This window comes from Crocodylus siamensis, chromosome 5 (assembly GCF_052110815.1).
Source record: "Crocodylus siamensis isolate JL-2025a chromosome 5, ASM5211081v1, whole genome shotgun sequence".
NCBI classification, from domain to species: domain Eukaryota; kingdom Metazoa; phylum Chordata; order Crocodylia; family Crocodylidae; genus Crocodylus; species Crocodylus siamensis.
Genome location: NC_143399.1, coordinates 97,144,944 through 97,285,248, shown reverse-complemented (window position 1 = coordinate 97,285,248; position 140,305 = coordinate 97,144,944). Strand labels below are relative to the sequence as shown.

The window sequence follows — 140,305 nt, the reverse complement described above, 5'->3', positions numbered from 1 at the left end:
CCCGGGCTCCGTGCCGGTAAGTAGGGTGGGAAGGGACCCACAGGGGCAATCCCCTGCCTGCTCCCCCAGCCTCCCTGAGCACCTCCCAACCCCTGCCTGCTCTCCCAGCCTCATCAATGGCTGCCCCGCCTGGCCGTAGCATCCTGACTCTTTTTTTTTTTTAAGACCTGCATTCACTGACTCCTGCCAGGTGAGTTGGCAGTCCCCGCTGCCCCCCACTGCCCTGAGTTGTTGGGGGCGGGGGGGGCTCTGCCATGAGTCCCTATCCCCACCCACCTTCCTAGCCCCAGTTTCCTGGTGCTTTACAAAAAAACCAAACCCCACACTCATCAGCTGCTGCAGTGGGCGCTGGAGTCTCTGGGGGGCTCGTGACAGCCTCCCCATGCCACGTGGGGTAGTGGAGGGCAGCAGGGATCACCCCCTGCGTGGCAGGACCCACTGAGTGCAGCGCTTTTTTTTTTTTTTAAGTGCCACAACACTGGGGCAGGGCAGCCATTGATGGGGCTGGGAGAGTAGGCAGGGGATGGAGCCTGTTTGATTCGGAGATTCAGCTGATTCAACAGTGGCCAAATCTCCAAATCAGAATTGGCTGAATCAATTTGGGACAGTGATCTGAATCACCAAATCAAATCACTGTCCCCCAAATCATCCAAATCCAAAGCGAATACTAGCCACTTCACACAGGCCTAATATATATTACTTGCATTTAAAAGCATTTGTCAGCCCCTACAGTCCTTTAATTTCTGCTGAAAAACAGTTCCTATAATATCATGTAGTAGATTTCTCTTACCACATATTTATTCAAGTAAAAAGAGTCACACAACTCAAGCTATCCCACACCACTTTAAGGGCTCTTCAGTTTATATTGTCTTAAATATCACACCTAGTGACCTGTCAAAGCTTTTCAAGTGAGACAAGAATGTTAACTTCTCCCTGCCAATGGCTGCAATGCATAAGAAAGCTGTAGAGAAACTTTATGATTCCAAGGGTTGGAGACGCTATTGCACACTATTACTGGATGTGTTATGTACAACCTACTTGCCAAGTCTATAAACCAGTTCAGCTACATGATGTAAGAAACAAAGGCAGTGGCACTAAAAGCATGACTGCTAACATATTATTAGAACTCCAACATCAAGATCACCTAAATCCTGGCTACAGCCTGGAGATGATCATGGAATTCAGGTCTAATCTAATGAGAACTTTCCCAGTGCCTGGTGATGCAAGCACCGCTGATAGAACAAGTCATTTCTGTGGCCTGACACAGGTAGCACTGATGTTGAGCTTTTTCACTCTTCACAAACTGAGCATTATACAAAGGCCACAAAACACACCATAACAAACATACCACCTACAATGTGCTGCAAGAGAGAAGAGAGCATCAGCAATGCCTCAGGTGTCCTGGGAAGGGAATGTTTTCAGATGCTCTTGAAAGGGACTGTGTGAACAGCAAGCAAGCAAAAAAAAACCCCACTGGTTTTTGCTTATCTGATCTGAGGAAAAAATCCTCTTCACCAGATCTTGGCAATTAGGTTAACCTTGAGTGCCATGGGGATAAGGCATGCTGGAAGCTTCACATCAGGTGCTCTGGTTATTACCTGCAGAACACCCTGATTCTATTCTATTCTATCCTTCCGCAGATTAGCCAAGCTCCTTGAAATATCTGAGGTCCTCTCCTCATTAGTTCAGAATTTTCCACTGTGAAAGAAAACAAGATATCAGGTCAGTGTGAGAAAACTCTTAATTATTTCAAAACTGGTTTTTGGCTACATGTTTGTTTTGAAATGGTAATTAATAGGGAGGGAAACTATATCTTTGCTTACTTCAGACTTCAAAGTGAATGGGATTTGGTCATTGCAGAGTCTTATCAGCCTGTCCTTGGAGGCTGAGTCTGCTTTATAGTTAACTTCTACACTATTATTTATGGTCTTGTTAGAAAATTTCTACAGGAACACCATTTGAATGTTATATAAAACAAGCCTAACACACTACCAGAGCATTTTTTACAAAGCATAAACAGCTCTGCAAAGATGCACACCAGGCATTTTTTCCAAAGCAGCATACTGCTCCATCAAGGGCAGTTAGTCTGCCACATATTCAAATACCGGTTTTATCCCAATCATGAACCAACTCCGTTAAATCACTGTTAAGTCCATCTACTGCATATTTGATAAGTATAATATCAAGGAAAAGAAGTACAGAAATTAGAATTGTGTATTTATTTGAATCACAAATTGGGCTTGTCTCTCTCTCTTTTTTTTTAATTAAAAAAAGTGGCCAAACCAAGAAAAACACAGTTAAAATAAAGCTTATTAATCCTTCTTGCTTTAGGGAAAGAAAAAAAAGTAACAATTACAACAGAAAATGTTAAAGTCTTTAGCTCAGACAAACTATAAGATTTCTTACCCAGCTATGAACATATTTTTTGATCCTCTCTTCTATAGATAATCATCTGCATTCCTCTGTATATTCTTTCAAGTTGCTGTGCTTTGGGTTCTAGGAGTTTAAATCGCAGGTAACTTAAGGCAAAACTGACCCGGTTTGACTAGCCAAGCAACTAGTAAGCTTTAAATCAGGGGTGGGCAATTATTTAAGCCCAAGGGCCACACTGGGAGTTTTAGTGAGCTGTTGTGGGCCAGGTCTGCCCCCCATGTGCAACAGCTCACCAAAACTCCCTAAACTGAGGGCCACACTTCTCTCTGTGTCTTTCTCTCCCCATTCCCACCCCACCCAGAGTTGCAGCAAGCCCTGATCCCCACCCTGATCCAGAACACATCAGCCATGTCTGCAGCTTATGCCAGCACCCGTCCGGTGCACATGAAGCAGTCCAAGGTCGGTGCTGGTGTCAGCTGTGTAGACACAGCAGGCAGGTTCCAGGTGGGGATCAGGGTATAATGCCTAAATCCACAACTGATACTGGTGCATCAGCACTGGACAGAAATGGCCCTGCCTGCCTGGCATCATACAGCAGCCAGAGCCAGAGCCACCAGCTGCCAGATTCCATGAGTTTGTGGCCACCCACTGGCAGGCCAGATATAAACAGTTGGTGGGTTGGATCCAGCCCATGAACTATATTTTGCCCACCCCTGCTCTAAATAACTACCACACTGTACAGGAACATGTTTTATACATTAGCACCTGTGCTGTTCTTGGTTATAAGAAGAAAGATGTAGTGATTTGGAAAGAACACTGAAAAGTTCACATTTCCTTATGTATTCACACTGCGCAAATCAAAAGTAACTAGGGGGGATAAAACAAACAAACCTTGATCCTTTTAAAGAGAAGGAAGTGGGGTGGGAGAGAGAAAGTGTTATATTCTACTTATGATTTGTAACCTACAAGGGAACTGAAATGAAACAAAACAGCGCACCTGAGAGTCAGCCACAGAAACTTCAACAATATCTAATCATTATAACATCACCAATGCTGGTCTCTGTCCTCAGGCATACCACCATCAAAGGACATTCTATTTTTTTCCAAAATTTCTGTTTCACAGTAGGAATCTTTTAAAACAAGGGAGTGCACTTCACAACAGCCATTACCATATTTACTTGCCTACAATGCTCTCCTGTTGAGAGACCTTTTTCTTCATTCTTTCCTTCAAAAACAAGGTATTTCCAGAACAATGGCTGCATGGGCAAAGCCTAATCTTCAGCTGACACCCTTTTCTGTTTAACTGAAAGCTGAAGCCCTAGCCGCTACTGAAGACTGGTATGCATGTTTTGACATATGATTTTGAAAAGAGCTAGAGTCTCCAGCACTGGGAAATGGGAGAAGAGCGACCAGAAGCAGATAACAGGCAGCAAAATTGCCCTAAGAAAGGTTAGTTGACTAGTGGAACATCAACCATTAAAAAGGAGAAATGATCATTAACATCTCTGGATGAAGAACAATGAGTCATTAATTCAACTGATTCCCTCAGCTACCTGAATTGCAATGCCACTGCTGCTGCACATGGAGCAGGAATCAAAGTGATGTTCTTTTGGGGGCAGAAAATGAGCTTCCTTGCTTAAGACATGAATTCTAACTTTGAAGGGTTGCTTTTTGGTAAAAGGTGGGTGTGGTATGTGAATAAGTAAGAAAGGATTCCCGATCTCTGCAGATTAAAGTTACTTCTTTCCTGGTAAATACCACTACTACATAGAAGTCCTGTATTCAATCACTATAGCTTTTTTGCCCCCTGGCTTACAAGCTGCATGTTGGCACTGAACTCATATGAGGGTAGCTGAACAGGAATTTGGTGGCAAAATCACCATAAAGAATCACCGGGCATGTCTACACATGCATTCATGCACTGTAATAACCAACACCTCCCCATAATTATTACACATTAAATTTAGTACCTGGAATACCAGGTACTAAATGTGCTGTAATTGGTGCTACTGTTCAGTAGTGCAGGCACACATCTTTTATGTGATGCTAATGGACAGCAGACCCATTCTACTGTGCATAAGCACATTAACACAGCTTTTGCCATGACCCGCTGATACCCAGTATTATTAGTCTACTGCGCTTCTAGTGTCCTGTGTAGACACATCCACTATGCCTAAATAAGAAGAGTCACAGTGTTCATTCACCAGCCAGAAGGATAACTGCCGACATCAAAGGAAAAGAGATACTTGGTCTAAAACTGGGCACACATTTTAACTCCATTTAAGTGTACCAGACGAAGAGAGCTTTTGAAGGGAAAGATTTAAAACTGTATTCTACTCAGAATAAAGGACCGGTGTTTCCTACATAGCTGTAACAGAAAGCCTCAAAGTATGAGGATGAGAATTTAGTCTCAGACTCAGGTAATTACAATAGTCCAAATCCTGCCCTCCACCACATTAAAGCTGCACCACACAGACTATAGTGGCAGCTGGGGAGTCCCCTTGCATATAAATGCCTCCTACAGTGGTCCACTGAAAATCAGTAGGACCTAGGCACTCTTAAAATCTTACCCATGGTGCTGTACATTTATACAGTTTCTAAACACATTTCTATGCACTTTGTGCAGTTGAAGCATCAGCTATTCTTACGTTATAGTCCAGTCTACTGCTTTAGACCATAGTCCAGCAAGCATATATGCAGGCTGCATTCAGGAAAACTATTTATATGCCTGCATAAATCCTTGCAGGGTCAGGGCTTTACTGAATTTTTAATAAATCTTGTGCTTTCTAACCTACAAAACCAAGTGCATAACAATGTAAGTACAAATAATGAATGCCACCTTATTTTTTAAGAAATGTGACCATTCAAAAAGCAAACTCTGATTAGAAGTCATTTTTCACAGGCAAGGAGAAATCTGGAAAGGAAATGTTTTAAGTTTTCTGAAGTACAAAAAAATATCCAAGAGAAACAGACCAAACAGTATGTTACCTATTTGTGTTAAGGTGTTACTGCTCTTCCAGAAATTAAGTACTCTGCCTTTTTTTTTTAGAAAGGAAGAAAGGAAAAGACCGCGTGCCATCAGGGATGGTGAGTGGGAGATAGACTCCTACTGCCAGGCCCTTCCCCCACAGGAGGCAGAGGGTAGACCATGGTCACCCTCCAGGACAAGGGAGGACACCGGGACCTCCCATCCTGTCCAGCCATGGGGATGGACCAAGGTGGTCAAGGGCCCCAAGGCCTGCCGCACCAAGGTCCCCCCACTGCTGGAGCTTTGCAACAGGTACAAACCTCTTGCAGCCCCAGCAGAGCCTGCTAAGTTGCCAGCTCCGCAGGCAACACAAGCTCACCTGTAGCTATCGCCCCCGCTCTCCCCAAGACAAAACGTAGTGTTTGTTGTGGGAGACTCCATCCTGAGGGCAACTGAGGGAGCAATCTGCCACCCTGACTTGTTAGCCCGGGAAGTGTGCTGCTTCCCAGTATCTGAGACATTGCAGAGAGGATCAATGAGCTCCTCCGGCCCACTGACCACTACCCTATGCTTCTTATCCATGTGGGCACAAATGACATGGATCAGAACCCTCCCAGCAGGGTCATGAAACACTACAGGGATTTGGGAGTGGGGCTTAAGGGGCTGGGGGCGCAGGTAGTGTTTTCATCGATCTTCTCAGCCAGACTAGCTGACCTGCTGCACCAGGCTTTAAACTAAGCCCGCTGGGGGATGGGGGGACTACTGCCACTGCTGGCCCGCTGAGCAACCCTTGCAAAGCCAGCAGGCCAAGGCACTTAAGGGACCCCACCCCTGCCCCAGCCCTGGAACAACCTGTAGGCAAGGCAAGGCCCTCAAGGGGACACTTGCATGCCTGTACATGAATGCCAGGAGCTTGGGGAATAAACAGGATGAACTCTATAAACAGGATGGCGCTCTATATTAAGGAGGAATACACATCCTCGTTAATTAGCAAGGAGTCAGGGGAGGGGCACTCTGAAGTGCTTTGGGTTAGAGTACAAGGCAGTTGAGGGGAAAGGGACTTAATGGTGGGAGTCTACTACAGACCTCCCAACCAGGGAGAAGAGCTTGACTAGGAATTCTTGGGTCAGCTCACAGAGGTAGTGAAGGCTAAGGATGTGGTAGTCATGGGGGACCTGAACTTCCCAGACATCTGCTGGGAAGAGCAGTCAGCCAGGTCTGAACGCTCACATAGGTTCTTGGCCAGAGTGCAGGACCTCCATCTAACCCAGAAGGTGCACAGCCCCACCAGGGGGGACACCTTGTTGGGCTTAGTGCTGGCCACGGGTGATGACCTGGTGAGGGGGCTGTGGGTGCTCGACCACCTGGGCGACAGCAATCATCGCCTGCTGGAATTCACCATCCAGCGCAAGGTGGCAAAGGCCTGCAGCAAGGCAGCAACCCTAGATTTTAGGAGGGCAGACTTCAACAAGCTAAGGAGGATAGTTGGAGAAGCGCTGAGGTCCCGGGGGGGAGGGGAGGGGAGGGGAGCCAGGTGTCCAAGGAGAGTGGTCGCTTCTTAAGGAGACGATCCTCCAAGCCCAAAGGAAGGTAATCCCGACGAGGATCAAAGGGAGCAGGAGAGCACACAAGCCTCCGTGGCTCACCAAAAGTATCCGGGAATGTCTCCTTGCTAAAAAGGAGGCTTACACCCAATGGAAAGAAGGGGTCATCACCAGGGAGGGCTATTCTGTAGTTATGTAGGGGAGCAGTAGGGATGTAGGGGGGTACTTAGGAAGGCCAAGGCAGAGATGGAACTGGGGCTAGCTTCCCAGATTAAGGACAATAAGAAGTCCTTTTTTAAATACGTAGGGGGTAAAAAGAAGGTCCCAGGTAATGTGGGGCCCTTGCAGGACGCCATGGGAAACTTGGTCATCACACCAGATGGCAAAGCTAACATGCTTAACGATTTCTTTGCCTCCGTCTTCCTGAGTAGGGACCAGAACAGCCACCTCCCTGCTGGGCCCCCCTCGGGCCCTGGGGGAGGCACACCTGGGCCATGGGTTAGCAAGGATTTAGTTAGGGAGCTACTGGAGGGGTTGGACGTATTCAAGTCAGCCGGTCCAGATGATCTCCACCCTAGAGTTCTAAAGGAACTGGCCGAGGTCATTGCAAGTCCCCTGGCACAACTTTATGAGCACTCGTGGTGCTCTAGTGAGGTACCGGAGGACTGGAAGAGGGCCAACGTGGTCCCCATCTTCAAAAAAGGCAGGAAGGAGGACCTGGGAAACTATAGGCCAGTTAGTCTTACCTTGATCCTAGGCAAGCTGTTCGAGAAAATTATGCTGGCACACATCCAGGAGGGGCCAGCAGGGGACTGCATGCTTAGGGGCATGAGGGGGTAAAAAGCACCCTGTTCAAATTTGCTGATGACACTAAGATGTGGGGGGACGTGGGCACACTGGAAGGATACAACAGGCTACAATCAGACCTAGACAGGTTACAAGGGTGGGCGGACGAGAATAGGATGGGTTTCAACACAGACAAGTGCAAGGTGATGCACCTCGAGAGGAACAACCAGAACCATACCTACAGGTTAGGGAACTCCCCTCTTGCCAGCACGGAGGCGGAAAGGGATCTGGGGGTCATCATTGACTGCAAGATGAACATGGGCCGGCAGTGTGGGGAGGCAGTCAGGAAGGCCAACCGCACCTTGGCATGCATCCAGAGATGCATCTCGAGCAGGTCCAAAGAGGTGATCCTCCCCCTCTATGCGGCACTGGTCAGGCCGCAGCTGGAGTATTGCGTCCAATTCTGGGCGCCACACTTCAAGAGGGATGTCGACAGCATGGAGAGGGTCCAGAGGAGGGCCACTCATATGATCAGGGGACAGTAGGGCAGGCCCTATGAGTACAGGCTGCGGGACCTGAACCTGTTCAGCCTCCAAAAGAGAAAGCTGAGGGGGGATCTTGTGGCCTATTATAAATTAGTCAGGGGGGATCAGTAAGCATTGGGGAAGTCACTGTTTCCCCGAGCACCGCCAGGAGTGACCAGGAATAACGGTCACAAGCTGGCAGAGGGTAGGTTTAGGTTAGATATCAGGAGGCGCTACTTCACAGTCAGGGTGGCTAGGGTCTGGAACCAGCTTCCAAGAGAAGTGGTGCAGGCTCCTACCCTGGGGGTGTTTAAGAGGAGGTTAGATGAACATCTTGCTGGGGTCATTTGACCCCAGTATTCTTTCCTGCCATGGCAGGGGTTTGGACTAGATGATCTGCTCAGGTCCCTTCCAACCCTAGAAACTATGAAACTATGAAACTTGTCCTCTGGCTTAACACAAATAATTACGATGTCATAGGGATAATGGAGACCTGGTGGGACTCCACCCATGGCTGGACCATGCGGGTATAGACGGCTATACCATGTACAGGAGAGATGAAGTGGACAAAAGGGGTGGGGGTGTAGCTCTCTGTGTCCAGGAAAGCTTATCATTGGTGCCCAGGATGGACAACTGGAGACCCTCTTGGTTAAAATCCACAGGGAACACGGCACAGGGGACACAGTGGTGGGAGTCCACTACAGACCTCCCACCCAGAATCAAAAGCTTGACCAGGAATTCACCAGGGAATTGGCTGAGGCCTCACACTCCTGATCCATGGTTGTCATGGGAAACTTCAACTACCCAGACATCTCATGGGAAGAGTGCTCAGCCAAATCCAAGCGGTCGTAAAGCTTCCTCATGTGCATGGATGAGCTCTATCTGACACAAGAAGTCTATGGGCCAATGAGAGGTAAAGCGCTGCTTGACTTGGTACTGGCAACCGGGGACAACCTAATCAGTGACCTAACGATCAAAGGGAAGCTGGGTGACAGCGACCACAAGCTGATCACCTTCACCATCTGTCATAAAACTGACAAGTCAGTCAGCAATACAAAAGTCCCTGACTTCAGGAAAGCTTACTTTGACAAACTCAGGAGGCTTGTTGGTGAGGCCCCAAGGGACCACGACCCCAAGGGGAAAGGAAGTCAGAAAGAGTGCTTGCTCCTCAAGGGAGTGATCCTAGATACATAAGCTAAGTCTATTCTATCTTGGAGGAAAGGCAGCAAAAGGGCACAGCAGCTCCTTTGGCTCTAGCGGAACTAGCGGACCTCCTGCATCTAAAAAGAAAGACCTACAAAGGATGGAGGACAGGATCCACCTCCAAGGAAGAATATTCTGCACTGGTCTGGACCTGCAGGGAGCGAACCAGGAAAACCAAGACTGTGACTGAACTCCAACTGGCTACAAGTATCAAGGATAATAAAAAGTCCTTTTTTAGATATGTGGGGAACTGGAGGAAAAGCAAGGGCAACATTGGACCCCTGCTAAATGAGATGGGACAACTGACAGCTGACACCCAGGAAAAAGCCAACTTACTAAATGGGTACTTTGCATCGATCTTTCACCAGTCCCATGGGACACCCCTGCCCATCATGGGACAGGGAGGCCCGGGTAAGGGAGATTCCTTGCCCTCCATCAATGCTGACCTTGTGAAGGAACACCTTGAGAGGCTGGACACCTTCAAGTCAGCTCAAGGGTGCTCAAGGAGCTGGCTAGCATCATAGCTCAGCCCCTGGCATGGATCTTCAAGAACTCCTGGTGCTCTGGTGAAGTGCCTGAAGATTGGAAGAAGGCCAATGTGGTGCCTATCTTCAAGAAAGGGAGGAAAGTGGATCTGGCAAACTACAGACCCATCAGCCTGATCTCTATCCCAGGGAAGGTCTTAGAAAAGATTATCAAAGAGGCCATTCTTAATGGACTGACCGATGGCAACATCCTGAGGGATAGCCAGCATGGGTTTGTTGCAGGTTGATCTTGCTTGATCAGTCTTATTTCTTTCTATGACCAGGTGACCTATTACCTGGACAAGGGAAAAGAGATTGATGTCGTATATCTTGACTTCAAAAAAGCCTTCGATCTGGTATCCCATGATCACCTCTTGGCAAAACTGGCCAACTGCGGCTTCGGGTCCACCATGATCTGCTGGCTGGGGAATTGGTTCTGTGGTCAGACCCAGAGGGTGGTGGTTGATGGAAGTCAATCATCATGGTGCCCTGTGACCAGGTCAAGGCTCTGTCCTTGGACCTATATTGTTTAACATCTTCATTAATGATGTGGATATTGGTGTCAGAAGCAGACTGGCCAAGGTCACCAATGATACCAAACTTTGGGGTAAAGCATCCACACCTGAGGACAGGAGGGCAATCCAGGCTGATCTTGACAGGCTCAGGAAATGGGCAGACAAGAACCTGATGGTGTTTAACACTGAAAAATGCAAGGTTCTCCACCTTGGGAAGAAAAACCTGCTGCAGGCTTATAGGCTCAGCAGTGCTATGTTGGCTAGCACTGCGGATGAAAGGGACCTGGGGGTCATGACTGGCCACAAGATGAACATAAGCCTTCAATGTGATGCTGCTGCTAATAAAGTGAGCAAAATGCTGGCTTGCATCCATAGATGCTTCTCAAGCAAATCCTAGGACATCATTCTCCTGTTGTACTTGGCCTTGGTGCGCCACAATTCAAGAAGGATGTAGAGAAACTTGAGAGTCCAGAGAAGAGCCACGCGGATGATCAGAGATCAGGAAAACAGACTGTACGACGACAGACAGAGCTATGGGACTCTTCAGCTTGGAAAAGCGCAGGCTCGGGGTGATCTGATGGCCACCTATAAGTTTATAAGGGGTGTTCACCAGGATCTGAAGGAATGTTTGTTCAACAGAGCACCCAAGGGAAGACAAGGTTGAACAGTTATAAACTACTGCAAGACTGCAGTAGTAAGGAAGAACTTCTTTACTGTCCGAGCCCCAAGGTCTGGAATAGCCTGTCATGGGAGGTGGTTCAAGCACCTACTTTGAACACCTTCAAGAGAAATGTGGATGTTTACCTTGCTGGGATTCTATGACCCCAGCTGACTTTCTGCCCCTGGGGTAGGGGGCTGGACTTGATGATCTTCCAAAGTCCATTCCAACCCTAATGTCTATGAAATATAGGAAATAATGTGACTTATGAATTAATGTATATTTGAAACTGGGAGTGGCAAAAAGGTTAAGTTGTCCAAAAAAGTTAGCAAATCAGGTCTTGGTGACTCAGAGAAAGTCTTTACAATTCTGAAGATGTAGTAAAATTCTGTGCGAGATGTTTACATTCTTTGACATGTTTTATACACAATGAGAGGAGGGGGAAAAACTTTGCGCTTCTGTGCAGTTATACTGAAAATAGGATGAGAGTGTTCAGAAGGGACAGCAGAGGGCAGCCTGTGGAGGTGTAATGTTTTCTGCAAAGTGAATTTGGTTTTTTGCTTTATCCTGGCCAAGAAGTTCATTTTCTGCAAACTTCCCTTCTCCTTTGTTTCACCTGTTATTCGTTACCTATTCAGGAATAAGAGACTATAGTACGCATGACCCAGAACATAGCCTTCTGAACACAGGACATGAACTTGGGGCTTCTTTTTAAACAAACACTTAATCACTTTCTGAAAGGTTCAATGTCTCTGTTTAACAATCTAAACATGAGAAATAATTCCTTCTCCTTTAAAACTATTATTTCCCACCACTTTTGTCGGTAATACTTTGTATGTAAAATACTTTTTAGTTAATCACAGAATAGCCTCCTAAAATAGGCAAAACTTGGTAAATAAAAGTTGCTGCTCCATAGATCTTTTAGCTAAAGGTCATGGGAAAGATGAACAAAAATGATACAGTACAGTATAGTATAATAAAGGATAAAATAAGTGCAGTGGAGCCTTTACAGCCCAAATGCTTTGATGCATCTGCTGATTCTATTAGGAGGATTTGCACACATGGCTAAAAAAAGACCTTTTGAATCTGACATGTTTGCACCTTAAGACCTCCCATGCCCTTTGAATTTCATTTTATTAAAGTCAGCCCTATCTTGGTTGCTAACCTTTGGGTTTTGGACATTAGGGACTGCCAGGATCAGACACGTACATTTTACCTTCACTCTTATCCCCTTCACCTACAAAGATTATGTTGTCAAGCAGCAATATACTGTCTTTTAACTACAGTACTTTTGTTAGGGCAATTTGAAGATTGAATGAGCTATGCAATAGGGACCCAGTTCAGATTTTTGGTGTACTGGTGCAGTGCCGAAGTAATGCCACTGAAGATCAGACTGAGATCAGACTACATCTACACAATATCACAAAACTCTACTTGCTAAACAGAGCCCAAAGACTACAAACACATGTTGTTTTTTTGTTGCAGGATAAGCTGTGTGCAGATATGTCCCTCCACAAACAATCTGATTGACTGGCAGGTACAGACATTGCCTGGAGCTGTTGTCCCACAGGATAAGGCCCCAACCTAGGGTGTGCATCTGCAAATGTGGTGATCCCCATGGGGGTCTTCTTGTTCTGCAGTATGAAACAGGCACCCTGGAATAGCCTGCCCTGGGTAGCGAGAAAGTGTGGGCAGCCCTGGCCTGTTCAGATCATGCCATAACCAAATAGAAGTTTGCCATAATAAAGTGGAACAAACTATCAGGAATCATTACACTCACATTTTGGACACTTGGGGCACAACAAGGGGCAAGGACATCTGTTCACTTATGTTTTGTGCTGCCATAAACATTTTTCTAGCACAACAAGGGTGACATCTGTTTGTACCCAAAGGCTCCATTTGTTCTCAAACTGCATGAGGAACACACATTCCTAACCTTAGTACAATCCTTTCTAGCTATCAAATATTTTTGACCTCTTTGTAGTTGCTACATTATTCTAACAGAGTTTTAAGCCAAGTAACCATATTGGATTACCATGTTCACCACTTTAACACAGGGTGTATGCTCTTCAACCTTGTCAAAAGAACTGCTCTGTGGCTTCACCCAAAAGGACCCATTGATCCTGTAAGCAACCAGTCATGTAACACATATTTGCCCAAAAGGGTTCACAAGAACATCTATTCCAACAACTCCCATGGACACAAGATACCCATAACAATCTTTGGATCTTTAGTATTAAAAAGAAAAAAATAAGTCCATTACCTACAGTGTGTCAGAGGAAAAGACACAGGCACTGCCAATATCTGGGCTCATACAAGGAGAGGGAATTAGGTAAAATATCTCCAGATGCCTCAAGGAAGCAGACTATTATCCACGTTACAAGGTAAAAAAAAAACTCTCAAAGATCCTTGCTTGGCCTCCCCCTAGCAGCGGGGAGCCATGTCTCTGAGACCACTTTCTCTGCCTTCAGCCTCCAAATCCTGCCTTTTCTGTTAGAAAAATCTGCATCCACAGACAGCTCTCGTGTATACTAGCAGCTTGGGGCAAAATTTCTTTCTGACCCCAAATCTGGCTATCAGTTTAATTCTGAGTGCTTGAGGAAGATCCATCAGATACCTAAGAGGTCGCTGGTACCATTAGAATCACCAGTGTCCATGTCTGAGAAGGAAGTGAGAAATATCCAGAAGCCAAGTCATGCATTCAAGAGAGAAAACAGATTCTTCCTGGCCCTGGAGATGACCAGCAGCATCCCCAAGGCATGGGATTAATACAGTAGTGTACAATAAAGTACAGCAAGTACTAAAAGCATACTAAAAACTGAGACAGAGGAATGAGTAGAGAAAGGAAATCTAACCCAGAAAGAGTGGCCACAACTATTCAGCTCAAGCCTTCGCACAACACTGGAGAATTCCCTATAATCTAAACAAAAGCATCTTGTCACCTCAAAACCCCCCAGGATTTTGCAAGATTTAGCCACTCCAATGCTTGACCTCCTTCTAGACCCAAGTAGCCATGTCTCAACCCGAGACCAGTAGCTATAGCTTTAGCCTTCAAATCCTGCCCTGTCAGCAGTCTGCAGCAGGAGACCCTTTCCACACATGCAAACAACCTGCATGTTGATCACATTTCCCTTTAACCCCTTTAGGGGGATGTCAAACATTCAGAGCCTCATATCACACGCTCTGATTGCCACTCCAAGAGCACTCCTCTCCTACGCTGATGACCATGCCACAGTCATTTTCAAGCTCTTGAAGCAATTCAGGGGTTTTGCTCCATCCTGCCTTGGTAAGCAGACTACCCATCAACTTCACTTCTCAAACAGTTCAAAACCTTCTTTTGATTTCCAGTTCGGATTAACTAAGGGCTGTCTTATACAAGCCTCACAGCAATATTTTTCTCAAACTTAATTAACTCTTCCTTTTTCCTGATACTCACCCCCTCTGCATGTATTTATAGTGAGCTACCATATCCACTGGCAACCTTGGCTTTTCTAAACTAAACAAACCAAGCTTTTTAAAAAGCTTCTAAAGAGTTCAGCATCTCCTTAACCATCCTAGTAGCCTTTCTCTGTGCCTGTTCCAGTTAAATTCATCATTTATGAACCTAAGTGCCCAGAACTGTACACAGTTCTTCATGTACTACATGAAGTCTTACCAAAGTTTTATGCAATGGTACTAATCCTTCTCTGTCTCAACCCCACATGTCCTGTCCTGGAACTGAATCAGCCTTTTTTCTTATGATCGTGCCACACTGACAACACATCATTTTATGATGGGCCATTACATCCAGTTTCCTCTCTTCTCCTGTTAGCTCCAAAGTTTTGAGATCCCAGATAGGGTTATTTGTATTAGTTCCTAAATGAATGACTTTCAGTTTAGTACTATTAACTTTCATACTGTTTCCTTTGCTTCAAATTTATCGAATTCTCTCTGCAGGGTATTCCAATCCTCCTCCTCCATTATGTTGGCAATTACTTTTAGCTCTGTGTCCTTTGTAAATTTCATAAGCATAAGCTTAATTTCATGCATAAGCGTGACTTGAGCTGAATAGTTGGCTTATGTTGTGGCCACTCTTCAAATCTCATAAGTACCTGGCCCTGCCCCACCCAGCCGGAAGCCCTAGCAGGGGCTTCTGGCCTGGGACCATGTGGCTGCCCCAGCCAGAAAGGGTAAGGGTAAGGGTAAGGGTGGGGAGGGCAGGGAAGGAGCCCAGGGAAAAGCGGCCCAGGGAAAAGCTGAGTGGGGAAAAGCAACCTCTCCCTGGCCCTGTGGCCAGCGCTCCCTGCTGCAGCCGCTCGCAGTCCACACAGGCAACCCCAGGCAGGCTGCGAGTGGCTGCAGCATGGGGTGCTGGCCATGGGGTGGACAAGGGGCTGCTTTTCCCCATACTCAGCACCAGCTTGTAACCCGCCCCCGCTGCCAGCCTGGGCCCCATGTGGGCTCTGGGCTCACCCGTTGGGGGCTGTGCATGGTGCCAGCATCTGCTTGGCGCAGAGGAAAGCACCCCCCCACCCGCTGCACCAGGCAGTGTTTGCCACTGCTGCCCCGTGTTTCCCAGTGGGAGCTCTGGGAAGGCAGCAGCAACAAACACTGCCTGGCGTGGCAAGAAGGGGGAGGCGCTTTTCTCCACGCTGAGCAGCTGCTGCTGCTGCTGTGTGCAGCCACAATGGGTGAGCCCAGAGCTGGTGCAGGGTCCAGGCTGGCAGTGGGTTACAAGCTGGTGCTAAGCATGGGGAAAAGTGGTCCCTCACCCGCCCTGTGCCCGGTGCCCCACACTGCAGCCACTCACAGCCTGCCTCAGGCTGCCTGTGCCTGCTCAGGACAGCCCCGTGTGTGCTGTGAGCGGCTGCTGCAGGGAGCACCAGCTGTGGGGTGGGGGAAGGGCCACTTTTCCCTGTGCTCAGCGCCAGCTCCTTCCCTGCCGGCAAGCAGGGGGTTGGGGCTGCACACTGCCCCCCATCTGTACCTCAGGGCTGAGGGCCACTGGGAGTGAGCAGGCAGGGAGTCAGTGGGAACATGGGGCCCACACCGGTGTGTACCGGGGCCGGCGCCAGCAGGGCCCAGAGCAGGATGGCAGGAATACAGGGCCCCAGCTGGCAGGGGCTCTATGGAGCCAGGACCCATGTGGCCCTAGACAGCTTGCCAAAACTGGGTAAGAGGCCCTCTGCCCAAAATAATTGTCCGTCCCGATCTAATGTTTAGTTAAATCACTGCAACCATTATATATGATCCAATGACATGAAGTAGTTCACTTATGCCACCATTTCCTGCACACACTGAAAAGATATGCAAAATCCAGACAACCTGGATGTGGAAATGCAGTGAGCAATTTAAGCTGAGGATGGAACCCAGGTTATGGGTGTGAGTGACAAGCAAGATGGTAATGTTGAAACTGCTTAAGAAAGAAGGCAAGGGAAGAACTAGAGGAGAAAGATTAAGAGCTCAGTTTTAAATATGTTGAGCCTGAGCTGACAGCTAAACATCTGCAAGGATGTCATAGAAACAGGCTGAGATTTTAGTACAGACAGGAGACAGGCTCTGGAATTAAAAAAAATAGATCTGTGGATTACCAATATGGAAGCAGTAGCTCTGTTTACAGATGTGATTTCCTAAAGATACAGAGTAGAGGGGGAAACAGAAGAGCATCGCCCTTTGGAACCTCCTCAGAAAGCTAGAGGAGTAGGTAAGGGCACTGCAAAAAAGCCGTTAGAAAAAGTAGGAGGAGAAACAGAATAAATGAAGCAAGTAGAAGAGAGGGCAGAAAACAAGAGCTTAAGAAACAATTCTTGCCATTGGTGTCAAAAGCAGACAACAGGTTAGGAGGATGAGAAGCAAATACTGACTGAACTGTGGCTATGAAAAGGGCAGTAGGTACTTTGGCCACAGCAGTTTCTATGGAGTTCAAGGGATGGCAGTTAAATTGGAGATAGATGTAGGTACCTGAGTTTGAAGAAAAGCACAGGATGGTAGATGTGCACCTTATAAACTAACAAAAATAGATATATAGCACAAACTTTCATGGGCTAAAGCTCACTTCTAGTTAAACTGGAGGGAAGGAACTTCAGACAATGAGTGACTTCAGATAGCAGAAACAAAGGAAGGAGAAAGGAGATGTAACAGCATCTGGAAGCAAATGGGGCCAAAGACGGGATTTTTGTTAAGAGGCTAGGGAGTAAAGCAATCTGGTGTTGTAAAGGCAATACCATATTTACTCGAATATAAGATGACCCCAAAATTAGATTCTATATAGGGAAAATTTACAGATTTGTTTTAATTTTCCAGGTAGATAATCTAATTATTGGACAATGGCCTTGAACTTGTCCCCCTACCACTGCTACAGAAGGGAAAAAAACCTAGAGGAGTCAGGTCGCTCCCTTGTCCTCTGGCTCCCAACTTCTTCCCCTTATTGTCCCTGAGCACATAGAAATGAGGAGCAAATTTGAAAACACTGACTTCAAAATAAACATGCCCATGGTAATTTTATTCGTCCAGAATTGATACACTTTATCTTATTTGAAATTTCTGTAAACTTCACAAGTGTTCCATTAATATACTTTTAAGCAACACTTTTGTACCTACTTACATAGCATACAAACTGGGCACTACATGATATGTTTACTGCGGAGTTGCCTAATTAGCTCCTCAGTAAAGTCTCAGAGTCTACAAATGTGCCTCTCAAATAGGCCTCAGTAAACTAATGAGCTCCATCATAGGTTAATTCTTGTAAACACAAGTACTATCCTATGGTGAAGTTCTTTAGTGCACAACAACGGATGTGTAGATGCTGACAGGGCTGGCTGGGGCATGAGCATGAATGACTGGTGCCTCCCAAGACTGGGGGGATCGCCATTTGTAGACGGCAGCAGCGTTAGCGAGCAGCAAGTGGGGACTGCTTGCAGACGCAAGTGGCGGTGTTGGCAGTGGTGGGGGAGCAAGTGCAGACCACCTGCAGACACTGGGGAGGTGCGGGGGTGAGCAGCGACTGCCCGCAGAAGCCAGTGGCAGCAGCAGCCACCAATCTCATCGGGGGCATGTGCCCCTCCCTGTGCTCCCCCTACACATCACCTACAGGCATGAGGGTGCTTCAGTGCAGGAGCTGCCTACCACCGAGCCCTGCACTGGAGCGTCCTTGTGCCCCAGCCAGCCCTTCTACAGCATGCTGAGCCACACTGAAGCAGCCCTGGGCCCCCTACCAGCTGGGGCTGCTCCAACCTGGCTCAGTGTACTGAGGTCCTGAGTACACATGTAAAAGTGGCACCCAGGAGCAATAAATTCTGGTTCAATGTGTACCAGAGTTTGTGTCACATTAATTGCACATGTAAATATGACCATTATGCATAATATTAGTCCAAAACCAAAAGACTCATGATTTACCACATAGCTCATTGGGCTGGGCCCCAGCAGAGTCAACAGCATTTCGAGCTATGGTGATCCTATACTTCAACATTACTCAGTAGGTTGTACAGTGCTACATGTACAGTTAATGTGCCTCAATTTTCTGTGCAGAAAATTCAGGCTCCCGACTCATGACTAGAACCAAGTGAGTGAAACTCAGGGGCATCCAAACCCTAAGCCACCGGGCTTTGTCTTGCACACAGGATGCCTGCCAAAGAATAAGCCTCTGGCTGGGGTGGAGGATACTTGCTGGTAACAGAGCCACATGAATCATTCAAGAACCATTCAAGAACAAGAATCATTCAAATAGATTTGGACCTGATCTGGCTAATTTGACCTGGAACATGAAAAATTCTCCTTTAAAAAAAAGTGACAGGCTGAGAAAGTGGGGAGATAGGGATTCTGTGTGAACTGTCTGGGGCCCCATTTGGTGATGTTTGCCAAACATTTAAGGCTGGTGAAGAAACAGGAGTCACTGGAAATGGGAAGGAAAGGGGCAGCTCACCTGTGAGAGCAAAGAGGAAGTTGGCATTGTGGAGGACTGAGTGCAACAGGCTGCCAGGGTATCCCTCCTGGCAGCCTTGTTCAGAGAGATTGCAGTAACCCATCTTTGGTAAGGCCTTTTGGCTAAGGTCAAGTGTGGTAGGTATCCATCAGTCTGTCTGCCCAAAGTGCACCATGTCTTTTCCAGCTGTGCTCAGCATAGGCTGCATTTAATCAGTTTCATAGCTGGTTTCCATTTCTGAGCACATGCTGTTTTTGGCAGCAGTCTAAGGATAAACAGTATATTTAAGGACATTTTCTTGAATTCAGTAAGATGCAAAAACTCATCCTAGTTGGGATGGAAAGCTTGATGAGGAATATCTTGTGTTCAAAATCTTGTCTCACTCCATCCTAGCCATGCAGTTGGTCCAATAAAATAAACGGCTGTAAGAAATCCTCGGCCCTAGGAAATCCTTGCCTTTTGCATACTACCGCAACTATCATGACTACAGAATGACTCTAACACTAGTAGGGAAGAGTGAAAGACTGGGGAAAGGATGAGGGAAGCAAATGAGCAGGAAGAATGGAGAAGCCAGGAGGGCCAAGGAAAGCTGAGCCAAAGGGAGGGGAGAAGCCACTTTGTATTTTGTCATTTTCTCTTGAAATGAAGCCACTGGGGCTCTCTCACAGCCCAGCCTAGCCTGTGACTGCCCAGAAGTTGCCCTATTCCCTGGGGGCAGGCAGTTGTGCTGGGAAAGCAGTGATGACACCCCACAGTTCAGGGCAGCTTCCACTCTCTATTCCTGCACCCTGCAACACAGGCTTGTGCTGCCAGCTGGACACTGAGGAGGCCAAACACCCTCAAGCCCCAACAGTCAGCCCTTACCTCCTCTTTCAATCCTTATTAACGATCCCTATTATTCACTCGGAGTAATTAGCATATTTAATGACTAATTATCATCATTCACTATTACTAGCCACAAGCGCGGGCTAGCCTGGCAGCGTGGGGCATTCTCAGCCCAGCCTCCCCCCGGGCTGGGCCAACCACAGCCACCAGCCAGCCCCAGCGGACTGGCCCCGCCCAACACCCCCCACCACGGCACCTGTCTCTCACGCGCACCCCCTGTTCACTCGTTTTGCCCCTCCCCTTGCATCGAGACACCTGCCCTCCGCGCAGGCGCACTCTCCCCTCCTTGGCTGTGCCTGCTCTTTGCGCAAGCGCATTTGGCCCTCTCTTGGTACTGCCTACTCCCGCGCGCAGGCGTAGTCGCTGTCACTGCTCTCGGCGGCACCTGCTCGGGCGGTGGTGGTCGCAGCCATCAAACGGCCGCCCGGGCCGCGCCGTGACGTCGGGGGGGGGCACAGCTTTGGCCGCGCAGCTATGGCGAGCGCTACCGCCGCCAAGCAGCAGCCGCCGGCGCAGGACCAGCGGGCGCCCGGCGGGGCCGCTACAGTCACCGCCTCCGTCGCCGCCGCCGTGTCGGCGCTGCTGGGAGATACGGGGCTGGCGCTGGGCGGCTGCGTGGCGGCGGCTCTGAGCTGGGAGCGGCCTCTGCGCAGCCTGGGCGGCTTCGTCTGCGCCAATCTGCTCTTCTGGTGAGACACGCTGGGGAGCGGGGGTATTGTACTGGAGTTCCAAATTTTGGTAGTTGCTGAAAAACTATGATGCCCTGAAAAATATGCAAATAAATATGCAAATACGCGTGTAAATACATCTTATTTACTTTCTATTGCTCATAACCTGGGCCATCGAAGTGGAAACATATCTTTATTTGGAGGCGAGCGGTTAAGAAAGTGTCACCAGCAAGCCCCAAAGTCAGTTAAGGCTCCCTGAGTGTCTTGGGTTTTGCATAGGCTGCATCAATGATCCTGTATTTCGAATGCTTTTACAGCTCTCGATCCTACCTAGTACAAGGGTTGAAATGATGTGACAGATAAGATAATTATCGCATGCCCAGCAGTGCTAGTGTGGGTTGCCCCCAGCCACATGTCTCCACCACTCATAAGGGGGATTCTTACTTTTCAGTCTGCCCAGTTCATCCCTATTAGCTGTGTGAGGGTTGGCACTGAGAAAGGACTTGGAAACCAGGATTAAAGAACTGGGAATAAGGGACTAATTTTAGCCTTATCCTTGCCGCAGAGGTCCTGGCTGTGTGGCGTCTTGCCCTCGCACCTCTTCTTCTAGGTGCTCCCAGTCCTGGGACCTCCTGGTCATGTTCTTCTGGCCCTGGCTAAGCTGGCCATGTCTCTGACCAGGAAAGAGACTCTGGCCAGAGCTGCTTTCCTTACCCTTGTTTGTTCCTGTCTCTGGGCAGAATATCATTGAGCAGTGTCTACTGGCCCTTTGGACTCGTTTGAGGGCCAGTGGGCACTGTCTGGTGTACTCTGCTCAGTGTCTCTCCTTGTTCATAACCTTTGACCAGCATCCCCGTCCTTGGTGTTTTTTTATTATTTTGCCCCAGTAATCAGTTGTCACCTCTTTTGTAGCCTCCCCATCTGAGGGAGGCTGATAGGCTACTTATAGGGCCTAGGTCCATGTCCCTGAAGGTGACAAATAGTAAACCTCTTTCTGGCCCTAGCTAAGCTGGTTGTCTACCTGGCAGCAACTAGCTGGGGCACTCCTGGGACTGTGAGGCATATTCCAGTCCTTCATCCTGTTTTTATGGTGGGGGTGCCACACATTCAATTCAAGATATGATGGAAAGCAGTAGCAAAATAATATGTATTTTGTGTAATGTTTTTGTGGCTGACTTCCCATTTTGTGATGTGAGGTGTCTTCCAGTCTTTCATTCATTCACATCTTCAGGCAGAGTTTCACAGTTTTTCTGGAGCTGTTTGAGGGGCAGTGGTAGCCAGCCAATGGGCTCTGCTGAACATTTGACCTCTGCTACTATCCCTGTTGTCACTTCTGTTGTTCCACTGGCCTCTGCTGTTGTGTTTCCAGTGGCCACCCTGACTCAGGCAGGCTTGCTGTTTTCTTCATGGGCCCAGCCTAGCATTGCTCAACCCCACAAGTAGGCCATTTGGTGCTGCATGTGCTCTCTTCAGTCTGGGGCAGCTTAATCATTACAGTGGGCAGCTCATTTGGGGACATGGGGATTTGGGGCTTCACAGCAGAAAAATGACCACGTCTCAGTGATTCATAGCCATGGGAAATGCTTGTGAGGTTTTTTTTTTTTGTTTTGGTGGCAAATACCTGTTGTTTTTTAAACACCAGTTGCTCCCTTTCATGGGAGCCCCACTCACCCATTGCCTGATGGTGTAACTTCTTCTGTGTATCTAATTGCTTACAGACCGCGAGGTATGTGCATGTGTTTTTTGGGGCTTTCTCGTTTAATACAACTGAGACTCTGGGGAATGAATTATTTTTCCTCTCATGATGCTGGGATTGCCTTTTTTCCTTTCCAGTGAATAGAAAAGACAAAACAAACAAACAGGCAAACTCCATTTTGTCCTGTAGAACCTTGGCAGTGCTCGTCTCTTTAAATAAGATGAGGTGTGGGTCGGACAGAAAGAATGTCTCGGTGTTAAGCATCTCATTGCCCAGAAAAGTAGCATTGTTGAAAGCTTATCAAAAACCCCTTGCTATAAGTGCTGTTCCAGGCAGGTCCTTCATGTTGAGGAAAAGTACACATTTAGGCTGTCACTTTCTAGATATCTTAGAGACTTGTGAATTTCCTTAGACAGTAACTGGAAGGGCCCTAATGCCTAATGATGCACTTTAATAGAAGTACGTAATAAAATGGATATGTACACAGCCCAACATATCTGCCTGTCTGTAAACGATTAGATACACAGAACAGTTACACCATCAGGCAATGGGTGAGGGGGGCTTCCGTGAAAAGGAGTGACTAGTGTTCAAAGAACAACAGATATTTGACAGCAAAACACAAAAAACCCGCAAGCATTTCAATGGGTACGGCCCTATGTATATGTGCACTGTTATCTATATACATGAATTTTGTTCCATGTTCCAGACGGAGGTGTTTACACTTGTTTAGTCTGCCTGTCTGACATTCAGTTGCCTAACTAAAGCCCCTGGCAGACATTATAAGCAAGATGCAATTAACGTGTTACTCATGTCTTAAGTAATAACCTGGCCACACATTTAGACAAGTAATGGTGCAACAAAATGGGAAACAAGCTGTACATCCCTCAAGCCCCCAGGGTACCTTCCCAGCTTTCCCCACTTAGAGAGGCACCCCAGGGAATCTTGGAGTGCCTCCTTATAAGCAGGAAAGTTGGGGTTCCCAGCTCAGACAGACCCTGTTGCATGTGATCACAGGAGCAAGTCTGGCTGAGTGGGGAAAGCTGATCATAGAGGATGGTCTGGCTGAGTGGTGAAAGTAGGGCTTTCCTTGCTTTCTGGAAACCATCTCCAGAGTTCGCATCTCCCATTGTCTCGCACCACCAAGGGCAGGACAAGGGGCAATGAGTGTTTCTTCTAGTGAAGCAGATTATCATGGTATAGCTTAAAGTACATTGAACAGGAAGGGAGGAATTTCTTGCTACAACAGCCAAAAGTGCAGGTGGGAAATCTCAGCCCATCAGCTGAAGTTGAGGGTGAAGTTGGGTAGTAGGGAGCACCATTTCTAAAGATAGGGGCAGGTGTGGGGGTTTTCCCTTTGTTTCTAGCACATAATGAGGAGGCTTCTCTCGCACCCCCCTAATTTCATCTCTGCATGTAATGGGAAGTCTACCATAGTAACAAAACACAGGTTATAGAAATACTAATTTTGCAAGCCTAAACTCAATTAAACAAGGTACCTTGGGGGGAAAAAAATGAAAATCTCCATATTCTAGCTTTGTGCCTAGTACATAAAAGCAGAAAAATGTGAGAGTTTGAGTAGCTTTCCTAGGATCACAGTGGAAGCCTATGATGGTTCTAGGAACTGATCTTAGACCTACTAAATTCCAGTTCAGTATCTTAAATCAAAAGATCATTTTTCTCAGCATCCCCTTAAAATCAGGTTTAATGTTCACTTTAATATTTGAAACTATTCTAGTTTCTTCCATCAGCCTCCAAGTGTGATGGTATAATTTGCATGGGAAAAATGTCAATATCTGATTGAGACATGCCCTACTAGTAGCATCAGTGTCACCACTTATTTGTTTTTTATCTCTTACCACTTCATGGAGCTTAAATCAGTAAACAAATTGGAGCAGAAATGTAAGAGGTGTTTGTCATTTCTGTTTTCTCTGTTCATGAATAAATGTGCTATAGTATCCTTTTTGCCTTTTTTATTTCTGGTTTATAACTGAATGCATAGTTTTTGAGGATTTGTGTGTAAACCTGTGAGCCTTTTTGGTAGGAATTTTGTTTGACTTGCATTTCTTAAGTAACAGTATTTCATTTGATATCCCTGATCCAGTAGTGTGCTTACAAAACTGACTTTATTTTTCAAAATTCCTTTATAATGCAATTTTCTTAATCAAATGTTATTGTTATATACGTTATTGTTATATACTCATTCCTTGCATGCTCTAACAACTGATGTTCTTTTTCCAAATATTTTAAGTATACAATAGAAGATTCTCCAAACCCAGTGTAGCAAGTGTGTCCATAAATACATTTTCTGTGAAAAATTAGTATTTCTGATCATTCTTCATATATGTTGTTGTAGGGATTTTCTTTTTACCCTCCCTCCCTCCCCCTCTTCTCCCTTTCTACTTTCACTTTCTTCAGTATGAAACTTACTAAATGCTTTTAGAAATGTTTTCGTGTCTATGACACAGTACACTAATAACAGTCCTTTACAACAATTTTAAGATGCTAGCTTCTTAGATATGGGTTTCAATACTTTTGTAAGATACCTGGGCCTGGGAATATAGGTTTGGAAAGGGTCTCCCATGTTTCTACTCCAATAAATATGAGGTAGCTTGCCCTAAAACATCTCAGGGGCATATTACCTTTATTTATGCTGTGATAAGAGCACGCAGATGGGTAGTTACTGCGGACTGGCCAACGCACTTTAAGTTCACACACTAGCTTAGCCCCCAGTGTCTTGTTTGCAGGTCCATAACCTTTGATAACTTGCATACCTCTTGTTCATTTCCATATCTGAATTTACATAAAAGTATATTTTATGTAATACTGCGTTAGTGTGAGATTTTTCCATTTGCTAGCTTTGGTTTTCATTTTTTAAATATGTATGTACAATAGCATAAATTACAACAGTGAATAGATTTAATTGATCACATCCCAAAGCTACTGCTGTTTAAAAATGCTTCCAGTTCGGTGGGCTAAAATTATTTGGCACAATTAACAATATCTGTGTATGCAGCAGTTACTGTGTGTTACTGGGAGAAAATGGTTTTCTATCTCTGTACTTGTGACTTGCATTACCTGATGCCTGAGAGATCAGGTTTTAAGTGGCTTAAAGTCGGATGTGGGATGAAGGGATCTGCTTCAATGTGACGTTAGGTTTGGCAAGGAGTTATACACAAGTCTAGTGAGCTTGCTGACAATCTTCGTTATTCTGAATCTGTTTTTTAAACACATCTTAATGTAATAAGACTGAGTGGAGGATGGGTGAGGTGGCTAGATTCTGTATCTGTCTATGTGCTGATCTATTTTTGTTTGTTTTGGTCCTTGATGTTGCCATTAGATGCAGCCTTTTTAGTCATCTGCTGAAAGAGCAATCTTGAGTAGAAGCGGTAACTCATCATATGTATGGGTTAACTGTATGTATATCACCTGCCTGGAGATCATTCTAAACAAATTGTTCCACCTGATCCCATGAAACCAAACAAATATTCATAAAGGTAGTATAATGAGAAACACTGACTAAGCACTGAGAGAGATTTTGCATTTGTTGATAAAGTATTTGATCTGCTTTATGATTAGATGTCAATGCATTCCCTTCCTTATCTTATATTTATTTTTTCCTGACAGTTGACATTTATAATGCTAACTGTGCCAAAGATCTTAAAGGAATTTGCAAATATTAGTTCAGTGCTGTCACTTCTGTGAGGTAGGGCGAATATAGGGTTAGGCTTTCAAAGGCATACTTACAAGTTGTAAATATGATTGCAACATGCCTGTGATCCTGTAGAATGTGTGCGCATGCATTGAAATTTGTATACACAAATGCTATCTGATCAGCTGGCTTTTTGTTGCTTGCCTCATGTTCAAAAACAAAGCTACCTGACATAATGACTGGAGATAGGATTTTTTTTTTTTTTTTTTTTATTTACGTCTCTTGTGTAAGCATGTCACCTCCACCGTCATCCCGTAGAAGGTCACTGTTACAGGGTGCCCTCAGGGTTCAGTCCACTGGTGCCATACCTTAGTGTTAAATAACTTGGAGCGAGGGTGGTAGACTGAATTTAGTAACTGCCTTTTTCCTTATCTATATCACAGACATCAAATAGTTCAGTCCCAGGCCCTCAGGCTTTCTACCTGCAAGGTCTTTTCTTGCCCTGGCTAATAGTTTTGGTTTTGTCCCTTCTGGGTCTTGAATTCAGAGCCCTCAGCTCCACAGACCAACAGGTTATCCACTGGGCCAGGCCTATAGTCTTTGCTGTCACGGTGTATCCCACACCTCAGAGCAAGTACTTGCAGTCCTTTTTAGGATCAGTTACTGCAGAGTCTTACGTCTCAGCAGTCTGCTACGTGGTCTCCACATTTTCCCTTACAGTCCCATCCATTCCACTGGATGTTATTAACAGAGATTTTAATGAAACAGCCCTCTGTTTCAATGAAATGAGCACTCTGAGTTGCTCACAAAGTCTAGATTCTATCTAGAACATAAACTTCAACCCTGGGCCCAAAAGGTATCAGTGAAGAAAACCACTCAGCTTGCCTTCTGTAATGGGATGACTGGCTCTATGGGTGCAGAGAAAGCAGTGGACGTGATATACCTTCACTTTAGCAAGGCTTTTGATATGGTCTCCCACAACATTCTTGCAAGTAAGCTATGGAAATATGGGTTGGATGGATGGACTGTAAGGTGGATAGAAAACTGGCTAGATTGTCAGGCTCGAAGGGTAGTAATCAGTGTCTCAGTTTCTCATTGGTAACTGGTATCAAGTAGAGTGCCCCAGGGGTTGGTCCCGGGCCTGGTTTTGTTCAATGTCTTCATCAACAATCTGGAAAATAGCACAGAGTACACCGTCAGCAAGTTTAGAGATCACACCAAGCTGGTGGGAGTAGTAGATATGCTGGAGGGTAGGGCTGGGATTCAGAGAGATATGGGTAAATTGGAGGATTGGACCAAAAAAATCTCATGACAAATCTCAAGGACAAGGCACAAAGTCCTGCACCTAGGACAGAACAATCCCATGTACCAGTACAGGCAGGGGACTGACTGGCTAAGCAGCAGTTTTGTTGAAAAGGACATAGGGGTTACAGTGAATGAGTCCACAGTGTGCCCTTGTGAAGAAAGCTAACAGCATACTGGGCTTCATCAGTGGGAGTGTTGCCAGCAGATCAAGGGAAGTGATTCTTCTGTGTTCAGCACTGGTGAGGTCACATCTGGGGTACTGTGAGGCCACATCTGGGGCATTTCAAAATGGCCATAGGATGTTTAATTAAAGCTTATTCATCAAAGCTTTAGTTTGGGCTCCTCACTACAGAAAGGCTTTGGGCAAATTGGAGAGTCTAGGGGAGGGAAGTGGTTAGGAGACTGGGGCACATGACTTCTGAAGAGAGGCTGAGGGAACTGGGCTTATTTAGGCTGGCAAACAGAAGACTGTGAAGATTTAATAGCAGGTTTCAGCTACCTGAAAGGTGGTTCCAAAAAGGATGGAGTGAGGCTGTTCTTAGTGGTGGCAGATGACAGAACAAGGAGCAATGGTCTAAAGTTTTGCAGCAAGGGAAGTTTAGGTGTTAGATATTAGGAAAAACCTTCTCACTAGGCAGGTCATAAAACTCTGGAACAGATTTCCCAGAGAGTTTCATAGTTGGTAGGGTCAGAAGGGACCTGAGCAGATCACAGAATCTGACCCCCTGCCATGGCAGGAAAGAGTACTGGGGTCAAATGACCCCAGCAAGGTGTGCATCTAGCCTCCTCTTAAAGACCCCTAGGGTAGGAGCAAGGACCACTTCCCTTGGAAGTTGGTTCCGGATCCTAGCCGCCCTGACCGTGAAGTAGCGCCTCCTGATATCTAGCCTAAATCTACCCTCTGCCAGCTTGTGACCGTTATTCCTGGTCACTCCTGGTAGTGCTCGGGGGAACAGGACTTCCCCAGTTCCTGCTGGTCCCCTCTGACTAGTTTGTAACAGGCCACTAGATCCCCCCTCAGCCTTCTCTTGTGGAGGCTGAACAGGTTCAGGTCCCATAGGACTGAAGGGTCTCTCCTCATAAGAGGTTGTGAAATCTCCATTCTCAGAGGTTTTTAACGTCTGGCTAGACAAAGTCTTTGCTGGAATAATCTAGTTTGGGATGGTCCTTTTTTGAGCAGGGGTTTGGACTAGATGTGACCTCCTGATTGTGTATGATTCTGCTGGTGAGATCCCCGCATCTTTGAGTCCATTCCCCATATGCCCCAGGACCTGGATGGTTTGCTGCTGGGTTCTCTCTCCTCTCCCTCTCAGGTACTCTGTCCTGATTTCACTACTAGGCCTTACCTCTCTCCTGGAGTATTGCCTGAGCTTCATTGCAGCCGTGCTGCCTGACTTGAGTCTCCCCCTGCCTCTTAATCCCTGCTTAGTTTCTTGCCTAAAGAAAATTTACCTAGGTTTTGTCTGGGGCTAGCACATAAATTTCTTTTAACTGATAATCCAACTTGATCCCCAATGCCAGTATGTTCCTATCTTATTTGCTTTTTTTAATAGGAATGTCAAAAACAGAGCACTTTTTGTCTCGGTCATCTTTGCTGGGGTTAGCTTTAAGTCTACAGAAAAAGCAGGCTTACTATATTTTTCTTAATGGACTAGTTCAGTTTTTGAAATTGCAAGCAACTCTGGGTGCTTGGGTTCCTGGAGACCCGCTCTAATTAAAATGCCACAGCGTCATGTGTATTCAGGCCCCACACATTTCAAAATGGCCATGGGATACGTGACCTAAAGCTTATTCAACAAGCTTTTAGTTAAAGCACCCTAGCAGCCATTTTTGAATCCTCAGGGGCTTATCCATATGATGCTACGGCAGTGCTAGAGCATTGAATTGGAGCATGTGTATAGGTATCTACTGTGTGCAGATTAGTGTTTCCCAAACTTTTGATACCTGGAGCACCCTTTTTTTCTTGATTAAAAATGGAAGCACGCTTAAACCTGAAAAGGGGTAGGCAGTGTGTACATGTGTGTGCGTTTCAAAATATGTAACAAATTCCATACCTCTGCCAGAAGAAATCCTACCAGTGCTGAGATGTACTGAATAGTCTTTCTTTTAAGCAAAGGATCAGTTTCTGCAAGTGGTTCTCAATCTTTTAAGCCTCAAGCCATCCCTCTATAACTTCCCTGAATTTCATGGTACCCCTGTTAAAAATGACTGAGACATAAATTCAGAAGAGATATGGGCGTGGGGGGTGGCCTTTGAGGCTTCTGCCAGCCCCAGGAGAATGGGAGGAAGCAAGTTGAGTTGCAGAGATCAGCTCTGCATCCACCCTCCAGCCTGCTCACAGCAGAGCAGGCTGTTAGGGCTGTGCAAAGTGGAAAGTATTCGCTTCGGATTCAGCCAATTCTGAGGGCAGTGATTTGAGTCAGAGATTCAAAATTCAAATCACTGTCCGGATTCCATTCGGCTGAATAGGATCTGAAAGTTTCAGCGCCGCTTCAGAGATTTGGCCATAGACTAAACAGGCAGCTGCCTCCAGCTGTAAGTCTATTGGGGTTGGGGGAGAGGAGAGGGGGGGATTGGGGCTGGTGTAAGGGGTGTATTACTCAGGGAGAGGTGGGGTGGGTGTGGGCTGCAGGCATGGCAGCAGTCAGAGCAGGGACTCTGCCCTGCTGCCACTTGCCCAGCTGGGGCAGGGGAGGGGATGTGGGCATGACTCACTCAGGGCAGAAGTGGGCAAGCAGCAGCAGGGCCCCTGCTCCCAGCACTGCCATACCCGCCCCCTTGCATCAGCTGGCAAGCAGCAGCACAGAGTCCCCACTCCCAGCGTTGCTATGCCCTGCTGCCACTTGCCCCCTTCTGCCTGGAGCAAGCCCTGCCTGCATCCTGCGCCCCCTCTAACTGCTCCACAAGTAACGTGCCCCTCCCCCCCCCAGCTGGGCAGCTTGTTTCAGTGCCAATCTCTCCCTCCCCCAGCTGTGTCAGCTGTCTATTTATTCCACGTCTGAATTGCTGAATCTTTTCCAAATCTGTTTTGGAATTGATTCGGATGCTTCAAATTGATTTAGAGCTTTTAATTAGACTCCCGATTCGATTTGGATTTGGAGAGTTGGTCACCTAATCGGGTCGAATCTCTTCCAAATCTAATTGGCTACTGAAGCTTTGCATAACCCTACAGGCTAGGGGGAGCATGGCGCGTGTGAGTGTAGGGGGCAGGGAAGGGTAGGAAAAGGCTGCTTCTTTGGGAACTGTCAGTGGTGCTGCTGCTGCTGGAGTGGTGTCAGACCGGGGACTAGAACATTTACTGCCTCGCACACGGAGATCTCATGGCATAGTTGAGTTTCACTGGTGTAAATAATGTGCCCCTTACTACTATAATTCATCAAGGGCAACAATACAGGAGTGTTCTTAGTTCTTCTAATACAAATTTATGCTATATTCAAAAACAGTACATCACATTCATTGAGAGCAGGTTGAGACAAGTCCAAACAAGCAGATTCCCTCCAAACTAATATAAATTTGGGAGGAATCTAATTGAAACCTTTTGTCATTATCTAGAAAGAGGGAGGGAAACTGTATCCTTCCATGTTAGCTGATAGGTTAGTAATGGTCAAAACTGTATGTACTTGCATGAAAAGGGTAGTAATGAACAGAGATCCTGGTTTTCTCTGTTTAAAAATCCCCAACTTTCTGATTTAACCCTCCTGTCCACATTTTTCTGCGATTAGAATGAGATGCCACTATGCATACACATGCATACACGTGTGTGTGTGTGTATAGATATCAGTTTAACACAATATTTTATTGATATATTTACAATTTTAAAGCAATTTAGAAAGCTACCAGTGCCTCAATCATTATAATGCTACAGGGATTTGGGAGCGGGACTTAGGAGTCTGGGAGCTCAGGTGGTGTTCTCGTCGATCCTCCCAGTCTCGGGCTATGGGCTGAGGAGGGAGAGGAGGATCCACGCAGTGAACCAAAGACTGCGGAGCTGGTGTCATCGGGAAGGCTTTGGCTTCCATGAACACAGCCCATTCTTTGGCGAGAGAGGCAGAGAGCTGCTGGGAAGAGATGGCCTCCACCTCTCCCCGCTGGGGATGAGGCTCTTCTCAGCCAGGCTGGCTGACCTGCTCCACCGGGCTTTAAACTAAGCCTGCTGGGGAATGGGGGGACTACTGCCACTGCTGGCCCGCTGAGCAACCCTTGCAAAGCCAGCAGACCAAGGCACTTAAGGGAGCCCACCCTTGCCCCAGCCCTGGCACAATCTATGGGCAAGGCAAGAGCCCCCAAGGGCACACTTGCCTGCCTGTACACTAATGCCAGGAGCCTGGGCAACAAGCAGGACGAGCTCATCCTCCTGCTCAGTGCAAAGAAATATGATGTCATTGGGATAACGGAGACCTGCTGGGACTCCACCCATGACTGGACCACGGGTATAGAGGGCTATACCCTGTACAAGAGGGATTGTGTTGACAAAAGGGCGGGGGTGTAGCTCTCTATGTGAAGGAAAGCTACATGTCCCTGCAAGCTGATGTTGGCGACCGGCATGGACAGCTAGAGACCCTCTGGGTAAAAATTCGTGGGGAATACGGCACAGGGGACACAACGGTGGGACTCTACTACAGACCTCCCACTCAAAGTCCTGAGCTTGACCAGGAGTTCGCCTGGGAACTGATTGAGGCCGCTTGCTCCAGGACCTTGGTTGTCATGGGTGACTTCAATAACCCAGACATCTCGTGGGAAGATCACTCAGCAAAATCCGAGCGGTCGCAAAGCTTTCTCTCGTGCATGGATGATCTCTACCTGACTCGAGAAGTCTGTGGGCCAACGAGAGGCAAAGCGCTGCTCGACCTGGTACTGGCTACAGGGGACGACCTAATCGGCGACCTAGTGATCAATGGGAAGCTGTGTGACAGCGACCACGAGCTGATCACCTTCACCATCCTCCGTAAAGCTGGCAAGTCAGTCAGCAACACAGAAGTCCTTGACTTCAGAAAAGCCGACTTTGACAAGCTCAAGAGGCTAGTCGGTCAGGCCCTTAGGGACCATAACCCCAGGGAGATGGGAGTTCAAGAAGAGTGGTTGCGTCTCAAGGAAGCGATCCTCAATGCACGAGCCAAATCTATTCCAACGTGGAGGAAAGGCAGCAAGAAGGCACAGCAGCCTTCCTGGCTCTCCAGGGACCTAGCGGACCTCCTGCAGCTAAAAAGGAAAGCCTACAAAGGATGGAGGACGGGATTCACCTCCAAGGTGGATTATTCTGCACTGGTCCGGTCCTGCAGGGAGCAAACCAGGAAAGCCAAGGCTGCAACTGAACTCCAACTAGCTTCAAGCATCAAAGACAACAAAAAGTCCTTTTTCAGATATGTGGGGAGCCGGAGGAAAAGCAAGGGCAACATTGGACTCCTGCTAAACCAGATGGGGCAACTGACAACTGACGCCCAGGAAAAAGCCAACCTATTAAATAGGTACTTTGCGTCAGTCTTTCATCAGTCCCATGGGACGCCCATGCCTGCTATGGGACAGGGAAATCTGGGTGTGGGGGATCCCCTACCCTCCATAAATGCTGACCTCGTGAAGGAACATCTTGAGAGGCTGGATACCTTCAAGTCAGCCAGCCCTGACAATCTGCACCCCAGGGTACTCAAGGAGCTGGTGAGTGTCATAGCCCAGTCCCTGGCACGGATCTTTGAAAACTCCTGGCGCTCTGGTGTAGTGCCCGAAGACTGGAAGAAGGCCAATGTGGTGCCGATCTTCAAGAAAGGGCGGAGAGTGGATCCGGCTAACTACAGGCCCATTAGCCTGACTTCTATCCTGGGGAAGATCTTAGAAAAGTTTATTAAGGAGGCCATCCTTGATGGACTGGCCCAGGCTAACATTCTAAGGGACAGCCAGCACGGGTTTGTTGTGGGTAGGTCTTGTTTGACCAATCTCATTTCCTTCTATGACCAGGTGACTTATCACCTGGACGAGGGAGATGAGATTGATGTCATAGATCTTGACTTCAAAAAAGCTTTGATCTGGTATCTCATGATCACCTCTTGGCCAAACTGGCTAGTTGCGGCCTTGGCTCCACCACGATCCGCTGGCTGGGAAATTGGCTCCGTGGTTGGACCCAGAGGGTTGTTATTGATGGTATCATGGTGCCCTATGACCAGTGGGGTCCCTCAAGGCTCTGTCCTGGGACCCATACTGTTCAACATCTTCATTAATGATGTGGACAGTGGAGTCAGGAGTGGACTGGCCAAGTTCGTCGATGACACCAAGCTTTGGGGTAAAGCATCCACACCAGAAGATAGGCGGGTGATCCAGGCTGACCTGGTCAAGCTCAGCAAATGGGCAGATGAGAACTTGATAGTGTTTAACACCGAAAAATGCAAGGTTCTCCACCTTGGGAGGAAAAACCTGCAGCTTCCCTATAGGCTCGGCAGTGCTACGTTGGATAGCACTACAGAAGAAAGAGAGTTGGGGGTCATCATTGAGCACAAGATGAACATGAGCCTGCAATGCGATGCTGTGGCTAATAAAGCGACCAAAACGTTGGCTTGCATCCATAGATGCTTCTCGAGCAAATCCCAGGACGTCATTCTCCCCTTGTACTCGGCCTTGGTGAGGCCGCAGCTGGAGTACTGCGTCCAGTTTTGGGCTCCACAATTCAAAAAGGATGCGGAGAAGCTTGAGAGAGCCCAGAGGAGAGCCACGTGCATGATCAGAGGTCAGGAAAACAGATCTTATGATGATAGGCTGATAGCCCTATGGGACTCTTTAGCCTGGAAAAGCGCAGGCTCAGGGGTGATCTGATGGCCACCTATAAGTTTATCAGGGGTGACCACCAGGATCTGGGGGAATGTTTGTTCACCAGAGCGCCCCAAGGGATGACGAGGTCGAACGGTCGCAAACTCCTGCAAGACCATTTCAGGCTGGACATAAGGAAGAATTTCTTTACTGTCTGAGCCCCCAAGATCTGGAACAGTCTGCCAGCAGAGGTGGTTCAAGCACCTACATTGAACACCTTCAAGAGTAAATTGGATGCTTATCTTGCTGGGATCCTATGACCCCAGGTGACTTCCTGCCCTTTGGGCAGGGGGCTGGACTCGATGATCTCTCGAGGTCCCTTCCAGCCCTGATGTCTATGAAATCTATGAAAATCTATAATAAAATAAATTTGAAATACCTGTATATTTTGGTGTTTGGGGGGGGGGGGGTTATCATGGAAAATCAGAGCTTCCTCTTCCCCCTTTGCTCACCAGGATGCAGGTTCAGCTGTGGCTGTGCCTTCCCTCCCCTCAACCCCCCACTTTGTGGTGCTGAGCAGCCCTGACATGCCAGTGCTCTGCCCATGCAGTTGCCCCTCACTCCCAAACCACAGCCCCCTGGCTCTGCTAGCACGCCTCACTCCTGACCCGCCACCCCCTCCTCCAGCCCTGCTGGTGCCCTTTATTCCCAGTCTGCTGCCCCCACCTGCAGACCCCAGACCCTTGGGTATGAGGAAGGGGGTGGGTGTGTAGAGAATGGGGTGGGTGTTTTTCTCCTTCAGAGGAGAAAATCCAAGTTTTTCCATGGCAAATGGAAAACCTGGATCCCTGGTAATGAAAATAAAGAGAATGAAGCAGAAACAGTAAAACAATGTAAGACAGTAAAATGAGGCAGAGAATGCTAAGTGAACTGGTTTTAAAGCTGTGGACTTTTTGATTATACCCTCCCGAAACTGTCATTTCTTGCAAAAATTCAAAAATAAATAAATAGTAAGTGAGGTTTGGAGGATAGAGCCAAGAGAAATAAATACTGTTTCATCATGAGACAAGATGCTAAATCCAAATGAATATTGTGTTGGAGCTGCTGATGTTTTCAGTGTTAAAACCTATTTATCTATGCGAATATATCTTAGTTGGTTGTGTAAAAATGACCCCCTACCATAGAAAATGAGCTAAGAAGTTGGTGTAATAGGAAGAATGGTAGAGTAGCTTGGTGACCTGACTAAGTGCAGATAGGCATTCATGCAGTCCCTATTATCTGATGGAAACAAAGTGAACTTAATAATGAATCAAGCAATGTATTCCTTTCATCCTTCTCTTATAAATGGTCTGTCTCCAGCAAGAAACAAAATGGAAAAAAAAACACAAAACCCTGAGATAAGCAGGTTTAAGCAGCAGGGTGGTTCTACTCTGCTAAGATTCCTGTATCACTGGCAGCATTGTATATCCCTCTCCCTTCTGTCAAGGTAAAGTCCTTATTTCCAGGTTAGCTACTTTTCATCAGCTTCTGTCAATCATCAGTGCTGCAGCTGTTCTGATAGGTCTAGCTAAAATGGAGTCACTTGATACTTACTCTGCTGCTCAATGGTGAAATTGAGCTATGGTCCTAAACAGACATTTTTCTGGAATTTCATCCTTGTAAGGAAAGAAAGTGTTTCCTTGAATAAAATTTAGATTTCAGGTGACAGTATAAACATAAATGGAGGGAGAAAATATTATTGGAGGGGGAGGTGCTGAGTGCATGCGTCAGCACAAGAACTGCAATTCCCATTGTGTGATGCATGCATAGTTAGCCTCTTCTTCCTCAGCCATGTGGAGCTGAGCATGTGTGGGGCGCTGGCCTGGCTGTATGTCAAGTAGTGATTCTGCTATCGTCAGCTGCCGCAATATTAGTTTGGGGGGGGGCTAAGCCACCCCCCCCAGCCTTCTGCCAGCTGTGAGTATAAATTGAAATTGGGCCAGAGGCAGAAACTGCCTGCTTTGGCTGAATCTTGAGTGTTTAAATTCAAATGGTCCTTTTGTCAATGGGATAATTAAAACTCAGTTAAAGGCCTGTGAAATAGGGTGGAAATCAAGTCTAATTCAGTTAGCAAAAACTTTTAAATACCATTGGTCCGCTGACCCCTTAAAAACGACTTGCTTGGTTTTGGAGGAGAGGCTGATTTACAAGAACCAAAACCTGGATTGTCAAAGAGCCAGACTCCATTACAGGAAAAGTTGGATAGTTTTTAAGGCTTTGATCTTGGCTGAAAAATCTCCAGAAAAATTCAAGATACAGATAACAGAGCTGTTAAGTTCCTGTGTCCCATGAGCTGATTTTCTTCTGTAGTTAAGGAGAACGGTGCATTCATTGGTGAGTAACTTAGGCTGCCAACAGATATGAAAAAAACCCAAAACAAAACATCTTTCCCAGAAGCAGTGTGTTAGTTTGACTCAGCTTTCCAGCATCTGTATAGATTGGGTCCTTCAGCAGGGCTTTTTGGTGCTTTTATCTAAAGCTGATTCAGTCAATTATTAGGTGAAACCCTACAGATGTAGGGTGAGCCGGCTCAAACTAACTCAGCCCCTCTCTTGGGCATGCACTGTGCTTGGTGCTGGGGCATGGCAAACTTAAGTAAAGTGTTGATTGTTTTTCTCATGTCTGTAAATGGAAAATCCTGAATCTGAATCTGGGCTGGAATCCTGAAGCTGCTGGAAATTTCAGACAAAGTAGAAAAGGAGACTTGAAATATTTGTTTGTTTTTTATTTTCCTTGCCATATATTGTACATTTCAAAATTGCTAAACATGTGACTAAAGTCATATACTATGGAAGAAATAATTATTCATATCATGTACCACTGACGTAGTGAGCCCATTCACATGATAGGTAAGAACCTGAAAGCAGTAAAGAACTGTAGAGAAATACAGTTTTTACCATTTTAAGGGCTGTGGCTGAGACTTTACCTTTACTTTGCCTTTCCTAAAGTAAAGAGAGATTTAGGGCACTGGGAGTAGGGGTGGTGGGTGTAACATGCAACTGCTGCTCCCATGCAAGAGATGAAATTAAGACTTCTTCTGTGCTGTGCCAGAATTGCAGGTTAAATAAAGGCACCTGGGCATGTTTCTAGGACTGTAAAGGAAGCTGAGTTCTGCTCTCAGTTGATGTATAAACCCAGAGTAATTCTGACTTCCCTAGAGGTTTTTTGTATTCACTTACATTGGTGTAACCACATAATTTGGTGCTCTACCTCTGTTTCCAGTGCTGAGTTTAGGCTTTTTTTTTTTTTTTTTGATGAACAGATATTCAGTTGTTACAGATCTGATCTCTGAAGGGTCCTAAACAGCCAACAGATAATGACAACGGGAGTTAGTGGTGTAGCTCTCTAAAATGCTTCCATTCCCTCAGTTGGGTTGCAGAGCTTTTTACAATAGAATTATAGGCTGATCTCAGGAAGAAATAGTTTCATTTTAGCTCATGTAATATAGGTTTGTGGCAGGGTTGTCGAACATATAGGCAGTGGGTCACCCAACCCAGGGGGTTTATCTCGAGCTGGATGGCTCACCTCTGTATCTGGCCTGTTATATTTCTAGCTGCAGCTTCTAGAGCTGCTGTGTTGTCATGGCCAGCCCTGACCTACTGCAGAATATGTGGGATTTGATCACTATCTAGCAAGCATATCTGGGGGAAGGCAGTGGCATTAAGCCTTGTGTGTTTGATGTGCTAACCCAGTGGCTTTGGCAGCCTTAGCAAGAAGCCCTGTGAGCCAGGTCTGGAGGTGGGTCTTCTGGACCTTGGGAAGCCCCTGGTCCAAATCCATCCTGCCCGGTTCATTTGTTTAACCCCATAGGGGAAACAAGGATACATAATTTCTCTCTGACTTAATTGAGATCTGCTTTTGGTTGCGGGGTATAATTTCATATGTTCATTTATATATTTTAAATAGATTCAGTTGTATATAAATATTAGAAAATGTGTAACAGTGAGGTGTCCATTATAGACTGGATCAGAGGGCTTGTTGCTCACCTGGTCCTAACTTGTCCCACTGGTAAATGCTAGCAAGAGAAACAAAAAACACTTCCCTTTTTTCCTGACATTTCTATATAAGCAAATCCTTTATTAGGTACAGGAATGATGTTTGATAATCGAAATGCAAATGGTGCAGAAGCATAAATAAAAGCAGAGTCTCCTTCCATGAAATGTCTTAATTCTGATACAGCCCAACATATCCTTGGACCTGGAAAGGGGTTAGCTCTTTTATCACAGAGGTCAAGTGATGAACTGGCATTGGGATTTGTTTCTAAGCTTTAAAAATCATGTGTCAAAAAAGCCCTACTGCTTATAATAAACATTAGGAAGTAGGAGCTGAACTTAGTATTAGATTTCAGTTAATTTTTAAGACGGTCTACTTTTATAAGTTTTTTTTTTTTAAATGCCTGCAGGTACAACTTTCAAAAGGAATCCTCCACAGCAATCAAATATAGGCAAGGACAAACTGCAGTCATCACTATTTCAGAAGCAGACCTGAACGTAATCTAACCACGTAGCCATGTCCATATTTATCCTTAGTCCATGGGTAGGCAAAATGCCCGATCAGGCCAGCATCTAGACTTCATTTCCCAGCAGCCCCTGCCCGTATGGTTCTGGCTGGTCTCCATGGAGAACCCAGCCACACCTGCACTGTGAAGAGCAAGGCTGGGGTTGCCATGGAGACCCATCCCAGCCATGCTGGTAGGGCAGGGGGCTGCTCTGGAGCCACTGGGATCTTGCCATGGGGGCAGCCAGGGCAGAGCTGTGATCTGTAGCCTGCAAAGGGCAGAGCCTGTGATCTGTAGCCAGGAAGGGGCACGCAGGCAGTGTATCATGGGTCTGCCCCAGCTCCAGCCCAGGCTGTCACTGCTGCAAGGAGCTGGGGCAGAGCCGTGATCCCCTGCCCAGAGCACGTAAGCTACAGACTGCTACTCTACCCTGGCTCCAGAGCAAACAGCCCCCTGCCCTGCCCTGCCCTGCCCTGCCAGCGTGGCTGGGGCTGCTCTCCATGATGACCACAGCCTTGCGCTTTCACAGCACAGGTGTGGCTGGGGTTTCCATGGAGACCGGCCCTAGCCATGCGCAGAAACGCCTGGGAAATGGAGTTCATTGCTGACTGGATCTGGCCCATGGACCAGACTTTGTGCCCTAGACAGTGTTCAGCACCAGTTTGGCCACACCCAATTCTGATGTCTTCTGTAAATAAGAAGGTATCTTTTGATGGACAAGAAATTAAATGCAGTCTCTATAAGGCATTGATGAAGCATATTGCCAGAACACCATGTGGAATTTTTACTATTTCACATCTTCCCCAACCCCTCACCTTCACAATCTCAGGATGCAGTTTGACTTTTACTGGGTGGGAGGGGAAGTGTTCTTAAATCCCTAACTGAAATGGTTGCTATATTCAAAACCTTTTGAAAGATTAACTTTTTTTCATTAATTTTAATAAGATAATGTAGATTCACTTAGATTTGAAAAATTCAATCAGTATCTCGTATATTACTTTTAAAAGTATCCTTTTGCAATCTGATAGGTAAATGACATGTTTATGCTAATTTTGAATGAGTATTTCTTGCAGAGAGTGTGCTCTGCTGCTGCTGCAGTTTGTCCTGAAATACTGTTTATGTATGACATTTAGAATGTCATTATTTTTCTTGCATATTCATATACCTTTCTCTTCAAAATTGGGGTGCATGAATTAAAGCAGGGAAGCTGATTTTTCAGCCTGTAATAGAAGCATTTTGCTTTGATTTATGCTGTAGTGTGCAGCAGCTGTCACATTGGTAATCAGGTAACTGACTTAATGGTTTGTTGTTTTTCACTGCACAGTAGTTAATAATCAATAATCTCCTCTCCTTTTTAATAGTCTTGACTTCCACTAATCAAGCTAATCTTTTGTAGGGAAATTTTGCTGTCTGCTGGCTATTCTTGGTCTCTCCTCTCCTATTTTACAGCCCTGGAGACTCTTTAGATCTTTTCAGAATCATCGATCTGTCTATGGAGAGCAGTGTTCAACTGCACCTAGGATTTCAGCTTTAATTAAAAAAACAGAACCAAAAAGCTTTAGTTTCTTCATTGTACCTCTTGGAAACGAGGTGTGCATTATAGTTCATGGTGTGTTTTATGCAGAAAAAACGTTAGGTTTTTTACCCAATAAATTATGTTGAAGGCTCTGAATTTCTTTTGGCTTGTCAGTCTAGATGCTGTGAATCATGCAAAGTCTCGTACTGATAATTCCTACAAAAACTTTTCAATATCAGGATGCTGGACCAAACTAAACAAGTTGGTCAGATTCATATCTAAATGGTATAGGAGCAATTGACCAATTAAAAAGCAGTAATGGCTTCATAGCATAATGGGAGCATAGAATAGTGCCAAATTCTTGCTATGATGATTCTAGTAAATAATCATTTTAAGTTAGTACCAGAGAACCAGCCAACCAAGAATGGGACTTGTTGTGCTAAGCACTGTACATACAGTAGTGAATGGGCCCCGCCTTAGTGTTTACCATCTAAGTCAGTGTTTCCCAGCTGGTGTGCTGTGAGGCGTGTCCAGATATACCGCAGAATTTTGGGCTGGAGACACACCCCCTACCTGCTGTCTCTGGTCTCTTGGCTAGTCCCTCTGGCTTGCTCCTGAGCTGGTCGCTCCCGGAGGCGATTGCTGCAGCTCCTGCCACTACGGCTGCTTGTCTCCACACCGGCTCTTCTGTTCCCGGCTGGTGCTGTTTCTTGCTGATGTGGGGAGGGCTTGCAGTCTCCGCTGCTGTAGCCGTTCCTCCCCACACTAGCTCTTTGGCTCCCTGCCGGTACTAGGAGCCTCTGCCGCAGCAGTTCCCCACTGCTCCTTCTGTTCCTGGTGTGCCCGTTCCCGCGCTCTCGGGGCCGGCTTTCATCTTTGCCAGGTAGCGTCTCCTACTGACATCACCCGGTCTCAGCTGCAGATGAGTGCGGCTGATGAACCGTGTGGACATTTCTCCCCGGCGCGCTTCTTTGCTTCTTCGAAGTCCTGCAAGAAATGAGTTTTTTTTTCTTTTCCATTTGTCTGGGGTTTGCCTGCGGGTATGGCTTCCCACTCACCCATTCTTATGTCCCTGGGACAGGGCTGAATCTCTGTTGAATCGAACCGGCAACTGAAACTTTGCATAGCCCTAGTAAACATATTAAAATATTAAATATGGTAATATATAAATAGGAAGAAATATGTGTTAAGGGGTACACCTACTAGGTTTTGATAACAGTTTGTAGTACCCATAGTAGTATACTTTTATTACTGAAACCCTGCCTTAATGCAATAAAAAGCTCATATGTAGTGCACAATTAGTTGGTTGTATACATGAGACAGATAGATATGCCTATAGTCACTAGGTAGTCTGGAACCAGAGAACATGACTCAAATCTGGTGGGATTTTGAAGCATTGCAGTTGTTTTGGGCATTGTGGTGGAAGAAGCAGTGGTTCTTTCAGAATATTGGTTTCCATTAAAAAGGTACATATTCATATCTTAGTAGCCCATAGAGTTAGCCAGCGTCAGAGGCTCTTTTTTTCCCCCAATGCATGAGAAAATTATAGGGTGAGGTCGTTTTTGTTACTTCATGTTTAATCATGTAGATGGTACAGTGGCTTGTTTCCCTGAACACAGTAGAAACAAAGAGCAAGCAGTTTCCTTCTTCAGAAATCCACGTGCATCTTTCCAGCTAGTACTGTGTCCTGAAGACAGTTTGTGGCTGCCATATGAGCTGTCCTTGCTACTGCTTTTCTTGTTTTGGACTTTCCCTCTGTGTCATGGGATGGGATCCTACAGGATGGCTGTGATCTCCTCAAGGCCCCCTTACCATGCCAAGTTGGCCCAATGGGCACCCTTGATTCTCGCCCGCCACATCTTTGATGGAAAATATATATAGTAAGGAGGCTGCCTTTACATCCTCTTGGACACTGTTTGCTGTACTCTCTGACCCTGTGGACTCCCAGACCCCTCGTGGGTCCTGCTTCAAGATAGATGTCACAACGGGTGTTTCGGGGCACCCTAGCCTTATGGTCTATGTGTGGCTCTAACTGGCCCTTTACCACGCCCCAAGCCTCGCTGATGGTACTGACATTTAGTCTGGGCCTTGTTATAATTTGGCCCCCTTGTCCTCCCTGGGCGCTCCGCGCCTGACTGGCATTTGCATTCTCTGCAGCCCTGTCTCGCTCCGCGCCTCAGTGGTGCTTGGGCTCTCCGCAACCCTGTCTTTCTCTGTCCCCGCAAAGTGCTGCTCCCTCTCTGGCGGTGGGGTCCCCGTGCTGCTGTGGGTCCCCTATGAGGCCTCCTCCTTCCTTTAACAGCTTCACCCTAACCACCAGTGTTATACAACAATAAACAAAACACAAGCCCCTGGGCCATAACATAAATTCAAGCTGCTGGGCTATAATTAAACCCTACTGTCATTTAAACCCTACTGGGGAATACTCTGTCCTACAACAGTATCAAGAGCTGCTTGTGCAGTCAGGCCCCTCCCCTTTGCTTGCTCTGGGAGAGCTCCTTCTCCCTTGGCTGCTGGCAGGAAAGTGGCCTCAGCCCTGGGTTATATATGAACCAGGCCCTGCCCCTTCTGTTCAGCTGACTGCTGACAGGTGTGCGCCACTAGCTTGTTCTGGCTGCCCTGGTAACCAGCAGCTGGGGCTTCCACCTCACTGCTAGGGCTCTTTCCCTGGCAGTTTCAGCTCTTTTAAAGGAGCAGGGCACCCTAGTGTGCCGCAACACTCTGTTATACAAATATGCTGCAGCTGATAAGTTCCCAGCTCTGTGTTTACAGCCAGGTCCTGGGAAACTAATTGGTTCACATGATGTAATTTCTTTTTGGCATTACAGTCGGGCTGCCTTACTTCCAGCTATCCCTACATACAGGGACATTTAATTCAGTTTTTTATTTAAGTTTAAAGGTGCTTAGCACACTGATTCGCTTTAATGAAATCTATGATTGACAAAATCCAAAACCACGTAGTACAAAGATTTTAACATACTGAAATATGTTTAAAAATTTTTTTCCAGATCAGATTTTTGATTTTAGAGAGTCTTCCTCATGATAGATTTCATTTAAATCAAATTGATTTAAATTACTGGTCAGGAATCCTCGATTTTAATTATTATTTTCTACAAAAAGTGCATTCTTGTTGTTTGATATAACCTTAATACAGTAAAAACTTTGTTATTTGGCACCCACTGGCGAATAGGGAGTGCTAGATAACAAAATATGCTGGTTAACTGAGTGGCCCGAACAGGCGTCTTTGCCAGTTCTAGGGTTAAGTACCTTTCTCTTTAAAGGTAATTTGTATACTAAAGACCAAGAGATGCTGAAATGTGGCTTGTGTAAGCAAGCTTATAATTAATTGATAGGGGTGCACTGATAAAGATATTTTTGGCCAATACCGATGGCCTATTTATTAGCCAGCCGTGTCGGCTGATACCGAGCCGATAGCCGATATGCACCTGGGCAGCTTGGACAGCAGTGATGGGTCAGTAAGTCTGTGAGGAGGAAGGGGTCTGGGATGGGGGCAGATGAAGGCCCCCATGGTGAGGGTGAGAGTAGGGCTGGAGCAGGGGCAGCACTGCCCAGCTAGAGTGGGGCACAGGACGGAGCCGGAGGTGGCTTGTCCATGCAGTGCATCCTGGGGGGGGGGGGGGGCGGGGAGTGGTATGTGTCCCCTGAACTTAAACACCCTAGGGGAGACATGCGGGGGGGGGGGGGGGGGTATGTGTCCCCTGAACTTGTGCATGGGGCAAGGGTGAGCTGCCCCTTGCGGGCTCAGGGCCAGGGGCTGCACCAGCCTCTTCCCAGTGGCGGGGCTGTGCTTATGGTGGGAGGCAGCAGCACTGGGAGGGGGTGCTATGGAATAGGCTACAGCAGTGGTTGCCAACCAGTGGATCTCAATCCACAGGTAGATCTCAGAGCCTCTTGCGGTAAATCTCGGAGTTAATCCTAGGTTGGGGTGGGGGGTTGAGTGCCCATGTACATGCATGCATGCGTCCCAGCACAGCAGGTCAGTCCATGTGGGAGGGAAGGGGCAAGTGCTAAATTGAGGCCCCTGTGGTGAGGGACAGTGATGCAGAGGCAGAAGCAGGGGTAAGTTGAGTGGGGGCCTGGCTGGGTGGGACTTACCTTCTGGGGAACCACTCCCCCAAATATTTTTTTCTCCCTCTGCCTCGATCTTCCCCCCCCTTCTTTCCCCACACTTACCTGCTGTGGGGGTGGCGGTGGTACACGGTAGATGTTGGGGTGCTTTTAAATGCCGAAGGTGATCTACTTAAAAAGGTTGGAGACTGCTGGGCTACAACCATCCCAAAATTCACCATTGCCTCCTTCCAGTGCCTCTGCTACCTGCTCTGAGCAGCCCCCGCCAGGAAGAAGCCAGCGCAGCCCCTGGCCCTGACCCTGCAGCAGACAGCCTTCCCTCACCCAGCGTACAAATCCAAGGGTCACATGCCCCCCCATGCCTCCCCTGGGGGTGCATGTAGGGTGGGCCCTCCCCCTTCCACTGTCCTGTGCCCCTCAGATGAGACACTCACAGCTCTATCCCATGCCCAGCCCTACTCCCTCCCTCACTATGGGGGGCCTCCATCTGCCCCACTCCCATGCCCCTTCCCTCCCCTATGCTCTTCCCCCCCACACAGACTTATGGAATGGACACTGCTCTCCAAGCTGCTCGGCTGCATTTCTGGCTGTGTGCATGCTGCAGCTGCACACATGCACATTGCTACTCTGGTCAAAAAAAAGTCAATTGCTGATAATGTCAGTTTTCCTTTTATTGGTCCTGATATGGTGTACCTCTAGTAATTAATTACTTGAAATGTTTTGCTTCTTGATAGTATCCATGTGAAATGACCATATTCAGTATAAGTATTAATGCATCATCAGTTCACATGTATTTTCTCTCTATTTTATTTGGGTAGGATAAAAATCCTAGACTTGCATATAAGAACTCACTGTAAGCTCAGAGTTCAGTAATTTTTTTATGTTTGTTTGTTTTGTTTTTCCCCTTAAAACCTAGGTTCCTTGCACTGACCCCTTGGAGAGTGTATCACCTGACTTCTCTCATAATACTCGGTGTTGTAATAATGCAGATCGTAAAGGATATGGTATTGTCTAGAATAAAAGGTAAGGCAGTGCATTGTTTCAGAGATTTCATCTCTTACAGGTATTTGCATGCACCTGTTGTCAGCTCAGTCATTTTTGCTTGCCTGTTCTGATTGTATATCTAATAGTGCAGTAAAGAGATCTTGCATTATCAAAACAAGTAGAAAAGAATCTCTGAAGTGCTAAAAATAAATTTTGCCCTGAGAAGTGACTAAAAATGGCATAGTGAAGTTCCATGTTTATTTCATTAACTTCTAAAGTAAAGGTACTTCATTTACAAACTTTTATTTTGAAACCACAGATTTAGAAATGCATCTATACCTAAAATAACATCGTTAACAGCTCTTAAGTTCACTGCTCCTGACAGCATCAAGAGCCCTGATATCAGTCTGCCATCCTTAAGGAACTTTTCAAGTGGTTCAGGTATAATAAACATAATACTTAAGAACGCCAGGCCAGGATTGATTGACCTTCAGCCCATCTACAGTAGGGATTCCCAGCATATTTAACATCTTTTGTCAGCAGGGTCAAGCGTGCTGAGAATTTTCTTACTTGTATTTCAATACTAGTGTAAAGATTCTTCAGCCAAATGATGTGTAACTCGAGTACACCTACAACTCCTATTGCCTGTAAGATTGTTATGGGTTATATTTGCTTGTGGTTGGACTGTTTTTTTTTTTTTTTTAAAAAAGTCTTAAGTCTCTTAAAGTAACAGAAAAGCCAAGAGATGCTCGTCTGAACCACAGGCTTTTCTTTTTTTTACTCGTGCTGCTGCGTCAGCTCAAGTGATTGAGGCTGCTTTGTTTTCTGCTAAGTCAGTGTTTCCCAACCTTTTCCAGCCCAAGGCACGCTTGCATTAATAACAATTTTCCATGTCACACTTGTTAAGGCATTTCCCATCCTCATACCTGTTGTTGCTCATTGCCATGGCAAAATTCTGCAACACAGCTGTTCATTTCTGACGGCGCACTGTGCTGCGGCACACTGGTTGGGAAACACTGTGCTAAGCTATCTAATCTATTTGACCGCTTCCTTCATGGACATCATTACCACCTAATAGTTTTTTCACCATATAGTATTGACCAAATTATAAATGCAAAAATCTTTTCTTTAATCATGTCCCTCTGTTCCTGTCAACATATTATTTGGCAATTCAGCAGAATTGGATGTAGCCAATAAAGCTTTATTTCCTAGTTCTGAGGTCATGGGATAGTTGATTATTTCATTACGTCTATTATGAAATGTCTCCAGTGACCTCAGAAGAGAAGTTCAGGGAAATTAAAACCACTAATTGGGTGCTATCTTCATAAATGTCTTGTAGCAGAAACCTTCCTAATCTGAAACTTGGGAATTACCACACTAATTAAGGATTTTCTTTCCTCAGGATAGGATAAATACTTTTGAGTAATCATTACAGACCTTCAGCCAGCTGCTAGATGGCAAGACTAGTGCAACACTGGAATATACAGTGTTTGTCAATTTGTTGGATATTGTAAGACACTGACTTTTTTTGTAATCTTGGTATATCAAAACAGTTTTGAAATATTCCAGAGAAGTTTGATTTTTTTTTCCCCAAAAACCTGTTATTCCATTATATAGTAGGAAAAGAGCCTGAGCCCAGGCTAACAACCTGAATAAACTAGAGGTGTTTTACTGTACTACAGAGATTTACAGTAATTTTTTCCATGACTTGGAATGTTGTTGGAAAACAGGTGGGAGGGGACCCATGCATATTGTATAAACCAGTGCTATGTTTCAACGTATGCTCTACCAATTACAGGTGCACAGCTCTGGAGGAGCCTCACTGACAGGTAGGTGCAGTGTCTTTTAAATGCTAGTAACTATGTAGGTTGTTCTTATAACACTAAATAATTCTGAATTTTATAAATTACTTTCTCAAATAACATACTGCATAATCAAAATAACAACTACATTGTTTCACTCATAATGTGATTTGTTCATTATATTCACATGGTCTGTCAGTTTTATAGACTTATTCTCAGTAAAGAGTCTAACTCTTCTGATTTTTAAATTATCATGGTATATTATTCAGACAGCTGTCAGATTTGGAACACTTTTTACTTTTTTTTCTTTAAGCAGTGTTGAACTCTTGCGTTTCCTGGCAGTTAACCTGTTTGTAGATGGTTCTTGGGGAAAGATGCTGGATTAACAACTGTAAAGGAATAATGTTTTCCAATAGAACAGACTTGTATACAGACTATACACAAGTAATACCTGTACAAAGTTGCAGTCACCAAAATACTCCTTAGCTTTTGTGAATAACACTGTGATTTAAAAGAGTTGGTGGCCTTTTTTTATATGGATACCTGTTTAATGATAGTAGTCAAACCTGTTGACTTTTTATTAGCCAACACCATCAAAAAATATGTGTAGCATCATTTGGTGGAGAATAGCTACTGTTTCCCTTCCCACCCCTTATTCCCTACCCTGCTTCTCCCCAAAGTAGCAGTATTTCATTAATGGAGCAGTGAAATCTTATTTCTATAATCTGTTAAACATTTTCAGAGCCTTCTGAATTAAAATGTTGTAGAAACTGTTCCAGTATTGTCCGGTCTATAGATGTGCCCATGTGGATAACATTCCTACCCCCCGCTCTCACCTATACAAAAATAAAATTGCAGGGAAAGTTTTATATCATAAACTTAATTAAAATGTTGTCAACTTTTATTACAGTAATTTAAACAATTCTTTGTTACATAGTTTAATGTTTGACTTTGGGGGTTGGGGAGCCATATCTTACATAAAAAAATATAGTATATGGTAGTAGCTTTCACTTACTATTGACATTTGAAATTGTGGCCTTGAGGCGAGAGAGCATTTATTGCTTACCATTCCCACATCAAAGTGTCCTAATCTTGCACTAGGAAAGTAGTGGTTAATAATGTAAACATGGAAATTCAAGATTCATCCCTTTGATTTTATGCAGCTGTCACCATAGCATCTGAGTGCTTTCTGGGGTGCCTTTATTAATGTGGCTTAATCAGGCTATCTCATTTCTTTCATATTCACATTAGGAAAATTTTGTGCAGTGTAATATTTTGCTTTGTTTTTAATATGTATGCGCAACTCGGTGCTTACCTTAGAGCAGGCAAAATCAAAGAAATGTATCTTATTTCATTTGGACTGACAAGTATGGTTTAGTTCCTCTGAGAGTTTGTAAGATCATAGGGAAGTGGGGCTGGAAGGGACCTCGCACGGTCATTTAGTCCAGATCCTGCTCAAAGCAGAAGTATCCCTGACTAAACTATCCCTGCCAAGTGTGTTTAACCTGCTCTTGAAAACTTCCAAGGATGGAGATTCCATGACATCTTGCGGTAGCCTGCTTTCAGTGCTTGACCACGCTCTTAGCCTGTAAATATCTCCTAATCTCCAGTTTAAATATTCCCTGCTGAATCTTGGGTTTATTGCTCCTTGTCCTGTCCCTTACAGTTGCAGAGAAAACCCCCTCTCCATCCTCTCTGTAACTGCCCTTCAGGTATTTGAAGACTGTTATCGAATTCCCCCTCATTCTTCTCTTCAGGCAAAATAACCCTAGTTCTTCCAGCCTTTCCTCATACATCTTGCATCTGAGGCCCCTAATCGTTGCTTTTGCTTTGCACTGGACTTCTTCCAAACTGTTCATATCCGTCTTGAAGCGTGGAGTTCAGAATTGCACACAGCCCTCCAGGTGAGGCCTCACCAATGCTGAATAGAATGGAAGAATTGTTTTCCCTTGATTTGCAAGTGATTCTCCCATTAATACCACCCAGTTTGCTGTTGGCTTTTTTTGCAACAGATCACACTGTAGACTTGTGTTCAGCTAATGATCTCCTGTAACTTCCAGGTCCTTCTCTGCCATACAGCAGCCTAGCTAGGCATTCTCCAATTGGTATTTATACATGTGATCATTCCTGCCCAAGTGCAGGACTTTGCACTTGTCCTTGTTGAATCTTATCTGATTGTTGATGACTTCTTCAGTCTGTTCAGGTTGTTTTGGATCCTAGTCCTGCCATCCAAATAGTCTGTAGTTTCACCCAACTTGATGTCCTCTGCAAATTTGCTAAGCGTGTACTCAGTCCCATTGTGTATATTATTAATGAAGGTGCTAAACAAATACCAGGCACCTGGAGAACCCCACTTGATACCTCCTCTCAGCTAGACATTGAGCCATTAATGGCTGTGTGTTAAGTGTGATGATCCAACCAGTTATGTATCCACCTTACATTGCTTCCATCTAGTCTGTATTTCCTTAGCTTGTTAATGAGAATGTTGGAGAGACCCTTTCAAAAGCCTTGCCAAGGTCAAGGTACGTCACATCCACTGCTCTCCTCCTATCCATGCAGACAGCAGTGGAATTGACATCTGTCACCTTATAATAGAAGGAAATCTGATTGCTCCGGTGACTTGCTCTTGGTGAACCCATGTTGGCTGTTACTGGTCACCTTGTTCTCCAGGTGTTTCACCTTTGGATTCCTTGAGGACCTGCTCTGTGATCTTCCCAGGTATTAAGGTCAGGCTGACAGGTCTGTTGTTTTCTGGAACCTTCTTCCCTTTCATAAAGATGGGGAGTACATTTGCCCTTTTCCTGTCATTTGAAATATCATTAGATACCCACGAGTTCTCAAAGAAAATAGCCAGTAGCTCTGAAATTACCTCAGCCAATTCATTCAGTACCCTCAGGTACATCCCATCCTGCCCTACCAACCTGAAAGCATGTTGCTCTTTTCTAAGTTATCCCTAACCTGTTCTTCTACTATGTTCAGCTGTTAGACTCCTTCCCTGTCTTTGCTGCCAAGTGCACTCATTAGCTGATGGCTGCCCCTATTTGTGAAAACTGAATTTTAAAAGGCATTAAATACTTCAGCCTTCTTTGCACCATCCATAATTACATTGCCGTCAGCATTCAGTATGGGACCTATGGTTTCTCTGATCTGTCTTTCTTCTGACATGCTTGTTACTGCCTCTGTCTCTTGCCAGCTACATCTCAACTTGTGTCTTGGCCTTTTCTCCCTGTACATTCATGTAGTACTAGGGAAGACTATAAAGGAGTATTATGACCAAGTTGTCACTTTTTATAGGCTCCTTTTTTTAATTTAACCTATTTAAAGAATTGGTGTCTAGACAGGCTGTTCTCCTTTGTAGTTTCCATTCTTGTGTTGCATCAGGATAGCTTGCTCTTGCACCACCACTTAAAGTACAACCAGCTCTCCTAGATTCCTTTCCCTTTCAGAATCACCTCTTTTTTTTTTTTTCCTTCGTAACAGTTCCTGGAGTTTTTTTAAAGTCTGTCTTTCTGAAGTCCATTGTCCTTTATTTTGCTTTCCATAGTCTTCATAGACATTAGGGCCTGGAAGGGACCTTGCAAGATTGAGTCCAGTCCCCCTGCCATAGGCAGGAAGTCTGCTGGGGTCAAATGATCCCAGCAAGATAAACATCCAAATGCCTTTTGAATGAATGCGGAGTAGGTGCTTGCACCACTTCTGGGGGGGGACTCTATTCCAGACCCTGGACACTCGAACTGTAAAGAAGTTTTTCTTTATGTCCCGTCTAAACCAGCCTTCCAGGAGTTTGTGGCTGTTAGATGTTGTTATCCCTTGGGGGACCCTGGTGAACAACTGTTTTCCCAGGTCCTGATGTTACCCCCCTTATATACTTACAGGCTGCCACCAAGTCACCCTGAGCCTTCTCTTCTCCAGGCTGGAGTCCAATGTCCCTCAGCCTCTCCTCGTAAGGGTTGCTCTCTTGGCCTTTGATCATATGGGTGGCTCTGCCTTGGACTCTCTCAAGCTTATCCATGTCCCTCCTGAAGTGGGGGGCCTAAAGCTGCACACAGTACTCCAGCTGCAGCCTCACTAAGGCTGAGTAGAGCAGGTGGATGACATTTCTGGTTTTGCTTGAAATGCATCAGTGGATGCATGCCAGTGTTTGGTTTGCTTTACTGGCCATGGCATCGCATTGGTGGCTCATGTTCATCTTGTGGTCAATCAAGACCCTCAAGTCTCTTTCGGTTGTAGTGCTAGCGAGCGAAGCACTGCCGAGCCTATATGTATGATGCTGGTTTTTCCTCCCAAGGTGGAGCACCCTGCACTTCTCTATGTTGAAGGCCATCAGGTTTTGGTCTGCCTTGTGAACATATCCAGGTTGGCCTGTATCCCCAGCCTGTCTTCCACTGTTCCCCCTTCCCCCATAGTTTAGAGTTGTCTGCGAAATTTGTTAGTCTGCATCTTACGCCCAAATCCAAATTGTTAGTGAAGATGTTGAAGAGTGCTGGCCCGAGTACTCTCCTTCCTTCCTTCTTCTTTGGATCTTGAACTTTATCACTTTGTGGTCACCCAAGTTACCTTCCATCTTCACATTCTCAACCAATTCCTCTCTGTTTGTGAACGGTAAGTCGAGAAGAACTTCTTCCTCCTTGCCCCTAGCTGGCTTGTCTACCATCTGTATAAGCTATCCTGAACACACTCCAGGAATTTGCTGGACCGCTTGTGCACTGCTGTGTTTCCTTTCCGTCAGACATCCAGATTTTAATGCAAGTCCTCCAGGAGAACCAGGTCTTTCAACTTGAAAGCTTCTGTCAGTCGTTCAAAGAAGGCCTAGTTCACCTCCCTCCTCCTGGTTTTGAAGGTCTGTAGCAGATGCCATTGTGCCATCCCCTGCTCTCCCTGACTCCCCCAACTGCTCTGTTGCCAGAGGTGACAAACTGCCAGCTTCCACCTTCATGAGTACTTGTCTCTCCCAGTGTCTTCTCTTGCTGTACTTATTCCATGATGCTGAAGATTTTTTTGTGCATCAAGTTGATGAAGGTCTCATATGCACAGATGCTTCTGTGCTTCTTCATGTCCTCCTGCAGCTTCCTTGAATGATTCCTATGAGAATCCACCAGGAGGCACTTCTCACCACAAGCACTTCCCCACCTGGCTGTTCCTGACAGGGGTGTGCAGGCTGCCAAAGTAAGATCCTGATGGGAAGCCTCAGTGGCTGAGCCTGGACAGAGCCCGCATAGGTACGGACAGAGGAATGGCTGGCAGTGGCACGGGCTTCAGGGTTGTGACATTTCCAGGCAGTCTGCTGATTCTCTCTTTCTAGCCCCTTCTTCTTTGCTGCTACATCCTGGAAAAAAATCCTCTTCCTCCTCAATCTGCTTCCACTCAGCAAGCTTACAGTGAAGGGAAGGGTGAGTGAGTGTGTTTGGGCAAACTCCACAGCAGACTGCCCCGTTTGCCAGCCTGTTCACTGATCCTGTGCTGCTTTGCTTTTGTGTTGCTGACTTCTCACTGAAACCCAGTCTCATTGAACAGTCTGAGGTCAACCCTCAAGAAAACTCTATTGCCTGATGTGCACAGTTTACTTTTGTGGCATAAATTTTCATTGAGTCTGTGGAACAAAGCTGGTGCTGCCACTGATCTGCAAGCTTTAGGCAATACTTTGTGTATCTTGGGTCTAGACTGTAGTTCATTTTCTTCCTATAGAGTATCAAATCTAGTCCTTCATGTTGATGTTGAGGACAGAAGATAATTTCATACACTTGCAGTAGCCTGACATGTTGGGCTGTCACATTCTTTAATAACAGGTGGCAAAAATTCTTTTCATGATTTTTTTAGTTAGTCCTACTTGCTGCCTGTTGTTTGGACAAGGGTGTGCCCAAGACATAATATAATGTTTTTTCAGCATTTACAGTTGTATGTTCAAAGCGTGTTAAAAGTGAATATTCAGTGAGTAATGTGACTTAATTTATGTCAAGACAGCCATAACTTTAACCCTAGAATTTTTTTAAAAACTGGCACCCATTAGGTTTATTAGCAATAGCATGCCACTCTTAATTTAATTAAAGTAGGTAGGTATTTTCAGGTACAGGGTTGTTAGCAACAGATTTCAATAAATACCTGTTGGAGACCCCTTTTTCCATGAATAGGCTTACAGTCACTTTTATTTGACGGCTTTTGTTGCGGAAAATTACAAATGTTGTGTTCTTGTTTGTAAAGTAGTTTTTTGCCTGGTTATTTGCATTCCGCTGTCCATGTCTGCTTCTTTGTTAAATGTGTTATGGAGGATGAATGCCCCAGTTTTTCTCACTTTGCTAAGGAAGTTGTTTTTGGATTGTACATAAAATTGGCTGAAGTGAGTAGAAATTATTTTATCAGTTGATTTGGATGCTTGTTTGCTTTTTATTTGGTCATGTCTCAGGCAGGATAAATCATTCCAAGATTTCACTAGAGATCATCACCTAATCATAACAAAGATATATTTAGAATTGTAATCTTTTGCATGTGGTCACTTCTGAAAGGCCACACAGAAGGAAGCACACACTGTTAATTCCAGCCCCACATCCCCCTTTGCATTAACTGATGTGTATGGTCAGACTTAGAGTGTGCTGAATTCGGGTTTTCATTTCCTGATTGAATTTTGTTTACTTAGTAGAAAGTTCTTATATCATCTTAATTTTGAAGACCTCAGCATTGGAGTGTATTGATTTTCTTTAAAAGAATATCATCTTACACTAGTCTCTGGAGCAGTTTGACTCAAACTGGCTGTCATTATGTGCTTCAGGGGTATCCAGTTGCCTAAGATTCAGAAGATTTAGCCAGTGGCTATTTAAACAGTATCTGAGGTTTTGTTGAATTTTATACCCTCATCATAGACTGAAGTATTGCATAGACATTTTCATGCACTTGTAAAGTGAAGGTACTGTCCTCTAAACGTAACATTTTATGCCCTGGTTCTGTAGCCCTCAAGAATATATTTATTAACAGCAGGAGTAAATGCCTTTGCCTGCGTACGAACTTTACTATTGAACTTATGAAGTGTTTAGCTCTGCTGTCTTAGGAACTGAGGATTGACCAGAAGTGAAAGAGAAAAAGATTTCTCGTGTGTTTCATGATATTTGTGCTCAGTGCTGCAAAAATCATGAATAGGTAGTTCATAGCCTCACAGCACTTTCATTTTATTTTGGTGTCTGTAAATGAAGTACAAGGAAAACATTCAGTCCAGTGTGTATTAATAATTTGGTATCTTAATTGGAAGACTTTTGTACAGTATCAGATTTTTCTTCCTTCAAATTACTTATATACCTATATTAAGAGAGCGCTTTATGAGAATTGGCAGCTATAATTAACTTTTTTTCTGAACTAAAATGTAAATTTTCTGTTTTACATTTAGTAAAGATTTACAGTGGCTTCCTGGAGCTACTCTAGTGATCCTTGGTGGGGAGGAAGGGAATTGAAGTATTTTCTGTAATGTAAGATGTATCCTTCTCCTTAAAAGTATGAAATAAAGCAAGCTCAATTTTTTCCACCTATGAGAATTCTAATACATTACCCAAAACCAGGACGTTGAAAATGGCATGATCTTGGGTTCCTTTATATTTTAGGACTGATGCCTCTTGTGCAGGTGAGGGCCCAGCTATTGATTTAGCCATCCCACCAGTTCTAAGTAGTTGTGATTTGTTTTCTAAGTAGAAAGAGTATGCATAAATATGGAAGTGTGTGTCATACACTAACAAGGAGGCACCTGTTGCTCCTGACAAAAAATATAGCACATAGCTGCATGTTGACCCAATGTGTATTTATAGTATTTGTATTTCATTTTCTGACTTCCAAGCTTGTAAAATGTTAAAAAAATTAACAACACAAGTATTTCAGTAAGAATATTTATCTTAAATCTTTTATAAATTTATAAATAATTGAATTTACATATGCAACTTGAGATTAAACTATGCTGGCCTGTTTAGTAACTCTGTGTGGGTGGGTGGGTGTGCGCACAGTTACTAAATAGGCCAGCGTGTGTGTGTGTGTGTGTGTGTGTGTGTGTGTGTGCGCGCGCGCATGGCAAATTGCTGGTACAGGTTTATGCTGTACATGCATTTCTGGAAAAAGGCATACCTCAAATTCGCATAAAGGAAACCCACTTTACAATGTAACGAATAGGGATATGTTCCAAGACCTCGACTGTACAGGCCCATTTCTACCACTGCTACAAGACAATTTTGGTATTCACCAACATCAAACAGTACACACAAAGACAGGGCACTATCATAATGGGCACGGCAACTACAGGAACACGTGTTGCAGATGACGAGCGAGGAGCACAGATCCACACAGGAAACTATACTTTGGTGTGTGTCACTCCCACAATGCATCGCAGAAAGCAGCTGACAGCAGGCTTTCACCACACCAGTTGCATAAGAGTGAATTTACCTCTCATAAAACAAATTTTTATTATAAAAAGGGTCATCGCATAATACTGAATTCATGCGTACAGAACCTGCATAAAGTGAGGGAAACTTGTACAATTTATCACATGCCTACAAGTGCGCTGTTGGTAGGTAATGTAACTTGTACAAATTCTGAGATCCCAGACTCCTAAGTAGCTACAGATTGCCTGCCCATGAAAGGGTTTCCTCTTTTTGCCTCCATATGTAGAACTTTTCATTTGGAATAACTTCACTTTGCTTATTGCTTTGCCATTTGCAGATAATATGAACATTTCAAATGAGTATCAATTACACCTTCCTTCCACTTCACACTAAGGATTCTGCTTGTACCCTTGTAATTATGCACATTTTTAATTTTTAAAATTCTCCTCAACAAATACTTTGTTCTATGCTTATTTTATTTCAAATACTTATCTTCATCCTTCCCCCTGTTCCCCCCCAGTCATCTGTCTCTTTAGACCAGGGACAGACAAAGTCCACCCTGCGGGCTGGATCTGGTCGGTCGGAGATTCCATTTCCCAGCCACCTCTGCCCTCATGGCTTGTGCTGGTCTCCATGGAGACCCCAGCTGCACCTGCACAGGAAAGATCAGGCTGGGGTTGCCATGGAGACCAGCCTCAGCTGCACCGGCTGGGTTCACAGCAGAGCAGCGCAGGGGGCTGCTCTGGAGCTTCTGGGAACTTGGGATAGTGGCAGCTTGCTCGACAACGAGGGCAGAGTTGTGATCCCCTGCTTGTGCACCCCTGGCTCTGGAGCAAGCTGCCACCATCCCAAGTTCCCAGCAGGGGGTGGTCTGGAGTTGTGCTGCTTTGCTGAGGCTGGCTGGCTGAGGCTGGTTTCCATGGCAACCTCAGCCTAAGCTTTCCCTTGCAGGTGTGGCTGGGGTCTCCATGGAGATGAGCCTAAGCCATGACGGCAGGGGCTGCTGGGAAATGGAGTCCAGCTGCTGGCCAGGTTGGCTGTTTTGCCCACCCCTGCTTTAAACTGTCTGGTACTTTTTAAACTGTTTCAGTTACTTTCTACTTGGTTCTTATTTTTTCTGTATCCTAAGGTATGGTGTATTCAGGAACTGCTTTAATTCAATCGAAAGCCATTAGTCAATCAGCAATATTGATTCTAAACTAATAAGTAAAATGCTTGAAAACAGAAAATGGCACTATATCTTTAAGGTTATATTAGCTTGGAATTTAGGATGTTGGGTACTACTGTGTGCGTGCTCTCAAACTATTCAATAGCCCAGAAGTGAAGGGACTGACTGACCATCATTTATTCCGAAACAGGGTATCTTTTCAAGTGTTTTGTCTATGTGTTCCTTTTCTTTATGTCTCTGTCCTTCCTTTGTACTTCAGATTTGGAATGTGTCCTGTACTTCCCAGTACTTATGCCCCCCTTAGTTACAGACCATCAATTCAGTCTTGCATTCAGTCTTGCTTCTAAGTTGGAACTTGCTCTCTATCCAGTTTTGAGATAAATGCCATTATTAGATAGTGTTTTAAGGTTTAGATTAATTCATTATTTGATCATATGGGAAGCTGTTCTTCCTCTGAATGGTGGGTGCTCAGACTCTATTTTGATATGGTGAGGGTGAGAGTAAGGACCAAATCCCTTGCAACAAGGGTGTCAGACATGGCCTGTGGAGCCGCACTATCCAGTGGCTGTGTCATGACTCCACATGCTGTACTAGCCCTAGGGCTGAACTGGGTTAGGCCACGCAATGGCTAGTGCATGAGGCTGTTTGGTGGGCTGCCCTATGCAGTATGTACCCTGTGCTGGCCCCCTGTGCTGTATGCAGCGCCTGTGATACTGAGTGAAGCCTGTGTACCACACACTGGTCCTGCTCTGGGGTTTCCAGTGCCCTCAGCATGCAGGGTGGACCCATCACTAAAAGTGCTGCGTGTGGCATAGGGGCCCACTATAGGGTGCATATTGTATACAGTGCCCTGCTAGACAGCCTTGGACTCTGGCTCTGGCATGTACAGACAGCCTGGGGTCCAATCCTTACCAGCCCTGCTCCACTTAGGGCTGATCCAGTGGAGCAGCGTATACTCTGTGTGCACGTCAGCCCCCTGGGCCATGGTCAGTGTGGTCAATCCTAATAACACTGCATCCAGCTTAGGTGCCACAGGGCCAGTGCATGTTGCTCATGGCACAGTGGGCCAGCATGGCAGGACACTGCATGTGGTGCCCCACCAGACTAGCCCTGGCATGGCCAGATCCTGGCTACAGGTCATCCCAGAGGTCCTCATCTGCCTTTGGGACTAGATGAGTTTGACATGCCTGTCTTACAAGATAGGCAGGAATATTGGGAGAGGAAGCACTATAGATGTCTGCTTTAGAACCTGAAAGAAAATTGCTTCTCTCTTGCCTTTTAATTTTTTTAAAAATCAGGAATGTTTGTGCAGCTACTTCCACTTCTAAGGAAGGTTTAGTTTTTTTTAGTTTTTTGCCCCCTTGTGTGATGTCCCTTCTCTGCACTCTTTTCCAGTCAAAGAGCAGAAAAGAGTACTCATGAGCAGGGATCCTAGCTTTCTGTGATGATGAGAACAAAATTCTCTGATTTAAAAACCCGCATTTTTCCATGGCAAGCCCACATACCCCCTCCTGCCCTCACAGTGCTGATTGGCAGAAGGTCCCTGGCAGTGGCCCTGCTCCTTGTGACTGTCTGGCTGAGAGGGCTGCCATCCAGGCGGCCCTGCCCCTCACCATACTTCATGCAGCCCTGCCCCTTGCCACTAACAAGGGCAGGGGTGCATGACAGGCAGCCCTCTCAGCCAATCAGCAGCCAAGGGAGGAGGAAGCAGCTGACATCTTGGCTGTTTCCCTGTGTGCTGCAGCTTCTCTCCCTGGTGGGCAACTGCATGGGCTCCACGGAGGAGCCAGAATTTTATTTTTGCCAGAATTTTATTTTTGCTAAGTTGTTGTTCTCTCCCCTTCCTCCTCCAGCTATTCTAAATCTTCTCTGTAAAAATGTGAATTCCACATTTTTCTGCAGCAAATGGATTTCTAGGATCCCTATTCATCAGACTAGTACTGCAAAACAACTTGCAGAACTGCCCCTTCCCCAGCCACCATAGAGGAATAAATTTAGTCCTTTATTTTCTTAGAGGAACTGGATTCAGTGTGTTTTCATGTGCTGCCCAAAGGCATATTCTACACTAGTAATGTAGCAGACTCCAGCTACTTTACTGTTAACAGCTAAAGTCAAAAGAAGATGGCATGTTTTCCTTGGTAGAAGTCAAATTTTATTCTCATCCAGGCCTTAGTACATACGTTGTACTAGCCCAGGAACAGACTAAACAAGAATATTTAAAAGTACTGCTAAAGTGAGGCTGTACCTTCAAAGGAGAGACTTCTCTTGTATAGTCAGTCAGCAGGCTGCTCTTTTGTAGTATGATAACCTGCAGATCCCTTCTGATGACAGAATGACTTGGCTGTTAACTAGTCCTCTGAAATAAATGACAAAAACTTTTTCTATGGGTTCTGCAGATTCTGTGGCAAGTTCTGTGATATTTGCAGTCGTCATGTGTGTATTGGATACAGACCTCTAAGCTACCAGATGATGTCAGAGGTTTGCTAGTGGACCCTTCCCCACACCCCCTTCACTCCACCCCCATTTCAAAGATGCATTAAGTTTTGGATGTATTAAGACAGACGGTCTTAACTTGAAGAATTTCAAGATGGATTTTGGGTATGAATGCACTACATTTGAACTTTCTGGATATATTATATCATACTTTACTAGGGTGTAAGCAGTCTCAGCAGCTTTCTTTAGACATGCATCTTATTTTCTCTGAATAGTTGATTGCTCGGGCATATTTTTTGAAGGCCCAGTTGGGTGGGTCATCTTTTAATTCCTTTTTGACTAGACTTAATAGCCCTGTTTTGACCTACTGCTTGCCATTCTTGAGAAGGGGATCATTGTAGAGAGAGTGATTACTTATGTTTTGTTAATGGAGTTTTTAAGGTGTTTTTATGGCATGCTATAATCAGCCTTCCTATCCCCATTACTGGGTCTACTGTCATGGTATTGATAGCTGCAAAACTGTTACAGTTGTTTGGCTGCTCTGGTCCTATGTATGCCCTTGGTGTTACTTCCGAAGACATCTGTAATCAGGCACAGCTCTCAGATGCCAATAGCATCTCCAGCAAAATATGACTGGAAATACAGCCAAAGACAGGTGTCACAACTAAGGGTGCTTATAGCTCCAGGAATGGAGAAAGGGGTGGAGAGGAGGAGCACCCAGAGCATCATGTGTATTGGCGTCCCCAGTGGTGGTGGGGGCACTTTAACTAAAGCTCCTCAAATGAGCTTTAGTTGAAAGTGCCCCTGCTGCCATCTTTCAGTGTGTGAATGCTGATAACATTCACTGAAGCACAGGAGTCACTGTAGCACAGTAGTTAACCACACTCCAGCAGACTCGATTAATCGGGTCTGCTCCAACACGCTGTTGTATTTATTAAGGACTCAGTCCTACACAGGCAAACAAAACAAAGAAAAAGCAATTGTTATCAATTCATTAGACCCCATACTCTTCAAATATACAACACATACTAGATTTTACTGTTCAGATACAAATTGAATGCTACATAGCACTATAGTAATAAAATTAGAACTGTCAATCACCATTAAGGTGCATGATTAATGTATTAATTGGTTCATGCATAAACATTTTTTAATACATTAATCATGCATGTGGTTTTGGAACCTGCTCCCTGGGCTCTGCTCCACCGCTGTCACCACTGCCTCCAGGCTGCCCAGTGGAACAGCAGTGGTAGTGTGGAAGACCACAGGGCAGCCCAGACACAGGCAAGAATATTTAAAAGTATTCCTAAAGTAAGGCTGTACCTCCAAAGGAGAGACTTCTCTTGTGTAGTCAGTCATCAGGCTGCTCTTTTGTACTGCAGCAGGGAGGTGGTGGGGGAGGAGAGACATGGGTGCAGATGCATGCGATCAGCCACAGCATTTTTGCTGTTCCATCCCACAACCTGTCCTGGCCCCAGGGCCCCATTCACCCCAGCCCCTGTCCCACTCCCTCCCTCACTGTGGCGGCCTCGATCTGCCTCACCCCCTCCACAGACTTACCAGCTGGGTGCAGCTGTACGCACCAGGCTACATCCCTATAGGTTTACCATATTTAAGTTTCAAAAAAGAGAACACCTGTAGGAGGGGGAGAAATATGGTTGGGGGAGCAGTGATATGTCCATGCCCTACTCCTGCCCGTCACTCCCAAGCCGCATCCCCTCCTCCCCCAGCCCTGCTGCTGCCCCTCACTCCGGATCCACAGTATCCTGCATCCTGCTAGGGTGTGCGGAGACCCTCCTTCCTGAGCTCCAAACTCCACGCACACACCCACAGACCACCACACTTTCATAACTTCCCGTACAAACACCCACCCACCCCCATTCAACCATACAAAATGCCTGCATAACTTCCATCATTTCGATTTTTTTCTGTGCATAATTTTGAGGTTTTTTTAGCTGTGCAATTAAAATTATGATTTAATTGCGACTAATTGCACAATTAATCATGATCAATTTTTTTTTAATAGTTTGACCATCCTAAATAAAATGCCATGACAGTACATGTAGTAACAATATAAAATATACATGGTTAGGGTTTTTTTTGTCAAACCACAAAGACTTAAATACTTAGTTGTGGAAGACTAGTAAGACCTACACCCCTAATAAAAACTTATTGATATGTGCACTATGCAATAGTCAGCTGTTGCTCATGATGTATATTCTCCAGTGCCTGATGAAGAGAAAAGTTTTTTTGGACAATTTTTTTCCTGTGAAGAAATTTTTTTTCCAGAGTCTTCCCTGCCACAGCATGGGATCTCATGGCTGAATGCTGTGCATCACTCACCCTCCTTCTGTCTCCTCAGCGCAAGCTTTAATTCCATTACAACCACTCCCCAGTCAAAACCTGCTGCCACTTTGGCAGCAACTGTAGCACTGTTAAAGTCTGAGCTGTGGAGTTGTCAAGGACCCAAGTGAGTAGTAACCTGAGTAACATTCTGCTCTTCTTGCAAGCTCCCGGGAAAGGAAGGAAACAGCACAGTGACTGCATGCCTCCATTTCAGCATGGAAATCAGGTGCCTGACTTAGATTCATAGATGCCAGGGTTGGAAGGACCTCAACAGATCATCGAGTTCAACTCCCTGCCTGGGCAGGAAAGAGTGCTGGGGCATATCCAACCTTCTTTTAAAAACCCCCAAGATAGGAGAGAGTACCACCTCCCTTGGAAACCCATTCCAAGTTTCGGCCACCCTTACTGTGAAGTTTTTCCTGATGTCTAGCCTGAATCTGCTCTCTGTCAGTTTGTGACCATTGTTCCTTGTTACCCCAAGAGGCGCCTTGGTGAACAGAGAGAGCATCTCTGATCCCTTGCTGCACCCCCCAATGAATTTGTAGGTGGCCACGAGATTACCTCAGCCTTCTCTTGCGGAGGCTGAAGAGGTCCAGGTCCCTCAGTCTCTCCTCATAGGGCTTGGCCTGTAAATCCTTAACCATACAAGTGGCCCTCCTTTGGACCGTCTCATGGTTATCCATGTCCTTCTTAAAGTATGGCTTCCAAAACTGGATGCGGTTCTCCAACTGCAGTCTGACCAGTGCTGCATAGAGGGGAAGTATCACCTCCTTGGTTCTATTTGTTATGCATCTGCTGATGCATGATAAAGTGCAGTTAGCTTTGCTGATGATTTTGTCACACTGACGACTCATGTTCATCTTGGAGTGCACTATGACTTCGAGATCCCTTTCTGCTTCTGTGGTGCTGAGAGGGTTACTTTCCAGCCAGTAGGTGTGATAGATATTTTTATGCCTTCGGTGTAGCACTCTGCATTTGTCCTTGTACTGCATCCTGTTGTGTTCTACCTGCTTTTCCAACCTGTCTCGGCCTACCTGGAATCATTCCCTACCCTCCAGTGTGTTCACTTCACCCCACAATTTAGTATCATCTGCAAACTTGGACAGAGTACACTTCATGCTCACATCTAAGTCACTGATGAATACATTGAAAAGTACAGGTCCAAGGGCTCAGCCCTGCAGGACCCCACTACCCACATCCTTCCAGGTCGATACCAGCCCATCTACTACCACTCTGTGTGAGACCCCGCCCCCCCCCCCCAGCCAGTTTGCCACCCACCGGACCATGTAAACATCTAAGTCACAGCCTCTTAATTTATTATTAATGAGAATGGGATGAGATACCGTATCAAAGGCCTTTTTAAAATCTAAGAAAACGACATCCACCTCTGCCTCGTTTTGTGACCTGGTCATAAAACAAAACCAGATTAGTGAGGCATGGTCTTCCTACTATGAATCCATGCTGGTTGCCCTGCTGCATTTTCTTTCCTGCTGGACTCACACAAATACGATCCTTAGTAATCTTTTCAAAAACTTTTCCAAGGGTGGAGGCGAGACTGACTGGCCTATAATTACTGAGATCCTCCTTCCTCCCTTCTTGAAAAAAGGGGACCACAATGGCCCTTTTCCAGTCATCTGGGAACTGACCCGAACACCACGAGTACTCAAACAGCCATGCCAGTGGTTGTGCTGTGACATCAGCCAATTCCTTCAGTACCCTCAGATGAAGCTCATCTGGGCCTGCTGACTTGAACACATCCAGTCCATCCAAGCGACTGCACCAAGTCAGCATTGACATTTGGTAGGCTGGTGTCCCTCTGCCCATCTAAGAACCCGTTAGGAGTTCTTAAAATTTGACAAGGCTAACTTGGGTGGGGGTGCAAGGGAGGGTGCAAGAAAATACAGTAAAACTGTCTTGAATTTAAGACGCACAGATTTTTCTAACTCTATATTTAAGAAAAGAGAAAGCATTAAATAAAGGCATATTTACAAGGATACAACCACCCCTATGGTATGTGAAAGAGCTTTTAACTTTGCTTCAAATTTAAGATGCAGGCCACTCTCTTAGAAGCATAATTTGACTTTTAAGTGTTATGTTCAAAGAAATGATGGTATGTATTTTGTTGTTTATTGTACTGCTATTTTCCTTCACTGCTGTACTGCTGCATAGCAAGTTACTTTCCTTTGTATTGCATTTGATTTCTATTCATTTTAATGTGGACAGACATAATATTGGAAGCACTTCAAATGCCTTTGAAGCACTTAAAAGGAAGAGCCATATACTAGATGTACATGCCTTTTTGAAGCGTTCTAGAAGTGGTAGAAGCACTCCCAAAATGACCCTGAAGGAAACGTGCTATTTAGAAGCATTTCAAAATGAAGTATAACTTGTTAAATGTGCATATTCTAGGAAGTGCAGTAGGGGACCGTGGGCTGAGTCCTCTACTATCTCAGTGCTCTGCTCTTTCCCTCCTACCTGTCCCCTTCTGCCCCAGGAGAGCAAGGCACAGTGTCAGTGAGCATTCTCCTTTTCCCATCTGCCTCTGCTCTCCTGAAACACCCTGCCTGCAAGTAGAAACCAGGAGATCCTTCCAGAGGTCTTGCATGCCCCTCCTGAAACTAGGATTCTTCTTCTCCAGGTCCTTAATTTCCATGTATTTCTCCATCTGGTCTCCTAGTTCCAGCGCTCCAAAAGACTGCTTGGTGGCATTGGCTTCAGTCACCTGCCACACATACTTTTACAGTTTTTTGTGGAGAACAGAGCCACACTAAGTCTCCTCCATTCCCTGCCTCTTCTCCCCCTCCCTAATTAATTGAGTCTGCTTTGATGTGCTGGAATTACAACGCTTCAGAGCAGTCATGATCCTGTTCTTCAAAGTGTATATTCTTTGAACCTAGGAGAAACTAGTGTGGGACTACCATTTGGAGAGGCAGAGAGCAAATCAAGGGAAGGGGGTCTGGCCTCTCATCTCCGACAGCTTTCCTGGCCACAGAGGTGGTGTTGGATAAATAACCAATGCACAGGTTCGGCAAACCAAGGTATATTGCATAATATTTCATAGATAGATTTCATAGACGTTAGGGCTGGAAGGAACCTCAGAAGATCATCGAGTCCAGCCCCCCACCCAAAGGGCAGGAAGTCTGCTAGGGTCATAGGATCCCAGCAAGATAAGCATCTAATTTACTCTTGAAGGTGTTCAGTGTACATACTTGAACCACCTCCGATGGCAGGCTGTTCCAGACCTTGGCGGCTCGAACAGTAAAGAAATTCTTCCTTATGTCCAGCATGAAATGGTCTTGCAGTGGTTTATAACCATTCGACCTCGTCGTCCCTTGGGGCTCTCTGGTGTGCAAACGTTCCCCCAGAAACTGGTGGTCACCCCGATGAACTTATAGGCGGTCATCGGGTTACCCCTGAGCCTGCACTTTTCCAAGATGAAGAGCCCCATGGCTGTCAGCCTGTTGTCGTAAGGTCTGTTTTCTTGACCTCTGATCATGCGCGTGGCTCTCCTCTGGACTCTCTCAAGCTTCTCCACATCCTTTTTCAATTGTGGAGCCCAAAACTGGACGCAGTACTCCAGCTGCAGCCTCACCAAGGCCGAGTACAAGGGGAGAATGACGTCCCGGGATTTGTTTGAGAAGCATCTATGGATGCAAGCCTGTGTTTCGGTTGCTTTACTAGCCGCAGCATCGCACTGCAGGCTCATGTTCATCTTGTGGTCAGTGATGACCCCCAAGTCTCTTTCTTCCATAGTGCTAGCCAGCGTAGCACTGCCGAGCCTATAAGGATGCTGGAGGTTTTTCCTCCCAAGGTGGAGAACCTTGCATTTTTCAGTGTTAAACGCCATCAGGTTCTTGTCCGCCCATTTGCTGAGCTTGTCCAGGTCAGCCTGGATCACCCGCCTATCTTCTGGTGTGGATGCTTTGCCCCAAAGTTTGGTGTCATCGGCGAACTTGGCCAGTCCACTTCTGACTCCAATGTCCACATCATTAATGAAGATGTTGAACAATATGGGTCCAAGGGCAGAGCCTTGGGGGACCCCACTGGTAATGGGGCATCATGATGATTGACTTCCATCAATTACTACCTCTGGGTCCAACCATGGAGCCAATTTCCCAGCCAGAGGATAGTGGTGGAACCAAGGCCACAATTCGCCAGTTTTGTCAAGAGGTGATCATGAGATACCAGATCAAAGGCTTTTTTGAAGTCAAGATATGTGACATCAATCTCTTTTCCCTTGTCCAGGTGATTGGTCACCTGGTTGTAGAAAGAAATGAGATTGGTCAAGCAAGACCTACCCACAACAAACCCATGCTGGCTATCCTTCAGGATGTTGGCATTGGCCAGTCCATTAAGGATGACCTCTTTAATAAACTTTTCTAAGATCTTCCCTGGGATAGACGTCAGGCTGATGGGCCTGTAGTTAGCCAGATCCGCTTTCCTCCCTTTCTTGAAGATAGGCACCACATTGGCCTTCTTCCAGTCTTTGGGCACTACACCAGAGTGCCAGGAATTTTCAAAGATCCATGCCAGAAGCTGGGCTATGATACTTACCAATTCCTTGAGTACCCTGGGGTGTAGAGTGTCAGGGCCAGCTGACTTGAAGGTATCCAGCCTCTCAAGGTGTTCCTTCACGAGGTCAGCATTTATGGAGGGCAGGGGATCACCCTCACCCGGACCTCTCTGTCCTGTAGTGTGCATGGGCGTCCCATGGGACTGATGAAAGACTGACGCAAAGTACCCACTTAATAAGTTAGCTTTTTTCTGAGCGTCAGTTGTCCCATCTGGTTCAGCAGGGGTCCAGTGTTGCCCTTGCTTTTCCTCTGGCTCCACACATATCTGAAAAAGGGTTTTTTATTGTCCTTGATGCTTAAGCTAGTTGGAGTTCAGTTGCAGCCTTGGCTTTCCTGGTTTGCTCCCTGCAGAACCGGACCAGTGCAGAATATTCCTCCTTGGAGGTGAATCCCATCCTCCATCCTTTGTAGGCCTTTCTTTTGAGCCTTAGGAGGTCTGCTAGATCCATGGAGAGCCAGGGGAGCTGCTGTGCCTTCTTGCTGCCTTCCCTTCAAGATGGAATCAAATTAGCTTGTGGGAATCAAATTAGCTTGTGCATTGAGGAGCAACCACTCTTCCTGAACTCCCCTCCCCTTGGGGTCATGGTCCCTTAGGGCCTCACTGAGAAGCCTCCTGAGCTTGTCAGAGTTGGCTTTCCTGAAGTCAAGGACTTCCATGTTGCTGACTGACTTGCCAGCTTTACGGCAGAAGGTGAAGGTGATCAGCTCGTGGTCACTGTCACGCAGCTTCCCATCGATCGCTAGGTTGCCGATTTTAGGTCGTCCCCAGTAGCCAGTACCAGGTCGAGTAGTGCTTTACCTCTTGTTGGGCTGTTGACTTCTTGGGTCAGATAGAGCTCATTCACACATGATAGGAAGCTTTGCAACCTCTCAGATTTTGCTGTTATATGGATAACTGAGACAAACTTAGCAGCTTATAAGGATCACACCTACTCATTCGCACTGTACACTCCATTCACACCATCCATACTAAGTCACCTATCCGTGGCACTTCTGCAGTGGCCAGTCACAGGCTTCTTCAAGGTGGTATTCAGTTGAGAGGGGCGCCAGCTTCAATTCTCTCTACGTGCAGGTAGGTTGATGTTGCTGGTTAAGGCGTCTGTCCGAACTCTGCCTTTGCTGCCCTTTTATTTCCATGAGGCAGACTTTGATCGATGTCTGGAGATTCCTTCACCAGTCATCACTCAATTTTTCACTTGTGCTCATCTTTTGTACTCTGTTACCAGTTATGTTTTAAAAAAAAAAAATTATTTCAGTCTGCTCTTCAATTCTTATTTGTATTATCTCCACATTCTTGGATCGTCACCTGCACTTTATCCTTATGGTTATCTCTGTCTAATACCTGTTGCAATTATCCAACTATTAATCATACACCCACACACACCCTTATTACTTCTTTTTCTGTAAAATGGAAATACATTTAAAATGGCAGCTTAGCATAAGCATAAGTATAGCATAGATATAACATATTTTAGAACATATTCTAACTTATTTCCCCCTCCCTTGATGCCTAATGGATTAGGGTATCACACACTTAGCATGTGGTGCTACTCTAGCTGCTGTCAATTTTACATCTAATTTATACAATACAAAATAATAACTAACAAGGTTAGCAACACAAATACAACACACACAACTACTATTGGCTATAACGCCAAATTAAATATCCCATTGTCTGATGGTAGCCAGCTGAACAGGGTTTAGTTGGCTTGCACTGATATGGGTTTGCTTTTTCTATAAAATGGAAGTACGTTTAATATGGTGCTTATCATAAGCATAAACATAGCATAGATATAACATATTTTAGAACATATATTCTAACAGTGGGAGGGGATGCAAGTTTAAGATGATCCTCCAATAAGTAGATTCTATACATGGAAAATCATAAAAAAATAATCATTTTCCATGTGTGGGAAATTATCCAAAGTTGTCTTGGATTAAAGTTAATAAGGTATTTAAACTACTTTTTCTAGTTTAAGAGAGAAAATGATATGTAACTAGAAATCTAGTTAAAATTGCACAGTGAGGAAGCCTGTGGATTGAGAATTGCAGCCGGGGCCAAAGTAGCAACAGACAAAGCTGGAAGACCTTGGTGTTCTGTAAACAGAACCATATGCTTCACAGTAAACTATATTGCATGAAGTATATTTGAAACAGTTGTTTATATCTTCTCCTGGATAAATAAACATGATGCTTTAACTGAGCCAGAAGGCAGGATTCCATGCAACAGCAGCAGGAGCTTTGGTTTGGAAGCTTTTGATCATTCTCATCCCTAGCTTTTGCTGGGTTATAGAAAGAAGAAAAAATAACTTTTTTCATTTGAAAATAGGTCAGCAAGAAACAACAGTGGCAATTCTAGGTGCTTTAGGCTGTGCTGCTTGAAAATGATTTCTTGTACTAGGTTAAAATACTTTTATTCCAGTGAAGATTATTACTTCAAAATATTTAATCATGGAGTTAAGACTTGACAGAGAAGATTTTCCAAACTGAAGGGAATGAAGCCACCCTACGTTAAGCAGGTCTGGATGGCTCCATAGTAAAAGTGCTGTGGCCCTGTCTGTGCCAGTGCTTCCATATTACGCTGATTGGTAGAGCTGAAGTAGTGCGTGGCTGCTGAAAAAAATACTAGTTCTAAACACAGGGAAAATGCACACAACCTTTTGTTTTTTCACTTCTCTTCAAAAACTGTGGGATTGTTTTAGCATTTTGAAACTTAAAATGCTAAAGATCTGACAGAGAAGGCTTCATTATAAATGCTAAATTTTTATCTATTATTATCTGTCTGAAGACCAAGTTAATTTTGACTTAACTTACCACATCTTTCCTCCTATGTGCAAAAGAAATATTTAATACAGATCCTTTTTAATACTTCAAAAGGACACTCCTAATAAGTGTTGTGAAATTCTTGCTTATAAACCAGAAAAATCTGGATGATCATTTCAGGTCTTTCAAAACCACGAAACAATGAACACACTTTAGAGATATTTGAGAGACCATATTTAGGGCTATTAAAACTGGAGGAACTTTTGTTTCTCACATCTTTCCAATGTGGACTTTGTGGATTCATTCACCCATTCACACAGCCCCACTTTCATGTCTCAAAAGCGAAGAGGGTGGAAGCTAATAAAAAGACAAATTATGAAGGTGAGGAGCAGATGGGCTGGGGGTGGAGGCAGGCATTCACTTAGTTCATGTAACAATAGACTCATGAACTCATCAGCCCTTGCAATCTTCTGGACTTCTTTAGGGTAGAAACTGAAACCACCTACAGGAAGTCAGATGGTTCTTCTGACACAGTGTTTCTCCTGGAGTTCCTGTGCTACAAGGAGAAATAGATCATAGGTTGAAATTGGTCTTCATGTTGTTGTTGTGACTTTATTTTTCCAAGGTTTTAAAAATCTTGAAAACTCAAATTTCCTACAGATGGCTCCTTAAGACTTTAGTCCTTTATCCTCGATTTTGATGATGCAAAATTCATGTGCTTCCCTTTTTGTATCACCTACCTCCAAAGTCTTAGCCTTATACCTAATTTGCCTGTTGTTGCAGCCATATGACTCAGCTCAGTCAGATTTGAGCTAGGTCATCATTAGCAACCATTAACTTGACAAAGTCTGACAAGCCAATTTGTTGTTTATGACTTAAAATATGACTGCTTTTCTTAGAACCAAGCTCCATTTAGGGTCGGTCTTAGATCCTTCAGAGTAATTTCTGAAATTGGTGATCAAACCTTGACCAAAAGATAATATGTACAAAGTACGTTCCAAAGACAGTCAGACTCCTAAAATTATTACATTACAGTTTTGAGTAATGGTGCTGACTCATTAGTGCTATTAATGGTTGCCTGGATTTACCACTTAAATGTAGAGTTACAACTGATTGACAGATTGCAGTTTATGATGCCAGCTCTGGGGTAGAATAGCACCGGGAATAAAAGAAAAGCCTTAGGCCAGTTCTGTTCTCACTTCACTCCTGGAGAAGAGACAAAAGTTCATGGAGTAGATTCAGATTTTCAAGAGCTTGTGTTCCCTCTCTAAACCATCTACTGGCTCACTCCATTTTCAGTTTAAAGAATGTTGAGGTTGCTAATTTTTCTTTAATTACTGCTGTGCATCAAAGATCAGATTTACTGACAGGCAGAAGGTAGGGCAGGGTGGAAAGAAACTAACTAGTTCAGAAAGGCATTATCTTTCATAAGTAACAACCTACTTAGTGCATCTGATGAAATAGGTTGTTGCCTCTAAAGCTTGAGTCAGAAAGACACTGTCCAAACTCTTTCAGTATTCTTGCCTGCCATGTCCTGACATACACTCAGTAGGGGAGGCCTCCCAGAGGTGAGGCATACTTAGAAAATGCAGGCCATTGTCTAGCCCCGAGCTCTTCCCTGGCCCCATCCCATTTTTACTTTAGCTGACCCTTCTAGCTCGGGCCCACTATTTGGGGCCTCCAGCTCAGCATTGGTCACGTTTTCTGACCCTAGGTTCTAAGATATCTAATATTGCACATGTCATCTGCTAGTGTTCCCAGAAATCTTCTTTCTGTGGCTTCTGCCTCCCCTTCATCACAATCTGGTCTGCCAGGGGACAGAAATAAAAAGCACATGAGGCCATTGCCCACCCCAGTGCACTTCAGTGTCCTGCAGAGGTTCACCTCACCCCAAGTGGCAGGCTCCACGCAGAAGGAAAATAAAATGAAATGCATGGGGTACTTAGCTTTCTTTCCATACAGGACCCTCCCTGTTTGCTCAGGACCTCCTTTTGAAGGGCTCCTACCATCAGGCTTTGGACCTTGCACATCTCTGGAAGGGCTCTGTCTTCAGCAGCTCCCACAGCCAAATTGCCTTGCTGTAGCGTCAGGTGTGGGCTTACGCAGCATGGTCTGGATCACCTGACCCTTCACTTCTGCCTCCTGGGTTATCTCACGGATTCTGGTTTTCTCTGTTTAAAAAATCCAAAATTCTCTCATTAAAACCTATAAAATTCACTTTTTTTTCCATGATTAAAATGAAACCCCCAGTTTATCTATCGAGATATAGATATATATCAAGCAAGAGAGAGTAGCGTTTCATTTTAATATTTGCTATATATATGTATATGTGTATGTAACCAGTTATCAGTTGAACACAGTGTTTTATTGATATTTCCTATTTTAAAGCAATTTGGAAGCCTACCAAGGGCCTCAATCGTAATAATAAAATAAATTCTAAATATCTGTATATTTTGGCATTTATTTCAGTTGTTTATCATGGAAAATCGGAGCTCCCCCTGCCCCCTTCACTCACCAGGACATGGGTCTGGCTGCAGCTGCCTTGCTGCCTCATTGTGGAGCTGAGCAGCCCTGATATGCCAGTGTCCTGCCCCTGCCCATGCCATTACCCCTTGCTCCCAACCAGCAGCCCCTCCACCTCCCCCCAGGCCTGTTGGTGTCCCTCATTCCCACCCTGCAGCCCCCTGGCCCTGCTGAAGCCCCTAAGTCCCAACCCACTGTCGCCTGCCCTCAGGCTCCATCCTGTGAGTGTGGGGGGAAAGGGGGAGTGTGGGCATTGAAGAATCCATGGGTGACATGTCAGGGTGAAATGAGGGTGCACATTTCCCCAGATTTCTGCACCCACAATGGTGCACCGAGCTTCTTGACCTTGCTTCACCCTCCCAGGTTGGGTCCCACCTGCTGGGCCACGAAGGCAGCTCCTGCCCAGTGCCAGTCTGACCAGGCTGCAGGCCCGTTGTGGGTGCAGAAATCTGGGGGGACAGGGACGTGCCTTCCATGCCCCTCCCAACACATTGTCTCTGCTCCCACATGTTGTCTATGCCCCTCCCATAGACTTACCTGCGGGGAGTTGCAGGACTTACTCTCTACCACACTACCTGGTTGTATTACCGACCACGTGCATGGTGCCTCCTGCCTCTGATCACCCTCCTCCTGCTCTCCCCAGCCCCAAGAAGCTTCTTGTAGGCTGTAAGAGTGCTAGCCTGCAAGGGGAAATCCACGGTTTCATGGACAACTGGTGCCTCCTGAGCCCGGGACCCCTCTGTGGCTGATCGTACTGATCCAGAAGCATTAACGCTCCCAGAAGTGCCAATGGCACTGCTCCTGGCAGCCGCAGTCCCCAGCCGGCACTTACGGGGGGACATTGGCACCCCTGCCTGCCCCCTCGCCTGTCACCTAACTGGGGAGTGCCAGCTGTCAGGCCACTACATGGTTTCTTACGTCTTTTTCCTTTAAAGGGAAAATCCACATTTTTCCATATTCAGTATACACAGTATGCTGTTACTTTCAAAATAAAACTTTTTGTAGCTTTGCTGCCCTCTGTCTGTGGTTTTATATTCTGAGTTTCTTAAGCTTGACAAGGAAGTCTGGTGCATCTTTCTACCTGGAGAGTTGGAAGATTTATGATCTTTATAAAGGAAAGTCTGGAAAAATATTAGAGATGGCAGCCTTTTTTAAGTAACCTCCTGTGTGAAGTTGTATAATAAAATAAATTTGAACCCTTGTTAAGTGAAGAGAAGACTTGTGTATGCTTGATACATTTTCTTCTTGTTCGTTCCTGTGTTTCAGGGACTGTTTATTCCAGCGGGCATTGGAGAGGGGAGCGAATGTAGATTTTTTTAGGCAGAATTGGTCTGCTGCAGATTTACGGTTCAATTTTCCTGGCTTTGAATACTTCCAGCTTAATTAAATTAGTCTTTTTTGCATTGATTTATTTTTAGTAACCAAACCTCGGTCCTAGCAGCCTCATAGTGACACTGAAATCACTTAATGGTAAGAGTCAAATTTAATTGTGTGTATGTTTGAATAGATATAGGACATGGTCTTCTCTTATCAAACATCCTTGCTTTATTAGTGGATGTGGATCATAACACTCCCAAAATCACAACACTCCCAAAATCACAGTGGAAAAGTATACACGTTTTTGGCCTTTTTAGAGACTAGAAAATAAATCTCATTTACAGGATGATCTTAAGAACACTTTGTTTTGTTCTGAATGTTTATTCTGGTGTACACAAAGTTTTCAACGTGGCCTGTTTATTATTACTTTTCTTCTATTCTTACTACTTGCCATTTTAATACTTGAACAACTGCGCGAGAACTTATAATCCTATGGTCATTTGGCTTGCCTTCTTAGAGAGTATTTATAAAAGAACATTTGTAGAGTCCACAGTGTCACTTACAACACAGGGAGGGCTTTCAATAATGAGAAAAAAAACTATGCTCTATGCTTATGTAGATTTTCTGAATCGGAATGTAAGCCATGATTTGATAAACGTTCTTCTATACAAACTCATTCAACAAATATACAGTACCAGACTGAAAATTTCTGTAGCTCTTTTCAAATCAACAAGGAAAACTCCATTATATGATCCTAATTAGCCTTAATAAAAAATCTAATGGACAAATGCTATCAAAAATGTAAACACCTTTTTTTTTTAAATACTGAACCAGATTAGCCTCCCTTCTAGAGGGAAAAAAAATTGTGTGGATTTGGGTTCCAGGGAGGAAACATCCATTAGGAGACCACTTTAAAACTTGTCAGGGAGAGAAACCAGGTTTTCTCTCTAAAGAAAAGGCCATGGGGTACCAACCCCAAAACCTACCATATCGGTTTGTATCAATCATTTCTGTTGTAAATTAAGTGATTAACACTACTGCTGGTCACACATCAGTCATTGTTGCTACAATGGTGAATATCAGTGATCATGTAGTTGCAGGAATATGTATCTGGCCAGTGTAGAGATGGCTTCTTTGTCCTCAAGTATTGACTTCTCATCACAATATCTATGTAGACTCGTACTGACGTATTTTCTCTGAAGAAACATGCATAGAATCTGTAGGCATCTTCCTACTGCTCATCCAGCTCCCTTTTCCATGGTTTACAAGGCAATGACTGAAGTTGCTTTTCCAGTATTCCTCTGTGTGTGTGTTTTCTTTCTAAAGCTGTCTCATAAATTTAATAAAGCCAAACAAAAGGTCAGGTCTAGTTTACTATTTCTTACATATGACAATAAGGAGCAAATACAAACTGAAAATCATTTTCCATTTAAAACAGAGAACTTGTTTTTCTGAGAGGGCTCCTGCTTGAGAAAATATTTGCAGCACTCATGGCAAGCCTCTTTCAATGGCTAATGAGATAATTAGGATCCATTTAATAACTTATAAACCACATTGTACATTTCAAAAAGAAAAATTTCAAAATTTCAAAGCTTTGGGGAGGGGAAAAAATAATTTGAGAACTCATGAATGTTTCACATTTCTGTGGTAGTAAATGAAATAAGACACCCAGAGGCAACTCTCAGATATTTCTTGTCACTGTTGAGTGAAGATGATTTAAAACTTAGAACAAATTAGAATGGTTAAAGACAGCAAAGATGAGAATAAGTTAAGTCTAAATTTATAAAATTTGTTTTTGACCTTTACTTGTATCCTGCAAGCATTAGATTACAAAATGCACTATGGAAATTATTTACAGAGGGCACAAGAACGAACAGTAACAGTGTTTTTTCTTCCCTCTGAGCATCGTGTGCAAACGTCCAGCTTATGACACTGGAGGGTGTGCTTCCCAGCGGAGCATCTGATTAGTCACTAATTTAGCAGGGAATGTCCTGGCTCGCTGTTTATCAAAGCACGTGAACTAATCAGTGGAATAACATGTTTTTTTCCTTTAAAGCATTTCAGCATAGTCTAGTGAAATGGCTTGGCATTCTGAACTGCAGGGTTTGGAAACAAAATGTTATGACGTTATTTCTTTGACTTGGTTTTGCAAACGTTTGAGGCTTACATTTTTACTATTCAGATGTACAGATTACGTATCTTCCTTGAATAAAAGACTGAAACTTCTTTAGAGCTGTTATGCAAAATGAAGGAAGGAAGGAAGCTTTTGACACTGTGGCTTTTAATGATTTATATTATTATCATATTCTTGTAAAACTTGTTATTTTTGGATTAAACAATAAGAACATTCAAATTTTGTACAAAAGGAGCAATAAAGAGGGGGAATGGAAGGTCAGTTGACACCATGGGAACAAAGGGTAAATAACTGAAGTTGGAATGCGACCCTGTATTAAATAAAGGAACCAGAACTAGAAAACAGATTAACCTGAGGCTTTTTTTAATAATGTGTAGTTTAGCAATCACTGATATTTTAATGACACAGTATACAGAACTATACTGAATGTGAAAATGATCCCATTCAGAATTACTTATCACACTTATGTTCAGCTGAATAATTTTAAGAAGGGCTATGACCCCGATTCATACAGGGGTCTAGCTTTCCACAAGCTTGGGTAGAATTGAGGTGCATAGTAGGGGCTGCATGAAATTTTGCTGAGTGTTTTGTTTCAAAGCTGTTTCGACTCATTTCAAGCTGAAAAAAACAAAATTGAAATGAAACAAAAAGCAGCGAAACAGCTTTGAAATGAAATGAGGGCACTCAAAACATTTCGAGTTTCAAAGCAGCCCAGTGGTGGGAGGCAGGGGAGAGCCAGGGCTGCACTCCGAGTGGCTTTGCAGCCCCACATAGCTCAACCTGGCGGGGAGTGCAGCACCAGCTCTGCCTGCCTTCTGCCAGTGGGCTGAGCTCCAAGCGGCTCTGCAGCCCCATAGAGCTCAGCCAAGTGGTGGGAGGCGGAGCGCAGACCCGACTCTGCCCGCCTCCTGCCACTAGGCTGAGCTCCGTGGAGCCCGGCGCTGGTAATGGGGATGTGCCCAGCACCGGTCCCAGGTGGCAGCGGCAGCCTTCTGTCATCCAGCACAAATCTGGGGACCCGCACCCCTGGAAGAAGTCCTGCGCAGCCCTGCAGCCCTCCCAGGGGTGCAAGGCCCTTGAACTGTGTGCCGGATGACAGGAGGCTGCTGCTGCCAGCAGATTTTGCTTTCAAGATTTGAGGTGCAGTTTCCAAGAAACCTCTGCATCTATCTCCTTGAAACTTGGCAGGCTTCATGCCCTCAGAAGGGGCTACCATCCCTGCAATTTACATCTGAATCAGGCAAGAAATGACAGCGTTTTAGGCATTTTCATGATTCTCCATTATAGCCTATGGGCGAAACAAGTTGAAAGAGCAAAACAGTTTAGACGAAGCAGGACAGTGCTTTGAAATAAAACACTGTCCCTTTGAAACAGCAAAATGGACATTGAAACAAAACAATGGTGTTTCACACAGCTCTAGTGCCTAGGTCCAAGAGTATGATGCCAGAAAGCCTATAGAAATGTTTTTTTATGCCAGTAAAGTGCCCTAAGAGGTGTGTGAGACTATATGTCCAGAACTGCCGTTTTCTTGGCAGAGCTGAGCATCTTGGGATCTATCTCCTGCGTAAACTCCTATTGTTTAAAACCCAAGTGAATTGATCTATCCCATGGCAGCAATATGTCCTGACATTGATAGGGTCAGCTGCAGGCAAACTCCAGACCAGGAAGTTTGTCAATAAGCATGTTCTTGCTCACTCCTTGGTTGCTCTCCAGTTCTTGGTCTCTGCCCTGCCCAGTGGTGGTCATTTAGGATTTGCTCAGAGCAAATTTCAGAGTTTTGAAGAGCATCATTAGGCTCAAAAAGCTAGGGCATGCTCAGTCTCATCCTTCCCAGGACTTGCAGCTGTAGCAATATAGGCAAGCTCCTTGGTATCTTTTGGATCTCAGTCTGGTAAGTGTGTTTAAAGCAGTGGTTCTCAACCTTTTTAGATTCAAGATATCTCTCGGAAAATGTCAGCTTTTAGATTTCACTTGTTCTCATTACAGAAAAATAAAAGAGCAATTCTTCTGTTGCAGAGAGCTCGGGAAGACCACCACAAATTAGAATTTTTTTGATACTATGGATTTCTATTTCAGCATTCAGTTTAGCAAATAAATTCAATATTTTCTGACTCAACAAGAATAAAAAGTCTTTAAAAAGGTAGAGTTTTCATGATCTTTCAGTCTGGTTTAGAAAAATTAATAGTTTTGTGGATGCACTAAACCAAGCTTTGAAAATGTAGGAACAAAATATAGATCTTACTGTAATCTCTATAGTTTATTTCTGCAAAGGTTTCATTTTCCATAGGTATTACATTTAGGAAAGTCTCTTAGGAAAAAAAAAAGTAAAAGACAGCTGCATAACAGTGTATGTTTTGATTAAGAAAAATGCAGTGTTATCTGGCAAGAAACACGTAGACAGTGTTAAATGTAAATGCTAAAATAACAAAAGCAGTATGATGCATCAAATTAAAATGTGTGAAATTAACCCTTAATTTGCTTTTTGTGCACCTGGTATAATAGCATAATATTATGAGCATAATGGCTTCAGTATGTCATAGCAACCAAATATTTACTTTGACACTGAAAAGAATCATGGAGCTAATTAAAGCTTGATGTAATTTCCAAAGAGCACGCCATTGTCACTTTTAAAATTTTAGATCTGGGTCAGGTAAAGCCAGATTAGGAAATTTTTCTTTTTTAATTTTCTGGCCTAACATCTCACTGAGACTTTAGGTTGAGCTGAATGATCATTATCTCTTGCTTGCTTAGACCACATGTATGCCTACCATATTTAAATGATGAATCATTTCCCCCACATCATTCATTTGGCTTAACTTTGTCATTTACTCTTATCTTACAGTTTGTTTTAACATAAATAAATGGGGTGGTCTTAAAGTCCAAGGATAGTGCAGGGAGGTAGAATGAGCCATATACCATGTTTTCTTGCACACAGCACACCCCAGAATATAATAGACATGCCCTGTTTTTGTACAGTAGAATGAAAAAAAGAAGATTTTTTTCCCAGAGTTCTGTCTGCACAGGCAGGAATAAAGCCTAATCTTTAGCTGACTTACCCTTCCTTTTCTTCTAAAGCTAAAACTCTAGCTGCTGCTGAAGATAGATCTGCCTACGGAGAGCAATGATTTTGAAAAGAGCTAAAGAGTCTGCAGGGCTGTGAAATAGGAGCTAGCAGGCAGCAAAATTGCCCAATAAAAGGTTATCTTAATAAGTGGAACATCAGGACCATTAAAAAGGAGAGATGATCATTAACATCTGTGGAATGAAGGGCAACGAGCCATTAAGTCAGTTGACTCCCTCAGCTGCCCTAATAGCTATGTTACAGCTGCTGGACAGTGGAACCATAATCAAAGCAGGGTGCTTTTATCCCAGTCAGAAATCAGTTTAATACATAACCCCCCCAATTTGAGGGGGAAAGATGTGTGTTGTATGCGAGAAAATATTGTAGATAATACATTCCTGAATTCTTATTCCTAATATTGGTGGTTACTTGGGAATCTAGCTGTTAGAAACCTCTAATTTAAGGTGACACCAGATCCAAATTCCTGAGAGCACTCCCCCCTCAAGGACGTTCAGTAGTAGAGTTATGATGTACAATAAACTGCAACTGTAATTTTATATATATATGTGTGTGTATGTATATATATATATATATGTGCGTGTGTGTGTGTATATGTATATATATGTGTATATAAATTGTGTGTGTGTGTGTGTATATATATATGTATGTTAATCTAGGCTTGTGGATTTGGTAGGTAACTGGATTTCAGATTTTCACTCTTAAAGATGAGGTGATGCAGTTGGAAAATGCTGAGGACCTTCAACTCTGTGGTGGTAACTGTTAGAATAAATGGGGAGTTTGGGGAGAGAGGTGCTAGCACCAAAGGGATTATTAAGATTAGCAATATGCTGGAGGAAAAAAGCCAAGAAAGAAGGGAAAAGAAAGTGTGAGTAGGACCTCAGATTCTGGAGAGGTCAGTGGAGGGAAAGCCAAGCATGAGCGTGAAGTAGGCCATACTAAAATGGCAACCAACATATACCTGAAGGGAGCACCATAGATAATTCTTCCAAGAATAAAAATAGAATATTATTACTCAGTGTGAAGGATCAAAAGCCACTCACCTCGGATGTTCCCTCAGCCATGGGCAGGGACCCGACCAGAATAGGGTCTCCATCCTATGGTGGGAGCTCCTGGTGTACCCCAGCACCACTTTATCACCTTGTCAGGTGAAGTGGATTGGTGCAGGTCCGCAGCTGGGGCTTTTTTCAGGGACCACAGGCAGAATTGGGAAGCCAGGGAAAGAAGAGATGGATGACGGCACCCAGGACGGAGGCTGGGAGGGCTCAACCTGAAACTGGGGACCCCAAGAGCAGAATAAGAGCCTGATTGTGCCTCAGAGGCTCCGGGGAGCATGCGCTAAAAGGGTGAAGGAAGAACGGAAGCAGTACAGGGGGAAAAGAAAAAGGAGAGAGAAAGAGAGCGAGGTACGAGAGGCCGTTGTTTCCATGCCGCTTGTTTGTTTACTTCTGAAAGTGCCAGTTGATCACCGTGGGCTGGCAGTTAAGCTGGGCATCACCACAATAAGGAAGAAAAAGAAAAAAAAAGAGGAGAGGGAGAAACTAAAAAAGGTAAAACTGAACCCTGTTTGCCAGTGGCGCCATGGGTCGGGCATCGGGGAAGAAAAAAGCTACCAACCAGTAGAGAAAGAAATGGGGAAGAGGGCACCGCTCTCCCACCTCTTATCTTTGTATTTGTCTGTTTGTTTACCTTGGTTCATTACTGGCCACGGGCTGCCAGCTAAGCCGGACAAGGCTGCAAGCTGGGAAGAGAAAAAGGATTCCCCGATTGTCTGCCGGCGAAGAAGAATCGACGCCAGAGAGTTTACAAATTAAGCGAAGGCGTTGTCCAGGACTTCATCCCTGAAGAGGAGATCCATCAGGCATCGTAATAGAAGAAAAAGAATGAAAGGAACAGAACGTTTTCCGTCTGGTGTTTTTTTTAAATTTTATTGACACAGAGCCTGGGGTGGGAACCGATGGTCAGTTGTGGTGGAGGTGGGGGTAGTCACCACCCTCCCTTTCGGTAACAACTCCAGAAATTGAAACATCGAAGTCGTGGCAGGTGGGAAGAGAGAGAATAAGAACCCCACCCAGATTGACCAAAGGTTGCGGTGTCCCTGGAGGAGACTAGTGGATGTTGACCAGACGTAAGGGCACTCGCCCATACTCGGTGACTACCCAACTCAGTTTGACTAACTCCAGAGCAGATTGAGGTGGCATGCTTAGCATTGCTGAATGGGCCCTGAAGCCAAATAGCTCTCATCTGGCCCATTTTATTGTATTGGACCCCTGTTGTTCTAAGGGCTGAGGCTGAATCAGAGAATGAGTCAGGCAGTGTTAGGATGCAGATACACATTGTAAAATTCTGTGTATTATGTTCACCTTTCTTCTCTGTGTTCTACCTTTTTATATTGGCTTTGTAGAGAATTATAGTTGGAAATACTAGACTTTATAATTTTACCATCTTTTGTCCTTATTTTACAGTTCTATGTCATAGTTCACAAATGTACCATTAAACATGCATGTTGATGATGATGGTGATGAAGGTAAGTACCAACATGGCAAGCATGTGAGAGGCGATGCCTCTATCCCAGCCAGGCAGTTGATTTCATAAAAGATATCACCTCAAAATCTTTGTCTCTCACAGGGCATTTCCTAAACCATCATGGTTGCAACATTTCTCCAACACCACTAGCTATCAGTTTAAGTAGGAAATTGTGCGGCTTGAAATTCCATCTCTTGAAAATATGGAAAGAGGTATTCAGTTTCCTTGGGCATTTAAAGACTGCTTGTTACTAAATAAGGTGATGCATAGTTATTTTTCCCATACTTGTTTCTTTCACAGTTGTTCAGCAGGATTCCCTGGCCAAGGAGTTCCAAAACAGTTGTGATTTACACCCTCAGGGGCAAGAACTCCAAAGAATACTGTCTCAATCATCTTTGGGTGTTACACAAATCCAGCATCCTACATCTGAAAAAGATTTGCTCCTTGGACGTATTTAGAATGTGATTGTGCTTTTTACCTTTGAAGCGCGCTGTGCCTTTTCTGTTGTTCTTCCTATCATGTTTTCCATAAAAAAGGCTAAAAGTTGGTACTTCATGGCGATGTCGTAACAACACACACTGGAAAGATGCTGGTCCTTGTTTAGAACCCAGGTTTTGGTGTCTGTTGACAGTCATGTCTCCAGTATATATTTTCACTTTTTTACCTCCTTTTAACAAATATTTGTATTCTTTACTCTTCAAATTAAATATTTGTTGCATGCTTTAACTCTCTTGGATGTTTTAATACTACTTTTTTTTTTTTTAATCTCTCATACAAAAACATCTTTTTCTAAATATTTGTCAGTTTCTTAAACTCTCAGCAATGAAGTTGTTTCCTTCAGGTACTGAGAAGGGCATTACTTTCAGGATTCTGTCTGGATGCTAGATATTTGCATTACTGTTTATTTTGGACAATTTCAGTAGAGTTTTGTGAACTGTTGAAAAGTATTTGTCATTGATAATTATGTACAAATGCTCAGTTTTCAGAGAATTGAGTAACAGAGCTTGGGTCTAACTTTCCTGCAGAGAGGCTTGTATTTGATTACGTGTGTGTGTGTGTGTGTGTTACGCAATTATTTTATCAGTATAGAATTTATTTTACATTTAGATTTAAATATAATAAATGAAAAAAGGTCCCTTTGAAATAAATTTATGAAAAATACTTGTTGTATGCCTGCATAATACGTATGCAAACGGTTCTACGTGTGTGTGTGTGTGTGTGTGTGTGTGTGTGTAATATATAAATAAATGCACGTAATGTTTTGCATAAGCGTATAATGCTTGCTTGCTTTAATTTTTACAGGGATCTTGTTGGCTCACAGCAGTAGTTAATGATAAAATGCTGTAAAAAAAAATCAGTGACCAGGCCCTGATGGACCTATTTTGAGATAGGGGTTGGACTAGATGGCCCGAGGCCCCTTCCAACCCTAATTTTCTGTGATTTTATGATGAATTTTTAATGTAGGATGACATTACACCATAAATTAACAATTGTTTAATTAAATTCTCTGGTGACCATACCAAAATTACTTTTTTAATAAACAAATACATAGAACCATGATGGTGACTACTCACCAGAACTCCTATATATCCACTATAAGAAGCTGGATATGAATAGTCATGCACAGTTCAAATGCAGTTGGAATTTGAATGGATGGAAGTTATACTCAAGCAGACCTGAAAGGTTTGGAACAGAAGTCCTTAACATGCCTCATCTATTCTAGCAAATGTGGGGTGTTAGACAAAGCTTACTGTAATAGACTGCTCTGATGAAAGTAGTGTAAAATGTGTGTGAGAGAGAATTGCATATATTTACAAAGCAGGACAGTATATTCATTTTCTCATATGGAAAAGGAAGGTAGTAATTTTTATGTATATTTGACTAAAATTGCCTTTTAACTGCATATTTTTCCATGCAAAATGAACATATATCAGGTTTTTAAAAAGATATACATTTATTTATTCTGAAATTGTGAGAAATCTTAAATATACTTTTAACAGTGTTGTTCAGAGCTCTGTGCAGTTTTCTAAGTCCAAAGTACTTTTTTAAAAACATTAACTTTGTGAACAATAATTTTCCTAGAATACATATTCTGGAGTCATTAAACTTTATTTTTCTACTTTTATTGGGGAAGTATTATGTTCTGGTTATTACTTCAGTTTAATGATTCCTGCCACAGTTTAAACAAAATATGAGTTATCATGAAGACTTCCCTGAAAGTAACTTCAGTATAATCCATTTCTATAGAAAATACAGTTTAAATTTCTTGTTCTAGTTCCAAAAATAATTTGTTCTAAATTGAATGTAAGAGCACAGTTACTGTGCAGTAGGATTTTGCTTTAGATTTAAGTAGGCACATAATGTGATTCACATTGCTGTTTTATCTACTTTGGCTGTATTAAAATTATGGAATTCACTCTTAGCTAAGTAATTTCGTTGTATATGTTAAAGGCCCAAGTCTGTGAATAGCCTTATTGAGTAAGGCAATAAGTGTATCTGTGTATTCATATAGAAAAATTGGTCTACATGCTAGATCACTATACAAGCACAGCCAAAATTCATCACTATACAAGCACAGCCAAAATTCATATTAGAAGTCCTCCTGTGCTTACAATCAAATCTAGGTTGGTATGGATCTGTTTGTAAAATGAGTTTCAAGTTCTATGCTTTGCTCACTGTTCAAGAGCAAAGTATCTATTTATGTCTAGACTTCCAGATACTTTGAATCTTGATTGCCAGAGGTGGAAGGAGTTAGCATTCCTGCTTACTCACTTCACTGAATGGAATAGAGAGGAAGACTTTTCATATATGTATGATTGTAGGCATAGTGGTATGTGGGGGCACATAATGCCATATTTAATGCATGATGTTGCCTATGCCTTTCATGCCTATAATAAACCTTACATAAACTAAGCCTTGCAGAATGAAATCACAATTTATTGGTACTTTGAGTAATTTAAGGTGCAAGTAAGATGATTCATAAAATATTAAAATATCCTTTATATACAGTAGCAATGTATATCCCTCGCTATTTAAACAAATAACCAAAGGCCAAAGGAGATAGCTCATGCCTGAAAGGTTGTCCAGCAGCTCTCCCAACTCTATACTTGGTTCAATAAAAGGTATTACAAATAATCTTTGTCTCTCATACAAATTATATATCCATTATAACATGTTATACCAGGTAGTTCCTTATTCTTTTTTTCCAGGCTATAAAACAAACACAAATCTTGTACATAACATGAATAGTTTTCATACTTATTTCTCTCTTGATCTGGGTATTCAGTGCCAATTGGAGTATGAATCAACACAGTCGCTAATGCATAGGAAGTGAACAACTTCCTTGTGCAATCAGAATCAGGAAGAGAGACAGAAGCCTCATAGAGTAGATGAAAACTCTGATGGGGACATTGTACTCCAAACTAGTGATCATGTAGGTTCATTACTAGCCTACTGCTTATCTTCAGGAACTGGAACTCATGCATTGTACAAGCCATGTTGTAACGTTAGCATAATTAGTTGTGAAGAGCTGAGTCATGGCCCAAGCGAACCATGTCTGCTTCTTTCTCACCTTCATCCTTCAAATGTTCTTCCATTCCTTTTGTGCAAGTGAAAGAAGTTATTTCAGTAAACACTAGCTCTAGTGTCAGAGATATTTTAGAGTACATACAGAACAACTATTAATGGATGGATGAAATGCACATGCTTTCAACACTGGTTTTATTGTTGCTGTATTTGGAAAAGTGATTTAAATCAGGGTTGTCCAACAGGTGGCCTGTGGGCTGCAAATGGCCCCCAGAAGGCTAGCATGCAGCTTGCAGGCTTCCACCCAGCTGCCCCCACCGCACTGCTACTCTTTTTGCAACTGCCAGGTTCTTCGGGTTTCCCCACACTCCTCCAGCTTCTACTTCATGACCCTGCTTCTAGGGACAGGGTGGCACAGTGATAGGGGGCTGGGATACTCGAACTGCACGCACAGCAGTGGAACCAGAGCATCCATGCTGCACATGAAAAGCCAGGCAAAAGGCTGTGCATATTACAGATGGGCAGTGTGCATAGCTTGGAGGAGAGTGAAGCTGCCCTATAGAGTTGGCTAATACAAAGGATGCCATCCCACTGTTGCTATCGGTTTTTTATTAGCTTAGGTTTGCTCAGCAAATCTAAAGGTTCCAAGCCTGGCTATAATTTTTCTGGTGCCTTATGAAACGTGTTGTTTTCATTTCTTTTAAGTTAGGAAATTTCATACACGCACAAAACTAAGCTAAAATGTTAAGGTTGCAGAATAAGGTACTTTAACAAATCAGGAAATATCAGAACTAAGTTTGCCTGTATGTTATAATCCCTCTTTCATGCACAGGTATTATGTTATACCCTTTAATTATAATTATCCTATTTTTCCCCAGGGCTTCTGCTTCATTCGGGGCACAGGATGTTTTGGAGATGAATCAGGGTTGTGTATATGTAGGACTCCTCCTTCATTTGTTGAAGAGGTTGGAAGTTGTACAGTGAATGAGCCAAGGGATTGCAGATCAAAAATTACTTTGGGCGAAGCACCATACTAACATAACTTATACCAAAGCTCATTTTCAGAGCTATGTTAGATGTCTGTACTGTGCTGAATTGTGTGATGTAGACAAGTCTTTGTGTTCCTCCTTTTTTGGAGTGTTTGGCTTGAAGGTCTAGGTCGGGGCCCTCCATTTTGGGTGGAGGACCATTTACTGAGTTTTGGCAAACTGTCGAGGGCTTCATGGGTAGCCCCGCCCCTTGACAGGTGCCCTGCCCCCTTGTCACCATCTTGTGACTGGAAGTCCCACCTGACCTTTGCCACCAAAAGTCCCTCTCCTAGCCCCCAGAAGTACTTCTTTCAGCAAGAGGTTTTGCCATCTCAGAACCAGAAAAATACCAAATTATATTCTAAAAAGCAAAAATCTACCACATTCATTAATTTCAGAAAATATTTTTGTACTGGTTTACATGTGTTTGTGTATATAGAGGTAATTATAATAGCTTAAAATGAAGTCTTATTCTTGTATGTTGTGAGGGAGGGTATAAAGGAGGGTGTGGGGGCACGTGGGTGGGTGTGTGGATATGTGGGGTGTGGGTGGGTATGGGGTTTGGGGAGAGGGTGGCTGGGGCATATGTGGGGGTCAGCAGGTATGGCAATGCGAAGGTGTGTGCAAGTGCATGTATATGGTGGCGTATGTATGGTACATGTGGGATTCACCCTACACACACACACACACACACACCCCCACACCCACACCCACCCACCAGGATACCAGTGCAACCCCATGCTCCACGATCCAGCAATGCAGCCAGGAGCCATGTGGTGCTGGAGCAGTGGAGGAGCAAGAAGAGTGTGAAATGACTGGGGGTAGGATTGGGCTGGGCTGGGCTGCTGTGTCCTGCTGCCAGCTCCCCCTGAGTCCTACTCCCCCTGGCTCCTGTCATCTTTGACAGGCAGCCAGGAGCTGATAAATATTAATTTTCTAAATTTTTTATGGGCCCTGCTGGCCGGATAGAATGGCCTGGTGGGTCAGATCCGGCCTGTGGGCCATATTTTCCTGCCCCTGATGTAGGTCCTCTCGAGCATGGGCCAGGGGGTGGTATGTGTGAGGTATCAGGGGTGCTAAGCAACCCCTTGCAGGCTGGAGCTCTGGACCCTTTCGTATAGTCTTGCGACCTGCTTTTGGGTCACAACTCATAGGTTGAGAAATGCTGCTCTAGTGCAGTGGTCTCCAAAGTGGGGTGCGCAAGACAATTCATTGGGGGTGCATGATCAAAAATTTTTTACTGATAGGGGTGCGCGATCAAAAAAGTTTGGAGACCACTGCTCTAGGGACCTGATTTGTCATAATGTAACACTGAAATTAATAGGAGCTGGACTTCACATTAGACAGCCCTTTATATGTTTGAAGTACTCTGACAGTCGGATCCTAGGTAGCCCACATTAATTGATCAAAGTTAATGGACACTTTTGGCCTAATTAATGTTGCTCTAGGGATGGCCAGCTTCTAAATGGGCTACACTAATATAAGCCATGGTTCCCCTAGATCACATACTATACAACTGGGCATGTCTCTGGTGCACCATAACATGGACTCCCCCTGGCACTGTGGTCTGTGTTGCAGAAGCCAGAAGAGGGAGGGGGAGCCCAGAGACCCTGGCTACTGCTGCAGCCAGAATGATAGTGGGAATGGCAGCTGAGTGAGAGCCTTGGGGCTGCAGATTATCCCACAAACTGCTAGTTACAGCCTTGGTCTAAATTATAGTTGGGAGTGAAGATGGCTCTGCATTAGATTGCTTATCTACTTGAGAATGGGCCATCAGGAATACAAGAGACTGCTTTGCATTATGAGTGAACATTCATCCCAAATGACTCTGTTGCGGAAAGCAGCATTTTTACTAGTATGCTCACAGTTTTTGAATCATTGAGTATAGAACAGCATCCAAGGGTGTTGAACCCTTAACATTTTTAACAAAGTGGGGCTGGAATGAAGGGTTAGGAGGAAGAGATGGCTAGGTCAGGATTAAAGGTATGTACAAAATGTGGAAGACTAGTGGGATTAGGAAATTGGTGTTGTCTATAAATTTGGGGACAGGGAGAAAAGGAGGAAATGTTCTCTTTTGCAGTTGTGTAGTCCTGTGCATTTCTTTTGTTATCTACCTATTTCCTAAGACTGCAAAATGGTTTTTAATCCAAATATTTATGAGCCCAGTTTATTTGTGTGATTTGAAATGGATGGTCTTTGATGGTATAACCTATGTGAAGAATTTGGTCCAATATCGCTAGAGACTAGACTTGGATATTGTTTGTTTAGATTCCATTTATTTTAAAAATGTGCATTTTTAAATCTTATTTTAGTTTATTCTTTTTAAATAAGAAACTGTTTGCTCATCAGTATTGTAGTAATTATAATACACAGTATAAACTTCAAAAGTCTTAGTAAATGTAATATTTTTCTCCTTACATAGTATGCCCACTTGGAACCGATACTTACATTTTTTTTGTTTGTTTGTTTAAGACTTGACAGTCCCAAAACAATTCTGCATCCTCCTTCAGGTAAGGGAAAGCTGTTGATTCCCTTTGGATGTGTCTACACATCGCCCTATGGCAATGTAGTGATGAGCTATGTCACCGTATGGTACACTACAGCGACACTACCTATCGTGTGTCTACACATGATCGGCAGCTACAGTGACATAGTGGCAAAAATCTACTCATGCACCACACATGTGGTTCAGCACCTGCCTGTACTGTGCTGTGCTTTAGTACTGCCTTGTAGAAGTACTACCCTGTTGCAGCATCGCTATATGGCGACATGTAGACACACCCTTTCTGGAAAAAAGATTCTTACATGATACCCATAAATCGCAGTGGTCTTCAGGAATATTATAAAGATTGCATGCCTCGGTAAAGCAGTCAAGTGAAGGAACAATTTTATTCAACAGATTTGCAACCACATACCAAATCAGGAAACATGCCCATATCATGAGAGAGGAATAAATCCTAACTGGAAACTTAAGCTTTTCCCATTCATTTTTCCTAAAGAGCTTAGTCTTTAGATATCTCTGAATTCAGCAGAGGGAAAATAGCAACAGTATTGCAATGCCTACCAAGTGCATGGCTAACACAGCCAGCAAATATAACATAGATTGTATCACAGTTACAGTATAACTTATAAATCCTTCTTTACAGTATTTCCTAGATTTGATTTGTTAAATTCCTGCTCAGATCCATGCTTGCTATCATTTTGATAGTGTTTAGTTCTAACAAAAGGTGCTGACTAAAGGGAAGAACTTGTAAGGCAGGCACATAAAAATTAATAACTGGGTTCTGATTCTTTCTCACATGACCATGGAAAAAATGTTTGGCTTTTGGACTGTGCTTGCTACCAAACTGCCTGTCATAGTGCCTGGAGTAAAATGTGACTTGTTTATTTATAGAACTAGCCAATCGAAATAGAGCACAGTGAACTTCATTCAAGACAAGCAGAAGCTTAGGATGTGTGTAAACACACCCACTCTGAGCAAAAAGCACACGGAGCAGAGTCCTGGATTATCCTTTTCTTAAGAAAAAAAAGTAAAATAGAAAAGCTTTGCCTGGATTAACCAGTTTGGTGGCTGTTTTTTTTTTAATATTTGAAATGTCAGAAGGTGAGGACTTTGGACAAAATAAAAGGTACTGTAATGTTTTCAGATACATCTTTTCTATTTTTTTATATTTTAAAAGAGTATAATGTATGTAGGTTTAAGACAGGAGTTCCTATGTTCTAATAATAATTTTGACATCAGCTTGCAGTATGGTTGTAGAGAGTAAGTTTCCTTGTGTTGGGGCCCCACTATGTAATAGGTCTAAATTGATGTGGACCACAGAAGTGTTGGAAATTAGTGTTTATACAGGTCTTTTGAGTTGTATGATTAGTATTATCTTTTTTAAGTTAAAAAAAATAGGTAAATGATACACAAGGGCATGATTTTCATAAACTCATTCTTCCCAGCCAGGGTCCTGATATCACACAAACCTCAAAATGTCAGAGACATAAATAACTTCCTTTGGAGCCTGCTATTGACAGATCCATAATTCATACTTGATAGAGCACTGTGTCCTTTGAGGCATATTTATGTTGATAGGACTTGTTCCTGCCACGTTTTGATCCTGGAACTCCCACTGATTTCATTGGTCCAGATTGTGGCTTCCAACTCTACCACTCTCCATTAAGGCAACCAGGTTTGAAAGGTGGTATAACCAGAAAGCTGAAGATTTTTGTTCTCATTTTATTTGCCTTTTTATCTTCCTATCGAAGACAGCATGATGATTCTTTTTTGGATACTTAATCCTCACTTGAGTAAATTCTAAGGTAATGTGAAAATGACTGCTAAACATGCATCAAGAAAAATATATTTTGGTTTTACTACAGCCTTATAATGTTTTATTTTATACATAGTTTCCACTGCAGCCTGTATGTGTCAGTGCTTTGAAGCATTAAATACAGTTAAACTTTATTTCTCCTCCTGATATTTTAGGCAAAGCAATAACACTTGACATGCAGAGCTGCCTTATCTCACCTCTGTAGGTCATATGATTTTGCTTAGCAATCATAGGGTTTCCCAGATGGAAAGTGCAGAGGCAGAGGGAGAAAAATGGGCAGAGTCTGTGAATGAGTGAGACATTAGTGTTAAGCCTTGGATATTGAGAGGTGCAGCATAGCTGCTTCTGAGGATTAGATATACTGTAGTTATTTTAGCTTGGAGATCTGCAAGAATGGAGTTGACTGTGTAGTCATTTACCATCTTTGAGGGCACAGGACTTACTTGTGTATTTTTTGTAAACAAATTCATTTCAGTTAAAAATAAATGACTGTTTGTGTTGCCAGCTTCAATTCCAAACAGGAAATTGACCTGCAGTGTCTCAAATTTTGCTAGAAGAGCTACAGTGTGATACCATGTAGCAGTATTTTTGTATTTACATGTATAAAACAAATCTCTAATTACATGTTTGTTAGCACTGAAATGCTTATTTTCTGATGACATTTTTAGGAAAATAAAAATCCTCCCTCATTTAGCAAAATTAAGACTTTAGACCAGTACTATTTGCCTATTGTATTGCATCACACCATTTTTAAATGATCTCAAATCACAAGTCTCATGTTCTAAAACACTAACATTGTACAAGAGATACTGGAGAGAGTTGGAATTGCTGGTCAAAGACAGCCTTTCTTTAAAGGCTGCCCAATAAGATTTGCTCCCAAAAGTAGCTTTGTATAGACCAGTGGTTCTCAAACTTTTTTTTTCACGGACCACTTGAAAATTGCCAAGGGTCTTAGTGGGCCACTTAAACTTTTTTTTGTGCTACAAATCAAAGCACATAACTCATATTTTAATATCAGTAGTCTTATCTTACAAGTACAGATATTCTCGATTGTTCCTGTCTGCAGACCACCTAAATAGAGCTCGTGGACCAGTGGTGGTCCACAGACCACAGTTTGAGAACCTCTGGTATAGACAGATGTGATGGTAGTTGAAATGCTCAAAAGGTTAGGCTGGGATTAATGTAACTTACTTAGCAATGAGTCTTAACAAATGCAGCTAAGTTTATTGTGATTGTTTTTAGGAACTAGGGGACAGGGTTGTTAAATGTAACTAGTCTACTATCTGTATCTCACAACTGAACATTGGAGGAAGGAGTGTTTATTCCCAGATTCAGTCATAAAATAAAATTTAAAAAACCCTCTTATATCACTCATCCTGTATCTCAGCCTTTTCTTGAATTGAGGTGATTGAGTGCCCTTTCTACAGAGTAGATTCCAGGTAGACGTCTTTTACTTCTAAGGGTAGCTAGAAGAGAAGATGAACCTTTTCCCTGCATTCTAAAATAACTTACAGGTTTTACTCAAATCCAAGACCTGTGGGGGGGGAGGTTTCTCCAGTCATCATGGGGGGGAAAGAAGCCTTGCTTTAGATTCAGGTACCAGTCCAGAGCAGAGTTATTGCCTGCCTTGGGCTGGTGTGGCTTGTTCAGTGGGTGAGGGAGCTCACAGTGGAAGGTTAGGCAGGGGAGACTATGCAGTGGGGGGTAAAGGTAGGTGAGCTCAGGGGAGACTGTGCAACCACCCAATCTCTCCCCCACAGCTACTTATTCCCCCACTCTCCTCCCTGTCACTGCTGTTTTCCTTCAGGCCTGATTCCAACTTGGCCCAGAGCTGCCTGGCTGGGCCAGGGCTGCAACTCTGGCTGCAGCCACTGTTAGTGACTTTCCCAGAGCCAGAGTGGCCCAAAAGTTAAGGAGTAGGAAGGTGCAAGCAGTAAGGGGAGGAGGAAGTATGGGGAACAGGTGGCAGGGGAGCCAACACTGATGGGGAAGTGGAAGCAGGCAGGCAGGCACAGTCACAGGAGAGGACAAAAGGTGGGTGAAGTGGTCAAGTGGTGTATGGGTCAAGCAGACACTAGCTTGGGAGGGCAGGCAACACAGGCAGGGATCGTCATGAGGGAGTCAAGGGACAAGACATATGGGGAGGAGGGCAAGTGAAAGTGGGATGCACCAGGAACAAATGATGCTGAGGGGACAGGTCACAAGGAAGCAGGCGTGGAGCGGGGTTGAGCAGAGGAGACAAGGGGCAGAGGTCTAGCCCCTCACCTCCTGCCTCTGTTTTCTCTGCCACGGTTTTGGGGGTGATGATCTTCCTCTAATTAGATTCTATACATGGAAAATTTTAACAAATGTGTAATTTTCCATATATAGAATCTAAGGGGAGTGTGTAATCTTAAATTCAAAGTCATCTTGGATTCAGGTAAATATGATAATATTTTTCTTTAACAGAGGACTTCTTGTCTTTAGAAGTGGTCTGCACTAAACCAGTGGGGCTCTTGTACGCATGATGAAAATTGCCAGTTTTTGCAGTTTAATTGCATCACACTTCACAGGAACAAGGGTTTTTTTCAATTTAAATGAGTTTGTTGCAAACTAAATCACATCTTTCAAGGTAGCTACTTGTAACATTGTAGCCTTTAATCTAACAGCTGCACCCCTGTCCCCCTGCTACAGGAGAGGTGAGCTGAAGGCAGAAGCAGCAAGGGACCCAATCTTTTTTTATTCTTTTTTTACCCCACAGAGCCTAACCACCTCTACTGTGGCCAGGGGGTGAGCTGCTGGCAGGCCAAGCAGCCCCTGAACTGCCGGGGCTCTGGTCCTTCCCTCCACAGAGGTGGTGCCCCCTGGGGCTGCCCAGGCAGGCTCCTGGCAGGCACGTGCTGCTCCACCTCAGAGGCACCCAATCAAATGCTTCCCCGAGCCTGCCTCAGCTTCCAGCTCACTGTGCACCGTCCCCACCACCTTCTCCAGCTGCCAGCACACCCACCCACCCTCTTCCCCATGCTGCCCCAGGGGCAAGGCAGCCTGTTCCTGGGTGGTCTCAGGTGGTGGTAAGGTGACAGGAATGGTGCACAGATTGCTTCTCCCCAGCTGGGCTTGGGGAAGAGTTGGATCTGCAGGAACTGCCTCTGAGCTGGTACAGCACCTAGTTTCATAGTTTCTAGGGTCAGAACAGATCATCAAGTCTGACCCCCTGCTCTGGGCAGGAACAAGTGCTGGTATCATAATACCCCAGCCAGATATCTATCCAACCTCCTCTTGAAGATCCCCGAGGTAAGGGAGAGCACCACCACCCTTGGGAGCCCATTCCAGAGCCTGGCAGCCCTAACTGTAAAGTAATGTCTCCTGTTATCAAGCCTAAACTTATTCTCAATCAATTTGTGGCCATTATTCCTTGTTATCCCAGGTGGTGCCCAGGGGAACAGAGCCTCATCTACTTTCTGCTGGTCGCCCCTGGTGAATTTATAGATGGCCACCAGATCCCCATTCAGGCTTCTCTTGTGGAGGCTCAACAAATTCAGGCCCTTTAGTCTTATCTTCGTAGGGCCTGGCCTGCTGCCCACTGACCAGGTGAGTGGCCTTCCTCTGGACCCTCTCAAGGTTAGCCACATCCCTTTTGAAGTGTGGTGCCCAGACCTGGATGCAGTATCCCAACTGCGACATGACCAGTGCCACATAGAGGGGAAGGATCACCTCCCTGGACCTGCTTATGATGCATCTGTAGATGCATGACAAGGTGCGGTTAGCATTACTGCCTGCTAGCACCCTGCCCAGGGGGTCCCACTGCTGTGGAGGAACGAATTGGGGCTTCCTGCACAAACTGGGGCCACTTAGCCTACCAGCAGCTTGCACGGGCAGGCTATGCTAGAAAAGAAAACAGCAAGGGACCTGATCCTTTTTTATTTTTTCACGGAGCCTACCTGCAGCTGGGGGGTGAGCTGCCAGCAGGCTCTGAGCTGTGGGAGGCCCTGGTCCTTCCCTCCATGGTGGCAGAACCCCCCTGGGGCCACCCAGGCAGGGTGTTATTGCGGAGGCAACACCTGCTGGATCCAGCTCTTCCCTGCACCCTCCCAAGGAGCAGCGCCCTATGCACCATTCCTGCCTCCTGGGACCAGAGAAGGCAGCAGAGATGGTGCATAGTGAGCTGGAAGCCCAGGCAGACTCGAAGAAGCATTTCATCAGATGCCTCCAATCTGGGGCAGCACCTGCCCACTAGCAGCACGCCCGGACAGCCCTGGAGGGCACCACCATTGTGGAGGGAAGGACCAGGCCCCCTGCAGTTCAGGGGCTACTTGGCCCGCTGTCAGCTTTCCCCACAACCACAGGAGAGGCGGACAGACTTCACCAAAAAAAAAAGTATCGGCACCAGGAAACTACAGGCCTGTTAGTCTTACCTTGGTCCTGGGGAAGCTCTTCAAGAAAATTATCCAGGAGCACATCTGTGAGGGACCAGCAGGGGAGATCATGCTTAGGGGTAACCAACATGGGTTCATTCGAGGCAGGTCTTGTCAGACCAACCTGGTGGTCTTCTGTGACCAGGTCACAAAATCCTTGGATGCAGGTGTCACGGTGGATGTAGTCTTTCTGGACTTTAGGAGGGCCTTTGACACTATCTCTTACCCCATTCTCAGTAAGAAATTAGGCAACTGTGGCATTGCTTACACAGTCAGGTGAGTCACAAATTGGCTGGAGAGCCACACCCAGAGTGGTGGTGAATGGGTCTTTTTCGACGTGGAGGGATATGGGCAGTGGGGTCCCCGAAGGCTCGGTCTTCGGGTCCGCACTGTTCAATATCTTCATCAGCGACTTGGATGGGGGGGTGAAAAGCACCTTGTTCAAATTTGCAGATGACACTAAAATGTGAGCAGAAGTGGGCACGCTGGAGGAGAGGGACAGGCTGCACCTAGATCTAGACAGGTTACAAGGGTGGGCGGATGAGAACAGGATGGAATTCAATACTGACAAATGCAGGTACTGCACCTGGGGAGGAAGAACCAGCACCATACCTACAGGCTGGGGATCTCCCTTCTAGTCAGCACAGGCAGAAAAGGATCTTGATGTCGTCATTGATTCCAAAATGAACATGGGCTGCCAATGTGGGGATGCAGTCAGGAAGGCTAACCACACCTTGTCGTGCATTCACAGATGCATCACGAGCAGGTCCAAGGAGGTGATCCTCCCCTTCTAAGTGACACTGGTCAGGCTGCAGTTGGAGTACTGCATCCAGTTCTGGGCACCGCGCTTCAGGAGGGATGTGGACAGCATCAAGAGGGTCCAGAGGGGGGCCATTCTCATGATTGGGGGCAGCAAGGCAGGCCCTGCAAGTGTAGGCTACGAGACCTGAACCTGTTCAGCCTCCACAAGAGAAGGTTGAGAGGGGCTGAGGGGCCGTCTACAAACTGGCCGAGTGGGACCAGCAGGCTATGGGAGATCCCTGTTCCCCCGAGCACTACCAGGAGTGACGAGGAATAATGGCCATAAGTTGACCGAGAGTAGATTCAGGCTAGATTATCAGGAGACGCTACTTTACTGTCAGGGCAGCTAGGAACTGAAACCAACTACCAAGGGAAGTGGTGCTCACTGCTACCCTGGGGGTCAAAAGGAGGCTAGATAATCACTTAGCCAGGGTCGTTTGACCCCAACATGCTTTCCTGCCATGGCAGGGGGTCAGATTTGATGATCTGCTCAAGTCCCTTCTGACCCTACCTACTATGAAACTATGAACCCTCGCCATAACAGGGACAGGAGCCCCTAAATTGAAATTGAATATCAATTTAGGGGACTAAACCCCTGTCACGTGTACAAGTGCCAGTAGTTTTCAAAGTTTTCTGTGAAACCCTGGGATTCTGCAAAAAAGTTTGGGAGTAATGGCGGTGCCAGCTGGGAGCAGTACACTTCCATTGCTGGGCCAAGTCACCTGGCTCCTTGGTTGTAAGTAGGGGTTATGCAGCAGAAGTGATATGAAAGGATTCCATTGCTTTTGAAAGTTTGAAACCCCTACTGTAAACTAGCACTATCATATAAATTTAAGCAGTTACAGAAGTTGGTTGTATTTTGCAGCTAATCCAAAAGTAGGATATTCCATTATTAGTTCAAGAAAAGAAAATACTAACAAAGGTTGGTATGTTCCATACTACTGAAAGCAGAGATGGGATGTAGGCATCTTGACTATGCATTTTTTTACAGTGTTTTAAAAACGGAGTGTTTTCAGTGTGAGTTCACTGTAGATCAGAGGTGGCATACTTCAGTCCTTTTAGCAGTAGAAGTTCTGAGCTTAATTAAATTGAATGCATTCAATATCTGTAACTATTAAAACTGTTTCCTCATGGTAACTGCATCTACCAAGAGAGACTGAGTCAGGAGCCTAATTGTTTCCTGCTCAGCTATGATGTTCTTTTGCAATGTTACCTGAAATTACACCATATTAAAAATTGCATTTGATTGTAGGTAATAGTTTTTCTCTTTTTTGCCAGAATTCTTCCAGGCCAAAAAAGTGGTGCCACACATTGTTAGAAGAGCTGTGAAACACTGTGCAGCATTAAAAGTGTATTCATTTAGGGTGTCAGAAGTAAAGTCCTCAGATAAGAGGACTGGAGAAAGTTTGGATTAGCCAATGAACAGCTTCAATCTGAAAAAAAATCCAAATAAAAACTCCTCTGATCACAAAGGTTACTGGGAGGCAAAGTACCACCAGAGAACTAGTCATAACTTGAAGTGCTGGGACTGCTTGTGGGTTAGTCAGGTACAGCTGCCATGTGAGAGCACCGATCTTGAGATGAGTAGAGAGAGCATGACGTGCTATAGGAAGACTGAACTGTTTATAATGAGTAAAGTAAAAACCACAAGTGTTTAGACAAGGAACAAACCAGTTTCTTGACTGAGGACAAAGTATATTTCTAGGTGATGACTATGTTTCTTGTTCGTCCCCAATAAAACACTAGTTTATGAAACAGTTCAAAGAAATATAACTTGCTTGAACTCAGTGACTGATGTGATTAATGTTATGAACACTTTTTGCTTTGTCATTGTCAGCTGACATAAGTTACTCTTATTATCTTAATATATCAAATTATTGCATTGGGAACCCCACGTAGCGCAGAATAAAACACATATGAGTTTGATTACGTAGCATTCCCAGTTGGGCAGATGTGTCATTAAGGATGTATGGCATGAGTTCACACTAGATCTTTCTACCTAGCACAAAAAGGATTCTGCACAAAACATTCAGTGTTCACAGATACAAAATACTGAATTATAACAGATATGTTCAGTACAGCTTAATTTTTCTACTGTGTTCTAGTCTATGTTCTAGGAATATAAAAATTAAAATAGTGTTGTTCTTTTACAGAAAAGTTTGGGATTTTTGTTTTTTATTGCTCATCAGGTATATACTACAGTCAGTTGACATCTAATTTTTTATGGAACACATTTAAATGTATCAACACATTAGCATTACTATAATATGTAAAGGCAATCTTGTTATCTTCATAACAGCATATCTGTAAAAACATAGTTTAATGAGATTTTCATATGGATTTGACTGTAAAACTTTTGAATTAACAGAATTGACACCATGAAGTTTTTTTACTATCAAGTTCTGTTTTATGTCAGTCAAACTTTTGGAGAGGTGCACTTTCTAGAATATGTTTCAGTCATGCTTTGCAAACTTACTGTCATTTTTTCAAGGTTTGTGCTTACTGCTAGCAGCCAATGGGATATGTTTTTTGGCACCCGAGTCATCTAGTTGCGTTATTTTATACAATTCTGTAAAGTTCCTAAATGGAAATCCTAAGTAACAGCTAAAAAGTAACTTAGTTTAAATTGAGAAAGATCAACTGATTACAGAGATTACAAAAATAGACAGGTTGATTATGCTTTGATTTCTGTATCTATAGGAATTTAGCTTTTAATTTTGCTAACTTGAACAGTAGGTCTTGAATGGCATCTTCAAGTCTATAAAGCCTGCAGAAGTTTGTGCTTATGGTTGTTAGGAAATCAGAAAAGGTTTAAGCTGTATAATTACAAATTCTTTCCTTATGCGTTTATAATTGTCCTGTTGATACATCATGTTCTACTTTGTCCTGGCTGTAATTTTGAGTGGTATGCCTGTATGTATGTATGAAAACGTGTACACGTGATTTAAAAGATCCAGCACAACGTGGTGAGAGGTTTATATCAGTAACATGAGACTAAGTGACCTTTCTAAGAAAAATTTAATGGGGCATTGCTTGGGCAGATGTCTAGATACAAACTAAGAACATGAGACCATTCGTCATTTTCAGAGAACATAATGCCACTGAATCTCCTGGCTAAAATTTGTGACCGTGATAGGTCGAAGCATCTGTTTTTTACAGCTGTTAAGTGACAACTTGTGCATTTGTTCAGTTTTAGAAATGATGTAGCAGTTTGCCACAAGGTTGAGGAAAAGATCAAAAAATAAAAGCCAAAGTTCAAAAGCAATTATTTGGTTATTGTTTTTGTTTTGTTTTGTGTATCACATACAAATGAAATAACCTTTCTTCTACAGATACTAACATGAGAGGAATCATATCAATACAAGTTTTCTCCTTTATATACAGATAATAACTCTATAATAGTAATTTCTGTCTGAATCTTACAAAGTACCAAGCTGTATAGTCCCTGTTCAATAAAACACTCAAACACATGCTTAATTTTAAGCACTAAGCACTTATACTGAAGTTGAATCAGACTAGGCACACAGGTAAGTTAAACACGAGTGTGTTTTGCTGAACCAGGTACTAGGCAGTATAGGCCACCTTGAGCACATCTTGCCTCTCCTCTGCTTTCTTCAGTGGCTTCATATAAAATAGAGTATGTAAGGTTCAAGGTTTCCCCCGTTGCCTTAAGGCAGGGGTAAGCAACGTTTTTGGCCCGTGCCGAAAAAACCTCAATGAATATCTTGTAAGGTGCTAGAGTGCCAGCATGCCAAAAAAACAAAACCGGGACAGGGGTACATGGCAGGACACACTGCATATTAATATAGTTAATAATCATAAATGTTGATTTTTTTTTTTTTTTACAGTAAATACCAAGTTTTCTAAATAATTCTAGACCTGGTGACAATAAATAAAAACTTCATATACTTCCTTTGTTCTTGTGTATTCTTTTTTGTTGACCATGTTGTGTTGAGAGAGAGAAAAAGGAGAGAAAAAAGGGAGAGAGAAAGAGATAAAGAAAGAAAGGAGAGAGAAAAAAGAGAAAAGAAAAAAGAGAGAAAGAGGAGAGAGACAAAGAGAAAGAGGGTGTGTCCCTGTCTGCCCATGTCTCCCACCGCTACTGGCTGTGGCTTGGGCCCACTGGTTCAGGGCAGCGTCTGGCAGAGGGAAGCAGCAACACCCCAGCAACGGTGCTCAGGCCATCCCGATGGTCCCAGAGTGTGGGGAGCCTGGGCCCAGCACTGAGAAGGAGAGCCCAGTCAGGGCTCAGGCAGATAGATGCCACATCCCACCCGGGCAGAGGCAGCACCAGGGCACCAAGTGCTGGGACCAGGCACTCAGGGCAAGGTCCCGGTAACACAGGGAGAAGCAGGCACGGGGGCAGGCTGACCTAGCTGGGCCCTAGGGCACACAGCAGCTGGAGGAGAGCAGGGATCAGGTGGGAAGCAGGGGCTGCCCTGCGTCTCGGCAGACTCAGGCTGCGGCAGGGGGGTGAGGGCGCCCAGCAGCACCCCAGATGGGGACTGGTCCAGCCCAAGTAGATCTTCATGGATGGGCTGTAGCTGCTTTGCTCACAAGGGGACACTGCCTGGCCAGGGCAGGATACCAGACTCAGGGGGCTCCCGGCTTGGCTTCCCTTGCGTGTTTGCTCTGCTCATGCTGTGCCTGAGCCACTCCTGGTGCAAGGGCCCAGTTGCAGGAGCCCGCAGGCCTGGGAAGCACAGCCGCAGGCACTGCTCAGGGCCAAGCCAGGCTAGGGACTCCAGCACAGAGACCCTCTGCAGTGCCTGCCTGGACCTTGGTCTCGCACCCCCAGCTCCCTTCCAGGGGCCTGGCCAGGGTAGAGGGCACAGCGTGGGGACGGGATGGGGTCAGCAGAACACAAGCAGTGTTCCTTCCTGTGTTTTCCTGACTTCAGTCCTCATGCCTGCCGCAGTGCTAGGACCTGTGGATGCTCTGGAAAGCCCAGAGCATCAACTTAAAAAATATACATTTTTTTTAAACAATTTTCTTGCACACCACCTGGTGTGCCGAGGAAACTGTCTCCATGTGCCACTAATTGGCACATGTGCCGGGGGTTGCCTATCCCTTCCTTAGATGAACACCGCACTGGATCAGTGCACTTCTTGGGCATAATGGAATTCCTTATCATAAGGGTAAAGGCTCACCTGTGAAAAGGCTGAGGTTTCTTAAGGGTGATCCCAGACAAATAAGTTTCATACAGTGAAAGATTATCACAAACTTCATTGCTTGAAGCTCAACCATAGGCTTTCAATTCAAAAACAGCTTTGACAATTGTTTTGTAAAAATGCCAGTAATATTTCTTTTTGTTTCAATCTGGAACAAAAGCACATTTCAAGACATTCAGAATGGTTGTGAATTTAATGATCATTCTCCAGTGAGTGACCCCTAATAACAAATAATTTTATATGTTGAAGTGGCTAACATTGATAAATACCAATATTATGCAACATAATGCTTAAAGAAAATTAATTGCTATGGGTATTTGCATTAAAATACATATCAATGTTCTAATCTTCCTGCTCTCAACAGTTTGGTCTGTAGGCCCATAAAGCCTACTAGGGGTATTTCAGTTGGCTGGTTGCTTTTTGCTTGATAACAAAGGAAATAGGGAAAAGGGAGGCAGATGCTCTTTTGCAAAAGAATAGAGGAAGAAGCGCTCATGAGAAGCAAAAGAGATCTTTTCCACTGAAGTGCTCCTAAATATCCCCTGCTTACTAGAATCTTATGCTGAGACCCTAAAAAGTTGAGTAGTTATGAAAATCTTTAATTGCTTGAATGTTTAAAGTTTTCTACCTGTATTCTATAAAAATAATTAAGACAGTCTTTAAAAGATAAAGGATGTTATCCAACTTCTTTAGAATCACCAAACAGTTGAAATTCATTACTGTTATTTAAAACTAAACTAAACTTCAGCAGTAACCAGTCAAATTAAATGGTGTCATTCACTTCTCCTACACACTCTGATAAATTATTTCACTTGCGTTTGTGCTTTGCTACTCAGTCTAAGCCTGAATGATATCCTATTTGAAGGCAACTAAAGCATAATCGTACTGAACCTTGTTTTTCATTAATTTTATCAGATGTTTTCCAGGTGTTTGCATTGGGCCATGCTTGTCCACTGATACTTTTTCTATTTTACATAGAACATATAGGCCTGTGCGAAGGGGAAAGTATTCACTTCAGATTTGGAGGGACAGTGATTCAGTCCGACTCAGCTGAATCTGAAAATATTTGGCTCTGAATCTTATTTGGCCATAGAGTATACAGGCAGGCAGTAGTAGCGGGAGCAGCTGGATGAGCCCTGGCTTGAGCCAGCAGCCCCAGGAGAAACCACGGCTCATCTGGCCGCTCCCCCCGCCAGGGTGAGGCAGGCCGTGCTGGCAGCTCCAGGAGAAACTGCAGGGAATGATCGGGGGGATCAAAATGGGAATTGGGGAATCGAACCGGGAGCAAGCTCCTGTTCGTTCCCCCATCTCCCCAATCATTCCTCCCAGCCCCTACGGCTTCTCCTGGGGCTGCGGCTCTAGTTGTCTCGTCTGGCTGCTCGTCCAGCTGCCCCGACCCCCACTGGGGCGAGGCAGGCAGTGCTGGCAGCCCCAGGAGAAGCCACAGGGGCTGGGGGCAATGATCAGGGAGCTGGGGGGAGTGATTGGGAGCTGGGGGGTTGAACCGGGAACTGCGGGGAAGCCCCTGTTCATTCCCCTAGCTCCCCAGTCACTACGGCTTCTCCCGTGGCTTCTCCCACCACCGCCTGCCTCACCCTGATGGGGAGCAGCCGGATGAGCCACAGCTTCTCCTGGGGCCGCTAGGTCAAGTCTGGGCTCATCTGGCTGCTCCCTCAGCTGCTCCCACCGGCACTGCCTAGTGCCTGCCTGTACAGTCTATGACTGAATCTCTCTGAATCACTTCAGAGGCTTCTGATTTGATTCAGAGTTGAAGATTTGGCCCCCGAATCAGGCCAAATCTCGTCCAAATCGAATCAGCTACCAAAGCTTCACACAGCCCTAATATGCTACATTTTAGAAATTCAAGTATAATATCAAGATTAAAACGAAAAGATAAGGCTCTGTATGCATAAAGACTATACAAATAATCTGCATCTAAAACAAGGGCTGAAAAGGGTATGTTGTTGCAATTTGAAAATCTGTACTATTGTAACTTTAGTGTTTAGTGGGATAATGTTCCAGGTATATTAGGAACCTGCGTGGACATACAAAGCCATAGTTGGGAGAAGGAAACAGTAACAAGAGACAATTTGAAAGCCAAGAGAGAAATGAGAACTAAGAATTCTTTGGGAAATAAGATGATTCATGCTTTTAAAGGTGAATTTAAGAAGACTGAATTTGAGAGTATGAGACAGGAAGTCACTTAATGGACCTAGCAGGGTTGATAAGACTATAATATCAGTAAAAGAAATGTAGTTGTATTTGAGAGGAACTGTGAGGAGCCAAGGTGGAACAATGGGAGGCTGGAGAACAGCATGTTTTATGCTTTTGTGTTGTATTTTGTGGAAATAACTGGCAATGCAATTAAAATGACTAAACCCATATTGCCAAACTACACAGTGTGCTTGCTTTATTTTCTCTTTTAAAGTTAATATTCCATTTCTTTTTCACCATTTTTGAATCCCTAAAGTTTTGTGTGCTCTGCAGTAACTGAAGAAATCGATATATATTGAAAAAGAATGGGACTAACAGTCATAAAATGTTTGAATAATATATGTTACTGGTATAATTTTAGTTCTCTGTACTAGCATAAGAAACCCACTTTCTTAAAGTAGACATTAGACTGATAACTTCAGACAAGAGTTGAAGATAGTGGCTCAGTTCCCAAACTGGTAGCTTTTTTGGGTGGGTGGCATTGTATGTACAATTCATAAACCTTTAGTTATCACCATGAGGAAATAACCTGGTAATGGCATTTCTCGTTGGTGGAAGACAGCATCTCTTCCATAGAACTAGTTGCACACATATAGGTAGTTACCCACCCTCTTCATCTACCCAGACTAGCTCACTTCTACTTCTGAACTAAGTTCATTTTCAAAACCAAATGTTCCAAGTAGCTTTAATTTACATAAACACTTAACTACATTACTAGGTTTATGTACTAATCATGGGAAGCATCAAAGACTAATTTGATTTTGCCACAAATGTTAGCATTATCAATATGTGGAGAAGAAAAGAAAGGGTTTAGGTCTACAAGGGCCATATTTGTGATGGTAATGTTGACACTTGACAGAAATGTATTATTATGATTATAGTTATATGTAGATTTAAGGCCAGAAGGAACCATTATGATCTTGTATTCTCGTCATATGTATAAGATAGGCCACAGATTTCCCTTCCCCCCCCCAGTAATTTCTATATTAAAGGCAGTTATTTATTTGTAGTATTTAGACTTTTCCACTTGAGAAATTGTAATTCTAAAAAAGAAATGTAGTTGTCGAAGTAACTATTTTTGCAGATTCCAGAAAATATTACAGCAAAATATTATGTACTAACTAGGATTAGCTTTCTTTTAGTGTTATTAGAATTTAGATTACCGAGAGAAATCCTAGAAACAATTAATCATACTACAGAACACAACTGGAAAAAAAGAGTTTTTTAAAATATACATTGAATCTATAAATGTCTGCAGAGATGATGAAGCCAAAAAAGGAAATGGTTTCAGATAATTAATCAAGTGTAGTACACATCTCAGTTGTACCTTTGGACTGGGTGTCATAACTTCCTTAGTGTACAAGAGTTCAGGTCAGCTGTATCAGTAAAGCACTGACAAATTCAGTTAAAGCTGTCCAGAAGTTATTCCACATGTTTATGATGCAGCTGCTGTGTCTAGCAGTTAACATATTACACCTTGTAATATACTGAATTTTACATATCTTACAAAGGTAACTTAGCCTCTTAGTTATAATACTTTGAACTGATAATTCTCAGATTCATTATTTCATATTCATTGTGCTTTTTTTTAATAAGAAATTGAAAATCTGATAGTGTGTGGGGATAGTCGCATTTAACTATATCAACGAAATTAGAAATAAAATAACCTAGTTCATGCTATTAAAAGCTCTGTACAGTGGCTATTAATACTGTACTTGTTTTTCTTTCCATCGTGATTTATCTTTCTCATATGTTTGCTTCAGTAGAAATCACCTTGCAATTACTATTTATAAGGACTCCTGAAATGGATTCCAAATCTCACTATAATTTAGTTTTAGTACACTACCATCTAGTGGTGCAGTTTATATGTAGGAATTGAGTACAAATTATAGACAAAAGTGAGGTTTCTGTACTCATAAAAAATATTAAATGCCCTCAGAAGTTAACTCAGACTTTTTCCAGTAATTTGAGCAATTTCAGGTTTGAATAAAATACATGTACAAAATAACAATCATTTTGAATACATTTTGAATACATTTGTAAAGCAGATTCAAAAAAATCAGCCAAGGCAGATTGGAAGTTTGCCTAATTGGTCTGTTATCCTGATTTCATTGACTAGCCTTGATGAAAAAGGAGGAGGGGAACATACCTCACAGATTGTTCAGTGTCACACGCAGGATGACAGTTGTCTGTTTGGACTTTTTCAAAGGACCACTTGCATAGCAGTGAGTGTTAATCATAAAATTATTCCCATGTGATTAAAGAAAAACTGGCAATTTGAATGGCAAGTTTGTTTAAAATATGTGCCTACCAGAGTGACAGTAATGTTCCAGACTTTTGTGACTGAAGGACTTTAGCAAAAAACCCTGTCCATCTTGTACACATGGTAAATAGTTGACATCATCAGTAAGGCACTACTGGAGTGGCAATCAGCATGTCCCCCCAACTCACTGCTCAAATTATTTTGTGATCCATAGTTATCATTTCATAATTATTGTTTTTATTTGATAATCTAATGCAAAACACTTTGTCTCAGATAATGGTATTTAGGCTACACACAGACATTCAGTTGCTACCGGCAGAGTTGCTCTCACAGTAGAAACCATGAGTCTACAGATGTTTGGGATGTCAGCAAAAATGCCGATTCCAGAAGAAAGAAAAACCCAGCAACCATCAGGCTTAAATTGCTCTTGGGAATGTTTCTGAGAGAAGCTGCAGCACAGCCCTCCAGAATCCCAGTGTGCTTTGTTCCAAGCTCTCTCCCCTTACCATGGGTGGAGGGAGAAAGTGTCTTTGGACTGGATTTTAGTGTTCCAGCTGAGCAGAAAGCTGCTTCACAAGCTCGCATCGTGCTACAGTCTGGATCAGCCAATCAGAGCCACCCCATGCACTGCTTATGCCAGGCAGATTGGGGACCTGCAGAGCATGCTGAGATATGTATACAGGGGGCTGGTTGGGCAGTGGCTTGGCATTCAAACGTCAGTTCAGGGGTCTTCAGCTAAATTTTCAGGCAGGAAAGCAAAACCAGGAGAATTCTTCCAGATAAACATCTTTTGAACATGTGTATTCAGCCTTTGTCTCCTGTTATCATAGAATATTTCTTCATTTGATCAAGACTGTTTGTCTCCCTTTCAGTCATTTGGCCCCTTAATAAACTTCTGTACTGTACTTTATTAGTAGGTTATATCTACTGCCAAAGATTATGTGAGCTAAGACTTACTGTATGTAAGTAATCGCCTCTCTGTCAATTCAATATCAACATGTAGTCTTATTCCACCAAGAGAAACATTTCAAGAGTAAGTCCTTCTAGGAAAAATTAACTTCTTAATTTACAAAGTTGAGAGCAATTACATGTTATGGTAGTTTTTCAAATAAGTAGCCCAATTAAAAAATTAAAATAAGTTGCCCAAATAAAATTAAAATATAGACTTTATATTTTCATCCATTTAATTGTCTCTTAGGGTTGCATAAGTAAAATTGTTGCTCTTCCTAGAAAGCTCTACTTCTTAGATATCAATGCAAATGTAGTATGAGCTTCTGACATTAAAGCACTACAGCTTTCAGCCTGTAAACTCTAGGAGTAAACCAGACAGCAAAGGAGAACAGTTTTCCCTACAGAAGGATACAGGAGGGAGTTTGTAGTGCATGACCAGGACAACTACTTGCATTTTCAACTCACATAGTACATATGAACTAATATAGGTTAGTGAAGTTAGAGAGCATGAACTACTGTTGTGCACCTACACTCTTGTATTTAGTCGTGAATGGGCTCCACATCTGTGATACTGCAGTGTCTTGTGGGATGCAACTGCTCTATAGCACCTAATAGTGAATTAGCATCGTTCTTAATGTTATGGTTTCTTGGTTGTGTTATTTAGTAAAACGTCTTTATAACATTGGTACTAAATACTATTTTCAAAAAAACAGCTGTACTTTTAAATGCTTTTTCAAAAGGTAATACATGGCATCACTGATATAGATTTCATAGACATTGGGGCTGGAAGGGACCTCGGAAGATCATCGAGTCCAGCCCCCCGCCCAAAGGGCAGGAAGTCAGCTGGGGCCATAGGATCCCAGCAATATAAGCATCCAGTTTGCTCTTGAAGGTGTTCAGAGTAGGTGCTTGAACCACCTCCGATGGCAGACTGTTCCATATCTTGGGGGCTCGGACAATAAAGAAATTCTTCCTTATGTCCAGCCTGAAATGGTCTTGCAGGAGTTTATATGACTGTTCAACCTCGTCATCCCTTGGGGCGCTCTGGTGAACAAACCTTCCCCCAGATCCTGGTGGTCACCCCGATAAACTTACAGGTGGCCATCAGATCACCCCGAGCCTGCGCTTTTCCAGGCTAAAGAGCCCCATGGCTGTCAGCCTGTCGTCGTAAGCTCTGTTTTCCTGACCTCTGATCATGTACATGACTCTTCTCTGGACTCGAGCTTCTCCACGTCCTTTTTGAATTGTGGAGCCCAAAACTGGACGCAGTACTCCAGCTGCGGCCTCACCAAGGCCGAGTACAAGGGGAGAATGACATCCCGGGATTTGCTCGAGAAGCATCTATGGATGCAAGCCAGTGTTTTGGTCGCTTTACTAGCTGCAGCATCGCGTTGCAGTCTCATGTTCATCTTGTGGTCAGTGATGACCCCCAAGTCTTTCTTCCGTAGTGCTAGCCAGCGTAGCACTGCCGAGCCTATAAGGATGCTGCAGGTTTTTCCTCCCAAGGTGGAGAACCTTGCATTTTTTGGTGTTAAACACTATCAGGTTCTCGTCTGGCCATTTGCTGAGCCTGTCCAGGTCAGCCTGGATCACCTGCCTTTCATCTGGCGTAGATGCTTTGCCCCAAAGTTTGATGTCATCGGTGAACTTGGCCAGTCCACTCCTGACTCCAGTGTCCACATCATTAATGAAGATGTTGAACAATATGGGTCCAAGGACAGAGCCTTGGGGTTCCCCAGTGGTCACAGGACACCATGATGAGTGACTGCCATCAGTTACAACCCTCTGGGTCCGACCATGGAGCCAATTTCCCAGCCAGCGGAGCATGGTGGACCCAAGGCCACATTTCGCTGGTTTTGCCAAGTGGTGATCATGGGATACCAGATCGAAGGCTTTTTTGAAGTCAGTATATATGACATCAATCTCTTCTCCCTTGTCTAGGTGATAGGTCACCTGGTCGTAGAAGGAAATGAGATTGGTCAAGCAAGACCTACCCACAACAAACCCATGCTGGCTATCCCTTAGGATGTTGGCCTCAGCCAGTCCATTAAGGACGGCCTCTTTAATAAACTTTTCTAAGATCTTCCCCAGGATAGAAGTCAGGCTAATGGGCCTATAGTTAGCTGGATCCACTTTCCTCCATTTGTTAAAGATAGGCACCACATTGGCCTTCTTCCAGTCTTCGGGCACTACACCAGAGCGCCAGGAGTTTTTAAAGATCCATGCCAGGGGCTGGGCTATGACGCTCGCCAGCTCCTTGAGTACCCTGGGGTGTAGAGTGTCAGGGCCGGCTGACTTGAAGGTATCCAGCTTCTCAAGATGTTCCTTCACGAGATCAGCATTTAGGGAGGGCAGGGGATCTCCCCCACCCGGACCTACCTGTCCCATAGCGGGCATGGGCATCCCATGGGACTGATGAAAGACTGACGCAAAGTACCCATTAAATAGGTTGGCTTTTTCCTGGACGTCAGTTGTCAGTTGCCCCGTCTCGTTCAGCAGGGGTCCAGTGTTGTCCTTGCTTTTCCTCTGGCTCCACACATATCTGAAAAAGGACTTTTTATTGTCCGTGATGCTTAAAGCTAGTTGGAGTTCAGTTGCAGCTTTGGCGTTCCTGGTGTGCTCCCTACAGGACCGGACCAGTGCGGAATAATCCTCCTTGGAGATTAATCCCATCCTCCATCCTTTGTAGGCTTTTCTTTTTAGCCTTAGGAGGTCTGCTAGATCCCTGGAGAGCCAGGGGGCTGCTGTGCCCTCTTGCTGCCTTTCCTTTGAGATGGAATAGACTTAGCTTGTGCATTGAGGATCACTCCCTTGAGGAGCAACCGCTCTTCTTGAACTCTCCTCTTCCTGGGGTCATGGTCCCTTAGGGCCTGACTGACAAGCCTTCTGAGCTTGTCAAAGTTGGCTTTTCTGAAGTCAAGGACTTCCAAGTTGCTCACTGACTTGCCAGCTTTACAGCAGATGGTGAAGGTGATCAGCTCATGGTCGCTGTCACCCAGCTTCCCATCGATCACTAGGTCACCGATTAGGTCATCCCCTGTAGCCAGTACCAGGTCGAGCAGCACTTTGCCTCTCGTTGGCCCATAGACTTCTCGAATCAGGTAGAGGTCATCCATGCACAAGAGGAAGCTTTGCGACCACTCGGATTTTGCTGAGTGATCCTCCCACGAGATGTCCGGGTAATTGAAGTCACCCATGACAACCATGGTCCTGGAGCATGCGGCCTCAGCCAGCTCCCAGGCAAACTCCTGTTCAAGCTCAGGACTTTGGGTGGGAGGTCTGTAGTAGACTCCCACTGTTGTGTCCCCTGTGCTGTGTTCCCCACAAATTTTAACCCAGAGGGTCTCTGGCTGTCCACCCTGGTCACCAGTATCAGCTTGCAGGGACATGTAGCTTTCCTTAACATAGAGAGCTATACCTCCGCCCCATTTATCTACACGATCCCTCCTGTACAGGGTATAGCCATCTATACCCATGGTCCAGTCGTGAGTGGAGTCCCACCAGGTCTCTGTTATCCCAGTGACATCCTAATCCTTTGCACTGAGCAGGAGGACGAGCTCCTCCTGCTTGTTCTCCAAGCTCCTGGCATCTGTGTACAAGCAGGCAAGTGTGCCCTTGGGGGCTCTTGCCTTGCCCATAGATTGTACCAGGGCTGGGGCAAGGGTGGGCTCCCTTAAGTGCCTTGGCCTGCTGGCTTTGCAAGGGTTGCTCAGCAGGCCAGCAGTGGTGGTAGTCCCCCCGTCCTCCAGCAGGCTTAGTTTAAAGCCAAGTGGAGCAGGTCAGCCAGTCTGGCTGAGAAGAGCCTCCTCCCCAGGGGAAGAGAGGTGGAGGCCAGCAGCTCGCTGCCTCTCTTGCTAAAGAGTGGGCTGTGGTCATGGAAGCCAAAGCCTTCCCGATGACACCAGTGCCGCAGTCTTTGGTTGACTACGTGGATCCTCCTCTCCCTCCTCAGCCCATAGCTGGAGACTGGGAGGATCGACGAGAACACCACCTGTGCTCCCAGACCCTTTAGCCCTGCTCCCAAATCCCTGTAGTGCCTCATGACTCGGCTGGGAGCACTTCGAGCCATGTCATTGGTGCCCACATGAATAAGGAACATAGGATAATGGTCTGTGGGCTGGAGGAGCTTTGGGATCTTCTCCGCAATGTCCCGGATGCGGGCCCCCGGAAAGCAGCAGACTTCCTGGGCTGAGGGGTCGGGGCAGCAGATTGCCCTCTCAGTCCCCCTCAGGATGAAGTCTCCCACAACAAACACCTTACGTTTTGTCTTGGGGAGAGTGGGGACGGTAGCTGTAGGTGAGCCTGTGTTGCCTGTGGGAGCTGGCAACTCAGCAGGTTCTGCAGGAGCTAAGCTCTGGCGGGGCAGGGGTCTTGGTGCAGCGGGCCTTAGGGCCCTTGACCACCTTGGTCCATGCCCCTGACTGGACAAAATAGAGAGAGTGGGAGGTCCCGGAGTCCTCCTTTGTCCTGGAGGGAGATGGTGGTCTACCCTCCGACTCCTGGGGCAGAAGGGCCTGGCAGTAGGAGTCAATCTCCTGCTCATAGTCCCTGATGGCACGTAGTCTCTGGACTGTGGCCTGGAGCTCCTCCAGCTGGCGTGCCGGAGACCCCAAAAGGGAGCAGACCCCACACGGGGAGGTGGCAATGCTCCCGGGCCCCAATGCCTGAAAAGGGGACAGACGGCCCCTGCAGCCAAGAGCCAGGGGCTCCATCTGTGTGGAGCCTGGAACCATGAGCTCCAACTGGGTGGCAGTCTCTGAGGTGCCCGAGGGGGTGGGTCGCAGAGCCCGAGGGAACCCTCGAGGTGTGGCGAGTGCCCATCTGTGTCATGCCTCTGGTAGGCTGGCTACGGCTGGGACTGACTACCCTGGTGGGTTCGCAGGCAGGGTCTTGGGCCCTCTTGCGCACCCTCCTGCGCGAATTCCACGCTAACTCACATGCCAGCAGACAAGCGTAACTGTTTGTGCAGCCTGTTCGTGTGGCTCCTTGGGGGGCTGGGCAAAGTAGGGGCCTGGGCGGAGGCTTGACCCAGCCTGGCTCCACACAGCCGCCACCTCCCACTCAGAGAGGGGTTAACCTCTTCCTACCATGATCCCCGTTTGCCTCTGGTTGTGCTGGGGGTCGGCAGGGGGCTCTGTGGCTGCTGGGGGGTGTCTGAGGTGTCCGGGGGGCTTCGGGGAGCGGTGGCGCTGCGGGCTTTCACCCGCGCATCTCTCGCCACTCCGGAGCCTAACTGGGGTTTTTTTGCTGTTTGGCGGGCCCTTTTAAACTGCGCGCATGCAATATGTAACACATTGCATTCAGGTGCAATGACTTAACATTCCCATTCCAGTCAGGACTAGCTTTGATAAACTGAACATCCTCATTCCAGCAGGGAACAAGTGTTTAGGGATTTGGCATTCAATTCCATTTCCTGCTGTGCCTCTGATAACCCATGTAACTTTGGCAAATCACTTAACGTCTCTGTGTCTAAGTTTTCTGTAGAACAGGTGTGGTAAAATACCTACAGTACTTTACAAGGATATAGTAAAATAAATTAAAAGTTGGTGTGGATGTAAATTGAAATCTCAAGCTTTCAACATTCTAGAAAAGAGTAGAAAAATAATCTATTTTAAAATATCAGATTTGCAAGCATAGTTAAAAAATCAAAGAAGAATAAATTAATGCAAATATTATACAATAGGTGAGATTTCTAAATTTGAAGTTATCCATATGCCATGTTGTGAAAAAGACTCTGATAATGATTTATTTAAAATTAAACACCCATAAGTCAAGTTTGATATTTGATTACTTGTGTAATTTTGGTCAGAGCTAGCTTTGAAGTTAAAGCTCTCCATTGGTCCAGCATGAATAAGTAATAATTCCTGGTGTGCTTGTTTACATGAGCAAAAAGTTCATATTTTAGTGCACTAAGTCTTAGGATACTTTGGAGACATCCGCTCACATACCTGCTTTATGTTTGTTTAACAATATATATAATGCATTGATTCACAATATGAGGGATACTGCTCTAATTTAGAATACCTGAAGCTTATTGAAACAGAAACCTTTGGTTTTTAACTTCTTACAAAAGGCTTTTTTTTCCTTTTCAGTTGGGAAGTTGCCAGTTCCAAATCAGACTACAGACCCCGAATAAATCAATGTATTGCTGAAGCACTGATGAATTTGTTTATATTTCTTGAAGAGATGTCACACTTCAAAGAGCAGAATCCTGGCAAGGTAAGTTCAGTAAATAAGTGATTTTATCCTGTTTTTATGAGAATCGGACATATGTCTCACATTCATGTCTTTGCAAACAGCGATAAGCAAATGTTCCTATTGTCTCTTCTTCAGAATAAAGATACCATGCTAGATTCTGTCTGTAACATCTTATTGGACAGACAAAAGCTACGCCATGGGAAGATTTACAGCAGCAAGCCTCCTCTTCTTTTAACTGCTGGGCTCTCAACCCACTTTTACAACACCAGAATTGGGACAGGATGCAGTATATACTGTGTTGGAGCTCCCAGTAGAGGTGAAATCTGCTTCCTGTAATAGACAGATTCATTCATTTACTACTTCTAAAAATAGGAAAAATCCATACCATTTCTGAGTGTATATAGGTATTTTCAGACTAATTGTGATTGAACTCAGAAATCATTACAGAAATATTATGTAAATACCATGGGCTATAAGGAGATCTTATCTGTTGTGTAGACTATATTATTCTTCTGTTTATAAGTGTAGAACAGGGGTGGCCAAAATATGGCCCACAGGCTGAATCTGGCCCACCAGGGTATTCTATCCAGCCTGCGAGGCCCCTAAAAAATTTAGAAAATCAATATTTATCTGCTCCTGGCTGCCTGTCAAAGATGACAGGAGCCAGGGGCAGTAGGACCCAGGGGGAGCTGGCAGCAGTGCACAGCAGCCCAGCCCTGCCCCACCCCCAGCAATTTCCCTGCCTTCTTCCTCTGCATTGCTCCAGCACCACATGGCTCCTGGCTGCATTGCTAGACCTAGGAGTATGGGGCTGCACTGGGGTTGTGTGTGCGCGTGTGTGTGTGTGTGTGTGTGTGTGTTCATAGGGTGAGTCTCACACACACACACACACACACACACACACACACACACCCTTGCACTGCCATACATGCAGACACCCATACCCCCTCACATACCCCAGCCACCCTCCCTCCCACACATACCCCCACAAACCTCATGCCTACTTGTACCCCCATATCCACACACACCCACATGCTTCCTCACTCCACCCCACCCTTATCCACTCCCACAGACACACCCACACCCTCCTCCACACCCCACATTCCTACAGCTACCCACAAACCTATATCCATGCCCCCCACCCCTCCACAAAATACAAGAGTAAGACTACATTTTAAGCTATTGTATATCATCACCTCTATGTACACTGCGCAAACATGTACATTTTCAAAAATGTATTTTTATACTTGAAATGAACTTTCAAAAAAGTATTTAAAAATGTTTTGAAATCAAATTAATGAATGATGCAGGTCAGGGGTTTTCAATCTTTTTTAAAGAAGTGTGCCCCTTCTGTGGGTACCCCTTCTGCACTGTACTTCCAGGGGCAGGGAGAAGGGGGAGGATGGCAAAGGTTAGGAGGCGGGACTTCCAGTCACAAGATGGTAACCTGGGGGTGGGGCACCTGTCACCCCCCTCCACAATATACAAGAGTAAGACTTGATTTTAAGCTATTATAGATTAGCACCTCTACGTACACTGCACAGATACATGTAAATCAGGACAAAAATATTTTTTTTAATTAAATGTAATTAAAAATATTGCCTTTCTAGAGAATTGTTTCTATTGCACTATTGTAAATATTGTCATGGGATTATGGATTCTGATCGTCATTTCTGATGTGTTCTGTTGTTAGTTTTGCCTTCTAGTCTGCAGCGTGTGCACATTTTTCACCGTCTTGGGAAGTTACGTTCCTGGAGTTGTACTGTCCTACTTTCTATGTAAGTATAGTCTTTTCACCTATGTCTTGTGTGTGGTATGTTTGTAATGCTGTCTCACATACTGTGGAATGAATACTGCAGTATATGGCTCTTGATTAATGATGTACGTTATCTGGTTTCAGTTTACAAGTTTTTCAGCACAACACAGTTCAGCTGCATCATCTCTAATACCAACCATAATTAAAAAGTTTCATTGTTAGTAAACAGTTTGCAGATAATCTGTAAAAAAAAAAAAAAAAAAAAAAAAAATTCAGTTGGCAACCCTGCTTGACTGCAGGAATGGTTTTACACTCTGGTGCCCCTACTTCAGGGATCCCTTATTTATCCTAACATGCTGATGCCCCAACAGTACCCCATACTACCCTGCTACCTACCCCCAGCCTGCTGGTCCTGACCCCTGCCTCCCCTCCCTCTCTCCCCCTACCTCTCCTGGCACAGATCCCTGAAAGCAGGAACTCACCAGTGTTACAGGCAGGTAAGGGAACATCATGGGAGCAACAGCACTTAGCTTGTGCGGGTGGCAGGGGGAGAGATGAGGCATGTGTGGGAGGCTATGGAGGCTTCTGTGGGCTACAAAGCCATCTGAGCATGCTCCCTATGGGATGCTGGTGGTGCTGCTCAATTCTGTCTGTCCAGTGCTTTACCTCCCACATTTTTCTGCCCAGGGATCTTCAGTCAAGCTTCTGGTTGCTTTGTTTTTGGTTTGTTTGGTTTGTCTTTCACGGTCAGCTCTGACTTTTTTTTTTTTACAGACAGGCATTTTTAACCTTGTTTTTCACAGACTATCCATCAATTTATGGTCAGTTGGCAACCGTGACTATGACCACAAACTCCCTTGTGATAGTGTTGGTTTCTTATAGGAGCCAATTTTCTTAAAAACGGGTCAGAATGTGCTGTTCCCAGTTTTTCACGGTACATTTTCCTTTCTCAGAAAGTGATATCTTCAGAAGCTGATGGTAGGTTTCACTGACAGACTGTCCTGTTACCATTACTACTTTCTTCAGATGTTGCTGCCTGACAGCTATATTATTTGCTGTATCCAAACAAGACATTTGTACACATGTTTGTGCCGCAGCACTGGGCACTTTTAAAAGCACCCGGCGCTGTGGCACATGCATTTGTATAAACAGCAAAATGCACGTGTCAGTGCTGAGAAAATGGTGTTGGCATGCTTTTGAACTGAAACACATCAAAGGTGCTTTAGTTCAAAGTGCACCACCATTTTCTCCACACTGACACACATTTTGCCACTTATACAACTGCATGCGATGCAGCGCCATGCACGTCAACTCACATGCAGAGCAAACTCAATCAATCGAGTCTGCTCTGACACTGTGTCTCTGGCATGTTGCAGTGCAAAAAAGTACGTGTATAAATGTCCACAGTGTCCAAATACAAAGGTGTATATGCTATTAGGACTTTTTATCTCAGACTGTGAAAGAAGGAAGAGTAAGGAGTTTGCCATTGTATGGGAACTGTCCGTACAGGTATAGTCAAGATAGTTGAGACACATGATATCATGTAACAGAGCAGGAAATAGGGATCCCAGTCTTAAAAGTACTCTAAATAATATCAGGTAGAATCCTAATCAGGGGGCATAGTCCATTGTGCTGGACACTATAGTTGGGAACTGGATAGAGCAGCTGCTTTGATGTGGACATTTACTGTTGCTTCAGTTTTATAAAACTTACTCCTCATTTTGATGAAATCTGTTATAGAATCTTTATTCAGTACTTCAGGTAGAGATATTTAAATACACGTTCTCTTTTATATTTTTCTTTTTATTGCAGTACTCTGTGCCTTTTTATGTCCTTTCTTCAAGTGCAATGAATTTGGGCAGAAAGTGTGCAGCAAAATTAAGTCAGTTCTGCTGAAACTGGATTTTGGAATTGGGGATTATATCAACCAAAAGAAAAGAGAACGATCTGGTAAGTAGCTGAAGTGGGGATTATTAGACTTTTAGTTAAGAGAGAGCAACCAGGTTTAGGCTGGACTAGTATTGTATATTAGAGGTCAAAATAGGGAAAGAAACAAGATAGGGCTGATTTTGCTCATCATACTTGATTTTGTAAGTTTGATTTTACTGGTGTGTAAATTCAGGAAGCCTTCTAGTTGTGACGTATGAAACATGATTATCTAGATTTTTTTGAACTTGGCACATACTTCAAAGTGCACGGGTTCTATTTACATTATTACACATATGAAAACTAGCAGTTAGATCACAGTTCTGACTCGGATTTCAGGACCTGTGAATTTATTCCCGGGAAAATCACACTGCTGTGACTGGGTCACTTAACTTTTGTGCCTCAGTTTTTCCCATTGTGGTATATTGCCTGACTTAATTATTGATATCCTTTGGAATTAAGGACCTTACATGTGCTCATTATTTATTTTGCTATTAAGATATTTACTCTGAGAGAAGGAACAAAAAACTGTTACTGAAAGAGAGAATATAAAATTACATCCTTATTTCACATTTCTTTACCAATTTATTTAAGGCTTACAATGGCTTAATGAGGGGGCATTATCCCCTTCAGGAGGACAACACAAGGGGATGAAATGTACAAAGGAACTTAGGTACCTAAAATATGACTTTGGTACCTCAGTCCAAAAAACCAGTCTCTAATGCCACCAACCTGCTTAGACACCCAGAAACCGTTACTTCTACGTTTTTACAGAAAACCTAATGAGGTACTTAAAGTTTTGCTACTGCATATGCCCTGAGGCACTAACATCTTGCTGAGTCAAGCACTTAAATGCATCTCCCCCAATCTGAGGTTATTTTCAGTTCACAAACTAAGTGTCCAAACATTTAAATCATGAAGCACCCCATCTAGTCAGTAACCACTTGACTGTATTCAGTTCAGTGCCCTGAAATAATGTAATTAAAAAATGGAGAGGGTGCCCACCTGTGTGCATAAAAGCAAGTGGCTAGAGCATGTGCCTCAGGAGGTGGAACACATAGGTTCAGTTGCCTCCTCACCTAGACAGAGTTAAAACTCACATCACCCCCCTCCCCTTCCAGGAGAGTGCATTGACCCAAAGAGATGACTTGCTTGCCTAAAACTAGGCAGTTCTTTCAAGTTGTGAATCACACTTTGACATAGGTGCCTAACTCCGGGCTTGCAAGTAGGTGTGTAATCCTGAGAGAGAGACGGCATTTGAGTTGCATGCTCCCTTCAGTATTTCTTGTTGTCTGGAATAAGTGTCACCCCTCTTTCTTCCCAGACACATCCAAATCTGAGGTCTGTAAGTTACCATACCTATGCCCCTTTGGGAACCTTGTCCAAAGAAATCTAGAAAACTGCTCAGGAAGATGCACCAAGTAGTATAGAACCAGAAATAGAACCTACAGTTGGTTACTGGAATCCAGCATCAGTATCCAAATCCACTTGTCTCTAACCAAACTAGAGAAAAGAAAAATTCACATATTAGAATAAATGCTCTGAATATTCCATAAGCATTTAAGAATTGCAGTTAGACGATCCCCACAAACTAATCAGAACTATAATGGAAATGGGAAAGGAAATATTCTGATGAAAAGAATTCCCGTCAAACTTGAGTTTCTTTCAAACATGTAGATTACAGCAGATTCCATTAGGCTTTAGGGAACAAGTCTATTTCAGGGGGAAGAAAAGTTTTATATGTAGATTTTCTTACTCAAGCCCTAACTGATTTTTTCTCATATATTACATTTTAAAATTAAAATCAAGAAATAAGGGAAGCATAACTTGTACCTTGACCTGCTGTGTGTACATGGGAAATTTGAAAATAAGTAAAAATTGCATTGAAGCAGCTTCAGATATTTGTCGGCTCTTATGCTGGGCTCCAGTGCTTCTTCCAGTTAACTGCGTTTAATAAGAAAATGTGGTCAAATAAAGAGACTGAAGTAAAAGCATAGGAAGAGGATAAGGCAAAAATGTATGGTCACTCTTTACACTGTGTTTACTCAAATCTAAGATGAACCTGAATTTAAGACAGCCCCCAATAATTAGATGTTATTTATGGAAAATTTATGAACTTGGTAGGTTTTTTTCATACATAAATTCATGGATTGTTAGGGGTTGGAATGGACCTTGCAGATCAGTGGGTCTTGCCCCCCCCTCCCCCCCCGCTCTAGGCGGAAAGATAACTAGGGTCAGGTGACCCCAGCAAGGTGACCCTCTGGTCTCCTCTTAAAAATCTCCAGGGTAAATGAATGCACCACCTCTGGAAGGAGTTTATTCCACAGTCTGGACACCCTGACTGTGAAGGAGTTTTTCCTGGTATTCAGCCTGAAGTGGTCTTCCAGAAGTTTGTATCCATTGGTCCTGGTCTTCCCTGGTGGTGCCCTAGTGAACAGTTGTTCACCGAACTCCTGATGCACTCCTCTGATATAGCAGTAAGGCACTATCAAATCCCCTCTCAGCCTTTTCTTCCTTAAGCTAAAGAGCCCCAGGTTCTTCAGCCTTTCCTCGTATGGCTTGCTTTGCAAGGCCCTGATCATACAGGTGGCTCTTTTCTGGACCCTCTCAAGTTTTTCCACGCCTTTCTTGAAGTGCAGTGCCCAGAACTGGATGCAGTACTCCAACTGTGGTCTCACCAGTGCTGAATACAGTGGGAGTATCAGTTCCTTAGTTTTATATGAGATGCATCGGTTGATGCATGCCAGCATGTTATTTGCTCTGCTGACCACCGCCTCACATTGACTGCTCATATTCATGCGATAGTCAATCATTACCCCTAAGTCCCTTTCGGCTGTGGTGCAAGTCAAGCTGTCACCACTGAGCCTGTATGCCTGTTGAGGGTTGTTTGCTCCCAAATGAAGCACCTTACACTTTGAAGTGTTAAACTTCATCTGGTTCTGGTCTGCCCAGCTCTCAAGCCTGTCCAGGTTTGTCTGTATCTGCAACATATCTTTTGACATGACCACACTGCCCCATAACTTGGTGTCGTCCACGAACTTTGCCAGTGAGCTTTTCAGTGAAATCATCCAAATCATTGATAAAGATGTTGAAAAGCACCAGTGTAAGCATGGACCCCTGGGGGACACCACTGGCCATTTCACACCAGGATGACACAGATCTGTTTAATGAGAACTCTCTGGGTCCTACCCTGGAGCCAGTTTCTCAACCACTGTACCGTCAAGCAGCTGAGCCCACAATCTTCCAGTCTTTCCACAAGGATATTGTGGGATACTAGATCAGAAACCGTTTGGAAGTCTAGGTATATAACATCTACCATGTCTCTCGTGTCCAGGTGGCAAGAGACCTCGTCACAGAAGGAGATAAGATTGGTAAGACAAGACCTACCTGCAACAAAGCCATGCTGGCTTTCGTTCAGAATCTTACCTTCTTGCAAGCATATCACACATAGATTCTTTAATGAGCTTTTCCAGGATTTTCCCTGGGATGGAGGTTAGACTGATTGGCCTATAGTTGCCTGGGTCCTCCCTCTTTTCCTTCTTGAAGATAGGCACAGTGTTGGCCCTCTTACAGTCCTCAGGGATTTTCCCCTGTGTACCACAGGGGGAATTGTTATAATTTTTCAGGTATAGAATCTAATTATCAGAGGTTTGTCTTGAATTTTTCTACCTTCCACTGCTACAACTGGGGGGTCAAGTAGCTCCCTTGTCCTTTGTCACCCCACCTTCTTTCCCCTTAGGCCTCTTCCCCCACTCCCTTACTGTGAGCATGTGAAAGGCAGGGGCAACTTTGAAACACAAAGGACCAAAACACACTGACCTTAAAATAAACTTAGCTGTAGCAATTTGTGTATAGGCAAATTACTCTGAGTACCTATAGACTTAGTTCATAATTGATGCATTTTACCTTTTTTGCAAACTGCTGTAAGTTTCAGCACAGGTACTTCATAACCACAGTTTTTAGCAGTACTTTTGTACCTATGTATACTTAGTATTAACTATGTATATTAGTCCAAAGCCAAAAAGCCTATGATTAATCATATGGTTCAGTGAGCTGGGCCCCAGCAGGATCAAGAGTGTTTCAAGGCATGGTGACCCCACAGCCCAGCTCTATTCAGTATGTATGTGTACTCCAGATACCTTCCCCACAAAGGATCCAAGTTCCCCACTTGTGACTGGAATTGGGTATTTTTGTTAGGAATCCTGGGATCCTCCAAAATTTTATTTGCAGTGAGGCATGAGGTCACTTGGTCTGGCTCGATGTCATGGAGGGTGGGGCCATACCAGTCACATGCAACAGGCCAACAGAGGGGATGACAGAGCCTCTCATCTTACATAGATGTTTAGTGATGTTTGCCAGATATTTAAGGGTGGTGAAGAAAATGAAATAATTGGAAATGGGAAAGAAAGGTGCAGCTCAGCTGTGGGAGTGAAGAGAAAGTTGAAATGTATGCAATGTAGTAGTTGTTGCAAAAGAGTTAACACTGAGGGGGACTGATCAATGGACTCTATCTTATTGATGAGCTGCACTAACCTGTCCTTGTGGTAGATTTCCAACTTACGTGGCATGGGAAACACTATGTATCTGGGTCCAGGAAGGCAGTTTTCCTTAAGTGTTCTCAGGGATAGCTGTTCTTCTGGTGTGGTTTAGTATCCACCGAAGTGTTGGGCTTAAAGAATATTGGCTTTGTGCTTTACAGGTCAAGCCTGAAGTTGGTTTCCATTACAGAGAACATGCTGCTTCTGGCAGCAGCAATTTAATAATAGTGTATTTAATGAGGAGGTTTTCTTGTATACAGATTTAAGATGAGGGGCTTTTTCCCCGATGCTGACTGGGGGAAAAACTTCATCTTATATTTGAATAAGTGTAGTATATTGGATGCACCAGGGACCAAACAAAGAGTCTATCAGATCTGCTAGACTTCTCTCAATAGCAATTTTAAGATAGGTGAAGTGAGTATAGGAAAAAAAAAAATCTTGTGCTAAGAATGGTGAAAATTCTGTGGATGAAGCCGAATATATCCAGAAAATGGCAGCCTTTAAACCACAGGAAAGCAGCCTATAGTATACATGCCATTGTCTGTGTTAAATCGCTACGGTGTAGCCATCTTACCATGAGGGCGGCAAGGTGGAAGCTGTAATTTTGAATAGCAGCTACCTGAATAGTTTCATTAGTAATAATGTATACTGGCAATATTGTTTGAGAGAAATATGTGTTGTAAGAGTACTTCCCAGAACAGCAAGCACCAGATGCTGTTGAAAGGAATACATTTAGCAAAGGCAGATAAGTGATCAGGGTGGCAGAGCAAAGGAATTTTGCCTTTTCAGCTATAGCAGCTACAGAAATTACTTATAAAACATTCAGCCTCAGAATGAGCACGTTTACATCACTACACCTATTACATAAATCATTCATGATGTCAGTAAATGAAGCCGTTAATATTCCTGAATTATTTAAGGAGCTGTAGCTCATGCTGTTCAACAGAGGCCACAGAAAAGACTCATAAATGGATCGAGACAACCATGTTAGTCTGCAGTCGATCATAAACGGATGTCATCAGGATAGGATGAAAAATAACAGACTACAATTTATTTCTTTCAGAAGCAGCAAAAACAAAATCCACAGAAGATGAGAGTGAATTAGATATATCAGCTTTGTGTCCTAAGGTGATTTGTTTTCAGTCGGTTATTTCTATTTATTTTGTATTTTAAACTATTAAGAACATCAAGAATACTTGTTCTCTGAGTTCTCTACAAAACATTTTTGCCCTTTAATGCCAGACATGCTTTTATTAAACAAGACCCCAGCCAGCCATATGTATTGCATCACATTCTTAAAGTGACTCATAATCTCCACCCTGAGGGCCTTACCCAGGAAACTACATTGTATAATGCAGTTGCCAATAAGCTTGTTTGTGTACCAGGAGCAACATTAGCACCACCTGAAGGAGCCAGGCTAATTAATGTGGATAAAGCACTTCCAGTTCTGTTCAGAACTAGCTCAGCTGTCTGAGCATATCTCAAGGCATTGCTTTGGGCTTTGTAGATGTACCCCCCTGTAATTAACCCCACATGTGCCTACTGTCCCTCCATATATTTGGGGCTCATTAGAGCCTTCACCTGGAAAACACATTAATGGCTGTATAATGACTGTACCACAGTTCCACAGCAGCTGACACTCTTCTGTTCTGGTAGACTCTTATCTGCAAAACTAGCTGAAACCATTGTAGAGCAGATTCATTTTATTATTTGTGCTTTTCTTGTCTAATTTCAAAACATAAAGAGAAAAACATTTCTATACAATGGACTGAGTATGAAAACATCACATTTTATACTTTTTTATATGTAGGTTAGTCCTGCAGTTGTTGCCAAAGAGCTATCAGTGTCTGACACAGATGTATCAGAGGTATCTTGGACTGATAATGGGACCTTTAATTTATCTGAAGGATACACTCCCCAGACAGACACATCTGATGGTATGTAATAGTTTTATTTAAGTATTTAATTGTAGTACTGGAAACTATGTAAAATAAATTTAGGGAATTTTAGGACATGGCATACATTTTCTTTTAAAACTATATTGATTATGAAAATGTTTTGCAGTAGGTTCATTTTTAATTTAAAAAAATTTTTTTTTACATTCTCTGGGTAAGAATCATCTCTCTCATATAACTTGGAGCCCTTCAGTGTATAACATAAACTCAAGCAGCAGTGGTGATGTTGCATACTAAATAGGTCTAAACTACATACATGCCCAACAGAAATACTCAGAGCCAGCCAGACTTCTCAGACAGAGTGAAATCTAGGATAATCCTCTTACTCTTTGGTTAAAAGTACTATGTGGATGTAAGAGGAAGTATGTGAAGAGGGAATACCATGATGTGTTTAGCAACCAGTTAAAGGAAGACTTTGATAGACTTCCAATATTGGAATCTTATTGGAAGAGATGGACATCAATGAGCCAGAATGAGAAACGAGGCTCTGAGTAGAGACCTTTAGAGACTATTCTTTCAAGGCCATGTCCTGAGGTCCTGAGTCTTCACTCCATTTCACTCCATTGTTTTTTAAGCAGTCTCCCAGTGGGAATTTAAGTAAAGACTAAGTGAAAAAACAGTGTGGCCACATTTCCAGAGGACAAGTAGAAGCGGTACACTTTGTGCCACTGCTACTTGTCCCTCAGGAATGCCTGTGCCACGCATGCTCTGGCACACAACAGATTACCCCAGGTAGGAAAGGGGAAGCTGGGCTGGAGCCAGCAACTGTGCTGCCCCCAGCAGCTTTACCTGGGGGCCTCAGAAACCTGCAGCCATGGTGTTCCTGCAGCAGGGATCCTGGTTGGCAGCCAGAGCATGGCTTTAGCAGGGAAAGCTCTATATTTGGGTGGTGTGCACTGCTGCCATGTGTGCTGCCCCTTTTTTTCAGTGTGGGTTTTTTTAACCCCAGAATCTCCTGGGGTCAAAACCTCTGGGAGACTCTTCCGGAGACAAAACCAGGGATGCATGAGCAGCCCCCGGCCCAACCCTCGCACTGGGAAGAGCCCAGTGCTGCCCCTGGCCCCAACCTGCAGCGGCAACCTGCCCTAGCCCCACACACAAATCCGGGGAGTGGGAGCCACCCCTGACGAGCCACGTGACTATGTCCTGTGCTCCACGCCGCCACAGCTGGGCAGCTCCTGCCCGTGCCCCAGCCCCAGCCGAGCCTCCATTGAGCAAAAGCCTGAGTATCACTACAGTAATTGTAATTTAAGCACCTCCGAGTCTATATCTTTGTTGTTATTCAAGTCCTGCATGTGTCTCCTCCTAAAAGGAAGGATACTAAAATGCCAAGAAAGATATTATTATATAGTGAAGTTATAATTCCCCAATCAGTGTTATTTAATCTTTTTTTAAAGGGTAGCTATGCCAGTTTGCAGTTGGATAGCACCATGTGGTGGAAATACAAGTTAATAACACATGTTTATTTATCAGAACAGTTCATCACTTCTTTATAGAAAAGAAAGTAAATCTGGGTGTCACTTACTAAAACACGACATATTAGAGCAAAGGTACTTTTAAAAGTAGGGGTGCACGGATAGAGATTTTTGCAGCTAGTACCGATAGCCAATTTTTAAGGAGGCATATCAGCCGATATTGATCCGATTTCTGATACCAGCCCAGCATCATGGATAACTGCCTCTGGCTGATTAGTCTGGTGTGGGGGGAGGGGGAAGGGAAAGGACATGGTTCAGAGCAGATCAGAGCCTCCACAGGGAGAGAGACTGGGGCTGGGGCAGGGGCTCCTTGGCCGGGCAGAAGCAGGACAGAGTGGTGGCTCATCCAGGGGTGGGGGGGACGGAGCTGCTTCTGCTGCTGCACACTGCTTGGCTGGGAGCCACTGGTCCAGTGGTTCGTCCAGTGCTTGCCTCCTCCTCCAGTGGCTCCTGCCACTTGGCGGGGAGGCGTGTTACCCTCAGATCTGCGTGAGGTGGGCTGGGACTGGGGCTGCGCCAAGCTCTTCCCAGCAGGGCAGGGCTGTGCTGGGAAGGAGCTACGGTGAATTTTGTGTCTGCAGCACCCCCCTCCCCCCATAGCCCTCTGCCAGTGCAGGCCCACTGGGAAGAGCTTGGTGCAGCCCTCGCTTCAGGCTGCCCCACTCAGATCCAGGGGCACACACCCCCCCATACCCTCCCAGACAAGTGGTGGGAGCAGCAGCAAGAGCCACTGGATGAGCAGGAGAGCACCAGAAGAGTTGCCAGACCAGAGTGCTGAGGGAATTAGCTGAGGTCATTGCAGACCCCTGGCATGGCTTTACAAGCACTCGTGGTGCTCTGGTGTGGTGCCAGAGGATTGGAAGAGGGGCAATGTGGTTCCCATCTTCAAAAAAGGGAGGAAGGAGGACCCAGGAAACTATAGGCCAGTTAGTTTTACCTTGATCCTGGGTAAAGCTTTTTGGGAGAATTATTCTGGCACATGTCCACAAGGGACCAGCAGGGGAGACTATGCTCAGGGGCAATCAACACGGGTTTATTAGCAGCAGGTCCTGTCAGACCAACCTGGTGGCTTTCTACGACCAGGTCACCAAATCCTTAGATGCAGGGGTATCAGTGGACATAGTGTTTCTGGACTTTCAGAAGGCCTTCAACACTGTCTCTCATCCCATTCTCATTAAAAAAACTGGGGGACTGCGGTGTTGACGCCTACACAGTCAAATGGGTTGCCAACTGGCTGTAGGGCTGCACCCAGAGAGTGGTGGTGGATGGGTCATTTTCGACCTGGAGGGAGGTGGGCAGTGGGGTTCTGCAGGGCTCAGTCCTCAGGTCCATACTGTTCTACATCTTCATCAGCAACTTGGATGAGGGGGTAAAAAGCACCCTGTTTAAATTTGCTGATGACACTAAGGTGTGGGGGGATGTGGGCACACTAGAAGGAAGGAATAGGCTACAATCAGACCTAGACAGGTTCATGGGGTGGATGGAGGAGAATAGGATGGGATTCAGCACTGAAAAGTGCAAGGTACTGCACCTGGGGAGGAAGAACCAGCAGCATACCTACAGGCTGGGGAACTCCCTTCTCATCAGTGCAGAGGCAGAAAAGGATCTTGGAGTCGTCATTGATGCCAAGATGAACGTGGGCCACCAGTGTGGGGATGCAGTCAGGAAGGTCAACTGCACCTTGTCATGCATCCACAGATGCATCTCAAGCAGGTCCAAGGAGGTGATCTTCCCCCTCTATGTGGCACTGGTCAGGCCGCAGCTGGAGTACTACATCCATTTCTGGGCACCGCACTTCAAGAGGGATGTGGACAACATGGAGAAGGTCCAGAGGAGGGCCACTTGCATGATCGGGGGCAGCAGGGCAGGCCCTACGAGGAGAGGCTGAGGGACCTGAACCTGTTCAGCCTCCACAAGAGAAGGCTGAGGGGGGATCTAGTGGCCTGTTACAAACTAGTTAAGAGGGAACCAGCAGGCATTGGGGGAGTCCCTGTTCCCCCAAGCACTACCAGGAGTGACTAGAAATAACAGTCGCAAGCTAGCAGAGGGTAAATTCAGATTAGACATCAGGAGATGATACTTCACTGTCAGGATGGCTAGGATCTGGAACCAACTTCTAAGAGAAGTGGTGCTGGCTCCTACTCTGGGGGTCTTTAAGACAGAGCTAGACAATCACCTTGCGGGGGTCATTTGACCCCAGTAGTCTTTCCTGTCATGGCAGGGGGTCGGACTTGACGATCTGCTCAGGTCCCTTCTGACCCTACCAAGTATGAAACCAGCAACTCCCAGCTGAGCAGCACGCAGCAGTGGGAGCAGCCCCCTCCTCCTCACGCCCCCCCAGACAAGCTGCTGCCCCAGCCCCATGCCTCCCTCCCCGTGGAGGCCTCGATCTGCGCCCCCCCCCAGTCCCTTTTCTCCCTCCCACCACACCAGACTCACAAGCTGGAGGCAGCTCTCCATGCTGCCAGGCTGTGTAGAGCAAAGGAATTTTCCTGCGCACATACGCAGGCCATTTATCGGCCAAATTATCAACCTGATTTGGCCAATTTCCAATATGTTAAATTTTCTTTATATTGTAACCAATCCAATATCAGACCCATGTATCAGTGCACCTCTATTCAAAATGTATTTTTCTTAATTCTTTCCATTGAGTTCTACCCTCTAGGCTTGCAGCTAGTAGGTTTTTACGTTAGTAAAATGATGATGATGATGCATACTAAATCTAATTAAGTTTTCACTGTTTTGGATAGTTCTTCATATTTTGCTCTTCACCCCATTGAAAAGGTGAAGCTGCAGTAGTCAGTTTCTTATATTTCATTCTCTGCTCTCTGTGCATCAATAGATAAATATACTATTTATAATTTAAATATGAATACATTGTTTTCAGTTCACTTTATAAAATAGTCAAACATTTGTCTATAAAAAAGATTGTACAAAATCTGTTGGCACAACCTAAACTGTACGTCTAATATAAATAATTTTTATAAAGTGATGCTGTTATGCAGTTCCAGCACATTAAGATTGTTTTTGAGATATTGTAAGGTGTTTTATCAAATCCTTGATATTAAGTGAAAAATCTTAACAAATGTTATCAAAAAGTGTTTTTAAATCAATTTAGACGTTTTAAAGATTTTTTTTTCACTCCCATCAGCAAAATGCCATGGAGTCAGCACAGGGGTTGCATCCACACAAGAGGGATGTGCATTTGCAGCAACACAAATAGTAGCAGCACGAACTTGTCCTGCTACTTTGTGCTGCATTGCACACCCTGCCCCTGAGCTTTGCAGTGAGGCATTGTCTCACTGTTCCACATTGCAGGGTGGACTGGCTGGGGCACAGTGTGCCTCAACATAGGGCTAGCCAGCAGGCGGCATCTTGCCCCAGCCAGGCAGGGATCAGTATGTGGAGACAGGGGAGAAGCCAGCCCAAGGCTGCCTGCTCCCCCGTCTCAAGGCACACTGCGTACCAGCCAGCTAGGGAGCAGCTGGCTGGGGAACAGGGTGCCTCAGTGTGAGGGCTCCATGGTGCGCAGAGACAAAGGAGCTGGCAGCCCTGGATTGCCTGCTCCCCTGTGTCCGCATTTGTCCCAGCACACGCCACTTTGCCATGCTTTGCACCACTTTTTTCTTCTGGGATTTTTTTGCTACTGAGAAATCTCACTAGCAAATTTTGCCCCAGCACTGCAAATTAGCGTTGCTGTGTGTGGTTTAACATGCAATGCATATGGTTTGTGATTACCACTGGGCATTTTGTCTGTACATGCAAACAGATTTTGTATCAGGTTGATATTAACTGGTTTGAAATACCAGTCTTTTAAACCATGAAACATTTTAGAAGTGCTGCAAAATCTGTACCAGCACTGTGGGGCAGTTAGTTTATTTCAGTTAAGCTTTTGTAATTATTTGTACTCTTTCTTCCTCCTTTGTTTGCTGACTGTATTTCTTGTTACTAAACATTTGCTAGATTTTGACCGGCCCAGTGATCATGAAGAAGCTTTTGCCAGAGATCTTGCAGAATTTCCCTCCCTAGAAAATGGTGCAGGAACGAATGATGATGATGACTCAAGCTTTGGCCTGCCTACTCAGCAAAAGAGAAAAAAGGAACAAATGCCTTTCAAGGCAGATCACTCTCCCAAACAGAGTAAAGAGAGACCATCTGCTGCAGGTTTCTCCTTGCCTTTGACCAGTGACCAAACCCTTAACTTAGTGAGTGGTATTGCCGGTGATGTCATTGCAGCTGCAGTATCTGCTGCCATCAAAGACCAGTTGCAATCTGCACAGCAAGCCCCTTTACAGGCATTCCCCAGTCTGAGCGAGGAGACAGATACAGAAGAAGCTGATGATTTTGAACTGCTTGACCAGTCGGAGCTTGAGCAAATTGAGAGTGAACTGGGTCTTACACAAGGCCAGGAAGGGCAACCACAGGGAAAAAAGAAATCTAAAGGCTTCCTTTCAAATCTACTTGGAGGTCATTAAACTGGAAGTTGGAGTTAGTAACATAGCAGGAATGAAACAAAAAACAAACAATAAAATGCAAAAAAGGAAAAATCTGAGCTGTAAGCTTTAACTATTACTTTATATGTGTTGTAATAATTCCCTTTATGCAGAGTGAATTAACTGGATACATAACAGCTGACACTGATAGTTTAATGTTCCTGATAGTTATGCCTCAATGTAGTAGCATGGAAATGAATTATCTATCCACTTTTTGGTCACAGATGAATGTTGGAGGTCAGTTGTTCTTCAAAAACAAACTTCGCCAAATTTATATTTGGGGTCATCAGACAAATGCCCTCCTCCTTTGGTTTGTTTACGTATAGTTTTCAAAAATGCAAAGCATTTAATGATAAATAGAATTATCAGTGGGATGCAACAAGATGAGCAAAATCTTTTAACTGTCTCTCTAATCCATATAGTCATCAATGTATGCAGTGCATTTGATGTTCACAAACATTTTAACCAGCATAACTCTGTAGTTTAAGGATGTGTGTAACACCATCAAAATTAACTAAAGTCGTGTTGCTTATATAAAACTTGAAAATTATTTTTTGGGATAGGCTGATACATTTCCAAGTACTCTGCTGTTTAGGCTTGTAGTTATGAAATGGCATGCTACTAGATTGACCATGTGCTGTGTTCTCTGCTACAGTTTGTACTGGGCTCTATTGCCCATAGAAAACAAAGTTGTATTTGAGATTATGACTGTCATGTAAACTGAACAAGGAGCGAACAAGGTGAGTTTTTTATTCTTGTTGATATTATTATTATTATAATTACAATTATGGTTTGGAATAGGGAAGCAATGAAAAGATGAACTGCAAGGCTTTATACTTGTTACTTCTTGCATTCAAGGTTCTGTTATTTTCTTGAGAGAACTTTTTTCATGAGTTGACATCACTTGCAAAAGAAGTTCTGTAGAGAGCTCTATTCCTAAAGTTGTTTCAAGTATTGAGTGATTTAGGTCAGCTCTTACAGAAGAAATGCAGAATCATCTTGGCATGTACATGAAGGAGGAACTTGTGTTAAAATATTTATTTGTAATGTTTAACTCCACATAGACATGATTACTGACTTGGGAAGTTAAATGTATAACTTATTGAAATTTTAAGCGTTTTGGATTATTTACAAACACATATAAAAGGTAATGCCAGTTTAAATAAAGACTGATAGGAAGTAAAGCTAGTTTTATTAATGTGATGTAAACTGTTAGCAGTGTTGAGGGACCATGTCAGCTGTTACCACTTATCTTAACTGATATTACATTTGCTGGCATTTTACAGATAGATGTTGTCATCTAGGACCCTCAGAAAGTACAGCCCCAGCTTTTAGAAAGGTTTGCTTTTCTTCCACAATAGACTACACTTAGATTAAGCCCCATGTTTTAGAGTAAAACAGTTTTAAATTTGCTTTTCTTTCTGAGGTGTTAAAGAACTAGACAGATTGCCAAAAAATCTAGGTAAAGGAAAACTACTGAAGCCTTTTGACACTAACTTTATTGTTATTTGTGCTTATGTGTCAGTAATGCCTATTGACTGTGTTTGCTGTCCTTTATCAGTACAAAAGTGAGCCTGTGCCTTCATTGTCAAACCCATTATAAAACAAGTGAAAGCTGGATGTAGAGCCCACAAAATGTAGCTTCTTAAATGATATCATCCTCACATTTAATGCAGATTTCTGGAAATCATTAAGAAAATTAAGTATGGCACACATCTTTCACAATCTATTAAGTATTAGGTTTCTTTTATAAATTTTCCCAGTCTGTGCTTCCCCATTTAAAAAAAAAAAAAAAAGCTTTGGCCAGGAAATCAGCCTAAAAGCCATTTCAGTTTTTGAGGGAAATGAAAAACTGTTTCCTTAATACATGTTTGAGACAATCTATATAGTAAAGAGTGTACAAGTTATAAGTCAGTGATGAAGCTTTACAGAATATGTAGACAGTGTGCTTCCCTTATGGGATGTTATAAGTGCTAAGTTACAAGACCTGAAAAAAGTAGGATGGGGAGGACTGGAGGAAAGCAGTTGTTAACAAGACTTCAACAAGTGGACGATGAAGCATACCAGCTTGCTGTCAATGGTGGCATTGTAACAGTGTGCACTTTATTGTTGTTTTATGAAGAATACTTGTGGTTACAAAAGTATATAGCACAGGGCACTCTTCTAGAATTGCTAGTTACATTGAGGGAAAAAAGGTTGCAGGAGGAGTTGCTCAGACTTTTTGTAAATGATCCATTTTCTGGTTTTGAGATAGAAAAGTAAATTGATTGACTACCTGTTCTGGTGTAGAATGAATGTCTGTTACCCATAGAAAGGAACGCAAAGCAAAACATGGATTTATCTTCTTTAACAGTTTGTTCAAGACGTATTCATTATTCCTCTTAAATCACTGGCAGATGCATTATAAAAGTATATGAGTATATTTTGTTCATTTCTAATTAACCTGTGAGCATCTGTTAGAGCAGAGCCAGAATCAAGGCTTTTGAGCATGGCCTGATTTTCCACAAAATGTTCACAAACAAGAAGCACTTGCTTGAAGGGGGAAAAAAACATTTGCTAGGCAGTCCAATACCACTAAGTGAATTGTGCAAGAAGGAACAGCTTCTCTCCTCTTAAAAGATCCTGTTCTCAGTATGTTTATTTGGAATGTGTGTCAGCAACAAAATAGCCTTCATTTAAGAATTCCTGCATTCTAGTCTCCCAGTGATCCCACAACTGCTTTCATAACAAGTTTACCCCCAAATTTTTGTGTTCCCAAATTAAATAAAATACCAACTTCCCCACCCCTCCCTCCAAAATTTAAAAAAAAAACATGGGCGCACGAGAAAATAAATCAAAAGCTTTAAAACATATATTTGTGTCTTTATAAATCTGCTTTGATAAATATATCATAAAACAAAACAGTCACAATCTAGATGGATCTGTATGTATCTAAAGACATTTTCCATTGGTTAGAAGTGTAGGTGGACTGTAGTTCAGCACTGCATGCTCATTAAAATTCCTGGACTTTTCTGAGCCTAAGAAAGGAGTGCTGAATTGGGGGCCTTAATTATGCAAATCATGCTTCTTGAACAACATGTTAAAGTCCTGAACAAAAGAGCCTGCTTTCAAATAATTTCTATTTTGATATAGAAGCCTTTGGGCTTTTGTATGTGTAATCATGTATATATACAATATAGAAAATCTGTGAGGAGGAGGGGTAGATAATAATATTTGAACACAAAAGACCAGGACATAAAATATGAAAAATACAGATTTTACTTGCTTTTGGTTCATTTTGCACTTTTTCTAGACAAATATGTCTATTTATCTAAGCACTCTGAACAGATGCACCTTGCTCTAAATTTGTTTTACTATAAAAAAAGCAATGTAACCATCTGTAAATACAGCCTATCTAGGTACCAGAAACTGGAAGATTACAAAATGTCATTAAACAGTTTTAAGACTGTTTATCTAAAATATTTTGCAGCACTTTACCTAATATGATTACTGTTTTATAAACATAGAGTTATTATACCAGTTGTTTGTAAAACCATTTAATAAATATGTGTTAGTTTTTATCTTTCATTCTATATAATTGTATGTTTGTTATCCAAGGGGAAAAAAACTTTAAAAAAACTTTAGTCAACTTAATGCCACTTCTTGTTTTTGTTTTCATTTTTCCTTAATCTGATGTGAACCACTGTTTAATAGTGTGGTGGGTCATACTAAATAAACATTAATCTTAGCTTTCAGCTACAGCCTGATAATTTTAGAACTTTATTAATAGGAAGTGTTGAGGCTGCTTTACAAGAGCTGTTCTATCTGGGGAAATATGCTGTGCAACTTGAAAATGTTCCAAGATTTCTTTGTTGTTCTATTAAGGCAAGGTCAACCATTTAAATCCAGCCTGGACCAATAGTGTTGGAAAGTTTATATGAAATGAGTAAGTGGTACCACTTCAGTTACCCTGGCTTGAGTTTGGAAGATCTGTGGAAACCAATAGAAGTTGTGAGGTCTGATCACTTTTCTTAAAAAGCAGACCACAAATGACTGTGCCCATATCAAAATAAAGCATCACTGTAGCACACTCATTCCTTCCTCTTAAGTAAAGAGCAGTTTCATAAGATGCATCAAATATTAAAATAAGGAAGGTTGCCACTGCATCTTGCCCAACTGTGCCTGATCCAGAGGTTAAATGAGGATTTCACTTTCCCCTGCCTTTTGGCACCCTTCCTGAGCATTAATGAAATGATGACAATCTACATTTTCCAAAAAGAAAATTCCTGATCTGGCAAAGCATTCATCAAAATATGAGGGATATACTTTGGCTTCTGCTACATAACATTATTTTGGTGTCTGAATATATATGTAATTACTAGGGCTGCCAAATGATTTTAAAAATCACAATTAGTTGCCTGCTTAAAAAACAGTTGCAATTTAATCATGATTTTAATTGCAGCTAAAAACTCAAAATTATGCTCAGAAAAACTCAGTTATGCAAAATTATTCAGGTTCTGTGTATGATTGGGGTGGGTGGTGTGGGGTTCCAGCCATACCCTGGCAGGATGTGGGGTACTGTGGGTCAGGACTGAGGGGTAGCAGCAGGGCTGGGGGGGGCTGTGGCTTGGGAGTGAGGGGCAGATGCGCTCAAACACACGAACACACAGACACTACTCAGCAGTTAAGTGTTGGGGGGGGAAGGAAGGAAGGAGCAGGGGGGTGTAAATTGAGACCCCACAGTGAGGGAGGGAGTGGGGCAGAGGCAGGGGGGGCTGGGGTGAATGGGGTCCTGGGGCCAGGGCAAGTTGTGGGATGGAGCTACAGGGATGTGGCAGGGGGCCACTCTTGCCTTTTGTGTGCACCCCCAGGGAGGCATGGGGGGCAAGTGACCCCAGATATGTGCTTGGGGTGGAGGACTGCTGCTGCGCACTGGGCTCTGCACCCCACTGCTGTTGCCCTGGGAGCCTTGTGACACCATGCTGTTCCTCCCGCCACTGGGCGGGCAAAGATGTGGTGCAGCTAGCACGTGGCTCCTAGGGAAAAAGCAGTGGGCTGCAGAGCCGCAAGCCGCAGCAGCAGTGTACCTCTGCCCTGCACGCACATTCAGGGGGCACATGTCCCCCATGCCTCCCGCAGTGGCAGGAGCCCCCCACGCCCCTGGACGAACCATCCCACAACCCAACCCAGCCCAAGGGCCCCATTTACCCTTTGCCCTACTCCCTACCTCACCGTGGGGGCCTCAATCAGCCCCTCCTCCCATGCCACTTCCCTCCCCCACATCCCTTCCCCTTCACAGACTTGTCTGCTGGGCACTGCTCCACATGCTGCCAGGCTGTGTTCCTGGCTGCCTGCAGGCTGCAGCTGTGTGTCTGTCTGTACACACCCCTTTCCCCGGCATCCCCACTGCAGCCACCTGGAGCCTGCAGCTGGGCTGCCCTGCAGTCCTCTGTGCTGCCACTGCTCTCCCATGGGGTGGCCCAGAGGCAGTAGTGGCAGCAGTGGAGCAGAGCTCCGTTGCAGGCTCCAAAACTACATGCATGATTAACATGTTAAATTAAGGCAAACAACAATTAACGCATTAATCTTGCTCATTAACAATGATTAATTGACAGCTCTAGTAATTATTGTGTGGAATGTAACACTATTAAAATAATTTAACAGCATCCTTGCTTTATATTACACAGCTGATTTCCTAGATAGTTATAATATTAAGACAAAAGCTTTGTAGCCATGTCATAAAGATCTTGACTTCTACTTGGTCTAGACCTTTGTTCACTGAAAGATTGCAGACTTTTACAAAATTTGATTTTGTGCATCTCATTCTACAGTAGGTTTGTGGAGTTGGCTTGTTTATCATCTGTACCTTGCATGTGGTCAAGGTTCAGAGGCCTGTTCTATGCTAGGAATGTTTTGCTAACAAGCCACAAGTTAGACAGCCCTAGCTAGTAGAAACTAGCCCCTAACAAATGCAGATCTCCAGAATTTGGGCCAGAAGTGTGTAGCGTAGTGGGTTCTTTAATCTTAAGAGTTTCCCACACATGTCCCCCTGGCTGCTGAGGGAGGGGCCTCATTGCTCATCACTTGCACCTGATGGCTGGGAGGTAGAAACTATGGTTTTAAATATGCTGCTGTTTGCCTCCTGGACATCAGGCAAGCCATGGGACCCCTCCACCAATCATCTGTGTGGGGGTGCATGGGAGAAACTCCGAGATTAAAGCAGCTGCTGTGCCACATACTTCTGGTATGAATTCCAGCAATCCCTACTAATAACTTAATTTGATAAATAGCTCAGTAATAAAAGATGAAAATAGGTTTTAATGAAGATAGATAGTTCAGCTGTCTGAACAGAAAACCAAGTTTGGTTCTTTGAGAACTCTACCCAACAAAGTTCAAACAAGGATCAGTGCAGGTGATTATGGTGAAATACTTTTCTGTGCTGCTTTTCATTCACACTGGGTGCTTACAGACATGGGGGAAAAAACCCAAAAACTACTTTCAGCTTGGTGCACCTCTGTACCAAGTGCTGCAGATGCCCAGGAGAGTAATTGCACCAGTTTGACCTGCTTGCACAGCATCTATATAACTCGCATGCTTCAGCAGTAATTTTTGATTGAATCAGCTATTAGATAAAAGTGTCTAAAAGCCCTCCTGAAAGGTGTGAGCTATACAGACCCTGGGGAGCTGGGTCAAATTGGCACAATTCTTCCACTAAAATGCTGGTTTTTGGGCAGGTTCCTCCCCTTCCATGTCTGTCAGTACCCACTGTGCCTTGAGACCCAATACACCTGACAGAGGAGTATGTTACTTCTGCATGATTCTTCAGCAACACTAACATAGCAAAAACTGCCAGAACTTTAATCACGCTTCATTTCATGCCAGCTTCGGGCCATTTAGCTCACTTGTATTGCTACAGGCTTAGACAAACATAAGATCTTAGCATCTGTGTCACACTCCCAAGCAGAAGATCCTCCTCCCCTTTTAAAGTGCAAGTGTATGTTTGTCCATAGCATCAGTTTATTGACACCAACCCCAAAACCTTGAATTTAGAAGGTAAATGATCTCTTTTTTAAAAATATTTTGGTTTAAAAGTTGTCCTCATAACTTTGTAAGAGCTGACCTGTGATTTACCGATTGTTTGAGGTTAACACCACTGTAGTGTTAAGGGGTGAGTTTGGCCTGCAAAACTGGTGATAGTGTAAAAGAAGAGCCCAAGGGAATCACAGCTGAATTAAGATTGGAAGTCTAAAAGAAACTCGTTATTTGCAAACTACATGCTTCTCAGAACTTGAGATGCATGCAATGTGATGATAACCTTTGGAACAGACTCAAGGCAGCTCTTGGCTTGCACTTGTTCTATGACCATGGAAGAATAATAGATCGATTTTTCTCTAGTAGAGATCTCAGAAAGACCACCACCAGTCAGAATAGTTTCAACACTATGAAGTCCTAGTTGAAATCTCTGAGTTTATCTTGTGAATCATGTATAGGTGTTTGCATATCTAACAATGCTAATATTGAGCATCACCCTGTTACACCCTTAAAAGGATCTTGCAGCACCCTGGGTGAGAGTCACTGCTTTAGAGTTACTGTAAAAAAACTGGCTTCTGCAGGCAGGCTTTACCCCCTGCAGAGCTCCTCAACTAGTCCTCCCAAATAAAACATGTTTTTTTGAATGGACAAAACCAAAATCTTACTGTCCTGTCCTAGATACTGGGGGGAGAGAGGATTGGGGGGACCCTTTGGCTCTGGTCCCAGCACAGCAGCCTAGCCCTCCATACAGGAAGCAGTCCAGCCCACAGCTTGCCCCTCCTTCTACATACACCCCTGGGTTTTAAGATCCCAGTGGCACATCCCCTCATTAACCAACTGCCTTGCAGCTGGGCTCTCTCAATAGGTCTAGCTGTTCCTTTTTAAATGCACCCTTTTGCAATTAGGTGTTTTTTAGAGACAATCAAATATAAGTATAATGGGTCATCCAGTCTGGAAGTATCTAATGTATCTATTTAAGATCATTATTAACTGAATTCACTGCAGAGCAGAGTAGATTCACAATAGTTCTTACTTCCTTCTGAAGTAGATCTTCCCCCGCCACCAGGCCATTTCAATTTAGACTAATGCCTATATTCAGTATGTTTGCTATAACATAGACACCCCTTCTCAGGGATCTCGTTTCCTGTGAAGCTTAGGGTAACTTTCCTTGATACAAGAAATGCCATCCAATATGGAAAAATTGCTCAATAAGAAAAAAATTGAGAGAAATTTTATTTACATAATATTTTTTTTCCTTCTTAGGATGTCCTTAAGCCATCATCTCTCAGCTCTGCATTATTCTCAGCTATACTTTTAATCTCTTCTGCTGCCTGATATCCTTTTAGCTGACCTTTGAGTGAGCCATGTGTTTTAACTGTTATATGCAAGCTCTCTTGAGTCACCACTATTTACATTACTTCATATCACTCTAAAGGAGCATGCACTATTTGTCATAACTTCCATGTATTCACCTTCCATAGTTGATCCATCAATTTATTATTTGCATGCTTTGTAACACTGTTTTTGAAAAAGTATGTTGATATAGGACTATTTAACTAAAGCTGGTACAACAACTATCAAAAACAAAGACTTTTTACAACTTTTTTTCCCCTAAAAAAAAAACTATGTCCATTTTTGGACCAGTTCTCTCTTTAACAGTTCTATATTTTCTTTCTAGACATTTTTCCTCATAAAGAATTATTTAACCCTGTTTTCTAGAAAATATTTTCATGAGTTTTTTTGGTTCTTTAAGATGCCTGAAAAAGATCTGAAACTAGTATGAATGGGTTTTTTATTTGATTCTATGGTATTGCTCATGCTTGTGTCATTTATCCTAGATACAAGAGAAAGTTGTAATTAAAAAGTTAATGATCAGGGACTCCATCAAAAGGCACCAGACTAGGCCCATTGATATCTTCTGCTAATGAGCTAAGCTGTAGATTTTCTTGTCACTGCCTCTTCCAAAGGAAAAGGAAATATTTGTTAGTGCTATTACAGAAGGATAGAAGATATGACTAAGAAGAATATGACTACATTTTTCAAGCATCAAGTCTATTCTTAACACACCATATGTGAAGCATTGTGGCACTTGAGCAAGACCTACAGCAAGAAAGTGTGTGTGATTAACAGGCAAATGACAGCTTTAAAACATGGAAAAACTCAAGCCATTGGGAATGTTTGTATTTCTAAAGGGGGAAAAAAGCACCGGGTAAGTATGGAAGGAGCAAAACCAGGAACTAAGTCTGTATGCAGAGATGACCAGTGTTATCAGTGTTGTCTGTTGCTGTTCTCCTTCTCAGGTGTTAAGAACTGTGGTGTCGGCAAGTTGCAACCAGGAGATTCCAACACCAGTTTTGTCTTAAAGAACAATCACAGGTTGGGTTCAGTGACAAAAATACTGCCAGGTTTATTGTCTGTAAGCACAGCCCTAACATGATTTGGCCTAACAAGTACATCAGACCAGGAGTCAAGACAAAACCATGTAGGCTCCACCAGGATGCTACAAAAGTTTCCCTGCTTTCCAATTCTGCTTTTATACAGTGATCAAAACAAATTACATATTGCATTCCATCTGCATCTTAAATGTCTCAAACTGCCCTGAACCAGGGACTTGTTTCACATTCTGACCTGGGTATTCCCATTCCAGCCTTATCTTCCTGAATTATCCCACACCTTTGCCATCTCCCTCTCCCATCCCATAGTAGGAATGCACATTTGGCCCACATGCCAAGTTTTGCTTGTGAGGGGTTCAGACATCAGCCACCTGTTGTTGTGGTTCAGTGGTAAAGTCCATGTGTACCATGTGGGAAACATGAGTTCGATTTCTGGAGGTGCACATAACTACAGCCATTGAGGCATCAAACATCTGGATTTAGTCTGGCCTTTCGATTCTGTCTCAGTGGTCTAAAAAGGGAGGATGCAAAGTCTGAGCAGTCTCTACTCTTCTGTAGTCCTCCTAGGTATAGATGTTGAAGGTGTGGGTGGCCTTTCATACATACATCTGATCCAAAAGGATCAACAATTGCCTGCTGTATACATTACTCACATTTGCTGGTTAGGTCTCCTCTGGCTAAAACGTTAGCAAAGCCTTTGCGTGAGCAATATATATATATTGATCAACGCTCCAGTGAGGCCTACAACTAGGTAGGCTAGAGAGGATAAAACAAGTGTAAAATTCCTTGAACTATCATAAAGGGAGAGACACAAAAATGAGTGAGATTTGTTGCCACAAATAACAGCCAAAACCCTGGAATAGGATTACCAATTGACTATTGTAACCCGAAATAGTCCAAGGCTGTAAAAGAGAAACTTTTCATACCAGGCAATTATGTCAGGTGCAGGGCAGCTTACCGAGTTTTAGCAAGCTGTCAAGGGCCACAGGGGTAGCCCCACCCCGTGATGGGTGCCCTACCCCTTGATCTCCATCTTGTGACTAGAAGTCCCACCCCCTAACCTTTGCCACCAGAAGGCCCTCACCTTGCCCCCAGAAATACTCCTTTCAGCAAGGTGGTTTGCCCTCAGAACCAGAAAAATACCAAATTATATTCTAAAAATTAAACATCTACAACGTTCATTAATTTGATTAAAAATATATATTTTTGTCCTGATTTACATGTGTTTGTGCAGTGTACATAGAGGTGATGATATATAATAGCTTAAAATGAAGCCTTACTCTTGTATATTGTGGGTGTGTGTGGTGGGGGTGGGTGGAGTGAAGGAACATGTGGGTATGTGTGTGGATATGGGGGGCATAGGTGGGTATGGGGTTTGTGGGGGGACTGTGGGGGGGACGGTGGCTGAAGTGTGTGAGGAGGTGTGGGTCTGCGTGTATAGAAGTGTGAGGGGGGTGTGGGTGGGAGTCACCCTACAAACACACACACACAAAGTCTCTCCCTATGCACACATACACACTGTGTGCAATACAGCCAGGAGCCACGTGGTGCTGGAGCTGTACAGGGGCAGGAAGGTAGGGAAATGGCTGGGCTGCTGCATACTGCTGCTGGCTCCCTGAGCCCTACTGCCCCTGGTTCCTGTCATCTTTGACAGGTGGCCAGGAGCAGATAAATATTCATTTTCTAAATTTTTTAGGGGCCTCGCGGGCTAGATAGAATGGCCTGGTGGGCTGGATTTTGTCCGCCCCTGTTTTATACCTTAAAATAGCTTGCAGAAGAGGGGATATATTATAGGGCTGAGAACTCTGAAATCCATATTTCAGTTCTCAACCCTATAATATAGACAAATTGTATATATGTAGACATAAGAGATGTATTCATTTATGTGAAACGTGATTCCAGGTTATGAGAGGCAGAGTTGAGGAAAACATTTAATCCTAGGGAAATGCCCCCAAATAGCAAGAATAGCTAAAAGCAGCTATTACTGTAGAACAAGTAAATAGACTCAACCTAAAGAAACACAGGCAGTAGAACAGAGAGACTGATTGAGAATGCAGATACAATGGACCAGTATGTATGTTTTGGAAAGCAACAAAAAATCAGGAAGAAAAATACCCACTCTGAGGGCAACTATGCAAGGAATGTAGGTTGCAGACCCATTTTATGTGCCCAAATGAGCTAGGAAAACATAACAATGTGAAGTCTTATTTTAAGGACGTGACCATCTAGAGGGCAGGCTGATGTTAGTAGACCATCATCTGCATTCCATACGGCTACTGAAATGGAGTCCCTAATGGCACCCCTGAAGAAAAGAACTGGAAAGTCTGCAAGAAAGAAACATACCTGAAAAAGCAAGCATGGAGTGGATCAGCTACATTAGAATGGTGAAAAAACCCTTCAGGTGTGTATAGACTCCAAACCACTGAACAGAGCAACTAAAGAAAGTCTCTAGCCATTACCAATGACTGAGAGCTAACTACTGAGGACTGACTACTACTAACTACCACATTAACTGAGTCTATTCAGGATAAAAAAAATCACTATTTGTGATACCAGGAATGGGGGGAGGGTTGCCATATTGCACTGGGTAAGCTGTCTAGGAGCAGTACAGGCAGTCGTTGACTTACAATGTTTTGAGTATCAAAGCACTTACGACATTTCTAAATTGACACCCTGTTTCAACTTTCTGACGTCAGTTTCCACTTTACAACGCTTGATCTGATGTTACGCCATGCCAGTGAACAAGTCTCCGTGTCACCCATCTCCCTGGAGAACATCTGTCCAAACTTCCTTGGACACTTTCTTTAAGAAAGCAGACAAGACGTCAGAAAAACCTGCAGCCAAGACTCCTGAGAAGACTCCAGCCAAGAACCCTTCAAAAGTCTAGCAAAGTCACCTCAAAGAAGTCCTTCCAAATCAATATGATTGCTATTTACAATATAAATACATTAATGTAGCTACTCATCTATAATTGATTGAGTACAAAATTGGGTTATTTTTGGTGAAAACAAGGTATATTGGGCCTTGGTTCAGGAACCAATCCCATAAATGAACTATCAGTAGGAGAGCTCTTGGGACTCATGATATTAATGTAGGACAGGTGCATGCATGTCAGGATAAAGGAAATTCAAGGCCATAGGATCAAGTGTAGAGTCTGGGAGTGGAATACTGGGGTGATTGCAGGCAAATTGAAGCTGAAAACAGAGGGCCTCCATATCAAACATCTGGTGATTTCTGAGGGAGTGTGGTAGGACCCTGTGGAACTGAGTGCCATTGAAAGAAATACCCATACCAGATGATGTGAAGGGGTTTAATGATGTATAGGGAAGGCCAACTATCCTTCAAATTTCTGAGCTTGCTATGAGCCCTTCAGACAATTAATAGACAATAGTGCCCCCAGGGAATGGTCAGAAACCCTGACATTCAATGAAGACCATCACATATAAGGTATAATCTATGATATACTCCAAACATTCAGAGAAACTACAGGCCCCAGGAGGCCTAGGAGTGACACTGATACAAAGCAAGTAGGCCATGATATTTGCCAGCAGAGCCCTCAAACAGAAAAGGGATAGGTTCATAGACACAAGTTGCTACTTGTCAGTGTTGTGCAAAATAGAACTATTCCACCTATTTACCTCTGTTCACACAGTGAATGTGCAATTCAGTCATAGGCCTTTAGAAAGCATCATGAAGCTGCTACTGTTGAATAGCACTGTTTTGCTTTGACTTCTGTTTTGACAGAACAGTGTTTTGTTTTGCGTTTAGTTTTGTTTTGATGCTGTTTTGAAGTTTTGCCCATTGCCTATAATGGGGAAGCACAAA

At 44.1% G+C, this 140,305-nt stretch overlaps 1 protein-coding gene across 2 annotated transcripts; it reads left to right on the top strand.

Moving 5' to 3' along the window:
* The first annotated feature begins 20,245 nt into the window (after positions 1 to 20,245).
* Positions 20,246 to 130,704, top strand: RETREG1 (reticulophagy regulator 1). 2 transcript variants are annotated; one of them, XM_090049900.1, is made up of 9 exons: positions 20,246 to 20,569; positions 44,989 to 45,095; positions 46,855 to 46,885; positions 110,828 to 110,954; positions 112,627 to 112,711; positions 114,502 to 114,639; positions 120,217 to 120,281; positions 120,964 to 121,090; positions 126,547 to 130,704. In XM_090049900.1, exons 1-9 carry the CDS (start codon positions 20,355 to 20,357, stop codon positions 127,056 to 127,058), a joined length of 1,407 nt encoding a protein of 468 aa, XP_089906026.1. In that variant the 5' UTR covers positions 20,246 to 20,354; the 3' UTR covers positions 127,059 to 130,704. The 2 variants fall into 2 exon arrangements, with proteins under 2 accessions (XP_089906026.1, XP_089906027.1); XM_090049901.1 differs by lacking the exons at positions 20,246 to 20,569; positions 44,989 to 45,095; positions 46,855 to 46,885 and adding an exon at positions 88,032 to 88,251.
* The last annotated feature ends 9,601 nt before the right edge of the window (positions 130,705 to 140,305 follow it).

What these genes read in the sequence shown, in the direction of transcription:
- RETREG1 (XM_090049900.1), top strand. Translation starts at nt 20,355, where the DNA reads ATGGCGAGCGCTACCGCCGCCAAGCAGCAGCCGCCGGCGCAGGACCAG. An exon ending in GGTATTGTCTAGAATAAAAG is followed by an intron (nt 45,096 to 46,854) that starts GTAAGGCAGTGC and finishes TACCAATTACAG; the next exon opens with GTGCACAGCTCTGGAGGAGC. An exon ending in TATCAGCTTTGTGTCCTAAG is followed by an intron (nt 120,282 to 120,963) that starts GTGATTTGTTTT and finishes TTTTATATGTAG; the next exon opens with GTTAGTCCTGCAGTTGTTGC.